General features: G+C 49.3%; 1 pseudogene; it reads right to left on the minus strand.

Moving 5' to 3' along the window:
- Positions 1-40,244: 40,244 nt before the first annotated feature.
- On the minus strand, positions 40,245-84,324 carry LOC144769357 (uncharacterized; annotated as a pseudogene).
- Positions 84,325-144,179: the final 59,855 nt, after the last annotated feature.

A 144,179-nucleotide genomic window follows, 5' to 3' on the forward strand; every position in this document is an offset into this window, starting at 1 on the left:
CCTTTTCTCTTTTCTTGGAATTTACTGGGATTTTCTCTACACTTTTCCGTTTCTGCTATTTTCTGCCACTGGGTGAAAGGCTTCCCTTGAACCGTTGTGGGATGATTATTGCCTTGACTCCAAGGGAGAATGTGTTTAATTATTTTATATATCTTCTTTTGTAGTTTGGATGGAACGTCCTGATTTGGAATTTACCATATTTGGGATCCGTGCCTGTTTCTGAAATATTGGCACATTCGAATTATTGCTGTTTTTGTTGTGCTGTTTGTTTCATTTTTTGTTCTCCCCACTTGTGGTCCTGAACTACAGAGAACTGTATCTTTAGTGCCCTGAGGAAGGTGTTGGCTACGAGGTGGCCTTGGCACCGAAACGCGCGTCAGCACCATGCAGGGCAGAGACCTTTGGACAAGGACTTCCAGTAAATGTTCAGACTTTATTGCCCACTCGTATAATTTGGTTGTGGTCTCTGCCCTTGTTTTGTTGTATATATATTTATTGTGTAAATGCTGGATGTGAGTTGGTTTGACTGAGTGAGTAGCTAGATGAATGGGAGTTTCTTCATGTATGTGTCTGAGATTTGCTTTTTACTATCTGATATCTCTGTTTGTGGGGACGAAATATTTTGATTTGTGTACTGATTTGACAACAGTGTAAAATATTATCAGAAAATTGTGGTTATTTTAGGATTCCTTTTGTTCAGCACATCATATGATTTTGATATGCATTCTTATTTGATTTGTTGATACATTTTGTTATCTATTACTCTCAGTACATTTATTGTATCTCTAAAAATGTTGCTTTATTTGTATTATTGTTCTTTTTGTTAATTTTTTATCACATTCTCCCTTTGGTCATTTGTAGTCTTGTTGTGTTTTATAATTCCTGAGAAGTTAACACGCTCTATTATCATCATTTGGCAGGTGACACCTCTTCCTCGCTCTTGTGAGATAGATCTTTCCTTACTCTCAGACACTCTCTCACAGACTCTCATAGTCTCTCACAGACACTCTCTCAAAGACACTCTCTCACACACTCTCTCACACTTTCTCACAGACACTGTCTCACACTCTCTCACAGACAGACTCTCACAGACACTCTCTCACAGATACTCTCTCACAGATACTCTCTCACAGACACTCTCTCACAAGCACACTCTCAAAGACACACTCTCTCACAAGCACACTCTCACAGACACTTTCAGAGACCCTCAGACACTCTCTCACAGACTCTCACAGACACTCTCTTACAAACTCTCGCAGACACTCAGACTCACAGACATTCTCTCACATATACTCTCACAGACACTCTCACATACTCTCACAGACACTCAGACTCAAAGACACTCTCTCACAGACACTCTCACAGATACTCTCTCAGACACACTCTCTCACACTCACACTCTCTCATAGACACTATCACAGATGTTCTCTCACAGACTCACAGACTCTCACAGACTCTCTCACAGACACTCTCTCACAGACTTTCAGAGACCCTCTCTCACAGACACTCTCTCATGCTCTCACAGACATTCTCTCTGATTGTCACAGACACTCTCTCACACTCTCTGACAGACACTGTCTCACAGACACTCACAGACTCACACTCTCTCAAAGACTCTCAAACTCTCTCACACTCTTAGACACTCTCTCACACTCTCACAGAAACTCTCTCACAGACACTCACACTCTCTGTCTCTCACATACACTCTCTCACAGACACTCTCTCACACCCACTCTCACAGACTCCAGACTGTCACAGACACACACTCTCTCACAGACACACTCTCACAGACACTCTCACAGACACTCTCTCACAGACACTCTCTCACAGACTCTCACAGACACTCTCACATACTCTCAGATACTCTCACAGACACTCTAACTCACAGACACTCTCTCAGACAGTCTCTTGACACTCTCACAGACTCACAGATACTCTCTAACAGACTCTCTCTCACAGACACACTCACAGACTCACACTCTCACAGACTCTCACAGATACTCTCTCACAGACACTCTCTCACACTCTCACAGACACTCTCACAGACACTCTCACAGACTCTCACAGACGTTCTCTCACAGACACTCTCTCACAGATACTCTCTCACAGATACTCTCTCTCATAAGCACACTCTCACAGACACACTCTCTCACAGACTCACTCTGACTCCCAGACATTTTCTTGACACTCTCAGAGACTCTCACAGACACTCTCTCACAGACACTTTCACAAACTCACAGACACTCTCACAGACACTCACACACTCACAGACACTCACTCATACTCTCACAGACACGCGAACAGACTCTCACAGTCACTCAAACAGACTCTCACACTCTCTCACAGACACTCTCACAGACACTCTGTCACAGACACTGTCTCACAGACACTCTCTCACAGACACTGTCTCACAGACACTCTCTCACAGACTCTCACAGAAAGACTCACAGAAAGACTCTCACAGACACTCTCTCAGACACTCTCTCACAGACACTCTCACATACTCTCACAGACACTCTCTCAGACTCTCACAGACTCTCACAGACTCTCATAGACTCTCTCAGACACACTTTCACAGACACTCTCTCGCAAACTCTCAGAAACTCTCTCACAGACACTCAGACTCTCACAGACACTCTCTCACAGACACTCACAGACTCTCACAGACTCTCACAGACTCTCACTGACACTGTCACAGACTCTCACTCTCTCACAGACACTCTCACAGACACTTTCTCACGGACACTCTCACAGACACTGTCTCACAGACACTGTCTCACAGGAAATCTTTCACAGACACACTCTCACAGAAAGACTCTGACAGACACTCTCACTCTCTCACAGATACTCTCTCACAGATTCTCTCACATTCTCACAGGCACTCTCTCAGACACTCTCTCACACACACTCTCACAGACTCTCACAGACACTGTCTCACAGACACTCTCTCACAGACACTGATTCACAGACACTCTCTCACACTCACAGATTCTCACAGACACTCTCACAGACTCTCTCACAAACTCTCACGGACACTCTCACAGACACTCTCTCTCAGACACTCCCTCACACTCTCACAGACAGTTGAACAGACTCTCTCACAGACACTCTCCCAACTCTCACAGACACTCTCTCACAGACACTCTCTCACAGACACTCTCACAGATTCTCTCACACTCACAGGCAGTCTCTCACAGACACTCTCACAGACTCTCACAGACACACTCTCACAGACTCTCTCACAAACACTCTCTCACAAACACTCTCACAGACTCTCAGAGACCCTCTCTCACAGACACTCTCTCATACTCACACTCTCACACTCTCACACTCTCTCACAGACTCTCTCTCAGACAGTCTCTCACTGACACTCCCTCACATTCTCTCACAGACACTGTCTCACAGACACTCACAGCCTCACACTCTCTCAAAGACTCTCACAGACACTCTCAGACACTCACTCACAGACACTCTCTCACACTCTCACAGAGACTCTCTCACAGACTCTCACACTATCTCAAAGACACTCTCAGACACTCTCACAGATTCTCTCATAGTCTCTCACAGACACTCTCTCACAGGCTCTCACAAACACTCTCTCACAGACACTGTCTCACACTCTCTCACAGACAGACTCTCACAGACACTCTCTCACAGACACTCTCTCACAAGCACACTCTCACAGACACACTCTCTCACAAGCACACTCTCACAGACACACTCTCTCACAGACACTCTCTCAGACACTCTCTCACAGTCTCTCACAGACACTCTCTCACAGATTCTCACAGATACTCTCAGACTCACAGACACTCTCACAGACACTCTCACAGACTCTCACAGACTCTCAAAGACACTCTCTCACAGACACTCTCTAACAGAATCTCAGAGACCTTCTCTCACAGACTCACAGACACTCTCTCATGCGCTCACAGACATTCTCTCAGACTCTCACAGACACTATCTCACATACACTCTCTCACACTCTCTTACTGACACTGTCTCACATACACTCACAGACTCACACTCTCTCAAAGACTCTCACAGACATTCTCACACTCTCAGACACTCTCACACAGACACTCTCTCACACTGTCACAGAGACTCTCTCACAGACTCTCACACTCTCTCATAGTCTCTCACAGACACTCTCACACACACTCTCGCAGACTCCAGACTCTCACAGACACTCACACTCTCTCAGACACTCTCTCACAGACACTCTCTGACAGACACTCTCACATACTCTCACAGACACTCTCAGACTCACAGACACTCTCTCACAGACACTCTCTCAGACACTCGTACAGACACACTCTCACAAGCTCACAGACACTCAGACACTCTCTCACAGACTCTAACAGATTCTAAGAGACTCTGTCGACACTCTCACACTCACAGACTCTCACAGACCCTCTCTTACAGACTTGCTCACAAACTTTCACAGACACTCTCTCACAAACTCTCACAGACACTCTCTCACAGACACTCACAGACTCTCACAGACTCACTCACATACACTTGGACAGACTCACACAGACTCTCACAGACACTCACACTCTCACAGACACTAACTCACAGACACTCTCTCACAGACACTGTCTCACAGACACTCTCACACAGACAGACTCTCACAGACACTCTCACAGACACTCTCACAGATACTCTCTCACAGACACTCTCAGACACTCACACAGACACTCTCTCACAAGCACACTCTCACAGACTCTCAGAGACTATCTTGACACTCTCACAGACATTCTCTAACAAACTTTCATAGACACTATCACAGACACTCACGGACACTCCCTCACACTCTCTATCACAGACACTGACATGACAGAAACTCCTAGGATAGATTTGGTGATCCCTACAGTGGTGGGGAGCAACCCGTGTTGTTTAAATACCCCTCACACACCAAAAGGCCCCTTGGTGTCATGCTTCATCATCGGGGTCTTCGCAAACCTCTACGGAATGCGGCGTGCTACGACTCGCGACTACGCAGGAGCACTGAGGGTGAACTATGTGATGGTGTGTGTAGGGTAATAGTGTGTGAGTGGTGAGGTGAAAGTGTTGGTTAAAAAATACCTGGCTCGTAGGAGGTAAACAAAATTTTTTATTAAGTCCTCGGCTGGTATTATTAAAAAAGTGCAGGGGAGGTTGTTATTTACTGATTATGGTAAGACAACCAAAAAAGTGCGTCGACATGTTTCGGAGTAGAAGACTCCTTCTTCAGGACGAGGATGTGCACTAGTTACCCTCACCTTACTCACATGTATTATGCAGATGTCAAAGTGTGCTCTACAAAAATAAAATATAGTGAAATGTACCTATCTGGTTATTAGAGAGGACGTTCGTTGCGCCCAATTGGCGATATGTCAAACCTGTGAATGAACAAAGGTAATATAAACAAAGGGTCTTGATAAAGAACACATGTTCAAGAAAAACTGTGTAAGTACACAGAGGGGTAACGGCGAACCAAAAATAAGGTCCAGGAACCCTGAAAAAGAAAAAAGAAAAACACGAACAAACATATAGACTAGGACACACATTAATTCTCTCTGAAGGTCTCCATTGGATTCCGCAAGGTAAAGGAAGCGGATTTTAACAATACACAATTATCAACAAAAGTACATTGCTTACTTATAGTAATGGGTTAAGTAGCCTCATGAGCCCAAAAGCGTGGTATTGGGGGTTCACTGTTCTGCTCAATGTAGCAACCTGTGAGGTATTAAAGGAACTGAGTTTTAAGATCTAGAAAAAGTCGTTCCCGGTACAAATATGAGTAATCACACATTACACCATCACACTCACGGTTACAGCATGGCCAGGTAGGCTCTCATCCCCTCAACGCGGCTCCGACGAAGTGTCGGTTCACTGACAAACCCACTCCTTTTGTAGTGCCCCAGGAGGTTTTAATTGACACTTAATTGAAAGAGGAAAAGGCCCAAATAAGGACTTAGCCCTTAAGTTCTGATCCGGTTCTGCGTGAGTATGGTAGGCGTGTCTGATGTTCAAGACAAACGTGCAAAGGAAAGACATTACCCGCGAGCGCATGCGCGATGCGGTAGTGTCTTCAGACACGCCTGGGCGTTTCTTGTGCAGCTGGCAGGAGGACTTTGCCGGCGTTCGCGCATGCGCGTGTGAAGTACCTCGATTTTCTCCGTGTTACTGGATCTTATCCTGTAGCAAAGGGGTTGTATAAGGTCTGCGTATTACTGTGCAGCATGTAAGTGCACTTTGCAGATATTATTATCAGTGTTGCTGGGACATTTTCTTTAAAACCAGGGTTATATACAGAGACCTCTACAATGCATGGGTATATTTGTCAAATCAAAACAGTGAGAAACACATTTACTACCGATTGGTAATATTCAAGAATAGTGTGACAGTGACTTGTGGGCTGTCATCGCAATTGGCTCCATGGAATGGAGTCATTTAATCCAGTGGTGTCCGTGCCCAAACGAAACACCCACCTTTGTTCTTTTTCAAAAAGGCCCCTTTCTGATGGTAGTTGCTCAATCACAGTCCAGTGTATTTCATTCACACAGTGTTGTGCCTCCAAAAAGTGTGTTGTCATTTTTGTGTTTTTTTTTTACACCTAACATTGCTTTTGTCTTCGTTTATTCTTGTTTTTACAGCACGTGTTGTCATACCCACATATTCTTTTCCACATGGGCATGTGATCAGGTATACCACATTTCTGCTGTTGCAGTTTGTGAATGCACGTTGTTCCCATTTTATGCCGTTTTTGAAGGTGAGAGTAAGACTCTTCTCAGTCAGGTGGCAGCTATTACAATTGCCACATGGATGGTGTCCATGGAGACCTTGTAGTCTGGTTTGTTGGATCACCTTGGTACAAGGTCTAGTATGCACCAGGATGTCTTTCAAGTTCCTTCCTCTCCTGTGTGCGAATAAGGGTTTTTCTAGATCCAGACTACCACTTGTCAAAATCCGCCAATGTTTATTTACCAGCTTAGAGACCTGGTTGGAAATAGAACTGTATGTTGTCACACAGACTGTTCTGTTTTCTGCTTTTTCTTTTTGAGTGTTATCTTCTAGGAGGGCTTCCCGATTGTTATTGCGGGCCCTTTTCATTGCTTGCTTTATGATTCTGTCGGGATACCTTCTTTGTTGCAGTTTTTTACTCAGATCATGTGCTTGGGATTTGTATTTACCCACATCGCTACAATTGCGGCGTAGGCGTAGGAACTGACCGTATGGTAAGTTCTCTCTTAGGTGACGTGGGTGGAAACTGTCGTACCTAAGGAGGCAATTCCTAGCAGTGGGTTTAAAATGTGTTTCGGTTTTTAGGTATCCTGCCTCATGGTAGATGTTCAAGTCCAGGAACACCATTGATTCACTGGACATCTGGTGGGTAAACTTCAGAAAGGCATTCTGATTATTGATCCACTGCATGAAATCCATGACTGATTGATCATTCCCTTCCCAGATGACCAGGACGTCATCGATATAACGCCTCCAGGTGAGAATTTTAGTCCTGAATGGATTACTGGGATGCAGGATTTTGGTAGTTTCCAAGTGGTGTACGTACAGACCTGCTAGGCTCGGCGCGAATGTGCTTCCCATACTCGTTCCGTGACGTTGTAGGTATAGAGTGCCTTCATACTCAAAAAAGTTTCTGGTAAGGGCCATAGAGATACATTCCATCACTACTCCTCGTGGGGTATGATAGTTCCATTGTTTGGTATGTAGTACCTCCTCAATGATTAGGAGGGTTTCATCGTGTGGGAGACTGGTGTAAAGGCTCTCCACATCGAGGCTCAGTAGCATTTGGGAGTCTGGGTTGAATGGTTGGTTTTGTAACATCTGGAGCACAGCCTTTGTGTCCCTAAGGTAAGTGTCCGTAGCTTGAACCTGAGGTCTTAAGAAGGCATCGGCAAATTTGGACAGAGGTTCAAGTATGGATGACATGCCGGACACAATGGGGCGACCCGGTGGATTCAGTAGGTTTTGTTAACCTTAGGTATTGTGTAGAAGTAAGGTATTCAAGGGTTTTTTTGTATTAGAAATTCAGCCTCCTTTCTCGAGAGCCAGTCATGGGCAAGGGCTTCCCCAGTCATTATACCTATTCTGATGCGTATGGACTCTGTGGGGTCCTCTTCAAGAATCTGGTAGTTTCTCCTATCCGAAAGGAGTCTTCTACATTCTAGGTTGTATGCAGTGGTTGTCTGAATAACCACTGCACCACCCTTATCCGCAGGTTTTATAATAATCAGTTTGTTTTGTGAAAGTTCCCTTGTTGCTTCGTTTTCCAGTCTACTCATGTTCTGGAATACTCTCTGGTTGGTGTTCATTTTCCCTAGTTCGAGCATAACGGCTTTTTCAAAAGCCAGTACTTCAACAGGGAGTTGATTGTCCAGTGGTGTGAACGACGACTTTGGTTTTAAGCCAGTATCAGAGGGTTCAACCGTAGATACCTGTTTGTAAAAGAACGCTCTCAACTCAATAGTCCTAACAAAGTCCTGTACCTCTTTGTATAGGCGGAACGTGTCCGGTTTATTCGTAGGGACATATCCTAAGCCTTTGTTGAGTACTTGTTTCTGTATATCAGATAAAGGCCAAGGAGATGACTAGGTCCCTCTCTTGCTGGGCCTTTTTGAAAAAGAACAAAGGTGGGTGTTTCGTTTGGGCACGGACACCACTGGATTAAATGACTCCATTCCATGGAGCCAATTGCGATGACAGCCCACAAGTGACTGTCACACTATTCTTGAATATTACCAATCGGTAGTAAATGTGTTTCTCACTGATCTGATTTGACAAATATACCCATGCATTGTAGAGGGCTCTGTATATAACCCTGGTTTTAAAGAAAAAGTCCCAGCAACACTGATAATAATATCTGTAAAATGCACTTACATGCTGCACAGTAATACGCAGACCTTATACAACCCCTTTGCTACAGGATAAGCTCCAGTAACACGGAGAAAATCGAGGTACTTCACACGCGCATGCGCGAACGCCGGCGAAGTCCTCCTGCCAGCTGCACAAGAAACGCCCAGGCGTGTCTGAAGACACTACCGCATTGCGCATGCGCTCGCGGGTAATGTCTTTCCTTTGCACGTGTGTCTTGAACATCAGACACGCCTACCATACGCGCGCAGAACCGGATCAGAACTTAAGGGCTAAGTCCTTGTTTGGGCCTTTTCCTCTTTCAATTAAGTGTGTCAGTTAAAACCTCCTGGGGCACTACAAAAGGAGTGGGTTTGTCAGTGAACTGACACTTCGTCGGAGCCGCGTTGTGGGGATGAGAGCCTACCTGGCCATGCTGTAACCGTGAGTGTGATGGTGTAATGTGTGATTACTCATATTTGTACCGGGAACGACTTTTTCTAGATCTTAAAACTCAGTTCCTTTAATACCTCACAGGTTGCTACATTGAGCAGAACAGTGAACCCCCAATACCACGCTTTTGGGCTCATGAGGCTACTTAACCCATTACTATAAGTAAGCAATGTACTTTTGTTGATAATTGTGTATTGTTAAAATCCGCTTCCTTTACCTTGCGGAATCCAATGGAGACCTTCAGAGAGAATTAATGTGTGTCCTAGTCTATATGTTTGTTCGTGTTTTTCTTTTTTCTTTTTCAGGGTTCCTGGACCTTATTTTTGGTTCGCCGTTACCCCTCTGTGTACTTACACAGTTTTTCTTGAACATGTGTTCTATATCAAGACCCTTTGTTTATATTACCTTTGTTCATTCACAGGTTCGACATATCGCCAATTGGGCGCAACAAACGTCCTCTCTAATAACCAGATAGGTACATTTCACTATATTTTATTTTTGTAGAGCACACTTTGACATCTACATAATACATGTGAGTAAGGTGAGGGTAACTAGTGCACATCCTCGTCCTGAAGAAGAGTCTTCTACTCCGAAACATGTCGATGCACTTTTTTGGTTGTCTTACCATAATCAGTAAATAACAACCTCCCCTGCACTTTTTTAATAATACCAGCCGAGGACTTAATAAAAAATGTTGTTTACCTCCTACGAGCCAGGTATTTTTTAACCAACACTTTCACCTCACCACTCACACACTATTACCCTACACACACCATCACATAGTTCACCCTCAGTGCTCCTGCGTAGTCGCGAGTCGTAGCACGCCGCATTCCGTAGAGGTTTGCGAAGACCCCGATGATGAAGCATGACACCAAGGGGCCTTTTGGTGTGTGAGGGGTATTTAAACAACACGGGTTGCTCCCCACCACTGTAGGGATCACCAAATCTATCCTAGTGGATTCCTTTTGTTTATTCATATTACCAGGGGAGACAGAATCCACTTCTTCCTCTCCCTCCCCCCTTTGTTAATTATTTTTATGACAGAAACTCCCTCACAGCCTCTCACAGTCACTCTCACAGACTCTCACAGACACTCTCTCACACACTCTCTCAAAGACTCTCACAGACACTGACAGACTCTCACAGACACTCTCTCACCGATACTCTCTCACAGATTCTCTCACACTCACAGGCACTCTCTCAGACACTCGCTCACAGACACTCTCACAGACTCTCTCACAGAAACTCTTTCACAGACTCTCTCACAGACACTCTCTCACAGACTCTCAGAGACCCTCTCTCATAGACTCTCACAGACACTCTCATACTCTCACACTCTCTCACAGACACACTGTTGAAAATAGCAATGTGTATGTACATAAGCGGCGTTCATTTGTGTTCACTGTACCTCTTGTCATAAGCAGAATGGACATTGCAGAACACAGACTGTGTTATCCCGCCAGCATAGACCCATACACACATATATACAACAGCCATTTTAGGTACCGTGGTCACTCTGTTTGCGATCGATCACCAGCGCCCTTCCCTGACCCTGCAAGCTTCCCCCATGCACCCTGATCGCCCCCGCTCTCACATGCACAAGTCATGAGCCCTCCCCTCCCGCATGACTCTGTCTCTGAGAATCGCACCCCGCGCCTGACCAACACCTCCTTTCCCTCCATGAATACCCCTCCTTTGATGACCTCTTCCTCTGAACCTAATTGTCTACATGGACCGCTGGTCATCCCTTAGCCTGAGGATACAGTTTATTGCCCACTACTGTACGCACTTGCCTCTCTTGAAAGGAGCCACTAGTGATCATGACCTCCCCACCCCCTGAGATTCGATCAGGAGCACACATTCCAAAAGAATCAGCAGAACACTCAGCTGCGTGACAGCCCCCTCCTATTGTATGGAGGATAAGGGCCCCTACTGTAGCCACGTGTTGGAATATCTTCATACTTCACAATGTCTTGATTGTAATAAAGGATGCCTGTGTGCCACAAACCTGTGTATAAAAGGCGAAGCCTCAGAGAAACTTGTTAGAGCACCTCCTGAAGACACTATGAGAGTGTCCGAAATGACATGCTCTCCTCATGAGAAATAAACTCTGTTCTTGTTTTCCTGCCTTCAGCGCCCGTCTCTTCATTTGGTAATTATTCAAGATGGGAACTAAGAGTCGCCCTGCACCAGCAGCCTGGGCATCAGGTGCGATATGGGCTGACTTCTCCACAATTGGCGTCCCAACGCGGGGTCCATCAGCGACATAAGGTCCGGTAAGAGAGGTCCAGACGATGGGGTGAACATCTAAATGATTGGAGTATACCTGCCTTGAGAGGGCCCTCGTCCGGCTGCCGATTGAATGAACTTCACCGATTCCGAACGGACCTCTCTCAAGTGACCTATTGTCCTGACTGGAATCCCACAGGACTGCTGCGGTAAAAACATGGAGAAAAGAGAACGATCGGGCGCTGGAAAAAGGAAGGCGAAGAACTGTCCACACGGTCCGGTCCGGGTAAGGTTAAGTAGGACGTCTTTACGTCTGATTGGTAGGATGGCTTTATCCATCTGATTGATTGATTGATTGTTGATATTGGAAACGGTATTTAGATACTGGTATTGTTCATTGATTGGTTCATTTAGCCTTGGGTGCTACTTGAAGTATTGGTTCTCTTGGAGACATTCTCTGTCTGCAAACAGCGACAGATAGGAATGTCTGTCTCCCTTTGCAGATACTGAAGGATAGGTAATGCAGACTTTTGTCCCCATTGTAATCCGTCATGCCTATCTTTTCTCCCCATTGATTGTTTGTTAATCGGTTTTTATCGATTATTGCTTTTTGAGATATTCCCTGTCTACAAACGGGGACGAATAGGAATATTCTGTCTCCCTTTGCAGATAGTGAAAGATAGGTAATGCAGACTTTTGTCCCCATTGTAATCCGTCATACCTATTTTTTCTCCCCATTGATTGATTGTTTGATCGAGCATTGAATTGCTCGAAGTTGGTTCTCTTAAGGATCTTCTCTGCCTACAAACAGGGAAGAATAGGAATATTCTCTCTCCCTTTGCAGATAGTGAAGGGTAGGTAACGCAGGCTTTTGCCCCCATTGTAACCCGTCGTGCCTATTTCGTTCCTCATTGATTGATTGGTTGTCCGAACATTGACTGTTTGGAATTGTTCTTTTTGGAGGTATTCTCTGTTTGCAAATAACATAGAAAAGAAATACTCTGTCTAGTCTTTGCAAGTAGTGAAGGGTAGGTAATGCGGACCTTTGTCCCCCGTTGTAATCTGTCATGCCTATCTACTCCCCATTGATTGATAAACCAGTTCCACCCGGACCATTTACTAGAGGTAGGTCATCTGGCCCGACCAGAGAGCACCCCTAGTGAAAAAGGACATATGCAATAATAACGAAGTGATCACTATATCCTGTTAACAGAAACTTTAGCGTGAAACAAACTAGAAAAGAAAGGAATAGGAAAATGAAATCAGTAGGCCACTGATGAAATTTTTATTAAATAACGAATAAGGAAACGATAACAATACTTAACGATGAAACATATGATTGTCCTAGAAACAAGAAACGTTAGAAATAAGCCCGTAATAAGAAACCTGAAAATGATAAGAGAAGCCAAGCTTGACATTGCGACGGCCACGAGGCAACGAAGCTTCATCGCCCCTCACTGCTCCAAACATGTCTGTCCCACCGCCTGCCACGCCCCAAATAACGGCAACCTGGGAAAGACACAAGTCAGCAGACATCCGCCCCCATTCTGGAAACTCCCAAAGTGCACCAGGTTTGCGGCTCCGCCCAGGCGGAAGCAACACATGTAGGGCGGGTCCTGCTGCCAGCCGTCGGCCGGAGATCATCACATGAGGTGGGCCTGAGGAGAGGCCGAGGCCGATGGGATCCGGCCGCGGTGGCGGCTACGACAACCCTGGAGAGTTGTAGGGGGGGAAATGTCCATGCCCCCGACCCCCCCTCTCTCAGACAGTCTGGACCAGCTTCCCTAAGAGGCTTGGGGGTGGAGAGGCCACTGCGCAAATAGCCCGAAGGCGGCACCACGCGCCAAGGTCTGCCCCACCGGATGAACCAAGGGACCCGTTCCTGGGGCCAGAGCGAAGAGCGTCCGGCCGCCATCAACCGGATGGCCCGGCCCGAAACGTGCTTGGCGCCACTTCTTCTATAATGGCTGCGACAACACTGGGGGGGATGTCTTGCACATGCCTCCGACCCCCCCCTCGCCCTCATCGCCTGGTCCGGCCATAACAAATGTCAAGCGAGACGCCGTGGGGTGCACCGGGAGGGAGAGGCGGCGCGAACGAGCCTCTCCCACCTCCCCAGGTGGAGGCTCCCCAGCTGCACCCCCAACGCTCCTCGCACCCAGCAAAAGGGTTCGTCCACTGTGGCAATGCTGCAACGCCTCGCCCGGCAGGTTGGAGCCCGTCCGCTCATTTGACCCCGCGATTGCCGGTAGCTGCCAAACTCTCAAAATGGCGGTCAAACTTGCAAGAGCGGGCCCAGCATGAAGGAATGGCCCGGTTGCTTGCTGATTCCACCATCATAAAAGTTCTCCTCGACCTTGAAGATTCTAGAAGAACCGCGGGAGTCCCCGACTCCCGCAGATACCCCCGATGGGGAATGACTGCCATGATTGCCCACGGAACGATGGAAATATAGCCGCAGGACGTCGGCGCTCCCATGCTGTCGCCAGCCTCGGTTTGAATGACTAGAATCCTGCAGACTGCAGTTTGGAACAGTTCCGGTGAAAACCCCAGTATGACCCGGTAGGAAAATTGTTGCCTCCCTCCCCCTTTGACTGATGGTTCAGACCACCGATCCTTTCTTTTGCCCTTCAACGGAACTTTTTGACTGCCAAAAGGAAGCTCTGGGCCAACCACGAGTTAGTGGAGATTTAGACTATGCCTGGATCTGCCTGACTGCACCCAAAATGGCGCAGATGCAAATGAAACTCTCAACTCCTTATTATACCCCGATTGCTCAGCCTTGGTGTCATGGGATATGTATGAAGTTTTTAAAACATATAGATTGATATAGGATGTGTACTGATTATATGTTCGGACAATGATTGATATAGGATGTATACTGTCAGCTCGGACAATGAATTGATATGAGATGGGTACTGATTATGTGTTCGGACAATGAAGGACAATGAATTGACATGAGATGGGTACCGATTGAACATTCGGACAATGAATTGTTGTTAAGTTTTGGCGCATCATGATTATTGAAAGTTCGAATTTCAATGCTTATGATACTCGCTCACACTAAAAGATTCGATATGATTTTTTATTGCACTTGGCGCACTTTTTATGAAATTAACGACCACCGACTCCATTAAGTTTTCCGCTAATAAAGTATCCCCACATCTACAGTTCCAGCCTGCTCCGTGGCCGGCCCACGGGGTTGTAGGCCCGTATTTGTGCACCAACATTCTTATTAAAGATTTTTGGAAAAAGCTAACGTAGTTGTCACGCGTACATTAATAAGTTTCAAATAAAAGATCACTATTTCCGATATAACTAAAATGCAGATGAAATGACTCAGCTCGATTAGATAAGGGTTAAAAGGTATAATATATAGAGATATTGCAGATATGGAGGGTCCAAGTTTTAGTTGTGTATTTTTCCCTTTTGTACAGCCAAAGCAACCGCTAAAGATCCTGGTATTTAGCCTATACTTTATATGCTACCTGTATAAGAAGGGTCACACTAACGGTCCACCTGGGCTTGAACGCCCAATTGGCAGGGACTGCATCCCGTGGAGATAGGCCGAGTATGCAGTAAGTAAAAGCCTTTCTGGGTTTATGCACGCTAATGTGTCTATCAATGTAGCCCTTGTCCCCCCACCCTTCTTTTTCCCTCTCTCTGCAGGTCACATCGAAATATCGATTAATGTATGAAAACAGTGATCTAGCGGACGAAGAGACGGGAAAAAGGGTTTGATTATGGTACCTAACCGCAACAAGCAAACCATGACTATTTTTCTCCCTGAACTTAGCGCCTGGGAGGATAGCCTGAAGCGGGAACTACGAAATATGACGTCGCTTGGTACCCCAAATAATGCAACCAAAAATGACGTACAATAATGAATATATTCCTACGTTTAACTAAATAAGGAAAGTTTAAGGAATATTCCGAGGTAAGGTTTACACAAGTATCCTCCGCCGGGAGGACTAGGAATATTGCCAATATTTAAAAACCTACTACCTCCTTTTTCGCATCTTCATAGACATGTAACTCAAAGCTGCCCCATTATTCTCCAATCGACACCAACTGTTGTCTCAGCCTAGAAACACATTTACTAAAATGACTCGAAAGTACCACCGTGAGCATTAGCCCGACTAGGTTAGTTCATGACCAATTGCCAAAGACGTAAGTGTGTACAATCAAAGCCACCAGTAAAGGCAGCCGACGAATAAAGGAGAAAAAAAAAAGGATAAAAAGAGCTTAGGATGCTAAGGATGCGCAGCATACAGGAAAAGATAATTTTGGCCAATAACTGTTCTATGTTTTGTCTTGGATTTTTGTACATAATACATGTACTGTCTTCCCCGTCTAAGTTTGTGTATACGTGATGCATGGATCTACGTCATCCCTCTGCCTGTGTTTCCGTAGTACTTAATCCCTGTTGTTCTGTGTTGTGTGTGTGCACTGAATGGCCCATTATTGTACACGTCTCTCTCTCTCTCTCTCTCTCTCTCTCACTCTCTCTCTCTCTCTCTCTCTCTCTCTCTCTCGCTCCATGTCATGCGTGTACAGAATGGACCATTTAGAGTGCAATCTTTCTCTCTCTCTCCCTCTCTCTCTCTCTCTCTCTCTCTCTCTCTCTCTCTCTCACTCTCTAAAGCCCCCCCTGTTCCCTCTTTCCTTGTATGGTAACGTTGTGCCCCCCGGCACAACACCTAATTGGGTCTCCTCGAACACAAAGGTGTTTGGAAAAATTGACAGGAACTAAAACGACTGTGACTTGCCATATTACTACCTCTCCTTTCTGCAAAACAATAGGACCCGAGTTGGTCATGAAAGAAAGGACGGGTCAGACGACTAACGTCCCCTAATCTGGCCTTTTACGGGGGGACTATAACGTCAATGGCCTTCTGTTTCTCGGTTCGCTAAAAATGCAATTCCCAATTCACAGATTACTTCGCTCCTCTACACTTATGTGCGGATGTCCAGAATACCCCACTTCTCCCGATCGACCCCAGCTCCCTGTCCAAAGCGCCCACGCTTCCCCCGACTAACCCCAGCCTCATGTCAGCCGCCCTCGAAAGCGAAATTGATGACCTTGATTAACGGCCACTCCCCAAGAAAAGCATGTTTTACATCTGCCCCCTCCCCCTTCTTCATGACGATAACGCCCCTGCTTACAAGAGTTAGCCGACCCCGAAGGGAAATGTAAGATTGTCGATACTTGGGTTAAAGGGAAAGGCGAGTCTCTACATAAGGACTCGATTTTGAGTTTTTTTTTTATAATACTCTGTGTATAAAGGTCCAAATTTCTCTCCACGTACGTCACGAATGAGCACCAAACAGGGTTATGAATTCCATGGCAATGCACTCCTACAGACTCCATACGTGACAACTTCTGACTATGACCGATGAACTTTTTCCCACCTACATAGGATTGGGGACGGAATTGAAATGTATAAATGTCTTCTCCTACCAGTTTTTCTAAAACTTGTTTTTCTGTACTCATTCAAAGATACAATCACCGGAGGAGAGGAGCTGGACGTGACGCACAGCCTGGCCACAGATCATGAAGCACGTGTGACCTCGACCAAAGATGGAGCCGCAGAGCAACGAGACGCGGGACGAGGCACAACTCTCAAACTCGGCAGATGAATGAATGAAGGGCTGCCTTGAAGCCCTCGACTTGCCGACCCGCTCGTGCCTGAAGTCCCCGTCCCCTTTTGAGTCCGACTGATGGGCCTGCCTGCTCGCTGTCCTTTGATCCCTTGGTCCCTTGGTGTGTTCAAAGATCTGGCCCCACTCCGCCCTCTCTTCCCTTGATTATTCAACAAACTCACCCTTTTCGCACAAACTTTGACTATAAAATTAGGTTTTGCCACGGAAGAAAAAAGACACGCAGGTGCCCAGCATAAGGCACCTCTAAGAAGATCAGTTAGGAAACAGGACTGTGATCTAACAGCAGAGGACTGATCGCACCCTGCAACGCGTAAGGATAATTCCGAGCTGGACCTATAGCTCCACCGCCGGTGCTCAAAAGCGCCAACGAAAAGAAAACGGACTACCAGAGTCTACCAGTGGTGGCTCGTCGTTGAAAAGACATTTTCACTAAAACCCCCCTTCCTGAACTTTCTACCCACCCCTTGACTAGTTGCTTCGAACTGAATTCCTCCCTCAACTATTTATTATTGCTTTCAAAAATGTCTCATCGGTCACTTAAGTCCAAAAGTCTCATATAGCACTTTTTACTGTATGTTGATGTCATCGGAGAAAAAGTCAGAACCTGATTCCTTGGTTGACCCCGACTAAGTGTTATGCCGGTCTCTAGATTTGTATGAATAACGCAACGAATGTAAATTCATATGTACCGCATTCCGCCAATTGTATCGACTGCATATGGTTACATGCAATTTACTAGCATTTGACAAACGTTATTTCATTGGCCACGCATGACTATACGTACACCCCGTCAGTTAGGGTAAACACAAAAGAACTAGCTGACGTTAAAAAGCGGCGACTGTTGAAAATAGCAATGTGTATGTACATAAGCGGCGTTCATTTGTGTTCACTGTACCTCTTGTCATAAGCAGAATGGACATTGCAGAACACAGACTGTGTTATCCCGCCAGCATAGACCCATACACACATATATACAACAGCCATTTTAGGTACCGTGGTCACTCTGTTTGCGATCGATCACCAGCGCCCTTCCCTGACCCTGCAAGCTTCCCCCATGCACCCTGATCGCCCCCGCTCTCACATGCACAAGTCATGAGCCCTCCCCTCCCGCATGACTCTGTCTCTGAGAATCGCACCCCGCGCCTGACCAACACCTCCTTTCCCTCCATGAATACCCCTCCTTTGATGACCTCTTCCTCTGAACCTAATTGTCTACATGGACCGCTGGTCATCCCTTAGCCTGAGGATACAGTTTATTGCCCACTACTGTACGCACTCGCCTCTCTTGAAAGGAGCCACTAGTGATCATGACCTCCCCACCCCCTGAGATTCGATCAGGAGCACACATTCCAAAAGAATCAGCAGAACACTCAGCTGCGTGACAGCCCCCTCCTATTGTATGGAGGATAAGGGCCCCTACTGTAGCCACGTGTTGGAATATCTTCATACTTCACAATATCTTGATTGTAATAAAGGATGCCTGTGTGCCACAAACCTGTGTATAAAAGGCGAAGCCTCAGAGAAACTTGTTAGAGCACCTCCTGAAGACACTATGAGAGTGTCCGAAATGACATGCTCTCCTCATGAGAAATAAACTCTGTTCTTGTTTTCCTGCCTTCAGCGCCCGTCTCTTCATTTGGTAATTATTCAAGATGGGAACTAAGAGTTGCCCTGCACCAGCAGCCAGGGCATCAGGTGCGATATGGGCTGACTTCTCCACAACTCTCACACTCTCACAGACACTGTCTCACAGACACTTTCTCACAGACACTCTCTCACAGATTCTCTCACACTCACAGGCACTCTCTCAGACACTCTCTCACAGACACTCTCACAGACACTCTCACAGACACTCTCTCACAGACACTCCCTCACACTATCACAGACATTCAAACAGACTCTCACAGCCACTCTCACAGACTCTCACACTCTCACAGACACTCTCACAGACTCTCACAGACACTCTCACAGACACTGTCTCACAGACACTTTCTCACAGAAACTGTTTCACAGATACTCTTTCACAGGCAGACTCTCACAGAAAGACTCTCACAGACACTCTCAACCACTCTCTCAGACACTCTCTCACAGACTCTCTCACAGATACTCGGACAGACTCTCCCAGACACTCACAGACACTGTCTCACAGATACTGTCTAACAGACACTCTCTCACAGACACTCTCACAGATACTCGGACAGACTCTCCCAGACACTCACAGACACTGTCTCACAGATACTGTCTCACAGACACTCTCTCACAGACCCTCTCTCACAGACACTCTCACAAACTCTCACAGACACCCTCTCACAGACACTCACAGACACTCCCTCACACTCTCACAGACATTCGAACAGACTCTCACAGACACTCTCACAAACTCTCACACTCTCTCACAGACACTCTCACAGACTCTCACAGACACTCTCACAGACACTCTCATAGACACTCTCTCACAGACACTTTCACAGACAGACTCTCACAGAAAGACTCTCACAGACACTCTCAAACACTCTCAGACACTCTCTCACAGACTCTCAAAGACATTCGGACAGACTCGCACAGACTCTCACAGACACTCACAGACACTCAGACACTCTCACAGACACTGTCTCACAGACACTCTCTCACAGACACTGTCTCACAGATACTCTCCCACAGACACTCTCTCACAGACACTCTCACAGACACTCTCACAGACAGACTCTCACAGACACTCTCTCACAGACACTCTCACAGATACTCTCTCACAGACACTCACAGACACTTGTACAGACACACTCTCACAAGCACACTCTCACAGACACTGAGATACTCTCTCAGACTCTAACAGATTCTAAGAGATTCTGTCAACACTCTCACACTCACAGACTCACACTCTCTCACAAATGTTCATAGACTCTATCACAGACACTCACAGACACTCCCTCAGACACTATCAAAGACACTCACAGACTCTCACAGACACTATCACACACTCTCACAGACTCTCACAGACACTCTGGGCTTGGAAAAAGCTTAGGTTAGAAGACTTCCATCGTCTTCTATTAGAGGAGCCGCTGGACCTTTTGACGGATGTGGAAAAGGGGTATGACCTCTTCTGTTCTTGGATCACCAGGGCCTTGGACTCTCTGATACCTATTGTATCAACTAAAATCAACTCTAGAGAGTCCAGTCCCTGGTACGATGGCGCACTTCGGGCCCTAAAGGGCGCCTGTAGACGAGCAGAGAGGGCCTGGAGGAAAACCTATGCGGCTGATTTAAAAGCCGCATATACCAGGTCCGTTAAGCTCTACCATCGAGCTATCTGCAGGGCTCGTGCGGCCTTCTATGCTACCGAATTCCGGAACAGCCCAAATCCGTCAAAGGCTATTTTTAAGGCCGTAAAACAACTTATGGCGAAGCGGACTACCACTACAACCGTAAGCTCCCTTTCCCAATGTGAATCCCTTGCCTCTTATTTTTTGGGGAAGGTCCTAGCCATCTACAGGACATTCCCTAGCATAGGGTCCACTGTGGAAAGTATTAATCGGGTTCACCATCAGACCACACTGCTTGTTTTCCCCCCCCTTGCCTTGGACGGTTTTGACAAACTTGCGTTGCAAGTTAAATCTGGGTCTCCATCTGACCCAGTAAGGCCTGCTCTCTTTCGAGACCAGGCTTTTATGGGGCGTACAGTTGTATGCTCCCTTGTCAATCTCTCCTTGGAATCGGGAATTGTACCATCTAAGTGGAAACAAGCCGTGGTATCCCCGATTATTAAAAAGCCTACCCTGGACCCCTCTAAGCCTGAAAGCTATCGCCCCATCTCGCTGCTACCCTGGCCAGCCAAGATCACTGAAGCCCACGTCAATTTGGCCCTGTCTGAACATCTGACTCGGACCAATGCCCTCGACCCCACACAAAACGGATTCCGTGCTGGGCACAGTACGGAAACTGCGTTACTTGTGATGGTGGAACATCTCCGGGCAAGGTTGGATGCTGGTCAAACGGCGGCGCTTATTCTGTTAGATCTCAGCGCCGCCTTTGATACGGTAGACCACAGCATCCTCCTGCGTCGGCTCGAGGAGACCGGCATTGGCGGTGTGGTATTGCAATGGTTCCGCTCCTTCTTAGACGACCGCTCCTTCTGTGTTGCCATCCCTCCCTTCAAGTCCAGTTACCATCCACTGGCCATGGGGGTTCCGCAAGGGTCCTCGCTGAGTCCCACGTTGTTCAATCTTTACGTGAGGCCGCTGGCTGATGTCGCCAGGCAGTGGGGCCTTACCCTGGTCTCGTATGCCGACGACACTCAGCTGGCGGTTACGCTCAGCGGGGATGCGGAAATTGAGGCCCCCAGGTTTCAGTCCGGACTGAAGGCGGTGGCTAGTTGGCTGACAGGCAACTGCCTTCAGCTAAACGCCACTAAAACAGAGGTGTTGGTCGTCGGGAAGGGAGTGGAGCTGTGGGGTGACCACTGGTGGCCTCCAGAGTTGGGTCCCACTCCGATCCCGGTATCGGAAGTGAAAAATCTGGGGATATGGCTGGATGCGGGCCTCTCTTTTATAGGCCATACGAAAAGAACTGCGGCCTGCTGTTTCGGTCTTCTGAGGGGCTTGAGACCTGTTCTCAAGTTCTTTGACGCCCCGACCAGGCAGCTGGTGATCCAGGCCACTATCATCTCTCGCCTGGATTATGCCAGCTCTCTCCTGGCTGGGGCCAATCAGGCTGAACTAACCCGATTACAACGGGTTCAGAATGCTGCGGCGAGGGCGATCGTCGGCTTACCAAGATTTTGCTCAGTGACAGGTGTCCTTCGCTCCCTACACTGGCTTCCGGTTAGGAAGCGTATTCTTTTTAAAGTCCTGTGCCTCGCTTTTAAAATCTTGAGAGGTACAGGCCCGGAAATCCTGTCGAATTGTTTGTCTTTCTATGTTCCTGCCCGTTGCCTCCGCTCCCAAGGTCTGGCCCTTGCGGTGGTTCCCAGATTCAGGCTTAGCCGCATGGGAGGCCGCTCGTTTCGGGTACTGGCTGCGTCAGCATGGAACTCCTTGCCTGTTGAAATCCGCTTGCTTGAGGACCTTCTGACTTTCCGGAAGGCGATAAAAACCTTCCTGTTTTAGTTGTCTTTGTCCCTGCTCCTGTTTTAGCTGTTTATTTGCCTCTTTTTACATCCCGTTGTGTTACGAGCTACCTTGTCTTTGCGCCGGGACGCTCCTTGGCTGGAGTCGCTGCGCGCACAATAAATAGACGTAACATAACATAACAACTCTCAGACTCTCACAGACACTCTCAGACTCTCACAGACGCTCTCTCACAGATACTCTCTCACAGATTCTCTCAGTCTCACAGGCACTCTCTCAGACACTCTCTCACAGACACTCTCAGAGACTCTCACATACACTGTCTCACAGACACTCTCACAGACACTGATTCACAGACACTCTCTCACAGAGATACTCTCACAGACACTCTCTCAGACACTCTCACACTCTCACAGATTCTCACAGACACTCTCACAGACTCTCTCACAAACTCTCACAGACACTCACATACACTCTCTCACAGACACTCCCTCACACTCTCACAGACACTTGAACAGACTCTCACAGACTCTCTCACAGACACTCTCTCACAGACACTCTCACAGACTCTCACAGACACTATCACACACTCTCTCACAGACTCTCACAGACACTCACAGACTCTCACAGACACTCTCACAGATTCTCTCACACTCACAGGCAGTCTCTCAGACACTCTATCACAGACACTCTCACAGACACTCTCACAGATGCACTCTCACATACTCTCTCACAGACACTCTCTCACAAACACTCTCACACAGACTCTCAGAGACCCTCTCTCACAGACTCTCACAGACACTCTCATACTATCACACTCTCACAGTCTCTCACAGACTCTCACAGACTCTCTCAGACTCTCTCTCAGACTCTCACAGACACTCACACTCTCTCAGACACTCTCTCACAGACACTCTCTCACAGACACTCACATACTCTCACAGACACTCTCAGACTCACAGACACTCTCTCAGACTCTGACAGACTCTCACACTCCCACGTACACTCTCACACTCTCAGACTCTCACAGACCCTCTCTTACAGACTTGCTTACAAATTTTCACAGACACTCTCTCTCATAAACTCTCACAGACACTCACAGACTCTCACAGACTCTCTGACAGACACTCGGACAGACTCGCACAGACTCTCAGACACTCGCATTCTCTCACAGACACTGTCTCACAGACACTCTCTCACAGACACTCTCTCACAGACAGACTCTCACAGACACTCTCTCACAGACACTCTCACAGATACTCTCTCACAGACACTCTGACACTCACACAGACACTCTCTCACAAGCACACTCTCACAGAGACTCTCACAGACTCTCAAAGACTCTCTCGACACTCTCACAGACATTCTCTCACAAACTTTCATAGACACTATCACAGACGCTCACAGACACTCCCTCACACTCTCTATCACAGACACTCACAGAAACTCCCTCACAGCCTCTCACAGTCATTCTCACAGACTCTCACAGACACTCTCTCACACACTCTCTCACAGACTCTCACAGACACTCACAGACTCTCACAGACTCTCTCACAGACTCTCACAGACACTCTCATACTCTCACACTCTCTCACACTCTTTCACAGACTCTTTCAGACTCTCAGACACTCTCTCACACAGATACTGTCTCCCAGACACTCACAGACTCACACTCTCTAACAGACTCTCTCAGACAATTTCTCACAGACACTCTGACACTCTCACAGGCACTCTCTCACACTCTCACAGGCACTCTCTCACAGACTCACTCTCTCATAGTCTCTCACAGACAATCGCTCACACTCCCTCACAGACACTCTCACAGACACACTCTCACGGACACACTCTCACAGACACTCTCTCTCACAAGCAAACTCTCAAAGGCACTCTCTCTCACAGACACTCTCTCACAGACACTCTCACAGACACTCTCTCTGACACACTCTCTCAAAGACACTCACAGGCACACTCTCACAGACACTCTCACAGACACTCTCACAAGCACACTCTCAAAGGCACTCTCTCTCACAGACACTCTCTCACCGACACTCTCACCGACACTCTCACTGACACTCTCTCACAGACACTCACTCACAGACTCACTCACACTCTCACAGACTCTCAGACACTCTCTCACAGACACTCTCACATACACTCTCACAGACTCTTACAGACATTCTCTTTACACTTACAGAATCTCACAGACCCTCACAGACACTCACAAACTTTCACAAACTCTCCCAGACACTCACAGGCACTCTCACAGACATTCTCTCACACTCTCACAGACTCTTACAGACTCTCTCACAGACCCTCTCTCATACTCTTACACTCTCTCACAGACACTCTCTCACAGACACTCTGTCACAGATACTCTCTCACTCTCGCAGACACTCTCACAGACACTCTCACAGACACTCTCACTCACACTCCCTCATAGACACTCTCTCAGACTCTCTCACACTCTCTCACAGACATTCTCTCACAGACTCTCAGAGACCCTCTCTCACAGACTCACACTCTCTCATGCTCTCACGGACAGTCTCTCAGACTCTCACTCTCTCTCACACTCCCTCACAGACACTCTCTCACAGACTCTCCCTCACAGACTCTTACACTCTCACAGACTTGGGTGGGGTTGGGTAGGGAAAGGAGAATGAAGGGTAGAGAGAGGAATGGAAGGGAAGAGTAGAGAGGGGAAGGGAAGTGAAGAGTAGAGAAGAAAGGTAGGTATAGGAGAGGAGAGGAAGGGGTAAGGGAAGGGGTTGGGTGAGCGATGAGATGGGAGGAGATGGGGAAAGGGAAAGGAAAGGCGGAAGAGAAGGGGTTGGGGAGGGTGAGAAAGTTAGTGGTATGGAGGTGATGGGAAGGAAGTATCGGAAAGAAAGGAAGGTCAGAGAAGGAAAGAAAAGAGGAGTGTGGTGTGGAGGCCAGGGGAAGGTGAAGAATGGGAATGATGAAGGGAAGGGGGAAGGGAAGGTCAGGGAGGGGAAGGTGAGAGGAGGGGAACGGAAGGGAAGAGTGTGGCGTCAAGGGGTAGGGAGGTGAAGGGAAGGGAAGAAGGGAAGGGAGGGAGGTGATGGGAGAAAGAATAAGGAGGAAGGGAAGGATGAGTGGAAGGGGGAGGGGAATGAGAGCTGAGTGGGGTGGGGTTGGACAGGGAAAGGAGAAGGGAAGGCTAGAGAGAAAGTCTGAGGCGAAGGGGAGGTAGGGGAAGGGAAAGAAAGGAAGGGGAGAGTGAGGGGAGAGGAAATGGAGGGAGGGTGAGGAGGTAAGGGTTAGGAAGGGGGAGAGGAGAGAAGGGAAAGGAAAGAGGAGAGGTGTGGTGTGAAGTAAAGGGGAGGGTGAGGGATGGAAAGGGATGGTGGAAGGTGAGGGAGAGGAAAAGACAAGGGCGAGGGAAGAGAAGGGGAGGATTGGTAGAATGGAAGGGGAGGGAGTGGATGAGGAAGGGAAGTGAACGGAGGGGTGAGGGGAAGGAGAGGGATAGGGGAAGAGATCGGAAAGGAAGGGAAGAGTTGCAAAGTGGGAGGGGAGAGAGGGAGATGTGAAGGGAAAGGGTGGGAAGGGAAGGAAAGGGAGGGTGGGGTGGGATGGGATAAGGAGGTCGAGGATAGGGTAAGGAGGTTGAGGGGAAGGAAGTATAGACGTTCAAAGGGAAGGGGGAAAAGTAGGGAAGGGATGGGAATGGGAGGAGAGGGGAAGAGAAGGGGTGTGGTGGGGAGGGGAGGGGAGAGGAGATGGAAAGGGAAGGGGTTGGGTGAGCATTGAGATGGGAGGATATGGGGAAATGAAAGGGGAGAGGAAAGAAAAGAAAAGGGGAAGAGAAGGGGTTGGGCGAGCGATGAGGAAGGAAGAGATGGGGGATGGGAAAAGGGTGGGGTGAGGTGGGGAGGGTGGGAAGGGAAGGGGTAGGGAGGTGAGGGGAAGGAAGTATAGGGAAGAAGGGAAGAAAGGAGGAGTGCGGTAGGGAGGCAAGGGGGAGGTGAAGAATGGGATTGGTGAAGGGAAGGGAAAGTCAGGAAAGGGTAGGCAAGCGGAGGGGAAAAGAGGAGTGGGGAGAGTGGGGAGTCAAGGGGTAGGGAGGTGAGGAGAAGGGTAGGATAGGGAAGTCTGGGTAGGGAAGAAGGGAAGGATGAGAAGGTGATGGGAAGGTAGGTGAAAGGAGAAAGAAAGGGAATGGTAGAGGGGAAGGGTGAGGAGGAAGGGAATTTAGGGGAAGGGAAAGAAAGGAAAAGGAGAGGGAGGGAAAGGAGGAGATGGAAAAAGGATGAGGAGATAAGAGGTAGGGAGGGGAGGGGCGGGGAAAGGAAGATTACAAAAGGGGAGGGATGTGACAGGAAGGAAAGAGAAGGTTGAGGGGCAAGAAGGGATGTTGGAAGGTGAGGTTTAGGGAAAGGGAAGAGTGAGGGAAGGAAGGAAAGGGAAGGAATGGTGAAAGGGAAGGGGAGGATGAGGGAACGAGAAAGGAAGGGAGGGAAGAGGTGCAAAGTGGGAGGGTAGAGAGGGAGATGTGAAGAGAAAGGATGGGACAGGATAAGAAGGGAAGGAAAGGGAGGTTGGGGTGGGAAGGGAAGGGAAGGGAAGGGAAGGGAAGGGTTAAGGAGGTTGAGGGGAAGGAAGCATAGAGGCGTTCAAAGGAAAGGGGGGAGGAAAGGTAGGGAAGGGATGGGAATGGGAGGAGAGGGAAAAAGGAAGATGAGGGGTGTGGTGGGGAGGCAAGAGGAGGGGAGAGGAAGGGAAGGGTTGAGTAGCGAGGAAGGAAGGGTGAGGGGAAGGTGACAGGAAGGGAGGTGAAGTGAGGAAGAATGAGGAATGGAAGGGTGAGGGGAGGGGAAGAGAGCAGAGGGGATGGGAACAGAGTGGGGTGGGGTTGGGCAGGGAAAGGAGAAGGAAGGGAAGGGTAGAAAGGGGAACGGTGAGGAGGATTGGAAGGTAGGGGAAGGAAAAGAAAGGGAGAGTGTGAGGGGAAGGAGAAGATGGAGGGAGGGTGAGGAGGTAATGGTTAGGAAGGGGAAGTGAACAGTAGAGTAGAGAAGGGAAGGAAAGGGAAGAGGAGGGGTGGGGATGGAAGAGGTAAGGAGGTTGAGGGGAAGGAAGGATAAGGGGAAGGGTTAGAGAAGGGAAGAACAGAGGGTATGGTGTGGAGGCAAGTTGAGGGTGAAGAATGGGATTGGAGAAGGGAAGGTCAGGGAAGGGAAGTCCAGAGGAGGGGAAAGGAAGGGAGGAGTGTGGAGTCAAGGGGTAGGAAGAGGGGGGAAGGGATGAAGGGGGGTGAGGGGAAGGTAACAGGAAGGGAGGTGAAAGGAATCAGTGGGAGGGGAGAGGTAAGAGAGCAGAGGGATGGAAACATAGTGGGGGTGGGGTGGGCAGGGAAAGGAGAGGAAAGGAGAAGGAAGGGAAGGGTAAAAAAGGGAAGGGTGAGGTGGTGGAAGGGAAGGGTAAGGGAAAGAAAGGAGGGGAGTGTGAGGGGAAGGAGGAGATTGAGCAGATTGAAGAGATAAGGGGTAGGAAGGGGAGGGGAAGTGCAGTGAAGAGTAGAGAATGGAAAGGGAAAGAAAGGAGGGGAGTGTGAGGGGAAGGAGGAGATGGAGGGAGGGTGAAGAGAAGGGAAAGAAAGGGAAGAGGAGGGGTGTGGCAGGAAGGATGAGGGACAGGAAGAGAGGATGGACAGCAAGGGAGAGAGAAAGGGAAGGATAAGGGAAAGGGAAGGAATGGTGGAAGGGAAGGGAAAGGATGGGAAGGTAAGAGATGGGTCGGAAAGATACAGTGGGGTGAGGAGGGAAGGGCTAAGGAAGGTGAGGGGAAAGAAGTATAGAGACATTCAAAGGGAAGGGGGAGGGGAGAAAAAGGGGTGGGAGGGGAATGGGAGAGAAGGGGTTGGATGAGCAATGAGATGGAAGGAGATGGGGAAAGGAAAGGGAAGAGGAAAAGGGGAAGAGAAGGGGTTGGGTGAACAATGAGATGAGAAGAGATAGCGAAGGGAAGGATGGGGTGGGGAGGGTAGGAGGCTAAGGGGTAGGTAGGTGGGGTACGGGACTATTGGGAAGATGAGAAGAGTGAGGGAAGGGAAGAGGAGGGTGTGGTGTGGAGGGAAGGAGAGGATGAAGAATGGGATTGGTGAAGGGAAGGGTTAGGGAAGGGAAGGGAAAGTGATCGGAGGGGAAAGGAAGGGATGAGTGGGGAGGATGAGGAGTCAAGGGGTAGGGAGGTGAGAGGAAGAGAAGGGTGAGGGGAAGGTGAAGGTGAAGGCAAGGGAGGTGAAGGGAGGAAGAATAAGGAGGAAGGGAAGGATGAGTGGAAGGGTGTGGGGCGAGGAAGAGCCAAGCGTATGGGAACAGATTGGAAGGGAACGGAACGGGTGGAAAAAAAGAATTGGGTGATGGGCAGGAGGCGGTGAATGGGACCGGAATAGAGAGGGAGAGAAGGGAAGGGGTGGAGATGGAAAAGGAGCGATAGGAGAGTGCGCGATGGGACCGGAATGGATGGAAAGGGAAGGCAAATGAAGAGAATGGAAGGGGGATTGACAGAATGGGGGGGATTGACAGAATGGGGAAGGATTTAAGAGGTAAGGAAGAAAGTAATGGAGGGAAAGGGAAATTGAAAGAAAGGGCGAGGAGGGGAGAGGAGAGATAGGAAGGGAAAAGGAATAGAAGGGAACAGAAAGAAAGAGGGAAGGGAATTTTATCAGAAGGGAAAGGAGGTTTCAAGTCAGTATCAAGTCAGTTTCAAGCCAGTATCAAGTCAGTTTCAAGCCAGTATCAAGTCAGTTTAAAGTTTGGTTTCAGTTCAGTTTCAAGTTCGGTTTTCATTTGGTTTATAATATACTCACCTTGTCCCTTGTGACCCATCCCCACCCACTTCTTTTTGGAGCCTGTGAGGCCCCGGCCCCCTCGGCCTCTCGGGGGCCTTGCCTCCGGCCGCCAGCAGTGGTCCTCTCCGTCCGGTGCTCATGATTGCAATGCTGCGGCTGCCTGGTTACCAGCCTTGTATACCACGGACACGTCACAATAGAGACCTTCAACCTGTCATCATGCATCACCGGTTTATGGGCGATGACAGGTGTGGCAGTGTAAGGGGGGAGGGGGAGCAGGCGAGGCACGGTTTTAATTCAATTACCTAAAAAAAAAAGCTAAAATCTATTTAGTCACAAAAGGATCCTGCGATGAGCCTCAAACACGATGTAATCCTGCCGGACATTCTCCCTCCTCTCAGTGGCCTCTCCTTGTCTCTGCTGCGGCGGAGGCCTCCCCTCTGCACTTAGCCTGGACCTCCTGACATCACAGTGGAGGGCCTGGCACGTGACAGGTGTTTCATCCACAGGATTCCCATTCTGGTGCTAGCCTGGACCTCGTGACATCACAGAGGAGGACCTGGCACGTCACAGGTGTTCCATCCACAGGATTCCCCTGCTGGTGCTGGCCTCGACCTCGTGACGTCACAGTGCAGGGCCTGGCAAGTCACAGGTGTTCCATCCACATGATTCCCCTGCTGGTGCTAGGCTGGGCCTTGTGACGTCACACAGTGGAGGGCCTGGCACGTCACAGGTGTTCATTCCACAGGCTTCTGCTGCTGGGAAGGCGCGGCCCTATGGCTGTCACAAATGCAAAATTTCCTAGCTAACGTAACGGAAAGTTTCAATTCTATTAAGGACAAGGAGGCGAGGATTATGCAGTCCTTTCTTCTCTTTATTATAATCAGCACTTCAAAGAAAACCAATCAAAACGTTTTTCTTGAACCACAACTCCCATGAGCACATGGGAAAACAGTGTCCATAGCAACCAACAGCCAATGATGGAGCCGTCCACCGTATAACTAGCCATGACGTCCTCTTCTATTCCTCGTCTTCTCTGTGAGGCAGAAATTCTCGTAAGACACATCATTCTTTCTGGTCGTGTCCTAAAGTAAATAAGGAGAACGTTATCCAGTTCTTCTGACCAGAAGCGAGGCACGTCAATACATAGCATGTAGAGAGACTACGAAGCATAATGATTTGTGCCTAAACATTACAGATTGCAACCAGTGAACTGACAAGTTAAAAAACAGCGATTCTCACAATGCATTGCATAAATACCGTTGAAAAATACTTCAAAAAGTAGTACTTACTGAAATACGAAGGTACACGGGGGGGGAGGCCGCCCCGGCCCGGGTGGGATAATCCTCGCCTCCTTGTCCTTAATAGAATTGAAACTTTCCGTTACGTTAGCTAGGAAATTTTGCATTCTATGTCAGGACGGAGGCGAGGATTATGCAGTTTCAAAGCTTATCCACAACAAGCTCTGCTGCGCCATAGAGAGGCTTGAAGTAAAACTTTTTGAAGGTAGACTCCGAGGACCAGTCTGCTGCTGCAATGATGTCCTCTAACCTACCACCTACCTGAATGGCCTTAGAAGCCATGGCACCTCTAACAGAGTGAGCTCCGAAATTTGTCACATCTATGCCCGCCTCGGCCATAAACCAACGGACCCACCGGGCAATAGACGGAGTCGAAACCGCTGTAAAGGTTTCCTCAGAGCAATGAGGAGTTGACGCTCCCCCGGCGGGCGACAATCCTCGGTCATATCTTCGTACGCCTTAAGGCAACGCACCACGCACAATTTTGGGTGGTCCGAGAAGGACGGGTAGTATACTGACCTGATGCTAGTCTTTGTGCGACTAGCCACCGTGAACGTTACCCCTTCCGGAGTAAAAACGCGTGCCGAGACGTCAAGCGCCCGCACGTCAGAGACTCGTTTACACGAAATCAGACACAGCAACATAGCCAGCTTAGCTGACAGGTCTTTCCTAGACAAATAGCTGTTATCACGCCGAGAGGTAAAGAACCTGAGAATGATATTGACATCCCAGAGGTTGGAGTACCTGGGCTCGGGAGGAGTAGAAAGCCTGGCGCCCTTCATGAGTGTGCAAACCCAAGGGTGTTCTCCCGCCGGACGTCCATCGACGTGGACATGCCCCGCCGAAATGGCGGACCTGAAAGAGTTAATGGACCGATACGCCAACCCCGAGTCGGACAGTTCGGCCAGGAAATTCAGAACGAGGGTAATGTCGGCCCCCACCGGATCGGCGTGTCTTCCCAGACACCAACGACGCCACCGTTGCCAAGCCGATCGGTACCTCTTGATCGTACCAGGGGCCCAGGCCCTGCTGATGAGTTCTGTTGCTCCCGCCGAAAGGCGGTCGTCCTGCCACCGTCCCCGGAAATCCTCCATGCCATGAGGACAGGGTCCCTTGAAGTACCAGCGGGTGCCCCTCTCCCAGAGGCCCCGAAAGCAGTGACGGAACGAGGGCAGTTGAATTAGACAGTCCCAAGACGGTTCCAGCAGTGAAGGAAACCAGGCTTGAGCCCGCCAAAAAGGGGGGTCACTAGGACCAGAGAGGCCTGTTGGCGGCGTACTTGAACCGCTACTCAAGGAATCATGAGAAAAGGAGGAAAGGCGTACGCCTGTTCCGTCGACCAGGCCTGTAAGAAGGCATCGACCGCGACCGCCTCCGGGTCCGGTCTCCAGCTCACGAACCTCTGAAGTTGACGGTTGAGCCGGGAGGCAAACAGGTCCAGCGTGAACGGACCCCACGCTCCCTGCAGGGCCTGAAAGACCGCTGTGTGCAGCCTCCAATCGCTGAAGTCCAGGAAGTTTCCGGAGTGCCAGTCCGCTATCGAGTTCTGCGTGCCCGGGAGATATTCCGTCGAGACCGAAATCTGATTCTCCAGGCAATAGTGCCAGAAATCCTACGTCAGGTTCGCTAAGGCCTTGGACCGAGGTCCACCCAGGCGATTGATATACTGAACCGCTGACATGATGTCCATGCGCAGCAGAATACAGCACGACACTCTGTTCTGCGTCAGAGACTTGATCGCGAAGGAGCCCGCCAAAAACTCCAGGCAGTTGATGTGGAGACGAAGTTCGTCCTCCGACCAACGGCCCCCCATCGTGATCTCGCCGCAACGGGCTCCCCAGCCCGCTCTGCTGGCGTCCGATTCTATGATCAGATCCGGGCTGGATCCGAAGATCGCTCTCCCGAGCCATGCACTCATGTGTTCTATCCATCAACACAACTCCGTTCTCGTTTCCTCTGTAAGGGAGATGAGCTCGGAATAAATGAGGCCTTTCCGGAGATGTTGTGCCTTCAGGCGTTGAAGAGCCCTGTAGTGTAGTGGGCCCGGAAAGATCGCTTGGATCGAGGAGGAGAGGAGGCCCACAATACGAGCCAGATGTCGAAGGGAGATCCTGTCTCTCCTCAGGGTCTGAGAAAGTTCCTTGCGGATCTTGTTCACCTTCTGTTGCAGGAGACAGAGGCTCGCCGTGTCGGAATCTATGAGGAAGCCCAGGAAAGAGATTTGTTTCTTCGGGAGGCGATCCGATTTCGGGGCATTCACTACAAAGCCCAGGTCCTGGAGCAGGCAATAGACATGGTCAAGTGTGACCGCAGACGATCCGACGATTGATCCATGATCAGGATGTCGTCGAGGTAGATGATCATCCGAACCCCTCTCTCGCGTAGTGTTTCCACCACTGGCCGCAGGAGCTTCGTAAAGCACCATGGTGCCGACTAGAGGCCGAACGGAAGGGCTTGGAATTCGTAAACCTCCTCGTTTCACAGGAGCTGAAGGAAGCGCCTGTGAGGGGGAAAGATCGGTACCGTGAGATACGCGTCCTTCAGGTCCGGACGGACCATCCAATCCCCTTGAAGGAGAATGTCCCGGAGAAGATGGATGTCCTCCATCTTGAAGTGGCGGAAGACCAGCCACTCGTTGAATTCTCGTAAATTGATAACCGGGCGGAACCCTTTGTCCTTTTTCCGGACCAGGAAAACATTGCTGAGGAAGCCCGAAGGGTGCAGGCGCGTTCTGCGAATCGCGCCTTTTCTGAGGAGATCTGCGAGTTCTGTGTCGACAAGATGCTTGTCCTCTGAGGAGAAAACCAAGGGACGAGGGCGAACCCTCTGGAGGGGAGTGCCATAGAACTCCATCCTGAACCCCCTGACCATCTGGAGTACCCACGGGTCTGAGGAGATCCTGCTCCAGTTGTGGAGGTGATCCCAAAGCCTCCCTCCCAGAACGACTGGGGAAAAAAGGGGGTAACACTCACCGGAGGGGCCTCCTGGTGCGTTTGCACCGCCGTGGAAACCTCTGCCGCGCCCTCGGCCGGCGCCTCTGCTAGGGTAGAAGTTCCCCTGGCGTCCATCGTTCCAGCCATTATTTCGGCGCCGCTGGGCCTTGTTGTTAGGGCCATGCTGGGGCTGGCGGCCGGAGGAGCGGCCCCGTCCTCGTCCGGCCCCTGCAAAAACCCGTCCAGGAAAAATTTTCTTTATGGACGTTTGTGCTCTGTCGAGTGCAGAGAAAGTTGTCACAAACTTGTTTAGTTGCCTAATAAAAGGCTCCCCAAAAAGCCTGCCTTGTGCAACAGGGCCCGCCTCCGACGTGGCCAGATCTCCTAGTTTCTGATCTATCTTAATGAGGAGGGATCTCCTCCGCCCTGCCGCCAACGCACAATTTGCGTTCCCCAGGAAGCATAGGGCCCGCTGAGCCCAACCTGCCACGACCACCGTGGACATCGGAGACCCCGACTCCTTGGCCCTCTCGGCCAACTGGATGATCTGGGTGATGGGGCCTACGGCGTCCAGGAGCTTATCCTGGCAGCTGCGCCAGGAGCGATCAATACCCTTCCTGGGGTCTTTCATAAATTTGGCGAAGAACGCATACAATTTCCTCGGTTACACCCTCTCCCTCCAAGGGGAAACCATCATCAAGGTCTGAATTCGGGGCGACCTCGTCGCCATCCTCTCCGGGGTAGAAGCCCTCCCGGCAGGGTACATTTTTAAGCGTTCGCGCACTTTTATGGAAGGATTCCCTCAGGCGGTCGAACTCTCCCAAGTGCCCCGCGTGACGCTTCGCCGACTTTCCCCCCCCCCCCCTGCGCGTCTTTGGCTCCGCGGTTCGCAGGAACTGCGCCACTGAACACCCCGGGGATACTTTGAGTGAGGGCCTCCACACTCTCCCGCAAAGGAGCCAGCACCGAAACCAGCGCCTGTGACAACGCGCGGCCAACCGCCGGCGGCAGTGGATGGGGGCAGCCAGGTTCTTCCGTCCCCTGGGTGAGGGGAGCCGACTGATCAGCAGTCTGCATTGTGTGAGGGTGAGAGCACTAAACACCTTTGACTAATTACAGAAGGTAGCCCCCTCGCCGGTGCTCAGACAGTACCGCTGTCAAATAAGGGTGCGGTGACTGACAACCGCCACTAGAGGGCGTCGCGCACGAGGGCGCGTAACTACACCGGCCCGGTGTCGGGCGAGGGTTGGTGAGTCAGGTGATAACCTGCCTCAGCGCACCGATCCGAGGGGCAAGCGCCGCAGTCGCAGCCTTAACCCGAACAGCGGCGCCCTACGGAGCTAAGGGGAAGCGAAGGCGCTCTCCACAGAGCCCGCGATGAGGGGAACGGCAGAGACGGCGCAAGCAGCGCCTGACGCACGTCGACTGCCGAGGATCTGAAAGCAAATCACCACAAAGCAAGCGCTATTGCACAAGCAAAACAATTTATCTACACAAGACAACCAAACGTCAGGAAGATAAAAGGTGTGACTTATCTGACGAGCAGAGAAGAAAGAGGAATAGAAGAGGACGTCATGGCTAGTTATACGGTGGACGGCTCCATCATTGGCTGTTGGTTGCTATGGACACTGTTTTCCCATGTGCTCATGGGAGTTGTGGTTCAAGAAAAACGTTTTGATTGGTTTTCTTTGAAGTGCTGATTATAATAAAGAGAAGAAAGGACTGCATAATCCTCGCCTCCGTCCTGACATAGAATTGCTTGCACACACACACCCATACAAGCACGTGCGAAGACACTCACACAGGGGGGGTCATACGCTACAATTTATTATGAAGTGTTGCATGCGGTTTAAGAGGTGGAGCAGCCGAGACACGGCTTTAATTCAATTACCTTAAAAAAAAACTATTTAATCACGAAATTATCCTGCGATGAGCCTCAAAGACGATCTAATCCTGCCCGACATTTTCCCCCCCTCTCAGTGGCCTCTCCTTGTCTGCTGCGGCGGAGGCCTCCTCTCTGCACTTAGCCTCGACCTTGTGACATCACAGTGGAGGGCCTGGCATGTCACAGGTGATCCATCCACAGGATTCCCCTGCTGGTGCTGGCCTGGACCTCGTGACATCACAGAGGAGGGCCTGACACGTCACAGGTGTTCCATTCACAGGATTCCCCTGCTGGTGCTAGGTTGGACCATGTGACATCACAGAGGAGGACCTGACACGTCTCAGGTGTTGTTGTATAATTACAATAGTGTTTTTTACTATGTTTGGGCAGGAGTCGCGTGACTCCTCGTTCTATGTTCTATGTTCTATCTCGCGGCTCTTCAGTCGTGAACATTCCTAGGAACCTCATTCTGGACGTTGGATCTACAATCAGTTAAGAAACCCATCATTTGCTATAGGTGTGGCTCGAGGAGTCATCTTGGGAATTTTCCTAGTTGCCCCGCATCTGGGAAAAAGTGTTTTTCGTGCAAGAAAATTGGACACTTTCCATCTGTTTGTAGGGGTCGCAAAAAATGTACTAGAGTTAACAACATTGAGTTTAATGAGAATTTAGAATCCTGCTCAACCAGAATTAACGATGTAATGTTGTCAATTGAATGTGATTCTGATGAGTTGTCCAAGATTAAGGGTCCTTTGTGTGAGTTAGTGGTTGGTACGATTCCACTTCAGGTCAAAGCTGACTCTGGCTCACCTATCACCATTTTATCAGATCTCACATTTTATTCAAATTGGGGAAAAAGGGTTGTTCTTTGCAAATCTGACGACAACCCCAAAGCCTTTGGCGAGAAGGATATAGACATGTTAGGTTTCTTTTATTCCAATATTGCATGTCTTGGTAGATACACGAAAGTCCATGTTGCTCTTAAGGGCAGAGATATTTTGGGTTGGTTGGATCAAGCCAGGATGGGTTTAATTCTTAAACCTGGTTCTGATCAACCCATTGCTTTAGGTGACATTCCATATGAGTACTACACTAGTCATGAAACTGGAAACTTCAATGTTGCGAATTTGTCTTTTCCAAATCATAAAATGGATAACCTACTGTTGTAATCTGACTTGGTTCCTTCCGTTCCCCCCCTTCCCCAGCCCCCTATTGGTATTGCCCACTCAAGAATGCATGAACATTCCACAGCTGACTTCAGCTGACTGGAACCCGTAATGGTGATATGATGCAATAAAGAAGACTCTTCTCCAACTACAGTGTACCTCGTTATTTTATTATTAGACTGCGCTGGGACAGTTCACCATCACCCCCAAGTGATACTCCAGCACAGCAAGTAATTAAATGATGAATTAAACGATACCTGTGTAAAGAAGCGACGTTTCCCTCGTGAACCTACTTCGCCTTTGAAGGAGAGAGCAGAGTATTGAGGCGTCTGCTTCGAGGTTTTCACTACGTTGCTGTTGATCTTCGTGCTGAGGTGAGGTGTGGGGAACTTTCCGGTGCGATCATCAGCTGTGTCATCCAGCAAGTATTCCGTGGCTTGACGCTTAAGTGGTTGTCAGGTGTGGTTACTTTGAGCAAAAGTTGTTTGCAGCCTGCGAGTGTCGCCTGGAAGGGTTAATCGCCTCATCTCCGTAGTGTGTAGCTTGCGCTACTTATATTTTTGGTGACAGTTGCTGAGAAGACTTGTTGTCCGGCTGGAGCTGTGGGCGGTGTACTGCCTGGTCAGTTTTCGGAGTTGCGCCGCAGAAGCTCCTCCTTTGGGCGTTTGCTGTGTGGTCTCCTCAAGGAACGCGGCTCCTTTCACGAAGTTTCGCCTGAGCCGGGGAGCTGTGGAGAGAGCATCGCATCTGCGCAGTTTGTTTTCCTCAATTTGCCAGAGTCGGGGAGTTGTGGAAACGGCACCGCACCTGCGCAGTTACTTTTTTCCTCACAGCGCAAGAGCTGGGGAGCTGTGAAAAGTACACCGCATCTGCGCAGTTAATTTTCCTCACAGTGCCAGGGCCGGGGAGCTGTGGAAAGAGCCTGCACGTGTGTAGTTGATTTTCCCTCACAGAGGTGTCCGCCAGTGACGTTAAGCCTTAGCAGTGCCTCCTCCTTAGCATTGATGGAAGCTTTGAGGGTGTGTTAACCCCTTTGATGCCGCTCTGTCGTTGCCTGCTTTCTTCGCTGACAGGCACAACTGTTTCTAATTACACGATTTCCCTCAAGCTAATTTTTGTACGTAAGCGCCGGAGTTGGTGAGAAAGTACAACACCCGCGTTACCTGTTCCTTCAAGTAGGTGTGTCAGACGACAGTGGTAGCAGTGTTTCAACAGGTACTTTCTATTCTCTCCTTGCATCTTCGCTGACAGGCACAGCTGGACAGTTCTCACTTCTCCGCAACTTAAAGGGAAGACGAAGCCGGTGGCTGATAGGGTAAGACCTATTCCCCATTTGATGCAGGCTCCGCTACAAGCAGAGATAGACAGACTATTAGCTCAAGGAGTTATTGAGCCCATAGAGAGCTCACAGTGGTTGGCCCCTATTGTCCTCACAACGAAGTCAACTGGAAAGGACATTAGGCTATGTGTGGACCTTAGGGACCTCAACAACAGCATATGGGTTGACAGGCATCCCTTGCCACGCATACACGAGGTCCTCACCTTGATCAAAGGGGCTAGTTGTTTCAGTGTCCTTGATCTTTCATCTGCCTACCACCAGGTAGAGTTACACCCCAATTCACGGCACTTAACCTCTTTCAGCACCCCATTGGGAGCCTTCCAGTACATCCGCATGCCTTTTGGTTTAGCCTCGGCTGCTGCTGCATTCCAGAGGATCATGCAACATGTGCTGGGGGGCCTTCCTAAAACGTTGTGCTTCCAGGATGACATCCTCATCTATGGCAAGGACGTTGAGGAGCATGATTCCATTTTGAGGGGGGCATTGACTAAACTAGAGGCTGCGGGGTTAACCCTAAAAAGGGAGAAGTGTCGCATTGGGGTGGGGTCAGTGGAATACCTGGGCCACACAATTTCAGAAGATGGTATTAAGCCCAAGTTAAACTTGGTTGAAGCTATTCAAGGCACTAAACCACCTACAAATGTTGATGAATTAAAGTCATTTCTTGGGCTTTCAGAGTATTATGCCAAATTCGTGAGAAATTATGCCAGTATCGTTGAATCACTAAGAATGTTGGTGAAAGCAAGAACTCCGTTTATTTGGAATGAAAATTGTCAAGTGGCGTTCACCACAGTGAAAGACAGCATTGCCTCAGCCCCATCTTTGGGGAGATTTGACCCGACCAAACCCACCATTCTATTTACCGATGCAAGTAACAAGGGAGTGGGGGCTAGCCTCGTACAGATGGATAAGAACAAAGAACAGGTAGTGGCTTTTGCGTCACGCGCTCTTAAAGGAGCGGAGGTCAACTACTCTGTAGTAGAAAAAGAGGCGCTTGCATGTACGTGGGCTATAAAGCATTTTCGTTTCTTCCTATGGGGCATTCCTTTCACTGTGCGGACCGACCACAAACCCCTCATGTATGCCTTCACTACGAAAGGATCGGAGAAAACCACGCCACGTATTTCAAGGTGGATTTTAGGTTTGGAGGGGTACAATTTCAGTGTAAAGTACATGCCAGGCTCACAAAATGTAGTTGCAGATTTCCTGTCTGGCTCACCAAACAGCGTTGATGAGAACGAAGAGGTAACTGAGGATGAGGAACGGGTGTTGAAACTCACTTGTTTGGGCAAAGAGGAGTGGGAACAAGGTTTGAACCAAGACAGATACTTGCAAGCACTCAAAGGGTATATAGTAAATGGATGGCCGGGTGTAAAGAACAAGGTGGTACCTGAATTGAGTGGATTCTGGGAGGTGAGGCTGGAACTTAACATTCATGATGGGGTGGTTTTCAGAGGTGAAAAAGGTGGTCCCACCTGATTCCTTAAGACAGAAAATTGTTGACTTGGCACATGTGGGTCACTTGGGCCGTAGCTTAACTAAAAGTAAGATCAGGATGGACTACTGGTGGCCGGGGATGGATGCCATGGCAGAACTCACTGTGAGAGACTGCATGGAATGCTGCAAAGCTGATAAAACCCATCAAACCAGGAAACCGCCCCTGTCCCCGGTGTCTACACCAGAAAGGCCTTGGTCCTAACTAGCCCTGGACATAATTGGCCCGCTAAATTTGAAAACCTTGAGGGAAAGATTTATGTTTGTTTTGGTGGACTACCACTCGAAGTGGGTGATTTACAAATGTGTCCACCAAATTGACACCAAAGCACTCGTAAGCTTCCTCAATGAAACCTTCTTCGATTAAGGCATCCCGGATATTTTAATTACTGATAACGGGGTGCAATTTACATCAGAAGAAATGAAAGAGTTTCTTTCGGACATGGGTATCATTCACCAAAAAAAAGCATTGTATTGTCTCCGTGCCAACGGGTTGGTGGAGCGCATGAACCGATTGGTAAAAGAGTGCATACAGCGTGCAGAAGTTTTAAACACACCTGCTGCACAGGCCCTTCAAGAAACTATCTGGGCTCACCGCACTACCCCTAACTAAGTCACAGGGGTGTCTCCTTTCACTTCATTGAAGGGGAGAGTTCCTAAAACCAGACTTTCTCCCCCAATCAAAAGACAGGCCAATTGTATGGTTAACAGAGATGTGGTTGGAGAACGCTTTAAAAGCCACCAAGAAAAGTATGAAGCAAGGCACAATGCGGACAAACATGTAAAAACTAGCCAGGTGAGAGAAGGGGATTTGGTTCGCATTGACCTTCCCAAGTCTAGACGAAGAGGTGCCACCAGATTCTCGGATCACCTGCGGGTGACTAAAGTGGGTAAGAATGTGGTACAGTTAGCCAATGGTCAAACCTGGAGCATGGGTAGAATTGTTCTACACAAAGAATTCAATGTTCCCCAGTTGCAGTCTTTGCCTCACAGTATGAGTCAAGTGACCCTCAGAAGGTCGTCTAGACCCACGAGGATCTCTCCAAGTTGTATACGCTCGTCCACGTTGCGGAGCATCACACACCAACCACTCTTTTGAAGGAAACAGCAACAGCGCACAGTTCAGAAGGCACTTCTTGTTAACAGTCCAGGGAATGATTTCCCACTGCTTCTTCTGGTGCAGTCTCAAAATTCTGAGGTTGGAGTGATTTTGAACTGGGATTTTACTGCCTTGTAAAGCCTTGAGAGAAACAAGAACTTGAATGGGACGCTATCACATGCTGGCTTCGGCCACTTCCTACGCAGCAACTCTGACATTGAGCCCATTCTTCTAGTGTCACAGCTTGAACACAAACTTTCTTCAGCTATGGGTACTTCACCAGCACCTACGATTCTGCTTTAAGAAGAAAGGCTTAGCCAATCGAAAAAGGGAAGGGGTGCTTTCATAACCTGGTCTCCATTGTAACAACGGATTTTACCCTTTGGTTGCTGGCACCTTCACAAAACTTTGGGCACTGCAAAGAGAACGCTTAGACTGTGCATGTCAAGATCCATTGCATCTGTTCATGCTGGTGACCCATAGAACAAAGTCTTCAGATTCACCTCCGGTTCACTACTGGACGCTGCAGGAGTCGTTTTCCCCATAGCAGCAGGAGCAAGAAAGAGCTGCCGCTGGCTTCGGAGGGATGAGGTCTAGGTCCTCATCATCTGGAATTTCATCGAGGTGGTACCCGTCCTGAAGCAGCTGCCGGTTCAGATCCTGGCTCACCTGTTCTGCGGAGGAGTAACCAGAGGAACACCTGGATTCCAGCTCTGCATCACTGTCTGAATCAAGCGAGACCAAGGTTTCATCCAGTGATTGGCTGAGGGCTGCGTACTCCTTATTGAACTTCACTGACCTTTTTGACGGCTGTTGTGGTTGATGGAGAACAGCTCCTCCCATCATGCCTTTTTTCTTTAGTGCAGCTCATGCCAACTCCCGGTGCCGTTGCAGCTTGACATGAATGGAAGGCGCTTTGGTCATGAGGTAGGGTCCCCTCTTCTCTACAGGGTCAAATACGCGTCCCACCTTCTTATCACCGGCAACCTCAGCTCTCGGGGTCTTGTGGTCTCTTCCTCTAGGTTCCCTGAGGTTCTGCCCCGACTCCATACTTCTTGCTGCTTTCCCAATCGGACCACAGTCTTTGCCTCACAGTATGAATCAAGTGACCCTCAGAAGGTCGTCTAGACCCACAGTTGCACCCCGGTGGAGCAAAGATTACTATACCACATGATTATTTCTTTCTGCACTGGTTACTGCGTTGTGGTGTTTTTGCCTCACTTCTGCCTACCTTATTAATTGAAATTTGTTATCTATGCAATGTACTTTTTATCCTTTTCTTCCTTTCTCCCATAAGGAGAGGTGTTGTAATCTCACTTGGTTCCTTCCGTTCCCCTCCTTCCCCAGCCCCCTATTGGTAATGCCCACTCAAGAATGCATGAAAATTCCACAGTTGCCTTCAGCTGACTGGAACCCGTGATGGTGATATGATGCAATAAAGAAGACTCTTCTCCAACTACAGTGTACCTCGTTATTTTATTACACCTACTCAATTCTATTCCAAATGTCTTCAAGGATAAGGTGGGCACGGTATTGGGTTTCAAGCATGAAATTCGTCTTAAACTCAATGCTCAACCTGTTATTCACAAAGTTCGCTCTCTTCCATTGAGTGCAAGAGATGAATTGAAGAAGGTTTTGAAAAACGTATGTGATGAGGGAATCATTGCACCCTGTGATTCGTCTGAATGGGTTTCCCCCATAGTTTTAGTGCGTAAAAAATCAGGCGAGGTGAGATTATGTGCTGATTTACGCTCCTTAAATAACAATATCATCGTGGACTGCCATCCGTTACCCAAAATTCATGATTTGCTGGCTAATTTGGGTGGGGCCAAATACTTCTCCCTCTTGGACCTGAGGTACGCTTATCACTAGGCATGGGCGGATTTTGCGGATCCACGATCCGCGGATTTGCGGATCGTGGATCCGCAAAATCGGCGGATTTTGCGGATTTGCGGATCCGCGGATTTGGGGTGGGGCTTCCATGCGAGTGCACATGCCTCTTGTGTGTTTAAAAGGTACACATGATGAAGAGACAGACCCTCCTGGTCACAGGAACAGCAAAGGGATTGCGCTCCTGAAAGTCAAGGATGCAAAGGCCTCTGTCCAGCATCACAGCTGATTTTCGACGGTAGATTTGGGAAGAAGGCACACCTGCCCAGCCTCGATGACGAGCACGATTGTTTTTTGGGCTGATGAATGAGTCACTGCATTTGAGCTTCAACTAGTTCCAGCGACCATGTGTGTGTTACTATGCAATCGCCCCAAAGGGCGCAGGGGTCCCTTAGGTGAGCTGTCCATCATAGTGAGTCAATGGCGGGAAGACGGTGCACACCGCGAGTGTGTGGGCGGGGCTTCCATGCGAGTGCACATGCCTCTTGTGTGGGTAAAAGGTCTGAGACTGATCAAAGCAGTAGATGAAGAGACAGACCCTCCTGGTCACAGGAACAGCAAAGGGATTGCGCTCCTGAAAGTCAAGGATGCAAAGGCCTCTGTCCAGCATCACAGCTGATATTCGACGGTAGATTTGGGAAGAAGGCACACCTGCCTGGCCTGTTGTAACTATTTTACGATGGCGCCGGCAAGCTGCCAGCGCCATCCTAAAATAGTTACTAAATTAGCTTCAACAGGAAGCTCTAATAGATAAAATCGAGCACCTGCTTTATTTTATCTATTAGAGCTTCCTGTTGAAGCTAACTTAGTAACTATTTTAGGATGGCGCCGGCAGCTTGCCGGCGCCATCGTAAAATAGTTACAACAGGCCAGGCTTCAACTTTTGCCCCGGGCCCGGATCCGCCGCTCGCGGATTTGCGAATTCTCGGTAAATTCGCGGGAGTTCGCGGATCGCAAATTTACCGAAAATTCGCAAAATCCGCGGGCGGAACGGATTTTGCGCCCATCCTTACTTATCACCAAATTTCTTTGTCTTTTAAGTCTCAAGAATTAACAACTTTCATTACGCTGTTTGGCGCTTTCAAGTACCTAAGACTCCCATTTGGTCTAGCTTCGGCAGCTAGCATTTTTCAAAAACTAATGGATACCTTATTGCAGAATATTCCTGGGGTGCAAGCCTACCAGGATGATATATTGATTTTTGCCAACGATATTTTTCAACATGATCAGACTCTTGATAAGGTTTTGGGAGTGTTAGAGAAAGCTGGTATGACTGTCAGGCATGACAAATGCAAATTTGGGGTTCAAGAATTGGATTATTTGGGCCATTCACTTTCACCCAATGGCATCAAACCTAAATTTTCTTTAATAAAAGCCATTAGAGATGCCATACCTTCCAAACATAGAGATGCCCTTCGCTCATTCCTTGGCTTGGCAGAATATTACACCAGATTTGTTCATGGCTATGCCCAAATTGTTGAGCCGTTGTGAGCGCTCTTGAGGAAAGGGGTGAAGTTCTCCTGGTCGGATGACTTACAAAAAGTTTTTGAGCACGTTAAAAAGCTTATTGAGGATTCACCAGCCTTGCATCCTTTTTCGGATGGTTCGAAGTGTTTTAATACTGTTGACGCCAGTCTCACTGGTTTGGGGGCCGTTTTGGGATAATGGGTGGAAGGCAAAGAACAAACGGTTGCCTTTGCATCCAGAACACTTCTTCCAGTTGAAACTAGGTACAGCACAATAGAAAGAGAAGCCTTGGCTTGCGTTTGGGCTATACAGAAATTTAAATCCTATATTTGGGGTCGTGAGTTTGAGATTTACACCGATCACAAACCGCTTATGCACATGCTTTCTGATATAGCTTCTAACAGGGCTTCGTCTTTTATCAAAGCTTCATGAATTTCACTTAATTATCAAACATATTTCAGGGGGCAAACATTTCAGAGCTGACTGTCTTTCTAAAATGTCTTTGAATGATAATTCAGTGGTTGATGATGATTTTGAGTGTGTTGTTGCTAAAGTTGATGCTATTGCAGAATGTCAGCCCATTTCTGAGGCTCAATGGAATTCGGCCTACAGTTACGATGTCACACTTTCAAAGATCAAGGATTTTATTGTTAACAAATGACCTGAGCGTAGAACTCTGTCTTCTGATTTAAAGGCTTTTTCAAAATGTTTCAGAAGAACTTTCTTTAGTTAACAATATGGTTATGCGCAATGATGTATTTGTTCCACCTGAATCTTTACGTAATTTAATTATTCGCTCAGCTCATCAAGGTCATCTTGGTGTTGTCAAAACTTGTCAACGTGTTAAGCAATTTTATTGGTGGCCTTCAATGGATGCACATATCAGGAGAATGATTGATAGTTGTACACAATGTCTTCTTTCTGACAAACATTGGAAGACTCTGTCCACTCCTTTATGTCCTGTACCTCTTCCTGTGGGTCCATGGGACAAAGTAGGTTTGGACTTTTCTGGTCCTAATGACGTGTTACCAATTGAGAACAAATATCTGATTGTTTTGGTTGATTACCATACTAAATGGTTGTACTATTCCTTTTGTAATTCTGCATCAACTGACAATGCTGTTAAAGGTTTTCCCAAAACTATAGTTACTGACAATGGGACACATTTTGTGTCTCAAAATATGTACTCTTTTCTTAAAACACATGATATTTCACATTACAAGGTTGCATTGTATTTTCCCTCTTCGAATGGATTGGTGGAAAGGAGTAATCGAATAATCAAGGAAGGTATACAAACTGCAATCTCTGCTAGGTTGGATCCTTTATCTTTTGTACATGACAAGGTTAGGGCATATAATACCACACCACACTCCACCACCGGTGTCGCACCATTTACTTTACTTAGGAAAAGGAGTGTGCATTCACTGCTCAATCCTAGCTGGTTGCATGGTGATAGTAATTTGTCTGCTAAGTTAAATTCTTTTCAAGAACGTGTTAATGCTAAGCAATTTTCTATGAAATCACGTTTTCACGCAGGTAAACATTCCTTTGATCAGCCTTTACAAAAAGGGGATTGGGTACTCATTAAAAATCCAAAAAGGGTTCCGAAGGGGCAATCGCATTTCTCTTCTCCAACTTTAGTCACACATGTTAGTAGAGGTTCTGCTCTTCTTGACAATAAGGGGTGGTGGAACAAAAGGGTTCTTGTCAAGATTTCTCCACTTCAAGCCAATGTTATCCGAGAGCATGCCACTTCAGATTCAGAGCATTGCGACTGGTTTGATTTGGTTCCTTCCATCCAACCTTCTAGTCGAGCTCTGGGGACATCTGAAGGCCAACTCACACACTGTCTTGCTTCAGGTCAAACTTCTTCTAGTTGTGTTCTACAAACACCTGCTTCAGGTCAATCTTCCTCAAGTTGTCTTTCACAGACACCAGAAGAAGTTCAATCTACACAGTCTTTTGTCTCAGACCAATTATCTGTACCTTTGGATGTAGTTGCGGGAGAATCTTCTGAAGTAACAACTAGAGAGCAGCATGTTTAAAACAAATTTCATGCAGATTGAGAGATTTTGTTTTGGAATAGCAACGCACTTTTTATTCTCTTTTGCATGGTAATGTTTTAATCCTTGTTTTTGTTTCATTTTATTTGTTGCCCTTCAAAGAGGGGAAGATGTATAATTACAATAGTGTTTTTTACTATGTTTGGGCAGGAGTCGCGTGCTACCGCGTGACTCCTCGTTCTATGTTCTATGTTCTCTCTCGCTGCTCTTCAGTGGTGAAGATTCCTAAGAACGTCATTTTGGACGTTGGATCTTCACGACTGAACGGCTCTGGTTGTGGGTGTATTGCTTCACAGAAATAAACCTACGCTTCAACCCAATTCAAGTTTCCGAAGGTTTTTACTCAACAGGTGTTCCATCCACAGGATTCTGCTTCTGGTGCTAGGCTGGACCTCGTGACATCACAGTGGAGGGCCTGGCACGTCACAGGTGTTCCATCCACAGGATCACATGATTCGGCTGCTGGTGCTGGACTGGACCTCATGACGTCACAGTGGAGGGCCTGGCACGTCACAGGTGTTCAATCCAGAGGATTCCCCTGCTGGTGCTAGGCTGGGCCTTGTGACATCACAGTGGAGGGCCTGGCACGTCACAGGTGTTCCATTCACAGTATTCCCCTGCTGGTGCTAGGCTGGGCCTCGTGACATCACAGGGAAGGGCCTGGCACGTCACAGGTGTTCCATTCACAGGATTCCCCTGCTGGTGCTAGACTGGGCCTCGTGACTTCACAGTGGAGGGCCTGGCACGTCACAGGTGTTCCATCCACAGGACTCTGCTACTGGGAAGGCGCAGACCTTTTCTATAAAAGTATAATGTGGACTTTTCGTATTCTTCGTTTAAAATAACTATTTTCGACATTAGGCGCATTGTCCTGCACCAGGTGTGCAATGAAGGTTGGGCTGATAGCACCACCCCCCCTCCCACCCCTCCCTCAGCTGGCGTGGGCTGGACTCTGCATGCGGAGGCTGCAGGCCTGACGGCCTCTCTCACCGGAAGTGTCCGCTTTCTCCTCCAGACAGTAGTGCAGTCTTCCACAGCTATCAGACGAGGTCTAAGTGACGGTCGCAAGACGTGAACTGTAATGGAGGGGCCTAGTAAGGAGCTGAGCCACTCTGGGGAGATCAGAAGGGAAAGACTGAAACCAGGAGATCACAGAGAAAAGGGGAGTCTGATGAAGGAACACTTCAATGGAGAGGCTGGGGAGCGAGAGGAAGGGAGACCTCGGGGAGACTCATGGGATGGGAAGAGGCTGGGGAGTGAGATGAAGGGAGACCTCGGGGAGAGTCAAGAGATGAGTGGAGGCTGGGGAGCGATAGGAAGGGAGACCTCGGGGAGAGTCAAGAGATGAGTAGAGGCAGCGAGTGAGATGAAGGGTGACCTCGGGGAGAGTCAAGGGGTGGGTAGAGGCTGGGGAGTGAAAGGAAGGGAGACCTCGGGGAGAGTCAAGGGATGGGTAGAGGCTGGGGAGTCCGATGGAAGGAGACCTCGGGGAGACTCATGGGATGGGTAGAGGCTGGGGAGTGAGATGAAGGGAGACCTCGGGGAGACTCTGGATGGGAAGAGGCTGGGGAGTGAGATGAAGGGAGACCTCGGGGAGAGTAAAGGGGTGGGTAGAGGCTGGAGAGTGAAAGGAAGGGAGACCTTGGGGAGACTCATGGGATGGGTAGAGGCTGGGGAGTGAGATGAAGGGAGACCTCTGGCAGAGTTAAGGGATGGGTAGAGGCTAGGGAGTGAGATGAAGGGAGACCTCAGAGGAGAGTTAAGGGATGGGTAGAGGCTGGAGAGTGAGATGAAGGGAGACGTCGGGGAGAGTCAGGGGATGGGAAGAGGCTGGGTAGTGAGATGAAGGGATACGTCGGGGAGAGTCAAGGGATGGGTAGAGGCTGGAGAGTGAGATTAAGGGAGACGTCGGGGAGTGTCATGGGATGGGTAGAGGCTGGGAAGTGAGATGAAGCAAGACCTCGGGGAGACTCATGGGATGGGTAGAGGCTGGGGAGTGAGATGAAGGGAGACGTCGGGGAGAGTCAAGGGTAAGGGTGGGCGCAAAATCCGTTCCACTCGTGGATTTTGTGGATTTTCGGCAATTTCGCGATCCGCGGATCTTGGGAAATTGCCAAAAAATTCTCAAGTCCGCTCGCGGGCGGATTTTGGGCAGTTGAGTAGAGGTATCGCACAAACCGGTGGTGTCTTCTTGGATAAATATGAAGGGCAGGGTTCATTCTGGCACGATGCTCCTGTCACAAAAATTAAACCTCAACAGGAAGCACTTACAGATATAAATAATGCAGGTGCCCGAGTTGAAGTTCAAGTTCAGTAACGCATTCATCGGCCCAAAAACAATCGTGAGCTTTGTCGAGGCAGGGCAGGTGTGCTTTCTCCCCATATCTACTGTCGAAAATTAGCTGTGATGCTGGATGGAGGCCTTTGCATCCTTGACTTTCACCAGCGCAATCCCCGTGCAGTTCCTGTGACCAGGAGCTTCTTTCGCCTCATCTGCAGCTCTGATCGGTCTCTGACCTTTTATACACACAAGAAGCATGTGAACTTGCATAGAAGTCCGCCCGTTTGGCCCCGCCCACACACTAGCTGTGTGCACCGTCTTCCCACCATTTACCCACTATGATGGACAGCTCACTCCAGGGACCCCTGCGCTCTTCGGCGCGATGGCATAGTAACACACACATGGTCACTGGAGACAACTTTTCTGGCACTTTACGCTGCTGTAGTGTAGGAAAAGTACTATACATTTACCCAACGAGGTAGCACTTACTGATTAGCCAGTAGAAGTACAGAAAGTACAGTCTATTTGTGCAAAACTGCAAATCCACAAGTTTGCAAATTTTTTTGCGAACTCGCAGATTTTTTTTGCAATTTCGCACAAATTTACGGACCGCAAATCCACAAAATTCACCCATACATAGTCAAGGGAGGCTGGGGAGTGAGATGAAGGGAGACCTCGGAGGAGAGTCAAGGGATGGGTAGAGGCTGGGGAGTGAGATGAAGGGAGACCTTAATGGAGAGGTTGGGGAGCGAGATGAAGGGAGACCTCGGGGAGAGTCAAGGGATGGGTAGAGGCTGGGGAGTGAAAGGAAGGGAGACCTCGGGGAGAGTCAAGGGATGGGTAGAGGCTGGGGAGTGAGATGAAGGGAGACCTTAATGGAGAGGTTGGGGAGCGAGATGAAGGGAGACCTCGGGGAGAGTCAAGGGATGGGTAGAGGCTGGGGAGTGAGAGGAAAGGAGACCTCAGAGGAGAGTCAAGGGATGGGTAGAGGCTGGGGAGTGAGATGAAGGGAGACCTCAGAGGAGAGTCAATGGATGGGTAGAGGCTGAGGAGTGAGATGAAGGGAGACCTCTGGGAAAGTCAAGGGATGTAAAGCGGCCAGCTCTGGTCGCGGAGGAGCCCCGCTGCGAGTACAGCGTTCCCATGGTGGAGTATTCCGACTTCACCGGCAAGGGAGGTAGTGTTCTTGCACAATGGAATGAAATTGCAGCATGAATAATGCAAGATGGACATTATCCCACAGGGGTTGACTGTAATTTGAAAATGTATCCCAACACGGACTCACTGGAGAAAACAAAGTGCAACTACGTAGACCAGAAGGCCAGAGAAGAGGCCACGCCCACAGAATTTAATGCAGCTGGACTGGACCAGTGTTGTGATACTTTTGCGGTAGCCATTGAAGAAGAATCTTATGGATTTGAAACGCATCTGGCCTTGGGCGTTTGAACTGGATGACATCTTTCATTCCTGTGTTTGCAGCCTTCGTGCACAATAAAGATTTGAATCCACCTACCTGTTGTGGCTCTTCCTAATGGGGTATATATATATATATATATATATATATATATATATATATATATATATATATATATATATATATATGCACCAGCAATTCCAACCACTTCCGTCAGGCGGGGAAGCAGGAACTCAGACCGACCACAGCAGTTCAGGCAAGGTATGTTTTTATTTTTGTTCTTATACCGCAGCCAGCAACTACGCGTTTCGGGCTTCTAGAGCCCTTGATCACATTCAGCTTCGTGTGTACTTTTTTCACTTTTTATATTGTGCTATACACCGTGCACGCCCCCTCACATGTGATTTTTTTTGGGTCATGTGATCATAAATATAAACAACAGACTTTACATAAATGCTGCTGTAGAAGTCGTTATGTCTGCCTAAATGCAGTGATATATATAATCAACATCAGCCTAAATGCAGTCGTGCATAAAGCTAAGACAATAACATTGTTAAAATGTATCACAGTATAAATACCATTGCGAAAATATTATTATTAGTTTTCCGCTGGAGTTAACTGGATAAATCCCAAATGTTATGAAAAAAACATATAGATATTTTATCCACTGTAAAGTCGATGTATTCTTTACATCATTTTGTTTTTAACGTATGATATCGATCAGCTTACTGTTCCCAAATGTATCTTACTTGTTCTATTATGAAAAAAAAGTGCTATAGTGCATATTCAGTGTACCTAGTGCAAATACTACAATTAAAGTGCCATAAACTATGTGCAACAATCAGCAACCAATAAATATAAAGTGCATTATACATATATACAATAACAAACAAGATTAATAAAATTATATTTTCAGTAGCAAATTCATTCCATACAATCTTTACAGTGTAAAGTTTTCTCCAGCCGGATAAAAACCACTATTAAAAATATATATAAAAGATTCATAAAATGCCATAAAAATATAATACTATCATTGTTTGTTAAAAATAATTTGTTCGAGTGAAAGAGTTATCAGATTTAATTCATTCTTGATCTTATTCTTGTGGACGGGCAATGGGTGCTAGCAACATATTTGACCCTTGCATCTCCCTGCTAACTCTGAATGTATTGCTCATTGTCTTATATGTTTTCAGGACTGCTGTCTCTATAAATAAGTATGCATATCCTCTGCATTATTCAATCCCCGTGGCCATTTGCTGTCTAGTTCAAGGATAAACTTGGTCTCCAATTGCCTTAGTTGCCTGTCTCTATTCCACCCTCTTTTATTAGCTGGTTCTGCGCCAATAACGAAGTAAGAAAGGCAATTTATATCCTTGTTATGACATTTGTGGAAATGTCGCGCCACGGGGTAAGCTGTGTCATGATGGAGGATTGCTCTCAAATGTTGTAATATCCTGACGTGCACCTGTAGCTTTGTGCTTCCCACATAATTCAAGCCACAGGTGCACGTCAGGACATAAACAGCAAATTCTGTCTTGCAGTTATAACTGCCCTTGATGGGGACTGGAGATGCGTCAAATGGTGTCGTGTATGTTGTCTTATTGCAACCAAATTTACAGGCATGACACACCGTGCATCTTTTAAATCCCCTGGACGGCTGTAGCCATAATGTAGCTTTCTAGTTTCAGTAGATCATTGCCCATCGATCTACATTTTCTGAACGTTACAACAGGGGAATGGGATAGACGTTCCTGTACAACATTGTCCGTTAGGACAATAGGCCAATGTTTCTGTACAATAGTTCTTATTTTTCTTTCCTGTCTTGAATATGTAGTAATTAGTCTGGGATTATCAGTACTAGCATTATCATCACGTGTTTTGGTTGCTTCTTTCTTAAACAGACTCGATCTTGGGCGCGCCTGTGCTTTCTTAATAGCATCATTAATGAGGTGATCACTGTAACCCCTCATGCTGAATCTTGTTCGCATTTCTTCTTGACAGCTCTTAAAATTCTCTTCATTACTGCAGATTCGCTTTAATCTAAGGACTTCTCCATAGGGTATGTTAGCTAACAAATGCCTCGGATGTGAACTATGGCATGAAGCGTTATATTACCTGCCGATGGTTTTCTATACATAGTGCTTACAAGTCTGGAATTCTCAACGCGGAGTCTGACATCTAAAAAGTCAATTTGTGTTTTGTGAATGTATGATGTAAACGTAAAGTTCATAGCATTACTGTTGATGTCCTCAATAAATTTCTTTGCAGTTTCTAAGTCCCCATGCCATATCACAAACACGTCATCTATGTATCTGTAGTATGTGGACACATTATCCTCAAATTGTGCCTTATGCTTGCGCCTGAGGACCTGTTCCTCCCACCAGCCTACGTGTAAACACGCATAGCTGGGGGAAAAACAGGCCCCCATGGCAACTCCTCTTAGCTGTTTAAATAAGACGTTGTTGAAGAGGAAAAAGTTGTTGTTGAGGCACCAACTAATAAGTTCAATAATGACTTTGTTATGGCTATAGAACTCTATAGGTCGAGTTTCTAGAAAATGTTTGACCGCTTCCAGGCCCTGTGTGTGGTTTATACTAGTGTATAAGGATTCAATATCCAATGTTATTATATAAGAATCCTCTGACCATTCCACATTCTCCATTTTTATCAGGAAATCGCCTGTATCTTTGATGTAGCTGGGGAGTGATTTAACTAGATCTCGTAAAAAGTGGTCTATATACTGACCTATGTTTTCACCGACACTATTTATGGCGGAAATAATTGGTCTTCCCGGCACTGGTGTTACCCCCTTATGTATCTTAGGGATAAGATACAAAATGGGCAACATCCGGTATTCTTTAAATAGGAACTTACAATCTTCATTTGATAGGAGGCCCTCCCTTCTCCACTGTGAAAGCAGTTTCTGTAAGGTTTCCCTTGCCTTCTCGTATTCTTTAATGGAGGTTTGCTTATAGCAAGTTTCATTGCTTAACTGTTTTTCTGCCTCAGCTATGTAATCTTTTTTAAGCCATAACACCAAGTTTCCGCCTTTGTCGGATTTTTTGATAATAACATTACAGTTATCCCCTAGCTTTTTGATTAGTTTATCATATGCTACTTTCCTGAATATATATATATTCACTGAAAAAACCATAGGCTATAGACCATATATAGTTAGGAATTAGCATTTACAAAACCTTGAAAATTCACTGAAAAAACCATAGGTTATAGACCATATATCATTAGGAATTAGCATTTAAAAAACCTTATTTTACCCACACAAAACCATTGAAATTCCATATATAGTTAGTTGCACTAACTATATATCGCGCACCCGCAATCCACTGCTGATGATGTCACATATTACATCATTCATGACATGGTCAGTGACATCACTGATGACATCACTGATGACATCTCAAATGACATCACTGATGACATGACTGATAACAACATGCAGTGATTTTTTGTTTCTGTAAAGTTTAAATATGTCTTACATATTGAAGAATGAGTGGATGTGTAAGTGTCTGGACGAAGGATTTAGTAGGTGCATGACTGACTGTATGACTGAGTGATTAAATGTGTCTCACTGAGTGCATGGGTTAGTGACTAAACTGTCTTAATTTGTGCATCATTATGTCTGTTGTTCTATAAACTGCTGCATGTGTTGATCAGTAGCTATATGAGTAACTATATGGGTTATTGATTGATTGCCCAAGTATTTGTATGGGAGACTGAGTGTGTGTGTGGCTGGCTGGGAGGTGTATGACTCTGTGCAGATCAATGTGTACTTGTATCAATGATTGTATAAGAAGGTAAGTATGTGTTAGTATATGTTTGAAAATGTAAGGTGCTCTATGTTTAACTGTATAGACAAGAAAATGGAAGTGTCATTGATTCTTTACAGGACTGACTAGGTGTGTGAGTAACTCCATGGATGAGTGGCAGACTGTGAGTGTCTGTATAGGTGTATGAGTGCATATGATAGTGTTGTAAAGATGAGTGATTGTATGTATGAATGATTGTATGGGTGAATGAGTGAAGGTGTGTGTAGACGTAGGAATCAGTGAGTGCGTATGTAGTAACTAGTATTGGTGTGTCAATGGTTTCAAAAATTATACTCTGTATTTAACACTGGGTGAAACAGAGGTTATATTAAAATGTGAGGAGATGCATTGTATTGTCACATGAATGATATCATCAGTGATGTGGTCATTGATGTCAAATGAGATGTCATCAGTGATGTCATCAGTGATGTCATTTGAGATGTCATCAGTGATGTCACTGACCATGTCATGAATGATGTAATATGTGACATCATCAGCAGTGGATTGCGGGTGCACGATATATAGTTAGTGCAACTAACTATATATGGAATTTCAATGGTTTTGTGTGGGTAAAATAAGGTTTTTTAAATGCTAATTCCTAACGATATATGGTCTATAACCTATGGTTTTTTCAGTGAATTTTCAAGGTTTTGTAAATGCTAATTCCTAACTATATATGGTATATAACCTATGGTTTTTTCAGTGAATTTTCAAGGTTTTGTAAATGCTAATTCCTAACTATATATGGTCTATAACCTATGGTTTTTTCAGTGAATTTCAATGGTTTTTTAATAGCAAATATCATAAGCTGTCGAATGTCAAGTACGTGGTAAATAAAAACATTTTCGTGTTTATGCACACTGATCTGCTTTGAATGCTGCCCCCCCCCCTCATTTCTATTAGGAGTACTCTCTCTTTGCAGATAGTGAAAGGTAGTTAACGCAGGCCTTTGCCCCCGTTGTAATACGTCGTGCCTGCTTCTCTCTCCATTTGATTGATTGTTATCCAAGCATTTACTGTTTTAGAATTGGTTCTCTTTGGTTCATTCTCTATTTACAAACAAACACAGAGTCGCAATACTCTGTTTAGTCTTTGCAGATAACGAAAAATCGTGTAAAAAAACAAAAGGAATCGAGCAAAATCAGTAGGCCACTAATGGGATCTCTTTTTGACCTCGCTAAAATAGAAACATTAAGAACAACCCCTCATGACAAATACGAAACTAGTGAGATGAACTGAACTCCACACCATGATGGCTGCAATACAGCTCGGCTCCGCCACCCACCCCGCCCAAAATAACGATAAAGAGCGGCTGCCATGATTGCTCGCGGAATGGCCACGACGGAGCTACGAAATGGTGGTGCTCTCATGCTAACCCCAGCTTCAGTCTGAAACATCCAGAAACACTGTAGACTACCAATTCGATCAGTTCCGGTAGCGCCCCAATGTAACCCGGTAGAGAAGAACTAGCCCTCCCCTCTTTGACTGATGGTTCTTGTTGCCTGTCCCTTCTGTTGTCATTTAACAGAACTATTTAGCCTGCTGAAAGGGGTTGTGTTCCGACCGCTGGTTGGTGGAGACATTTTGACTATATTCTGGACCTGCGTTGTCGCGTAATGCGTCATATGACGCGCCGCATTAGCGCATCCGGAAAACATCCGGGGCGCGACGCGCAGCGCGTAACGTAAGCATAACAGGTCATGTGACTTGTTAATAAAACTTTTCATTGGTTCATTTTACTTTTCTTATTCTAATGATGAAAGGCTTGGTCATATGACCAAAAATTACGCTTTTTATTACTTCCGAACATTATTTTTTCTTAAATATATGTTATAATGTTCCAGGCTAATGTACTTTCCCGGAAAATTTACAACTGTCCTGCAAGTAAAATATATTCTTTTTTCGAGAAAAAGGGCGTTTCTTCGTCCCATGACGGAGCCGTTGAGCAAAAGAGGGTCGACCTGCTGTCTTAGTCGCCGATACGCCTGAATATGAGATTCTTATCGATCACTTTATGTTGCAGGAGTAGAAAACACAACAGCCCTTGACCATTTATCTTTACTGCGTTCCTGCGTATTATACCTTTTACCCTTCATGTAATTGGTCTGCTTTATTTCACTTGCCTTTTAATGATTCTAAAACAGTGACTATTATTAAAAACTTTACCAATGTATATACTACTACCATGTTTTCTTTTAAAAACCTTTATTGTGAAAATTTCATTATACAAATACGAGCCTATAACCACGTGGGCCGGCCACGGAGCAAACTGTAATCGTATATGATGAGTAGACATTTACACTGTAGAGGAACGTAACGGGCGGGCCATTAGGTTGCAAGAACTAAGGTGTCTAACAGTTGCGGAATCGGTGGACGTACATTTTATAATTAAAATACGACAGGGCCAGTTACAATAAAATTATCTAGATATACATTTGCGGGCAAGTACCATGCGTGACGTTAATTCGAACTTTCAATAGTACAGTAATCGATAACACATCAGAACTTAATATCAATAGGGATGTCGAAATACTCAATCAATTCTCGTCCCCGCCCGCCATGTGCTTCAAAACTGCATACGTATCTCGTGATTTCAAGGTTCTGCAACCAGTACACAACAAGGAGTTACGAGTCCCATTTATTCCGGCGCCATTTTGGGCGAGGACGGGCAGGTCCAGGATATAGTCAAAATGTCTCTACCAACCATCGACTATGATGATGTTCATATGCTGTATTTATAGAGTAACACTCATCTGTCCACATGAAATTAATTTGCCACAATCTAAACATGTCATTTTAATCTTTCCAAAGTTCTTCTAAATATTTGGGACCGTTTCCCTTGCCTCTGATGCTGTCAGTGCCACTTCTTTGATGAATGTACTGGCAGGTCGGGGGTTCTCCTCCAAATCTCTCTTTTATGCAGCACTATAATTAATTGGTGCCACCTCTCCATATGACGATGCATGGTATAGTTACCATAACTATATTTTTTTTCGGTTCCTCTGGAGAGTACATCGTGGCAGATGAAGCGTATAACGTACCGGGCATTTACCTTTTTTTGCATGTAGAGGAAAGGAAAAAAAAATCGAGCGTCCGAGTTCTAAGGTGTCCCAGGGCCATTTTAGTGGACCAGGCCCAAATCCAAAGAACAGGCCGCCATTTTGAGAGTCCTGTTGCAGCCGCCTGTCGCTGTAGCATCAAGAGCGGCCGAAACTCAGCTGAATGGCAACTGAAACGGTAAAGGGGCGCCCCACTACAGCAGACGAGCCTCCACCTAGGAAGGCCCGTTCACGCCGCCTCCCCCCCCCTTCGGGCACCCCATGCCGTTATTCGGAGCAGTATTGTAGGATGGCCACACCAGTGCAGCAACTTGCTAGACACCACCTCGGTGGTAACCGAATCTCAGCGCCTTGTGGTGTCTTCTATTCAGAAAACATTGTTGTGCTGCCTTCGACCTATTCGCCGCAAGTGCGCACGCAACTCAGCTGCATAGCTTGCTAGACACCACCTCGGTGCTAACCGAATCTCAGCGCCTTGTGGTGTCTTCTATTCCAAAAATATTGTTGCGCTGCCTTTGGCCCCATTCGCACATCGGTCCGCTACTGCCGCCATCTCACAGGCCAACGGGGCGCCCCACGCCGACTTTCAGCATTGTAGGATGGCCACACCAGTGCACCTTACTAGACACCACCTCGGTGCCATCCGGATCTTGGCATCTCAGCGCCTTGTGGTGTCTTCTATTCAGAAAATATTGTTGCGCTGCCTTTGGCCCCATTCGCACATCGGTCCGCTACTGACGCCATCTCACAGGCTAATGGGGCGCCCCACGCCGAGTTTCAGCATTGTAGGATGGCCACACCAGTACAGCAACTTGCTAGACATCACCTCGGTGCCATCCGGATCTTGGCATCTCAGCGCCTTGTGGTGTCTTCTAGTCAGAAAATATTGTTGCGCTGCCTTTGGCCCCATTCGCACATCGGTCCGCTACTGACACCATCTCACAGGCCAACAGGGCGCCCCACGCCGACTTTAACCATTGTAGGATGGCCACACCAGTGCCACAACTTGCTAGACACCACCTCGGTGCCATCCGGATCTTGGCATCTCAGCGCCTTGTGGTGTCTTCTATTCCGAAAATATTGTTGCGCTGCCTTTGGCCCCATTCGCACATCGGTCCGCTACTGACGCCATCTCACAGGCCAACGGGGCGCCCCACGCCGACTTTCAACATTGTAGGATGGTCACACCAGTGCGGCAACTTACTAGACACCACCTCGGTGCCATCCGGATCTTGGCGCGTTGTGCTGCCTTCGGCCTATTCGCACATCGGTCCGCTACTGACGCGAACTCACAGGCCAACGGGGCGCCCCACGCCGACTTTCAGCATTGTAGGATGGCCACACCAGTGCTGCAACTTGCTGGACACCACCTCGGTGCCATCCGGATCTTGGCGCGTTGTGTTGCCTTCGGCCTATTCGCACATCGGTCCGCTACTGACGCCGCCTCACGTGCCAACGTATTTTCTCCGCATTTTATACCCTATGCCGCATAACAGGTCATGTGACTTGTTTATAAAACTTTTCATTGGTTCATTTTACTTTTGGTTTCCTAATGATGGAAGGCTTGATCATATTACCTAAAAATAACACTTTTCATTGGATGAAAACTTTTTTTTTTCCCAAACGATGAAAGCCCCACCTTGTTTCTGGATGTTTCACACTGAAGCTGGCGTCACCATGAAAGCACCACCATCTCGTGGCTCCGTCGTGGTCATTCCGCGAGCAATCATGTCAGCCGCTCCCCACCAGAAGCCTGCAGGAGTCGGGGGCCCCCAAAACTTTTGTTGAATCCTCAAGGCGGAGGGGACGCTTTCGAGAATGGGGTCCAAGACCTAGCAGACAAGCGTCCGATTTCCAAGGTGTCCCAGGGCCATTTCAGTGGACCAGGCCCAAAAAGGAAAGAGCCTGCCGCCATTTTGAGAGTCCTGTGGCAGCCGCCTATCGCTGCACCGCAAGAGTGGGCGCAACTCAGCTGAATTGCGGCTTTTGACACAGTGGACCAAAAGCGGACGGAATGGCAACTGAAACGGTAAAGGGGCGCCCCACTACAACAGACGAGACTCCACCTGGAGAGGCCCGTTCACGCCGCCTCCCCCCCCCCCCCCGGGGCGCCCCACGCCGTTATTCGGAGCAGCATTGTAGGATACCAAAACCAGTGCGGCAACTTACTGGACATCACCTTGGTGCCATCGTTCTGCTGCCTTGGAACTATTCGCACAACAGTTTGCTACTGATGACCCACCCCCCGCGACGCCCCACGCCGGATGCCGAAATCAGTGCGGCACCCAGGCAACATCACCTGGGTGCCGTCCAGAAATCTGGACGTTGTGCTGCGTTGGGACTATTCGCACAGCCGACCGCTACTTCGTTGTTTTTCCCTAAAAATGTTTAAATGTTTTTACTGTTTTTGTTTTGTTGTATATATTTATAAGTTATTAAAGTTTTATAATCTTACTACTTTGTTGGAGTGCTATATATTTTTAATGTATTTAACACACAAACATGCCACCCCACCTTACTTGTTAGCTCTTACTAGTGGACAACACATCAATCCTAATTCGATATGTTCGGTATAATTATTTACCTTTTATTTCTAGTATTTTTTTGAAAACAATCTTTGATTTGATGTCAGAGTAAAAACACAACACATATACTATACAAACTTAGACTGTGTACAAACTTTAAATTTGACCATAACATTTACAAAAAAAAAAAAAAAAAAACAACGAACTTTACTACATGGAAAATGCAATCACTATACACAACAAAAAAACATATATATCATTTTCAAATTGTTCCAGAAAAGGGCAAGTATCAGCTCCTCGCCTAAATGATCATAACGATTTCAATTTTTAGGGAACAATGATTGACAAAATCACAGTTGAAAGGAGATAACCAGATAAATCAGTAATAATAAATTAATAATTATCAATATTTATTGTCTCCTTTTTTGCCGACGCGTTTCGAACTCCATACAGCTGTTATGGGTTCTCCTCAGGGCCTTGTCACTTCTGTCTGCATGTGTGTAAGGAAAAAACAACACTGTTTCAGTGTCTATTCCTATAGCCTCATATTACAAATCCGCTTATGCCATCCTTAAAAACCATGTTTACCTTAACTGTTGCCAGCCGTGATTATCCTATTATCTGGGTTCTGGGTCTTTGAAGCTGCAATCTGGGGGACATTTCAGAGAACCCATTTAGTGCCAATCTCATTCTTAGCCCTAAGATTACTTTATGCAAAAACACTGCAGGACATACCTTTAGTATTGCTCAAGGGTCCGTGTACGGGCGTCCCTCTACGTGACGGTGATGGTTTTGGTGTTTAAGCCTAGGAGAAAGGCAATATCAATTTCATGCTACAGGGCTTGAAGGGGAGACTAGCTAGTTCTCAGTATTTTTATAAAGCCTTCATACCTTGTGATGTACACCGTAGGCTTCGGGGGACGGCTTTATTCCGTCTCAAATTCTAAAACGGGGGCGGTTTCCCACTGTGCGCACCGCGCACTTGTTCGCCTCTGTTTACTAACACCGGGTCCTTGTGTGCCCCGCACACCGGTGTTCGTATTTCTGTTCTCCCAATCGCGCACTGTCAAAAAAATAAACCAAGGGACAAATTTAAATGCCCCGGTTTGCGTGTAAAGCGCTACAAGCGTCCATGCGCCCCTCACCCGGCTCACCTTCTTTCAGAAGCCTTTGCTCAAAAATCCTTCGATCACTGTGATGGGCGGCGGCCCGAGTATCTCGTTACTTGAAGCGGTCACATGACCAATGGAATTCTGGGATCTGTAGTTTTAGTATTGAAACGCTGTACTCTCTAGTTCCAGCGCCACTTTGGGGATAACGCTGTGACCTGTATTCACAGCGGACTAAGTCATAAGTCAGTGGAGCCCCACACAATTACCCCGTTACAGTCTCGACACCTCAGAGAGGGCATTCAGCCCATTTTGTGTACTATTAAATTTCAAGATGAGGTACGCCTCTTTTTTCAATAGTGTGTCCTCAATGTCAATCGGGCCTTTACTTCCAGATTGCACTATGGTGCACAGGACGGTCCATTTGAAATCCATTTCGCTATGGTTCATGTCCAATACAGGTCACAGCGTTATCCCGGGTGAGGGGCGCATGGACGCTTGTAGCGCTTTACACGCAAACCGGGGCATTTAAACACCAAAACCATCACCGTCACGTAGAGGGACGCCCGTACACGGACCCTTGAGCAATACTAAAGGTATGTCCTGCAGTGTTTTTGCATAAAGTAATCTTAGGGCTAAGAATGAGATTGGCACTAAATGGGTTCTCTGAAATGTCCCCCAGATTGCAGCTTCAAAGACCCAGAACCCAGATAATAGGATAATCACGGCTGGCAACAGTTAAGGTAAACATGGTTTTTAAGGATGGCATAAGCGGATTTGTAATATGAGGCTACAGGAATAGACACTGAAACAGTGTTGTTTTTTCCTTACACACATGCAGACAGAAGTGACAAGGCCCTGAGGAGAACCCATAACAGCTGTATGGAGTTCGAAACGCGTCGGCAAAAAAGGAGACAATAAATATTGATAATTATTAATTTATTATTACTGATTTATCTGGTTATCTCCTTTCAACTGTGATTTTGTCAATCATTGTTCCCTAAAAATTGAAATCGTTATGATCATTTAGGCGAGGAGCTGATACTTGCCCTTTTCTGTAACAATTTGAAAATGATATATATGTTTTTTTGTTGTGTATAGTGATTGCATTTTCCATGTAGTAAAGTTCGTTGTTTTTTTTTTGGTTTTTTTTTTGTAAATGTTATGGTCAAATTTAAAGTTTGTACACAGTCTAAGTTTGTATAGTATATGTGTTGTGTTTTTACTCTGACATCAAATCAAAGATTGTTTTCAAAAAAATACTAGAAATAAAAGGTAAATAATTATACCGAACATATCGAATTAGGATTGATGTGTTGTCCACTAGTAAGAGCTAACAAGTAAGGTGGGGTGGCATGTTTGTGTGTTAAATACGTATTTACAAGGTCCAGCCTTCCCCACAGTTTTATGGGCCTAACTCCTTCACATTAAAAAATATATTTTTAATGTGACACATAATTGTAAAAACTTTGATGTACAAAGAGTCATCCCTGGAATCTTCCGCTTCAGGCTCGGTCCCCTCCCCAATCACAATACAGGATGGTTTTCAGATAGTAGGAACGCGTGTGCTGTGACGGATCTCATCGAGTGTGGGCCTTGATCTACTATAACTCCTTTGAAGAGGGGTGATTCTTTACAGCTGGGGCCATAAACTACATCTGCAGGGCTAGCTGATAGCCTAGGACCGGCCTGGACAATCGGACACAGAGGAAAAGGAGTGTCAGAGGGTGCGGTAGTGAATAGGGCGAAAGGGAGGTGTCGGGCGGGCACAGGGTGTGATTCTCAGGGAAGAGCAGCGCAGATGGGGGGAGGTTTATTACCCATGCATAAGACAGAGAACGGGGGTGACCAGTGCCTGGGGGAGATGCTTGCGAGGGTGGGGAGCCATGCTAAGGATCGACAGCGTGCAGAGAGTGGGTCTGGTCAAGGCATCTAAAATGACTGCCGTGCACGACAAAAGTGTGGCATTTGAAAAAAGGCAAGATGGCGCAGACAATGTTTTTCAACACTTCCTGATTTCCTTCGAATCGAACGTTAACAGACGTTGGGGCATATTACCAAAGTTAAGCGATATTTAACCCTAACGATGCTTAGCAACAAATTTTTTACCGCTAAGCATCGTCAGAAATTATCGCAGATAAACCTTGCTATTATCAAGGTTTATCGCAAATGCCATAAAAAACGACCGCAATGCATTAATATCGCTGAAAACTCAGCGATATTCATGCATTACCGAGCTAATGCTCTTAGCCATGTTATCCACCTCCCATTGGATAACATGGCTAAGAACTGCTCAGGGCAGGTGGTAGCTTTTGGAGATATTCGCGCTTAGCGCGAATATCTCCGAAAGTTGGTAATAGGAGATAGCGATGTTAGCGACTGTTTCCAGTCGCTAACATCTTGGCATGCCCACTTTGCATGTCATTAGTGATAAATATCACTGACATGCAAAGTGGGGCCCAAGATGGTCGCTATCTCCTACTAGCGGTCGCTAACTGGTGTTAGCAACAGCTAGGTAATACAGAGATAATTTTATCTCCGCGAAGCGGAGCGCTGTTACAGATATATATCTTTTTTTGAACGTTAATTTCGCAAAATCCACTGAAGCACATATATTGAGACCTAGCAAAGGCACATCGAGCTACCAGTCCCTACAATTTTGCCAAGTTTCGTGCAAATCCATTCAGCCGTTCGATTATTATTATTATTTTTTTTTTTGCCCCGCGGGGCCCTTTTAAAACCTTCACATCAAACCTAGGGGGTCAGGGAGGATCTACTATGCCCCCTTATGGTCATTTGCCCCTTCGCTTTGGCCTCCTCTTGTCTCTCGATCCTACCGAGAGACAAGATGGCGGCCGCCACGGACTGTTTGGAATGTTTACAGACGCCGGAGAACCAATCAGCTTCGCAAAGCTCCGTTACGCGAAAAGTACGCGAAGCGGAGCGCTGTTACAGATATATATCTTTTTTTGAACGTTAATTTCTCAAAATCCACTGGAGCACATATATTGAGACCTAGCAAAGGCACATCGGGCTACCAGTCCCTACAATTTTGCCAAGTTTCGTGCAAATCCATTCAGCCGTTCGATTATTATTATTTTATTTTTTTTTGCCCCGCGGGGCCCTTTTAAAACCTCCACATCAAACCTAGAGGGTCAGGGAGGATCTACTATGCCCCCTTATGGTCATTTGCCCCTTCGCTTTGGCCTCCTCTTGTCTCTCGATCCTACCGAGAGACAAGATGGCGGCCGCTACGGACTGTTTGGAATGTTTACAGACGCCGGAGAACCAATCAGCTTCGCTTCACAAAGCTCCGTAACGCGTAAAGTCCGCGAACCGGAGCGCTGCCTGGTCCGCTGTTACAGATATATATCTTTTTTTGAACGTTAATTTCTCAAAATCCACTGGAGCACATATATTGAGACCTAGCAAAGGCACATCGGGCTACCAGTCCCTACAATTTTGCCAAGTTTCGTGCAAATCCATTCAGCCGTTCGGGCTAAAAGTGAGGCCAACCGCCCTATGGAAAATTCAATGTTAAAAACACGTTTTGGGACCCCCCTTTTTTCTCGGCCCCCCCTTGACGAACCCCCCCCAAATTTTCAGGGGCTGCTCAGAAACAAAATGTTCCATTTTCCTGAAAATTTCAGCCAATTCCGTCCACAAACGCCAAAGTTATTAGACATAGAATTTTCAAAAATCCCATAGAGAAAAAATCCTAACTATATATACCTACTGGCGACCGCCAGTAGGTAATATATATATATATTCAATATAGGATTACCCCATACACTTCAGGTAATCATCCAGCACTCTCCGGTAGGGGTAAAAAGTCCTTTTATTTTATTTCATAGAGAGTGACATAATACATCGACGCATTTCGGGAGTCGAACTCCCTTGTTCACGATGTTTTTCCACCATTACTTTTCTGTTTAAAAAACACTTACAATGGTAATGGAAACAAACAATGGACACAGGGTTACAACAGATCACAATTGTTGGAGAGGTGTCGGACATATTTTAACGTGCAACTTTTCAGTATTCACAGAGCTTTCCTTTTAATTGTATAGGTGCTAGCTTATGTATATTGCAGAAACAACACATTTATAATTTTATATGATTTCCAATATACATTATTACTTTTTAATTAAAGTGCTAGTGCTTTTTTTTCCAAATAAACAATCTTTTCATTGTCTACAGGCAAGTGCCCCCATCAATGTTCATTGTTCTCCACACACATGTGAGACACCGATGCACCGTTATAATTTTCTATATATAAAATCCATGCCTTATAAGAATTTTTACAAATGCAACAAGATGATGAACAGAATGCTGAAACTTTTCAACCACTCACCCTCAGTCAAGAGATCTGGGTTTAATCCATTTTTCTTTTGCTCACTATGCCACCCCACTTTAGACCCAGCCATATGCAAATCAGCCTTGATCCTGCTCCTCATGGTAACTGTACAGCCTGAACTGCCAGGCCAGGTCTTCCCAGGACCGGGAACAAGCATCCAGGAGGGTTTCGGGGTAATATCCCACATCAGCCAGGCTAGCTTGAATCAAGGGGTGCAGCGAGCAAGGAACCCATGTCTGGTCAAACCCTTTGCCACTGTCCGTGCAAGTCTTATAATGATTCTGCCTCTCATTGCCTGTCCTTTACTTGGCATAATCTAGCACAATCTAATGAAATAATCTGAGTTTTCTTCTGCTCTGGTGTCTTGACTTCAACCTATTTACTTGGTTAGGTTACATCATTACTCGGAATATATCCCAGAAACATAAAAAGCTTTCCATAACAAAGGATGCTTTCAGAGCATGCTCTGAAAAATATTCTGAGGGCATGCTCTGCTCCAAAAACATCAGAATTCCCAGGGCTCCAAGGCTCAAATGACCTTGGATGGCAGACAAAACATCAAGCAAGCACAAAAAGCAGGAGAATGCTGTTGTGAGAATGTTCTCTGAATGGTTTCTAAATCGCCTTTTATTCCAATACGGTATATATTTTAATCACAGAACTTAGTGGGTTACTAAAAATACACATTACACACCTTACTTGGATAATACACAAAGCACAAGGTGTTAAATGTTAATAATGCATGAAAGTTCTGCCTTGTCAACAATAGCATCCGCATGCTATTACAGTGATAAATTCATTGCACCGCCAGCCAACCGACATGCATCCCTCCTTCTCTGCTGCTCCTTTGTGGCTCTGATTTTTAGGTACTGTGAATCTAAGATTTTATGATCTTCTCCGCTCCTGTCTGATCCTATGGTGCCAAGAGCTCTAAAGCTTGGGTCCTCTAATATTTTAATTCTCAAGCATGAAGTGCTGAGACTAAAATCTTCAATCCTTGAGTGCTTTCTTTCTTTATTTATTTAATGAGTTTTATATAGCGAGAACCAGACCCGAAGGTATCAAAGCACATCACATGAGCACCAGTTGTGTTACAGACTGATTAATTCATTTTTGATAGGCACGGGGAGATTAAGTGATTTGCACAGAATCACAGGATGCTGAAGGTCCCTGCTGAGACTCGAACCCGGTTCCCCAGCTCTGAGGTTGTCCGCTCTAGCCATTAGGCCACTTCTTTGCTTCTGAAACGCTTTATTTATGGTATGCCCCAGAGCAAGAGCCTCCCTTCTACTACAGTGGTCATATATTCGCTCTTAAGATTATTCCTACTCAGGTGCTCTGATATTTAGTGCCTATGGTGATGTGAGCCCAAGTTGCTCTGATGTTGCAGTGCTCTTATGCTTAGGAGCTCTGAACTTTGGCTTTTCTGATCTTATCTTCAGGCTGTTCTGGTTGCCAATCCTTTCACACTTTGATCATGGCTTGTTCTGATTCTAGTGCGCTCGCATCACATGATTCACTGATGAAGAGATGCTCTTTGTCTGGTTGCTCTGATTGTAGCTGTAATAAATTGTATTATTATTTGTGGTGGGTGGCTTCCCACCTAAAGGTGCAATCGGAGCCCTTGTCAGTGTGAAGGCTCAAAGTCACAAAATAAACCTGAGCTCAACCCTCAGTAGCTATGGCACAGAGCAGACAAGCTTAATTTAGAGGTAAACAATAAAAATCCCAAAACAAATGAGAAAAATAAGGCCAAATGTAATCAACAAAATGACCAAATGCAATAAGGGGAACCAGAGATATGAATTTTTAAATATTTTAGGAAAAATAGCGACAATATGCACAAAGTGCCAATGATCGTAGTAGACTAGGACCTAGGGGCAAATTGATGCTGACCGCGATAGTGTGCAGACCGGATACATCAAGCAGATACATCTTTGTCAAGGATTTGACATTCTGACTTTACTCCTTTAAGTCCCAATGCACCTCAGGAGTACTCTTCTAAAACCCCAAAGAACCCTTGTAGAGGTATTTGGAAACTCACAGGGTGTCAGGCAGAGATCAGACAGCAGGAACCAGTCCGGGTCCAGTTGCCACACGTCAGCTGGGTAGTTGCAGGCAAAGGCCTCTTGTAGCTTGTTGTGCCCCTATAGCTTTAACAAGAGGTCAGCGTTATGATCCTTAGAGTCCCCGTCTTTGCCCTGGGTACAAGTGAATCCTTTCAAGGACCTTCTCAGGTCACAGGCAGCAAGTTCTGTCCTCTTCTGAACTTCCTCAGGTCTAAGAGTGTTCCACAGTGGGTGCCTGGAGATGACACATATAGGCCTGGCATGGGAAAGTGGGTGGGAATGATTCATGGGCCACTCTAAACAATGGGGTAAACTTTCCCAGGCCCAACCCTACCCACCTTGGGTGTTTAAGAAGGTGAAAGTATTGTGTCATACTATACTTAGACAATGAGGTCTGGGTGTGGGTGTGAGTGTGTGTGTATGTGTGTGGAGAATGTACTATGGTATTCATAGTGTCCTAGAGAGGGGAAACGGAAACCTCTGTTCCTGACTCACAGCGCATTGCGATAGTCCCTAAGGTTTCTATTAAAGATTGGAACACTTGTGATAAGTATACAAGAACATTTCAAAAAGTTTAAGAATGAAAGAAATTTCTGAACAAATTAGGTCACTAACCAATATTTTATGGTCACATTGATGAAAACCATAATCATCACTATTGTAATTTACAAAATCCAAAATATAAGTATTCAATACAATCCAAGAACAAAACAGCTTGTTTAACAATTCTTGAAATCAGACCCAATGCATTTCGGGTTTCGAAGAACCCTTCTTCAGGGGCAAAAGTTCCATAATGACACAATTTGAAGGAGAACCTCCTGCCGGAACAGTCAAATGAAAAGAAAAACGACAAGTCAACAATGTATTTCTTACTCGCTCTGAGAAACAAGGATTTAAAAAGTCTGTGCTTGTGCCAACTGTGCACCGAAATCAACATGCAAAAAGTGTCTGTGTTGTGCACTAAAGAATATAAAGCGTATATAGGTGCTATCGTAATGACCAGTAACCCCTGATGTATTCTGACCAGTGATTGAAAGTGCCGGCATGCCAACTGTCCTCAACGCGCTGTGTAACTACATATATCCATGCAGTGTGTTTAAAAATTCAACGGACATCAGTACGCATGCATGGTTTAGGACTAAGCGATTACTTCCAAACAAGGGAAGTTCACGAGTGAACCCCCTGTAAATAGTTGCGGTCTATATCTATGAATGAAAGTTAAAGGATATGAGTTAGCTCAGTGCTGTATACAGTGCCAGCGTGTGTAAACAAACAAGCGACCATCATCGCTTACCGTCATCCAATGCTTACCGCGTCAAAAATTACCATGCTTAAACTTTCTTACGTTATCCCATGACATTGGGACAGACAATGAGACACTTATTCCTATTTTTTTTGGACATCGTTACATTTTTGTAATGAGCACTAGTCAGTATCACTTTTCATGTTTTAACGAACTGGCTTTTTAGTTTTCACCTATTCGAAGTTTTTTTAACATTACCGTCGGGAACGGTTAGACTGTGGCTGTATAATTGCACTCCCTCGGTTTCTCAATAAAGCTTGAATACTCTTGTATTCGAGTCAGGATCCTTTCACACTGTTTAACGGGCCAATGCAGAGCTCGCTAACACAAGCCCCTTTGAAGTCAGGTGACCAGGAAATCCTGCACACGTCAGACGCTGGTGAGTCTACCGTAGTTTGGAATGTTCGTACTATTGTTATACTGGCATAACTTGTGGACAAGTTTAACTCGAGGCTCTTGTTATTCACAGAACGTTTGACCAGAACGGTGATTCGGCTACATCACGAAGGTAAGGCTCATTAGTTAGTGAAATGAGAGATCTTTAACCCCTCCCCTGCTGATGACGGAACCGCTCCGTCATCAGCTGCGGTGGCGCTGTGCTGATGACGGAGCGGTTGGTTGATTGGTTGAAAGCAATCTTAAAGTCTGTCCTACTAAAACTGTCTGGACCACAGTTAGCAACTGTAACCCCTTCTGATTTCTCAGTTCAATTGACTGATATATTTGATGATCAGTCGGGCATTGTAAAATGCTGCTGAAAGTGCTGCTGTTGTTCACAGGTTATTACCAAAGGCATAAGCCGTTGAGAACCATATGTGTGGGATGGCAAAACAAAAACGTGTCTGAAATGGATTCTGTGGGAAATCACTGTGCACTTGTTCAAGAATAGATGCAATTGTTTCAGCAGACAGTACAAGGAGGAGGCGGAGCGGGCAGGGTGACTGAACAACAGACAAGGAGAGAGACTGGTCTTCACAGTAACTCCTCCTCTTTTAAATGTGGTCAGCTAGGACATTGAAAATGAGAATGCCCAAATCTAACCCAGGGTTGTATACATCAGTCCGAAGCCTGCTTTATCTCTTCTTCATTCAAATAGATACATACATTTTAGGACAGTCTGAGGGGAGCTGACTGACACTTTCATCCTAGTACAGGGTTCTCCAAAGTAGGCCCTAAGGGCCAGATCCATGCGAGATATTTTGTATATCCCCATTTAGTGGTTATCTTAAAACTCTGGTATGGATCCGGCCCTCCAGGAATGACTTTGCAGAACCCTGTCCAAGTAGACCAGTGAGGGTTTTATGAGCAACACAGAAAGCTTACTGCATGCCTTCTTGATGCCAGTGGCTCTGCTCTAGAAACTCCTGAGTCTTTCTCTCTTCCACTCTCAAGCAAAGTTAGTGATAGAGTAGGCATTTCAAATGCACTTGTTCCTCACCCTCTAACTAATCCTATGTATCTTTCCCTGGTTTCAATTACACACCTGCGGCTTTTCTTTTGAATCCCACTTCCTCCACAAATCTTCTGGGGAGAAACCTTTGGCGTAAACTGAACTATCATGTATAATATAGTAGTAACAGTGTCTGTCTGGATGTGCCAATTGAAAATTAAAGTGATGTTTTAACTACCCTGGGCGAAAACGAATAGTCTTCAAATTTATCAATAATGATGTACTAATATCACTACTAAATACTCCTGGTGCATTAGTACAAGTCCCTTACTCTTTGTTTTCTCAACATGCTAGTGATTTACCGTGCATTTTAACTACAGAGCATGTCAGTATCAGATTCAACCCAATGAAGAAGCGTCCCCTTATAACCAGGACCACTGGAATTATGAGGCAGGGGAGGGCCAAATTATGCAGCAGGGATGAGTAAATTGGGCAAGAAAAGACAAATTATGAGGCATTATGCAGCACTTTTTGGGATAGTAATACTTCATTATTTTGTCATTTTTAAACTTATTATCACTCTCTGTGCATTAGTTGCAAGTCAATCGTACCAGTTTAACACCCCAAAAAATAAATAAATAAGCTACAGAAACGTGACGAGTCAACATTTCAAATGAGCCTTCGACTGCACTGCAACACATGTTGCTGCGTTTTTATTAACTTTTAAACCATTTGAGCCAGTTGCGGCCCATGCACCCTATTCCATCGTTTGTCACTTCCAAAGTCCCCCCCCCCCCACCGCTCGCACCACCGCACCGCGCTTATCTGCAAGGGCCGCAAATCGTTTGAGCTACAAACATATTTTGTTGTTGTTGTTAAAATCTGCAAATTATGAAGTGAATTGTGTGGAAAATGTGGTAAATCTATAATCATGCGAAATTCACTGCACAATCGCATAATTCCAGTGACCCTGTTTATAGCACAATGTACCCTTTGTTCTGACACGGAAACATGAACTTGTTGAAACAAAAGGTTTTGGTCCACACTGTTAGCATCTGTAATTCCTTATTCAATCCATCAAGAAGCCAGGTAAAGAAACATATATTGTTTTATTTTGTCTGTGTGCTAGTAATGCTATGGCATAAACTAGTTTCCCTGTTGTGCTGAAGCCAGTTACTCTCAGTTCTATCAGGGGAACCATCTACAGTCAAATGCTTCACTGTTGTCAATTTATGTACGCTTTCTTTTCTGTCCTTATAAAGTATGGTGCCAGGATAATGTGGCCTAAATATCGACTGATAAAAATATTATGCTCTAAATATCGTTTACAAAACTATTGCCCCTTTAGAGTTCATAATAAAAAATCACCACCCAGTGCAGCAATATTTTTTTGTTAAAGATGTTTAAGCAACAATATGGCGAACAATATTTTTGATATTCTGACATACAACCACTTTTCCAATCTGAAACTCGATTGATTTTGTTCCCTTTTGGTGGCTCCCAAGTGATCTGAGCTGAATTTTGGGAGTAGAGGGGCACACAGCCACCATCTATCTTTCCACAGCCACTTCAAGATGTGGTGGGATGATGCCCCATGTTTAGTGGGATGATGTCCCTTCTTTGGTGGTATGATGCCCCAAGTTTGGTGGGAAAAGGTCTCTTCTTTGGTGGGAGGATGCCTCATGTTTAGTGGGATGAAGTCCCTTCTTTGGTGGTATGATGCCCCAAGTTTGGTGGGAAAAGGTCTCTTCTTTGGTGGGATGATGCCTCATGTTTGGTGGAATGACGTCTCTTCTTTGGTGGGATGATGCTTCATGTTTGGTGGGATGAAGTCTCTTCTTTGGTGGGATGATGCCCCATGTTTGGTGGAATGATGCCCCATGTCCAGTGGGATGATACCCTATGTTTGTTGGGGTGGTGTCTCATGTTTGGTGGCATTTTGTTGCATTATCAACTGATGATTTATTTTCTCCACTCAAGTTACTTATTGATGTCACAATAATCCTAGTTTAAATTACACATGAAACTTCACTTGCCAATCGTCAATGACATGGTGAGTTATTTAGAGCGTCCAGGGATACACTGTCCTGAATTCACACAAATCCCACTTCTCCCCTTACACTGACACAGGTTCACCACCCATCGAACTCACAGGGCACTCCGCTCACCTATCACTCACACAGCTCACCCTCACTTTCCATGAACATATTGGACACCCTGCTGCCACATGGACCACTTACCTTGCACTCATTTAGGCACACCTTCCACCCAGCACTCACAACGCTAACCATGCATTCACACCACTCACTGTCACCCCATGGGCACACCTTTCACACAGCACAAATTAAATTACTAAACACTTGCAAACATGCACATATATCTACAAATGCACCCACAGAGTATCTGCTCTTCCCATAGTACTCGTTGCCTTTCAGTTCCATCTATAACCACAGGGTGGTGCCAGAGAGAAGAGGGTACAGAGACTGTAGGGTGGAATGGGAAGAGAGATTGGGCTGAGGCTGTGGGGGCTGGTGTGAGGCGAGATCAGTCTTAGTCTGAGGGGGTGAGCCAGCAGGGAGTGGTCCTGTACTCTGGCAGGGGAAAACAGGCGAAAGTTGCTGGATGGGGAGCAAGCAGCACAGGCTAAGGGTGAAGCACTGCATCTGAGGCTGTGGGCTGGTGTGAGAGCTGAGTGGAGGCAGCAGGCTAAGATATGATGAGGGTGGGCACAGGCTGTAGATGTACTAGTTGGTAGTGAACTTGAGCCTTGTTGGCCTTCATATATATATATATTTTTGGGGAGTTTTATATAGCGCAAACTAGACCCGAAGGTATCAGAGCGCTTTACATGAGCACTAGTTACGTTACAGAAGAACACATACATTTTTGTTAGGCACGGGGAGATTAAGCGATTTGCCCACAGAATGTTGAGCGTCTCTGCTGAGACTCAAACCCAGTTCCCCAGCTCCGAGGTCGACCACCCTAGCCGTTAGGCCACATTCTCTCCCCCTTCATGCTTTCTGCTGTGAAGGAAAGAGGTGGGGGTACCAGTGTTCACTGCTTCTGAAGCCACAAGGTAGACCAGCATCTGTACCAATTGCCCTGCATAGGGGTAGTGCACTGCAAGGGCTGCTACTGGAGGGAAGATTGAGCTGAGGCAGTATGGATTAGAGTGAGACAGGGGAGATGGTTATGGAGGAGGCGCAGTGGTTAATGTGTAAAACAAAAATAAGTGCCGGGGCTCTCGTCAGGTGGCAGCCTGGACCAGCCCATTTCTTCTGTAACACTGCCTGAAACAGAGCCAACTACTAACTAGGCAGTGGGAAAAGGGTGTGGCATAATGACCAGAGCTGTAGACCTCGGAGCTGGGGAACCAGGTTCGGGTTTCAACATCAGCTCAACATCCTGTGATTCAGGGCAAATCACTTATTCTTCCTGTGCCTACCAAAAATGAGTGTGTCCTTTACTGGCGCTCATGAAAATACTGTGCATGTGTTGATGATTAAATGTCAGTGCTGAGGACCAGAAACCACTGGCTCAAATTAAGCACTGAGGAGCTGGTGTATTTGGGGAGAGTGAACTGAGGCTGTGAGTTGGTGTGGGAGGAGTGAGTGTTGGTAGGAGGCTTTTTGGGATGTCCACCCATAGGATATGGCTGCAGCAAACAGCACATTAACTGGATTGCCGGAAAGGGTGGGTAGGTGTGTTTTCTGGACTTCATAAATGCAGATGGGGAAGAAAAAACATAAAGAAGCTCAGACTTCATCACAATTTGTGCAGCAACCATTTTAATGTGGGACAAAACCTTATCGGAAAGCTCTATTCACCAATACGTCTACCAGTCATACTGCTAACGGCTCACAGAGCAATACTGTTAGCCAGTACTATCACACCATGATTTTGGAGTATTCTTCTTGCACACTGCCATGTCATTAAATTTTTATGGGGAAGTCATGTTAGGTAAGGTAATAACCCTAAGGAGCAATAGGAGTGCAGAAAACACTCTGCAGCTAATTCACAAAGGTAAACGTAGACCTGGAGTCTAAGTTTAGACTTGAGGTCTAAGGGCCCAATTCTCAAAGGTAAATTCAAACCTGAAGTGTAAGGGCCCAATTCACAAAGGTAGACTTAGACTTGAGGTCTAACTTTACCTTTGTGAACTTGGCCCTTAAACTTCAGGTCTACAGTTGGACTTCAGGTCTAACTTTACCTTTGTGAACTTGGCCCTTAGACTTCAGGTCTAAACTTAGACTTCAGGTCTAACTTTACCTTTGTGATCTCGGCCCTTAGACTTCAGGTCTAAACTTAAACCTCAGGTCTAACTTTACCTTTGTGAAATCAGTCTTAGATTTCAGGTATAAACTTAGACTTCAGGTCTAACTTTACCTTTGTGAACTCAGCCCTTAGACTTCAGGTCTAACTTTACCTTTGTGAACTGGGCCCTTAGACTTCAGGTCTAAACTTAGACTTCAGGTCTAACTTTACCTTTGTGAAATCGGTCTTAGACTTCAGTTCTAAACTTAGACTTCAGATCTAACTTTACCTTTGTGAACTCGGCCCTTAGACTTGAGGTCTAAACTTAGACTTCAGGTCCAACTTTACCTTTGTGATCTCGGCCCTTAGACTTCAGGTCTAAACTTAAACCTCAGGTCTAACTTTACCTTTGTGAAATCAGTCTTAGATTTCAGGTATAAACTTAGACTTCAGGTCTAACTTTACCTTTGTGAACTCAGCCCTTAGACTTCAGGTCTAACTTTACCTTTGTGAACTCAGCCCTTAGACTTCAGGTCTAAACTTAGACTTCAGATCTAACTTTACCTTTGTGAACTCAGCCCTTAGACTTTAGGTCTAAACTTAGACTTCAGGTCTAACTTTACCTTTGTGAACTCAGCCCTTAGACTTCAGGTCTAACGTTCCCTTTGTGAACTGGGCCCTTAGACTTCAGGTCTAACTTTACCTTTGTAAATTGGGCTCTTAGACTTCAGGTTTAAACTTAGAGTTCTTTACCATTGTGAATAGGGCCCTCTTTCGCTGCAGCAGAATATAATCACTTCCCAATCACATGCTTTACTCAAGGTAACCAACATAGGTGGAGCCAACACCTTCTCTTAGTTGTGTCCGTCATAGGTCCTTTTCTGTTTATCACACAAGTTCTGTTGGCAGCTGCACTTTCAAGCCAAATCTAAAAACGTAAGTCTCTGAAGTACTGAAATACATCCATGAAGGTGCTGAAAAGCAATCTAAAGCACTATTCAAGTGCATTAACTCTTCGACAATTAAGCATGGAGTTATATTATGTGGCGGGGAGTATTGGTGAACATCAGTAAAGTATTTCAAATAACAGTATTAGTTTAATTTAAAATCCCCCTTTTCTCACTCCCTAGATTTAAGTCGTTAGTGCCAAGAATTTTGCACCATTTCTTTCTGCATCCATTGTGCCCTTGACTACTATTGGAAATGTAGTATTGAGTGAATCGTAGTGACTATATAGAGTTAGGAGTCACACAGCGCATAGTTGGTCAGTTTGAGTACATACATACTCTTTCTATTAGATGACATGTGTCAGACCCTTTCAGGGGGAGTGGTGTAAGCATGGGTGTTGGACAGGCCGCATGGTCGGGCTGCCCCCCCTCCCCGCAATGGGACCGGGACCCTGGCTCCCCCTGCATCCCCAGCCAGAGTCCCCGACGACCACCCGAAGTACACTGCAAATTCCTCCACCACAAGACACCAGCTCCGGACCCAGCTGGCCCGGGTCACCATCCACACCACGGCCTCGGCCCAGCCGCCATCTTGGGGCACTGCAGCACGAGGCCGCGTGGCCTCAACTCGACCCTCACCCTGGGCCCGACCGGCCCCGACATCGAGGCACCAACCTCCCCCCAGGAGGCAGAGTGACCACTTGGCGAGTCAATGGGAGAAGGAATCGTCAACGGCTCTCCTCCGCCAGGTGTCGATCACCCCCGGCCGCCTGGGCGCTGGCTCCACCCCCCTGCTGGGTGTCTGGACTCCCTCATCCCGGACCTCCCGGCCCCCAGGCGCGAGGGTCCGGACATCAAAGGGGACCAGACCTATAACTGGGGCAGGGCCAGACCAGGAAGCCAGTTGTATCCTGGAGTCGAGAGACCCGAGAAGAACTCATCCGTGACTTGGCCTGCTGGCGCTGCCGCGGCCCTCTGCCTCGTGAAACCATCGTCTTGGCCTGCTGGCGCTGCCGCGGCCCTCTGCCTCGTGAAACCATCGTCTTGGCCTGCTGGCGCTGCCGCGGCCCTCTGCCTCGTGAAACCATCGTCTTGGCCTGCTGGCGCTGCCGCGGCCCTCTGCCTCGTGAAACCATCGTCTTGGCCTGCTGGCGCTGCCGCGGCCCTCTGCCTCGTGAAACCATCGTCTTGGCCTGCTGGCGCTGCCGCGGCCCTCTGCCTCGTGAAACCATCGACTTGGCCTGCTGGCGCTGCCGCGGCCCTCTGCTTTATGAGACTATCACCTTGGCCTGCTGGCGCTGCCGCGGCCCGATCCCCAGACCCTCCAGCTCGAGGATTGTGAGCTCGCCTTTTACCACTACCTGTACCGATCCGGTACCAAGACTGTCCCGCTACCCCCTTTCCCTACAGAGACTAGAAGTGAGAGGACCCCCGGGTCCAAGTTATCCTGTATCGCTGATATCCTTGCCTTAAGAACCTTATATAAAGCCTTGAACTCGACTTGGTGTGGTGCCTGTTTGTGGGGAGGGAGGGTACTTGTCTGTACGATCGCCGGAGACGGTCCCCCTCGGGGATCTCTCCCTCGGTATCCGGCCGACCCTCAGGGTCCCCGTCTAACATTGGTGGCCAGCGACGGGATCCGAACCTACGCATAATCGTACAGAAAGTCACTCGCCCCACCACACACAACAACCATGTCAATAGAGAGCGGAACAACGGAAAAATTTCAGATGGAAAAATTGGAAGACTACAACCACCGGGAACTGAAGCAATATTGCATAGAACTTGGACTTCCAACCACAGGTCTTAGCACAAAGGAAGACTTCAAACGAGCCCTAGAAGCTTGGGCAGAAACGGGTACGGCCGTACCCCGAACACAAACAACCGAAACGAGCCCCGCACCAACTAAAGAAAGAGCGGATCTCTCCCTGGAAGAGATCCGAGAAAGAGAAAAAACCAGACTCCACGAACTAGAACTTGCCCGACTTCGCTTGGATGGGGAACTCAAGCTGGCAGAACAAAAAATAACCCTGGAACACTTACGGCTCAGGGAAGAGCGGGAAGACAAGCAAAGACAGAGGGAGCTAGAGGAAAAGAGACTAGAGTACGAACATGAGCGCAATCTCAAAGCACTGGAGATTCAGAAACAGAATAAAGACCTCGGGCTCCCCGAACGACCGACCCCGTCTGCCTCGACCGAGCCCAAGGTTCACATCCCCAAAGATGTCATCCGGGAATACCACAAGAACGATGATATCCAGCAGTGGTTTAAAGCCTATGAGGTGGCAATGACCTCCCACCGGATTCCCCGAAGCGATTGGGGAGCCGGATTATGGGGGAGGTTTGTCAACGAAGGGCGGGACGCCCTGCTGCAACTCCCGGACCAGCTAATGACCTCCTACGACCACATGAAGGCCGCCCTCCTCACTCGATACGGGCTCACACCTGAGATGTACCGCCAACGGTTCCGCGACTGCAAACGGATTCCGGGTACAACTTGGGTGGAGTACGTGAACTTTTTTAGCCGAGCCTTCGAGGGGTGGATCAAGGGCAACAAAGTAACCACCTACGAACAACTCTTTGACCTTATCGTATGGGAACACCTGTCGAACAACTGCTTCGTGGAGCTCCGGCAACACCTCCTGGACAGCAAGCTAACCGACCCTCGACAACTCGCCGCCGAAGCCGACCGGTGGGAAAGCACCCGAGTTGGCCGGAGCGCACCCAGCGAAGTATCCAGATCGTATCGCCCCCGAGGGGGAGGAGGAAGTCAGGGTCGGGGGAGAGACCCCGGCCCCTCGTCACCCCCCAGAAACCCCTCGACCCCGGTTGGCCGGGGAAGCCCTGCCGTCCGGGCCGGTTTCCGGGCCAACATTACGTGCCACAGGTGCCAGCGACCCGGCCACTACGCCAGTGATCCCAACTGCCCGAAGAATCCGAACACGACTCCCCGCCAAGTTGCAGCGGCGGCCCTAGGGGAAGAAATAATCCCGGAAGACCAAGAGGAGTACGAGACCGATCCCTCGGAATGGGCACCCGCCGCCATGGCACTGGTCTGCTTAGGGGAGAGAGACATGATTCCGCGGGCCCCCCTTCCCGCCAACACACAGAAGTACGGTCAATGGGTTAACATCAATGGTCGCCGGGCGGAAGCCCTCCGCGACACCGGGGCCAGTGTAACGGCGGTCCGACGCCACCTCGTCACTCCAGACCAAATCTTGCCGAACATTCTTTGCCCTGTTCGATCAGCCGACAACTCCGAAAGCCTATGCCACATGGCCTGCGTCCCCTTCGAGTGGGGAGGAGTAACAGGGATGTTAAAAGTAACTGTCCGCGATGATGCCCCCGTGGACTGCCTCCTAGGAAACGACCTTGAAAGCTCTCCCTGGGCAGCTGTCGAACGGAGGGAGCACCTGGGGATGCTTGGCCTCCCCGAATGGGTCTGCGTCACGACCCGGTCCATGACCGCCCGCGCGGTCCCCAGCCCAGAAGAGCCCGAGTGGCCAGAACCTCCTCCCGCGCTCATCCCAGAGGAGGCCGCCCCAGAAGCCATCCCCTTGACCCAAACCGAAGAAGGACCCGACCAGCTTCGGGACGTCCCTGACCTGGCACAATGGCGGCAGGAGGGAGGCCCCACGCAGGAACAATTCCGGGCCGAACAGAAAACATGTCCCTCTCTCGAAGGACTCCGGCAGCAAGCCCTGGCCCAGAGCACCGGGGATACCTCGGGGGCCCACTGGATCTACTGGGACCAAGACCTGCTCTACAGCGAGCAGAAAATTGCAGAACTAGGGGCCAGTCGGGTGCTGGTGGTGCCCCTTCGCTTCCGAGACTTCCTCCTGAACTTAGCCCACGATGTCCCCCTTGCCGGACACCTGGGGCAGGATAAAACCTACGACCGCCTGGTGACCCATTTTTTCTGGCCCCACATGCGGAAGGATGTCACCAACCACTGCAAGGCCTGCCCCACCTGCCAGGCCAGCGGAAAAAGTGGCCGAAAAATGAAAGCACCATTACAACCCTTTCCTGTCGTCACCACCCCGTTTGAACGAGTGGGAATAGACATTGTGGGGCCCCTCGACCCTCGAACAGCCCAAGGACACCGGTTCATCCTGGTCCTTGTGGACCACGCCACCCGCTATCCCGAGGCCATCCCTCTTCGGACTGTGACGGCCCCCGTGGTGGGCCGGGCCCTGATGGGGATCTTCTCCCGGGTGGGGTTCCCCCGGGAGGTCGTCAGTGACAGGGGCACGAACTTTATCTCCAGATATATGAAGTCCCTCTGGCAGCAATGCGGGGTCACCTACAAATTCACGACCCCCTATCACCCGCAAGGAAACGGACTGGTCGAGAGATTCAACCGCACCCTCAAGGGGATGATTATGGGTCTAGAAGAACCCCTTCGACGCCAGTGGGACGTACTGCTTCCATGCCTCCTGTTTACCTATCGGGAGGTCCCGCAGAAGTCCCTCGGCTTCAGCCCCTTTGAACTACTGTACGGGCACCCCGTCCGGGGCCCCCTCAGCCTAGTCAAGGAAGGTTGGGAGCAGCCTCCCCAGAAAACTCCCCCGGACATCTACCGGTATCTCCTGGCTCTCCGCAACCAGACCCGGCGGTTCCGAGACACCGCCAAAGCCAACCTCGAGGCCAGTCAGGAGGACATGAAGAGGTGGTACGATCAGCACACGTCCTCCATTGAGTTCGAACCTGGACAACAGGTCTGGGTGATGTCCCCGGTTGAGCCCTGTGCCCTCCAAGACAGATGGTCCGGGCCCTTCAAGGTCATCGAACGCAAGGGGCCCGTCACCTATTTAATCGACATGGAGACTGCCCGGAACCCCCTACGGGTCCTCCATGCCAACAGGCTCAAACCCCATTTTGTGCGATCCGAACTCAGCCTCCTGATGGCTACCGATACTGGGACAGAAGAAGACTCCGAACCCCTTCCGGACTTACTGAGGGCCCTCGAGCAGGATGGCTCAGTGGAAGGGGTCCAGCTCTCCGAGGCCCTGTCCCCGGAGCAACGCCAAGACTGCCAAACGCTCCTGAGGCAGTTCGCCTCCCTGTTCTCCCTCACCCCCAGAGTCACCCCCTGGTGCCTCCACGATGTGGACACCGGGGACAGCCCTCCTATTCGACACCGAGCATACCGCGTACCAGACCGGGTACGAGCCTGCATCCAGACCGAGGTGTCCAAGATGCTGACCCTAGGAGTGATCGAACCCTCAGACAGTCCCTGGGCGAGCCCGGTCGTCCTGGTTCCCAAGGCAGCTGCCCCGGGCGTTGCCCCTGAGCTCCGGTTCTGCGTGGACTATCGAGGGCTGAATGCAGTTACCCGGACCGACGCTCATCCCATCCCCCGGGCAGACGAGCTAATTGACCGGATGGGGGCCGCCCGCTACCTGAGCATCTTCGACCTAACAGCGGGTTACTGGCAGATCGGCCTCACCCCTAGGGCCCAAGAACGATCCGCCTTCTCTACCCCAGACGGGCACTACCACTTTAAAGTCATGCCCTTCGGCATGAAAAACGCCCCGGCAACGTTCCAACGGCTGGTAAACCAGGTACTGGCGGGCCTGGAAGACTTCAGCGCCGCCTACCTGGACGACATTGCTGTGTACAGCCACCAGTGGACCGACCACCTCCGCCACCTGCGGGAGGTTCTACACGCCCTCCAGCAAGCCGGGCTCACCATCAAGGCCAGCAAGTGCCAAGTTGGCCAAGGGTCCGTGACCTACCTGGGACACCAAGTGGGAAGCGGGCTGGTGGCCCCTCTCCAACTCAAGATCGCTGCCATCCAGGCCTGGCAACCCCCTACGATCCAAACGGAGGTCCGAGCCTTCCTGGGGCTCACCGGATACTACCGGCGGTTCGTGAAGGACTATGGCAGCATCGTGGGGCCCCTCACGGAGCTCACCTCCAAAAAGAGCCCCAAAACCGTCAACTGGACCCCGGCCTGCCAATCGGCCTTCGAAAAGCTAAAGACCGCCATGTGCACGGCCCCCGTGCTCCAGGCTCCCGACTACAGCCGGGAATTCATTGTGCAGACGGACGCCTCCGATCATGGTGTGGGGGCCGTCCTCTCCCAACTCAACGCCGAAGGGGTCGACCATCCGGTGGTCTTCATCAGCAGACGCCTCTTGCCCCGAGAACAGCGCTGGAGCACCATTGAGAGAGAGGCCTTCGCCGTAGTCTGGGCACTCAAGAAGCTCCGGCCATACCTCTTCGGCACCCACTTCCGGGTGCAAACAGACCACCGACCCCTGCAATGGCTGATGCAAATGCGGGGGGAAAACCCGAAGCTGTTGCGCTGGTCCATCTCCCTGCAGGGGATGGACTTCACGGTGGAACATCGTCCAGGCCAGGACCACGCCAACGCCGACGGCCTGTCACGCTTTTTCCGCCTCAGCGAGGAGAGTCCCCAGGAAGATGGCTGACTCTCCCCGCCTTCAGCTGGGGGGGACGCATGTTGGACAGGCCGCATGGTCGGGCTGCCCCCCCTCCCCGCAATGGGACCGGGACCCTGGCTCCCCCTGCATCCCCAGCCAGAGTCCCCGACGACCACCCGAAGTACACTGCAAATTCCTCCACCACAAGACACCAGCTCCGGACCCAGCTGGCCCGGGTCACCATCCACACCACGGCCTCGGCCCAGCCGCCATCTTGGGGCACTGCAGCACGAGGCCGCGTGGCCTCAACTCGACCCTCACCCTGGGCCCGACCGGCCCCGACATCGAGGCACCAACCTCCCCCCAGGAGGCAGAGTGACCACTTGGCGAGTCAATGGGAGAAGGAATCGTCAACGGCTCTCCTCCGCCAGGTGTCGATCACCCCCGGCCGCCTGGGCGCTGGCTCCACCCCCCTGCTGGGTGTCTGGACTCCCTCATCCCGGACCTCCCGGCCCCCAGGCGCGAGGGTCCGGACATCAAAGGGGACCAGACCTATAACTGGGGCAGGGCCAGACCAGGAAGCCAGTTGTATCCTGGAGTCGAGAGACCCGAGAAGAACTCATCCGTGACTTGGCCTGCTGGCGCTGCCGCGGCCCTCTGCCTCGTGAAACCATCGTCTTGGCCTGCTGGCGCTGCCGCGGCCCTCTGCCTCGTGAAACCATCGTCTTGGCCTGCTGGCGCTGCCGCGGCCCTCTGCCTCGTGAAACCATCGTCTTGGCCTGCTGGCGCTGCCGCGGCCCTCTGCCTCGTGAAACCATCGTCTTGGCCTGCTGGCGCTGCCGCGGCCCTCTGCCTCGTGAAACCATCGTCTTGGCCTGCTGGCGCTGCCGCGGCCCTCTGCCTCGTGAAACCATCGACTTGGCCTGCTGGCGCTGCCGCGGCCCTCTGCTTTATGAGACTATCACCTTGGCCTGCTGGCGCTGCCGCGGCCCGATCCCCAGACCCTCCAGCTCGAGGATTGTGAGCTCGCCTTTTACCACTACCTGTACCAATCCGGTACCAAGACTGTCCCGCTACCCCCTTTCCCTACAGAGACTAGAAGTGAGAGGACCCCCGGGTCCAAGTTATCCTGTATCGCTGATATCCTTGCCTTAAGAACCTTATATAAAGCCTTGAACTCGACTTGGTGTGGTGCCTGTTTGTGGGGAGGGAGGGTACTTGTCTGTACGATCGCCGGAGACGGTCCCCCTCGGGGATCTCTCCCTCGGTATCCGGCCGACCCTCAGGGTCCCCGTCTAACAATGGGCTACTTAGACCTCACTTTTAGGGCTGGAGTTGTTTGCCTCTGATGTCCAGAAAGCCATCCTATTAAATCTGTAAAAACTGGGTCAAGTACATCCTCTGCTGCACTTCAGTGGTATACATGGGAAACAGTCACAGGCTTTTTAGGGAGGTAGTGTGGGGTGTACAAACTCAGAACTCAACCACCCAGCAGAACAATTGCGATTCTCCTATTAACATGACCAGAGAATCTGGATTTCATTAAAGACACGGAGGCTAACATTATGCTTATAACTTTTAATGCAGACCAATGCAGACCAAGCAGCCGCATATGTCATAAAGTAAAAGTTCTATACTAGAACATAACAGACCAAACAATAGCAGTAATCACTAGGCAATCAGCCTCTTTTAAATGTGGAGCAAAGGAAGAAAGAAATGTCCAAGGAGCATCCACGAAGTACAACTTGAATGAAGATAGAGAAACCAAAGAACTTCAAAATTGGAACAACAGGAAGCAAATCCAAAGGATGTAGAACAGGAGCCATAAGATAAATTCATGAGAGGTTATCTGAAAAGAAAAAGGTATAAATGAATTCAGAAATATGAACAATAAGACAAAAAATGTTTGCAGTAAATCATAGAGCAATCAAGGATAAATCCTGTAATAAAGGATAGAGCAAACATGTGAGTATAACATGAGAATAAAATACAAGTGCAACAGATATGAAATTAAACACAACCACCCAAGGGATGGGTGGGAGGGATAATGTTAGCCTCCATGTCTTTAATGAAATCCAGATTCTCTGGTCATGTTAATAGGAGAATCGCAATTTCATTACAAGACCGGAGGCTACCATTATGCTTGTTGGTAGTCATGTAAAACAGCATCAGACATATGAGTAATACGTTTGCAATAATGATGAGCAAAGGTACTAGAATTTGACCAATCAGCAGATTTAAGAATGTCTTCTAACTTACCACCACACCAGAAAGACTTATTTGCCATAGCACCTCTAATGGAATGTGGTTTAAAAAGATCCAGATTGACGCCAGCAAGGCCCATAACAATTTTAACCCATCCTGCTATAGAACTGGAAGAAATACCTTTATGAGGTTTAACAAAGGAGATAAGTAATTGATCAACACCCTGAGGACGAAGAGAATTCATTCTTAAATCATATTCTTTCATGCAGTGAACAACACAAAGTTTATTACACATGTCAAAACGTGGCTAAAAAATACTATCAGACATAGTTTTGGTTCTCCTATGTAAATCAAATTTGACCCCAAACATATCATAGCACCTATATGAAATTTCATGAGAATACATCAGAAACTCTTCGACATGAGATTAAGCAAAGAAGAGTAGCCAATTTTAAAGAGAGATTCTTTCTACTCAAAAGAGAGTTCTCAGGCCAGGAACAGAAAAGGTCAAGAACTAATTTAACATCCCAAAGAGATTGATATCTTGATTTGGGAGGTCTCCTGATCTTTACACTTTTAAGAATTCTACAAATAATAGGATTCTTACCTACCGTCTTATTGTTGACAAGGGAATGACCAGCAGAAATGGCAGACCTATAACAGTTGATAGATCTGTAACTCAGACCTCTATCAAATTGTTCTCCCAGAAAATTAACTATATCAACGATAGGTGCCTCCACGGGATCCAGGTGCCTCTCCAAGCACCAACGTAACCATATCTTCCAGATGTTGTTGTACCGGTAATGTTTACCGGGGGCCCAAGATTCTCCGAGGAGATCAGAAGCTGTTGACGAAAGTCTTGCGAGATGGTTAGATCTCCTGACACCTTCCAGGCAAGAAGGTTCAAACTCCCTGTCTGAACGAGAGGGTGAATTCGACCGTCTACGTCTGTAAGGAGGTTTAAGAGTGAAGGAATCAGGAACGGGAGATCATAAGTTAGGTCCAAAGTAGTGGAAACCATACCTGGGATGGCCAAAATGGAGTTATCAAAACTATTGAAGAGCGCTGTTGTCTCACCTTTTGAAGTACTCTCTGGATCATTGCAAACGGAGAGAAGGCATAATGGACGATCCCTTCCCAAGATTGGAGAAAGGCGTTCACCACTAGAGCACCTGGATCGGGCATCCAGCTGTAATAATTTTTCAGTTGGAAAGTCAGACTGCTGGCAAAAAGGTCTATTTGGAAAGGACCCCAGAAGTGATTGAGGGAATTGAAGACAGAAGTGTTGAGTTTCCAATCGCTGTAATCTATGAGGAACCTCGAATTCCAATCTGCCCAGAGGTTGGATTTTCCCGGAAGATATTCTGCTCCGAGAGAGATCTTGTATTCCAGGCAGAATATCCAAAGTTTCTTGGCCAGGTTTGACAGGTCCTCCGATTTGGTGCCACCCAAGCAGTTTATGTAGGCAACAGCGGACATGTTGTCCATTTTCAGAATGACTGATCTGCCTTGAAGAGAGTGCTTGAAACTCATTAGAGCATAGAGCCCTGTGGTCAATTCCAGATAATTGATGTGTTGAAAGGATTCTTCTTGAGACCAGATCCCACCAGTGTTTTGATCTTGGAGACAAGCACCCCAGCCATGAAGGCTTGCGTCTGATTCCAAAATAAAATCTGGAGCTGAGCCAAAGATCGCCCTGCCATTCCATGTGTCCAAATTGTCTAACCACCAATTCAGTTCTGAGACAGCTTCCTGGTTTAGAGAAACGCGTTCTCCGTACCAGAGACCTGATCTGAGAGCCTTTGCCTTTATTCTTTGAAGGGCTCGATAATTCAAGGGGCCCGGAAAGATAGCCTGAATGGAAGAAGAGAGAAGGCCCAAGAGTCTGGCTAGTTCTCTCAAAGAGAGATTTTGTTGTTTCAGGACGTGTTTTATCTCTTTCCTTATTTTTGAAATTTTCTTTGGAGGAAGAAGAAGAAGACAATTCTTTGTGTCTACCGTGAAACCGAGGAATTCCATCGTTTTGGAGGGGGAAAGAATGGATTTTTCCTTGTTTATGATAAAACCCAAACTTTCTAGAAGGTCTACAACAGTTTTGAGATCTTGAAAGATCTGATCGTAATCTTGAGACAGTATAAGGATGTCGTCTAGATAAATGATGAGACGAATACCTTTTTCTCTTAGAGATGAGGTGACTGTCCTCATCACCTTGGTGAAACACCAAGGGGCTGAGGAGAGGCCGAAAGGAAGGGCCTGGAATTGGTAAAGACGGTTCTTCCAAATGAATTGAAGAAAAGGTTGATGAACCTTGGCAATGGGGATGGTAAAGTAGGCATCTTTCAGATCCAATTTGACTAACCAGTCCCCTTCTAATAAGAGGTCCCTGAGAAGATGGATTCCCTCCATCTTGAAATGTCTGTAAACAAGGTATTTGTTTAGTTCTCTGAGATTTATAACAAGTCTCCAACCTTTGTCCTTCTTTTCTACGAGAAAAAGAGTGCTTACAAACCTCAGAAATTCCATAGGGAATTCTATAATGGCACCTTTTTGGAGCATTGAGGAAATTTCTTCCTCTATTATTTTTTCTTGATCCAAGGTAAGTGGAATTGCCTTCGGAATTGAGTTCTGAACTGGGGTTTGAAAGAAATTCACATAGAAACCAACTACGGTATTTAGAACCCAAGGATCTTGTGTGATAAGACTGCAAATGTCGCCTGAGGCTTGAGCCGGGCGGTTCACTATTTTCTCTTGCTGCTATTTTTAAAAAAACTATTTGAGAGCACTTACCCTTTGTGTCCTTTCCCCCCTGCACGAGCGCGCGGAATTAGCGCGACGCTTGGTGTCAACATCGACTTTGGGTGAAGACACTATTTTAATTTTTATTTTAACTGGATTGCACTCACCCCACTTAGCGCTGCCTTCTCCTGAGGTTCCGGCCGATTTTAGGGCTGTTTCGACCTGGGACACGGGCAGAGCTATTGCGGCGGCCATCTTAGGTTGGCTATCCTCCCTTGGGGGTGAGAGGCGCCGGTATAAAAACAGTGAAGGGACTAATTTGCGAAGACTACTGCAAATGTCGCCTGAGGCTTGAGCCGGGCGGTTCACTATTTTCTCTTGCTGCTATTTTTAAAAAAAATATTTGAGAGCACTTACCCTTTGTGTCCTTTCCCCCCTGCACGAGCGTGCGGAATTAGCGCGACGCTTGGTGTCAACATCGACTTTGGGTGAAGACACTATTTTAATTTTTATTTTACCTGGATTGCACTCACCCCACTTAGCGCTGCCTTCTCCTGAGGTTCCGGCCGATTTTAGGGCTGTTTCGACCTGGGACACGGGCAGAGCTATTGCGGCGGCCATCTTAGGTTGGACTATCCTCCCTTGGGGGTGAGAGGCGCCGATATAAAAACAGTGAAGGGACTAATTTGCGAAGACTACTGCAAACGTCGCCTGAGGCTTGAGCCGGGCGGTTCACTATTTTCTCTTGCTGCTATTTTTAAAAAAACTATTTGAGAGCACTTACCCTTTGTGTCCTTTCCCCCCTGCACGAACGCGCGGAATTAGCGCGGCGCTTGGTGTCAACATCGACTTTGGGTGAAGACACTATTTTAATTTTTATTTTAACTGGATTGCACTCACCCCACTTAGCGCTGCCTTCTCCTGAGGTTCCGGCCGATTTTAGGGCTGTTTAGACCTGGGACACGGGCAGAGCTATTGCGGCGGCCATCTTAGGTTGGACTATCCTCCCTTGGGGGTGAGAGGCGCCGGTATAAAAACAGTGAAGGGACTAATTTGCGAAGACTACTGCAAATGTCGCCTGAGGCTTGAGCCGGGCGGTTCACTATTTTCTCTTGCTGCTATTTTTAAAAAAACTATTTGAGAGCACTTACCCTTTGTGTCCTTTCCCCCCTGCACGAGCGCGCGGAATTAGCGCGACGCTTGGTGTCAACATCGACTTTGGGTGAAGACACTATTTTAATTTTTATTTTAACTGGATTACACTCACCCCACTTAGCGCTGCCTTCTCCTGAGGTTCCGGCCGATTTTAGGGCTGTTTCGACCTGGGACACGGGCAGAGCTATTGCGGCGGCCATCTTAGGTTGGACTATCCTCCCTTGGGGGTGAGAGGCGCCGGTATAAAAACAAACGGCCATGACTCCGCGCAGCGGACGCGTTCAGCGGGAGCGCGTACTCGCGCGGGAGTCAAGCCAGAGTCCAGCCCGTCTGCGCCCGTCCGCGGCAGACCGGGGCACGGGGCCAGGAACTCTGCTAGGACCAACACCAAAGGGAGTTACAATACGCAAGAATTACTGGCCCTTAAACTAGATTCCAGATGTGACCCTCATAAATTAGATCCCTCAGGCTGGACAGGCCCGGTGAGTTGTCAGGATTGCCACTGTACCTTCTCGTGGTCTCCGGTGTCCGTCCAGCCTACACCCCATTATACTTTGAAGGCAGGCTTAATCAATGCCAGATCCGTGCCGAAGCATGCCCAGCATATTCAGGACCTTTTGATTGATGACAACTTAGATTGTCTTTTTATCACAGAGACTTGGCTCAAACCGTGGTGTACCCCCGACCTAGTTCATGCCCTACCTTTGGGGTATGGTGTTCAAAGGGCTGACAGAGGAGACGAAAAACGGAGGGGAGGAGTGGTTATTATACACAGAGATACCTTTGGCTGCTCTGTGACAGAACTCCATGAGCTAGAGGATGCGGAAGGGATGGGCTTCTGTCTTAAAATTCATGATAACTTCTCCTTTGCCGGGGCACTTATCTATCGCCCACCGGGACCATGTACAGGTTTTCTGGGGAGTATTGGAGATGTACTAAGCCCATTGATACTCAGATATTCTAATTTCACTCTGTTGGGAGATATAAATATCCATCTAGAGTCTACAACGGAAGCATCTACTGCCTCCTATAGGGAAACCATGGGCGTACTGGGTCTCACTATTTGTGATACTGAAGCTACCCATGAGGCCGGACACACAATAGACTGCATTGCCACTAACTTAGCTACGCTAACTACAGACCGCCCTAAACCACAAATGTGGACGGACCATGCACTAATCCCTTTTACGTTCCCTTCGGAGATTAACAGAAAGAATAACTATGCAGAAGATTGTAAGCAGACCAGGCGAAATGAGTGGAAAGCTATAATGACCCACCCAGAACTAACTACAATGGCTAGAGAATGCCGACCTAAGCTACTAGGACCACCTAACGTAAACACTTTCAGGGCTTGGATGAATGAACTAAAAAGTATGACAGGTCAGGGAAGTAGTAAAGGTAGACCTGGGAAAAAGAAGACGTCCGCCCCCTGGTTCGACCGAGAACTTAAAAATAAACAGGGGGAGCTACGAAGAGCTGAACGTAGCTGGCGGAAAAACTATCGCAGCACAGAACGTAGCACATATAAAAAAGTTAAGAGTGCCTATCACGCCCTAATTAAACAAGCAAACATGAAGCATTTTACGTCAGCAATAGATACAGCCAAGAACAAACATAAAGAGATTTTTAAAATCGTGAATGATTTTACTAAACCTAAATGTCTAATGCAGGATATTCCGCCCTCACAAATGCTCTGTGACTCTATCGCAGACTTTTTTGAAGAAAAGGTTCAGGGGCTGACGAAGGACTTTGAGATCCCCTTACCAGGTTCACAGAAAGAGGCTGACAACATTAAGCAGAATGTAACCCAGCTTACAGCCTTTTCTACTATTAGTCTGGAGGAGACTGAACGAGCAATCTTGGCAACAAAATCAGGTTCACCATTGGACCCATGCCCGGTTGGACTCCTGCACCTCATTGCAGAAACTGTCAATCCAGTCATAAATGACATTGTTAATAACTCACTGTCCACAGCCAATGTCCCCCCAGAGTGGAAACTGGCAGCAGTGAAACCACTGCAAAAAAAACAACTTCCCGACCCAACCACACTTTCAAATCTACGCCCCATTTCTCTACTTCCGGCACTGTGTAAAATCGCAGAATCAATAGTAAATAAACAACTTACACGCTTTTTGGAAGACACCGAAGTATGGCATCCTAACCAAGCAGGTTTCAGGGCCCAACATTCCACGGAATCAGCTCTCCTGTTCACTACTGAAACTATCCGCTCAGCCTTAGATCAGGGTAAGAAGGCCGTCTTGATATAATTAGATCTGTCGGCGGCCTTCGACACGGTCTCTCATACAATCTTAATAGACCGACTAATAACATCTGGCGTTACAGGCATAGCCCTGGAGTGGATAAAGAATTTCCTTAGTGACAGGAGACAAGTGGTGACCTTGGGGGAATTCCGTTCCAGTGAGAAACCACTGACAATGGGAGTTCCTCAGGGTTCCAGTTTGAGTCCGACATTATTCAATGTCTATACCGCACCTCTGATAAAGTTAATATCGTCATTTGGCATGGATGTAATAGCATATGCCGACGATACACAACTCATCCTGGTAATGGATAAAGACAACCAGGTATGGGAGGAAAAACTCAAATGTTGCTCAACGGCCACATTTGACTGGATGCGGAGAAATCACCTAAAATGTAACACAGGCAAAACTGAGATCATGCCAATAGGTCAAAAAAATGAATTCATTCCCAGATTATGGTGGCCGGAGAAGGCAGAAATACCACCGCATACCACCGTCTTGGCTCGTAACCTTGGGGTACACTTTGATGCCGACCTGTCTTTTAAACATCAGGCTGCAAAAGTAGCAGGCACCTGTTTTGGGGTGATAAAGGGGCTCAGGAAGTTCTTTGACCTGCTGCCCTTTGAGGCAAGGAAAACAGTTACGGTGGCACTGGTGACATCACACATTGATTATTGCAACAGCCTGTATGCTGGCACCAACAAAGTGGTCACCCATAAACTCCAGATGGTACAGCATGCGGCAGCAAGGCTGCTTTTAAAATGGCCGAGAAAATCCTCCGCAACCAAAGCCCTCAACGCATTACATTGGTTGCCTATAACTAAAAGGATCCTGTACAAAGTGCTTGTAATCACCTTTCGAGCTGTCCACGATCTAGGCCCTCTATATCTGAGGAAGAAATTCACAAGATACTGCCCAACCCGAGCATTAAGATCCCTTAATGCTAATCTACTGACCGTCCCAGGGTTTAGACTTAAAACTCGAGGGGGCAAATCCCTGACGGTACTAGGTGCAAAAGCGTGGAATGTCCTCCCCCCACACCTAAGAGCGCTAGACAAAGAACAAGATTTCCGTAAACAACTAAAAACCTGGATCTACAAGCTCCCAGACATAACGGCCAGAGCTCTAGTGTGATCCCGGCCCTGGTCAAATCAAGCATTAAGGTAACATCTTCTACTAGGGTGACTATGCAGGGGCGCCGAGATGCTCCTTGGAGCGATTGTTGCGCGGTATAAATGGGCAATTACATTACATTACATAAGTTTCCAGTTGTGGTAAAAGAACTTCAGTCTGCCTCCCACTCTTGGATTCGAAGAAAGGGGAGGGGAAGGAGTACTCACTTTGAGGGTTGGCGTCAGCAGGAGCTCCTCTCGCTCTGAAACCTCTGGAACGAAAGCCTCTTCCTCTCGGGGGTTAGAATGGAGGTTGGCTGGGGGGTTGGTATCCTCTTCCGCCATAACCCCTGGATCTAAAAAAGGGCCGTCGGTTGAAGCGGCCGAAAGATTGGCCCCTTCTTCCGGCCATTCCAAAAAGGTTATTAGAATTTAATACCTTCTTCATGTTTTGATGGGCCTAATCCAAGGCGGTAAAGGTATTGACATATTTACCAAGCCTTTTAATCAAGTCCTCACCAAAGAGAAGACCTTTGGGATTAAGAGAAGGTTCCTTGTCAGCCAAATCGTTTAGTTTAGGGCTAATTCTGGTTAAAACCACTCTTCTCCACTCAGAGTTGAGCCCTGCATTAGCATTGCCCAACAAGACTAGAGCTCTCTGACTCCAACCACGAATTGAAAGGGTATCAAGAGGGAAGTCGTTGAGGTAGCTTTCCTCTGCTGCGTCAATTATTTTAGTCAAGGGACCCAGGATATCTAAAACCTTATCTTGGCATATTTTTCTTTACGAGGGTCCCTGCCGAGCTTAAATAGATAAGTAATTAGCTCAGGGTCGAGATTTGGGGTTTGGCAAACTTTACCCTCTATAGAGGGTCTGGAGCATTCGGCTCTCAAAAGGTTTCGAGTCTTCCTCTCCAAAGGACTTCTGATCCACTTAGTGATGAACTTACAAATGTGGTCATGGGGGGTCCATTCAGAACTTCTAGGATGTTTAATATTAAGAGGGGAAAACATTTCTTCACCCAAGGGGTCCAGAATACTATCCTTTGAAGATGACGGAACGTCACCATCAAAGAGAAGTGAGTCAAAATCTTGGTCATTTTCATCTAGATCAAGGATATATTAATCTTGAATTTCTGAGGCATCATCATTGAGATCATCATTGGTATCATTCTGAGCACTTTGGTAATATGTGTCGCCGGGGACACCCAAAACTTTTGTGCCGCTAAGGACACCTTTCGACTTTGTGCCGCTAGGGACTCCTGAGGCAAGTGAGGTGAAATTACCTCCCGTGAAATTTGAGGTGCTAGGACCTCCCGTGCTCTCTGGGGTGAAATCAATATTATTAGTTTTTTTTTATGCCTCTTACACCTTATTTCTGCGTTCTCATTCTCAAGGTCGTCGTTATTAAAGTCATCCCTTCCGGGAGGGAATGATCTCTTGGAGGACATGACCTGGGAAAGAGTAGAGAACATGCAAGATCTCATTTCTTTATGTATAAGATTCCTGATAGACTTATCATTAAAATCAGATTCAGCTGTGTTAGCTTGATCTGAGTCGGAATCAGACATGAGTAAAATGATAATAAAAATATATGATGCCTTGATACCTTAAAGGATAATAATTATAATAATTAAATTGTATTTATTTAAAAAAAAAAAAAATTTTTAAATATAGTACTTAAATAATGTATAATTCACTACTCCTTTTTTTTTTTTCAAATATAATAATATAGCAGGTTTGGGTGGGGAGGGTCCAGTAGGACGAAGAGACTCTTAATTAATAATCAGTATGTAATAAAGGGAAACAAAACAGTGTTAAAACTGTTAAGATGTGAGGATAGGGTTGGATTAATCAATCGTTTTAAAAGAAATATAGGTAGAATGGTAAATTTGGTAAGAGCGCTAAGAAAAAACGGAAGTTATGGTCAAAAACAGCTGATCGCGTCGGGAAACTGTCTGTCTCCTCGAGCGCGATCAGTCTGTTGCCTAGAAACACCCATCGAGAGCAAGGGGACCGAGGAAGGTACCTAAGCAAGCATAACACGCAGCGCGTGTGTTGCCAATGGTCCTTCCTCGGGTCCCGATGGACTCGGAGTCATGGGCGGCGGTGAGGGGAGAAGTCTCGAAATACGTTAAGGGCAGGACGAAGCAAGAAACGCTTCACGGGGAGGTGCATAAGAGCACCTTAAGAGCCGAAATCGGCAAATATAAAACATATAGGCATGCGCAAATAGTAGTGAAAAACGGCGAAAAGGGGAGTACGAAATGAGGGGAAGCCGATCTCCGTAAATTGGAGAACGGGTGCCCGAATCAGGGATAGGGTAAGGAACCATTTATACAAGTAAACTAAAACTCATTTGAAAAAGTAAAACGCTTGTTAGATAAAGAGAAGGCAAGTATAAACAATTACATATAGGTTGATAATATATAGGTCACAATAAGTAGATAATCAGATAACAATCAATAAAACTAGTAATGATAAGGAGGATAAGAAAAACATGACTTATCTGCTTGGAGCCGCATTTAAAAGAGGCTGATTGCCTAGTGATTACTGCTATTGTTTGGTCTGTTATGTTCTAGTATAGAACTTTTACTTTATGACATATGCGGCTGCTTGGTCTGCATTGGTCTGCATTAAAAGTTATAAGCATAATGTTAGCCTCCGGTCTTGTAATGAAATTTGTTTGCCCAGTACAGGGCTTAAATTAGATACATTGAGAACTCACTAGAAATGGGATGTCACATTGGTATTTGTAGCAGGTGCAATAATATACATTGGTGCATGAACTACTGTACCTTGGGTTAATACCCTTTTTAAGTCTCGCCTGAGCCAGCGCATGCGCTGATCCGGCAATACATTTACTAGCTGGCTTTTTAAAGTGCTACTTTTGCTGGCCACCAGCTTGCTGTCACGCGCACAAGCGCGCGCGACATGCACAGCTGCCATCTGACTTTCGCGCCGCCCGGCCGTGTCACTTTCGCGGCCGCGCGGCCATTGCTTGTTATCAGTGTGAACCATAGCAGATGACGCAACTAACTCGAAGGTACAGCCCCACTGTTTTCGGGTTGAAGTTATAAATAAACGACTTACCATAAGGCTCGTGATGTACAGCAAACACATTCTTCATTGTAATGATGCAGAGGGCCAAGAAAGCAGATCGTTGGTAAACTGTTTGCTGTACGGGGTTAGCGGGAACCAGTCTCAGACGGATTACTTGCTAACAGTCTTCAAGGCCCAGCGGATTAGTTATTTCTTCACAATGGAAAACGTGTTTGCTCTGTCTCTCCATTTTGACTCATGTTGCCGGAGAGGCACCCTAAAATCCACAAAGAAAAAAATCTTCTGGCTGAGTATTTTACTTACACGTTGAATATGAAGGAACTAGTCCTCTCCCACGAAACGGAGGGCGTGTTTTTAGGTCTCGCCTAACGAAGTAGCACATGCGTTGCCCGCCTTGGCGAGACTTATTGTTGTTGATTTGGTGGGCGAAGGGAGAAAGGATATGTGCACTCCGTATGCCTGTACATCTCTTGTCCCCGCTTAGGGCTGGCGCGCTTTCACTTTTGCACAGGACACTTCCCCGTCGGCTCCAGATCATCTCTGAAGCTCCCGGGGACCCTGCACGGCGTCAGCAGTCTCAGGGTCGGCTTGTTTTTAATGTCAGACCTAGCACACTTTGAGGCTGCGTGTTTCCATGAAACTCACAGCCATATTGCCGCCTGTGGTTGTCCGCCCCTTCTCGCACCTCTAAATCCCCTACTCCTCAGTTTCGTCCATGTTTCTCTTCTTGCAATCACGTCTCTTCTACTCTTTCTGGCCCAGCACTCCCTGTGCACACATACTGCATCATCTTACTCCCGTCGCTGCTGGGGAGGCCATACATTTCAAGATAACCCCTGGGGAGCCCTTGATTCTGTTCTGCAGATTTGAGAAGGGCAAAGGGAATTTGCTTCTGAGATAATACGTTATTAAGGAGAGTGCTGTGGTCTTGTGCACTGCCTGCACCCCTTCCCCCTCTGTTAGTCACTTCAGCTGCTCCCTCGTCTGTGTTCAAAAGAGAAGCAACAGGCAGTAGGGCTGCATCGTATTATAAATGACCGCGCAGCTTAGCGGGTTCAAGCCCCTTCTGCAGAGTTCTATGTACAGCGTGATAGCTTCATCGTTATGCTTGACTCAAGCCTGTTATCCTTCCAAAATAAAAAACAAGCATTTGCAATGCAATAGGTCTTGCATTTGTGAAACTTTCAGCTACTGGCATTGTAAATGACAAAGCTTTTATCTATGTGTTGATTTTAAAAACAGATAAATAAAAGGCATTGTCATTTACAATGCCAATAGCTTAAAATTTCGCAAATGCCAGACCTATTGCATTGCAAATGCTTGTTTTCCTTGGAGTCACCCCTCTTGTGTCAGTCAGTCACTCAGATCACTTTATTTCGGCCACCATGGCCATAAAAGTACAAACAAGTTAAAGCAACATTAAGTAGATAAAAACATTCATAAAAACATAGTTACAGACCAGAGCTACATTAAAAAAAATCTAAGTGCAATCTTAATCACAGATTTGAAAAAAGGAGTGCACATAGATACGACAACAGGATTTCCCCAGGATAAATAGTCCAAGTGATATCAGGCAAATACAGGGGTACCTTCCTGCTAAGGCCCCACATAGCAGCCAAGGATTTGGCAACAGATATGCCAACAACCGGGTGGCTATCCACCCTGAAAATGTCAAAGGCGGCAGAATAATTTCGTACGTCTAGCAGCCTACATATAGTAGCTAGCCAGGAGCGGCGGCGGAAGCATATGCTGGACACTAGGTGCCAGTGGAGAGCTCCGCCCGTGGAGTGTGCGGAGATTTGCCTACTCCGCGGAGAACGCGGAGAAGGCAAATCTTCGCACACTCCGCAGCGGAGCAGAGTTGACCAGCCCCCACCTCCACCCACCTATTAAGATTTAATTTAAAATACATTAAAGGTGAAAGAAAAAACGTACCTTGACTGCGGCATCCCCGGGCGTCCTTGCGAAAAATGCGCATGCGGGTGTACGCATGCATGTGCAGATCACCCTGAGACGGCGAGGAAAAGGACGGCAGCCCGGGGACGCCGTAGTCAAGGTAAGTCTTTTTTTCTTTTACCTTTAATGTGTTTTTAATTATGTCTTATTAGAGGAGTGGAGGTGGGTGGCGAAGCGGAGCGGAGTTCCACAGAGTTTGTTCCCAACTCCGTGGACCTTCGCGTAGTCCCGCTCCGCCAGCTCCGCCCAGGGTTACTGGACACACAAAGAAAACATGTGGAATGCTCTTTACTGGAGAGATACAGGCGGGGCACACAGAAGCTCCCCCACCCGCCCAATTGGAAGTGAACACTCTCAGTGGGAGGGTACCCACTCGGAACTGGAAGTAAAGCTTCCTGTCAAGAACAACAGACACCTGATCCCAGAAGAGCTCAAACCCACAAGTGGGCTTGACATCGATATAATCATTAGTAAGCTTAGAGCAGGCAGCTTTTCTGGATTCATTGGCCATTAGTGTTGCCCAGTAATGCTTTTTCAGAAAATCTTTGGATGGGAAATTAGTGCAATCTGGCTGATTCCACAACTAAGGCATACCAAGTCAGTGTAATGCCTCCTTGATTCTCGTGAGCCAGGGGATCTTGCTGAAGTGGTCAGCCTTCATGACATTCTTAAGACAAATCACATAGTGGACAGTTTAGGGGTGGTCCATAGGCATCTCCAATAAAATAGGGGGCACATAGACGGAGTTTACCCACAACCCTATTTACTCCCAGTTCCATAAAAAGTGAACAGAGTGGAGTGCTAGGAGGAAGATAGTCAAGATAATATATTTCCAGTTATGGCTAATTCTTCATGGTTGGAAATGCTCCACAGTTCCACCCTGTATAGGGTGGAACCCAGTGCTTTGGCCTTGTAAAGCCAGAGTGATGGGTTTGGTGTATGAAGCTGAATACTCTTTAAGTAACACATCAGTGGCCTGCTTAAGTTTCAAGGCTGCCTTATTGATGTGGGGGTGCCAGGTCATACCCCAGAAAATGTTACCCAAGATAGGTAAAAGAATCAACCCTCTCCAGGGGGACTCTCCCCCCACCCAGGTCTATACTCCCCTTGTACGATGTATGTGGATTAAACAACATCACATTTGGCTTTCGAGGTGCTGATCTCCAAGGCAAGCTAGGTGAAGCAAGTAAAAAGTGTCTGAAGCCCAATAAAGTGTTGTCTGCAAAGAGGAGAATCAGAGATTTGATTTGTGCCAAGGAGAGAGCATCTGTATCAAAGTGGGACAGGAAGTGAACAATATCAATTATAAATAACAAGAATCATGTGGGGTCCAGAACACAACTCTGGCAAACACCTTTGCGAACTGCTAACCTATCAGTCAATTGACTTTGCGCCCCCCCCCCCACCTAATAATCACGTAATGGTCCTCAGGTAAACGGATTAGTAATGATAAAATATGAGGAGGCATAGCCAGATCAGAGAGTGATTTCCAAAGGCCAGCCGGGGGTTCAAGTCAAAAGCCATTTTTAGATCGACAAAGGCTGCACTGGCCAATCACAATGGTTCTCCCAATAGATTAACATAAAACAGAAGGCCTGGTCGATGGCTGAGACCTTCCTGCGTACTGAGACTGAGGACATCTTGTTCCATAATCCAATCCTAGATTTTTGGCAGCAGAAAGAGGCAAAACAGATTTAGGTCTACCATTAAGGGCCCTGAGCCTGTGCTCCACTGTAAGTGCCTTTAATTGGAGAGCGGCTTTTGTCCATCTGTTTATTGGTGGAATATCTAAGAAAAGAATAGACCAAGCATAATCTTCATCCCTGGTTTAATAAACGTCGCATTGTCGAGTGGCTCGAATTCTATATTAAAGTCACTCACTACAATAAGAAAGTGTTGGTAAGAGCGCTGTTCAAGAAAGTTTTTAAGCACATGTAGAGTTTGCAAAACCATACTGTCCCTGACCCCTCCTACATAGACATTAAAGATGGTTATTCCGTGGTTACTTCTAGTGTTCAACTGGATACCCAAGATGTCAGAATATTTAATGTTAAGTTGACGTATTCAACAGTTTAGTCAGGTTCTAACCCATATGACAAGACCCCCAGAGGCTCTACACCTCTGTCTAGGAATTGCAAGAATGAAAAAACTAAGAAAATCTGGCCTGTGGATTGAATCCAGGGGCCAGGCTTCTTGTACTAGGCATTTATCATAATTGTCCATGAATTAGTTCCAGTCTAGAAGGGTTACTTTGGATCTAGGTCCGGTCACATTCCAGGAGACAAAGAGCAGCTCGCTGGACTTAGAAGATGTAGGTCCCTTGTGTATAGCACCATCACGGCTGGACTGGGAACCGAAACCACCCCTGACAAACACCTCGGCCGGCCCCTGGGTATGCTAGTTTGGAAGCACCACTCCCATCTCACAGCTGCAGCTTTTCTTACACTGGGCCGATATTGCAGCTATGTTGCAAAACCACCCCCGGTAACGAAAACGGCCTCCGAGGGTCCAAAACTGGTCCCCACCCCAGCATCCCACTGGGTAAACGCCTAGTGCCTGATACAGCCAGTCTGGCCCTGAGCTCCATTCCCAGACATTTCAGCTGCGATGACACTATTGGGCACAGAAGGGACGTAATTGTTAGGACCACTAGAGGAATATTCACAAGCAAGAAATGGATTAAAGTTAGTGTTAGACATGATCAACGCCTCGGAGGAACAGGAATGAATTGGATTGTCAGACCCCGTAGCATCCATTGGACTGCCAGGCAGAGCAGCATTGAATGTAAGCAATATTGATGGGTCAGAAGGTGGAACAGCCGCCCCCTGAGTCAGTCATTATCACTAAGATGTGAGATGGAATTGACAGACACCATACGGAATCTCTCGACAGGGAACTGTACTGTTCTGGGATACTTAAATTGAATACTGGAATGACTAGGGGGCTTGTCCTAACATCAAGGGCCACCAAATTGTCAACCATAGCTTTGTAAATGAGAATTAGTTTTATCAAGTCAAAGTTGGAATCTGGGGTGACTATCCTTTTGGCACTGATAATGCCATCTCGGATAAGTGAATGACAAACCCTTATGTAACGTATACAGTGTGTCACTGTTCTTTATATATTTTTCCTCTTCATGACTAATTTAATGGGTCAGCTTAGTACAGGGGCCTCCAAACTTTTCAGTAATATTAGCTACTTATGTTCAATGAAGGTCATCCTGAGCTAAATAATAGTATGAGTGTTATAATAGGGACCATATCAGACAAGATTACATTAGTGGTCGCCATATGGAAGATGACTAACAGTGATCTCATCAGTGCATCAGTCAGGGTTGCCGGCAATATTGTTAATAAGCCTTTATCAATTTGGAATGTCACTACATCAGAGGTCTTCAAACTGTGGGGCGTGCCCCCCTGGAGGGGCGTGGATGGGTACCCTGAGAGGGCACAAATGCCTCTGCAAGTACATGTAAATGAAGATGGCCTGGAAGTACAGCGATGTTTATTTGCTGCATTTCCAGGCTGTCTTCATTTACTCGGAAACCCTTGAAGTAAGATCAGAGTGCCGTGGGGCCGGATGTCAGTGAGTGTGCTGCCGGGGGCTTGGCTGGTCAGTGTCTGGAGTATTATCTCTGGCACACCCGAGTTTTTCACAGGTCTTTTAAGCCCATTTGTATATTTACATACCGTTGTATGTCTCTGTTATTTTTCTGGTTCCAGTACCCCCTATTCCTTTCATTTGTATTTTACATTTACTAGTGTGAGAATGCATTTCATGAAAAGGAATATAAAGTAGGGTTGCCAAAAGAAAAATGCCAGCCATATGTTGTTTAAAGAACCTGCAAAGACCTCGTCTTGACACTAAATAGGGTTATAGATAAAAAGTATCTATTCATGTTTTTAAAAAAAAATCTTTTTATTAGCATTTTTGCAAAACAATTACATTACATCTTATTATATTCATTTGATCGACAGTGGTATCACTCATTCAGTGATAGGGCATACAGTCTGTACCTAAAGGAGGTGCCTGTCGTTATATTCTGCATATCTTCCCTGTAAGGTGATATGCAGGAGAACTGGGGAGAATAAACTGGGGATGCATTGGGGGTGGGGAGCAGGAGTGTGAGCGTCGTGTAGGGTGTCCGTGTCGGTTCAGCTATAGTGTGTAGACATTAGAGCATTAGGTGTGGGCAATCCTTCAAGCGATGGTGCCAGTCACAGTGTGCCGTACAGTGCCCCATGGAAAATAGTGTGCCTCGCGCCCTGGTCTAGGAGGTGAGGGTGGTGCCACGCGTACTCTCGTCTGGGGTGCGTTCGTCCAGGTCTGGTACGGTGTGTTGAGATGTGTTGGAGTCAGTGGGCTTTCGTAGGTGATGGAACTGGTGTAATAATTGGGCCCATTCCAGGGATATGGGGCGTTTCTGCAGTCCTTTAACTTCCTCCTCCCTGAGCGTCCCCTCCTCTGCAGCTGCCCACTTTTTAACCGCTCCCACCCACGCCTCTATCGGGGGACCCAGTAGGGCTCGCCAGTTCATGGCGATGCTTCTTTTAGCTAGTAGTGTTGCTAGTGATACGAATCGGACAGGCACTTTTTGGGTTTTTGGTCTTCGGAATATTCCGAGGGCGACTGCCTCCCAGGAGTGTATGTCTGTAAGACCTGTGAGTTCTTGAAGTGTCTCAAGGACTACGGACTAGAATGGTCATAGGGTGGGGCAGCTCCAGAACACATGGGAAAGTGGGCATCTGGTGAGGGGCATCTAGGGCAGAGAAATCGGGTGTCCGGGTAGAATCGCTGTAGGCGTGCTGGTGTTTGATACGCTTTATGCAGGACATAAAACTGTATGTTTTTAAAACGTGCGTTACTTGACACTTTTTTGGGAAACTCTAGGGCCCTCTCCCACTCCCGGTCATGTAGTTGACGTTCAAACTCGTCCTCCCATTGGGCTCGGAGAGCAAGCAATGGTTTATGTGTAAGTTCTCGTATGGATTTATATAGCCATGTCACTAGATGTCGGCCTGTGCCCATATAGAGAATGGTGTGAATGACTGGGTGTGTTGCCGGCTCGCCTATGGAAAGGTCAGAGTGTGGCCAAAAATGTTTGATGAGTTGTCGGTGGGTTAGGAATTGTCCCGGGGGTAGGTCATAGTCCTCTGTGAGCTAGTCGCATGATCTGAGCTGCTCTTCTGCGAACAGCGCTTCCGCCTCTGTTATATCGCGGTCCGTCCACATACGGAGCATGGTTGCCGCAAAGTATTTATCCCACATAGGCCAACCTACCAGCGGTAGCCGAGGAGAATAATGTGTCGTCTCCGCCGACATGCGGTGGATTCGTAGCATACATCGACGGGCCACCGACACTTGCAACGGGTATGTCCGTCGAGGTTTGGTTCCTGGAAGCAGTAGACGACGGAGTTCCGGGATAGGGATTGGGCCCTGGGCCGTGCACGTTTCTCTTGTGTGCCTACCTGCTGTCCAATACGAGAGCCATTGTAACTGCGCTGCCAGGAAGTATGATTCAAAGGAGGAGGCACCTAGGCCTCCTTGTGTGGTGGGCAATTGCAATTTAGCAAGGGCTATCCGGTGTCTATTTGTCCCCCAAATGAGCGAACGGAGAGCGAGTCTAGGTCTAGAAAAAAGGCTTTCGGCTGGATTACCGGTAAGTTCGTGAAATGGTAAAGTAGGCGGGGGACGATGATCATCTTAGCTAAGGCTACACGACCTATCGGGGCCAGCGGAGAGTTCTTCCAGAATCCCACCGCTGACCTCATACCGGCCAACACATTGCGGTGGTTGCCCTCATATATGTCAGTAGGGGAGTGGTACAGGCGGACGCCGAGATAACGGGGGACGTGTGTGCTCCAAGGTAGGTCCTGTATGCCGATTCGAACCTCCAGCGGCACTAGGTCTGGGTGTAACAGGTAGAGCGCAGATTTGTCCCAGTTTACTTTAAGACCGGACGCCTCCGCAAACTCCGTGAGGGTCGTCCAGATAGGTGTGAGGTCCATGGAGATATCCCTGATGTACAGTAGGAGGTCGTCCGCGTACATGGAGACGCTATGGACGGTGTCCGCTATGGGGATACCCTATCCAATTCCCACCTGCTGTAGTCGGATCGCCAGCGGTTCTACCGCCAGGGCAAAGATCAAGGGCGACAATGGGCACCCCTGTCTTGTCCCCCTCTCCACCGCGAATGGTGAAGATATGTATCGGCCCAGTCGAGTACGAGATGTGAGCTTGGTGTAAAGCAGTCGTGTATATGCGAGGAGGGTCGGGCCTATCCCTGCTCGTTGCAGCACAGTGAAGAGGTATGGCCAAGTGAGAGTATCAAAGGCCTTTTCGAGGTCCAAGATTAAGCATGCCTCATTAGGATGTGTCTTTTCCGCTTGGTCCTGAATGTGAAACAAGCGACGTATGTTTTGGGACGTATTCCTGCCTAGTACAAACCCGCACTGATCCGGATGGACTAGGGGCCGCAGAATTTGTTCATATCTATCCGCTAGGATTTTCCCCAGTATTTTGCAGTCGGCCGAGAGAAGCGTAATAGGGCGGTAAGAAGACAGTTGCAGTGGATCTCGGTGTGGTTTAAGGAACGTGACTATTACCGACTCCCGGAGGGAGCTGGGCAGTTCCCCCCTCTCGAGTACGACCGCGAACATCTGAAAAAGGCGAGGGACTAACAGGGAGAAGAAGGTGCTGTAGTATTCGAGAGGCAGACCGTCTAGGCCCGTGCCTTGTTTCACGCTAGCACACAGATCGCATGGGTGATGTCCGTCGGTGTGATATTGGCGTCAAGTGTGGCCTTCTCTGATGCTGTGATGTGTGGGATAGGTAAAGGGTCTAGGAAGTAGACGCCACGTGGGCACCAGAGACTGAGGGGGTCTCCAATGAATGCGTAAAATGTGTGCATCATGATCCGAAATCACGCGGCCTAGGTAATCTGTGTGTTGTATTTTGGGAATCAGTGATGGGGAACACAAGAATCTGTGTAATAGGACCCGCAGGTCATGTGGAATGGAATGGAACGAGTATAGACGAGACTGAGGGTGGTGTGGTCTCCAAGCGTCTATTAGCGCCCAGTGTGTAACCCAACTGTGAAAGCCCTCAGTCTGCTTCGGTGCAGGGGAATGAGGTGGCGGTGGGTGGGATCTGTCTAGTGTGATGTTGAGCGCGCAGTTGTAGTCGCCTCCTAGGAGCCATGGGATAGATGCAAATTGAGCTAAAACCCCAGTAAGGGAGTCCCAGAACCTGTCTTGGTCGATGTTCGGGGCATATATGCTCCCCAATAGAATGGATTGTCCATCTAAGAGCCCTTCCAGCAGTGCAAATCTACCCTCCTTGTCCACCACTCTCCGGAGCTCCTGACAGGGGGTGCCCGGGCGGACCCAGACTAGCGCACCATGTGCGTATGCAGAATAGGACATGGCACATATGGTGCCACGCCATCTGGCCCGTAGTGTGCTCATTTCTGGTGCCGTGAGGTGAGTCTCCTGGAGAAACACTATTTGTGAGCGTTGGCGCTTAATGTAAGAGTAAGTTGCGTACCGTTTGCGGGGCGTGTTAAGACCTCGTGTATTTAAGGTGATGATACTAATGTCTGCGCTCTGCATTTGGGTGAATGGTGATCTATGTAGGAAGGTAGATCCCTGACTATGGTTGCCCCCAACTTTTTGCCTGGTGTTTTGCTGGTTTTCTGACTTAGTTGACCTGGGGGCCCTGCTATTCAGGACCCCAGGCCTACTGCTCTCTCTGTAAAATGGATTCCATGTACCCTAGGTACATATCTAATTGGATACTGAGTCACCTTATCAGTCCCTGTACAGTGTACCTTAGGTACCCAGGGCATAGGTGTAACCAGGGCCTACCAGGGGCTGCAGCATGTATTATGCCACCCCTGGCTGGCCATCCAGATCTGACACAACTGGCTGCACGACAGCTGGGGCAAGGTGGTGTAATAACCCTTTGCTTTAGATGTAGTATACCTATATCTAACCCTAAAATGGACACACAGATCTCCTATCAGTCACTCCTATGGCAGGCCTTAACAATCCTGAAGGCAGAGTGCTTGGAATCGTGTGAGATAGTGCTCTGGCATGAGCTGAGCCTGTCTGCGGCTTAGCCCTTAGCCGTTTCCATGATATCGCATACCATATACTCTTAAGTGCATTATAATCCTCGCGGTTATGTGCCAACTCTGGTATCGCTTTATCAAAACATGTCGAGTAAGGTGTCATACGAATTGGAATACTAACCCCTCGCCAATTCTGGCGACGGGGTTAGCATTCCACCCTTCTAGAGGGACACGACATGTGTGTAACCTGTAACCCCGGTTAAAGTCAGACAGAGCCTTAGCTCCACAAAATGGATGCTGCCACCGAGACACAAGTCTGCCCTCCTGCTGCTGGGAGTCCTCCCAGCCCAGGAGGCAAGGACAAAGGGTTTCCTGCCAGGGGCGGTGCCAGCACCGTCCCAGACAGGATTTTGTGTATTCTAGATAGGCAGGGCTTTAGAGGAAGGTGACTGCAAGTGGCACCCCGGTGCTCACTGTGCATAGGCCGGCTGGAACCAGTTCCAGGGGCACTCCAGCCCCTGGCCTGGGGAAAGCCCGCCAAAGGAGAGGGGTGTAACCACCCCCCTCCTAGTCCCACCCATAGGGCAGGACTTAGTCGCGTGCCAGCCCCTTTTTGCAGGATAAAGGTAGGAACTGGCCCCCTTCCAAATCAGATCATCTTTGAATCCTGAAACTACTTTCCACGAAAGGAACTCAAGACTCTTCCCAAGATTCTCCCTTGTGACTAAGGAGTAGTCACCCTGCAGCAGCAGGCACCACCCAAGCATCGCGGTTTGTTGCCAGTCTCTCCTTCGAATCAAGACTGCTCCAGCACGACGAGAACCGGCTTCCCTGGCACCTCTGACCTCAACCTACATCATCAGCCCAGCTGTGATCCGTGGGTGTGACGAGACCTCGAGGGACCGGCCATCTTCAGAACTGCACGACGCTTGTCCAGCATGACTCCCGAGTGACCCTCGACTGAGTGCTTTGGGGTAAGAGAAGTCCCGACACTGAGCAGCTCCAGCACCGAAGTTCAGCCCCCCTGCATCCACGAGATCTGCGTGGGGCCCTTCTGCTTTTTGCTGCTCACCGCGTTGTCCAAGTCGCTTGCCCGTTGGCTAGTGGCCCTCTCACGACGCTCCACGACGACAACTACTGCTGGTCTGGTTGCTCCAGACTAGCCCTTGCTCCCCTCCAAAAGAGGAGCACCCTGGACCCTCCTGGTCCACTCAAGACGCCATTTTAGGTCCACCGCGTGGGCCTTGCATTTGCCAAGACTTGTTGCCCAATCCTGGGTCCAGCGAGGTCGACAGCAAGAACCTTCGTGGGACAGCTCGCACCTCCATCCTGGTCGCCGACAACGCCTCCTGGTCCGAGAGACTGCAGAGCCCAGCAGCGCCCACTCACCTGGCTGAGGTGACTTCGTCCGGTGCCATCCTGGAGCCCACCTAAATCACTGGCTAGTGATTCAGAACTTGGTCCCCTCTGCTTACAGGTTTCTTCTTCCCTGATCCAGGCTTGGATCACTCCGAACTTTCTTCACTGGCCGCCTGCCAGCAACTCTTTCTTCAGGCTCCTGGATCTTCAACGAGGGTTTCCGACGCAACTTCAACCCTATGCAGCCGCAGCCCCTGGGCTAGGTAACCTGAGTACTCCGGTGCTCCAGCATAGTCCAACACCCTAAGTGTTCGGATCCACTCTTGTTTTCGACCCACCTAGTCGGGTTCGCCCGAGAACAGTAACTTTGTCTTTGCTAGCCCCCATAGACTTTTTCCCGCCTTACGCGTGAGAGTTCCCACTCTGCACACGACGTCCACAGGCCTCCTGCAACTAATCTAAGTGTTTAGCATTGTAGGACTAGCGTTTCTAAAGTCTATGAGAATAGTTACTTACCTGCTAGTAATTCGCATTCCACTTTTGTAATATATGGTTTTTCGTGCCCCTAGGGCATTTGTGTAAATTGTGCGACTTAAAGTATTTTCTTAAGAGTTTTGTTGTGTGCTTAGCTCCCTGACTCATAAAGAGTTCAGGGTAGACTTGTTATAAATAAATATACGTTTATTTTCATAACAACTTGTGTGGTGTCCTTTCACTTGGTGTTCAAGGGGTAATGTGATGGTAAAACAGCTGGCTTAACACGCCCTCTAGAGTCTTAGCCTTAGACTGCTCGTATCCATGCTACTAGGATAGCTGGTCTATAAGGTTGACTTACAACCAATCATCAATAAGGGTTGTTTGGACTGATACATAGTGATCACTAGAATAGTGAGCACTGCATATCAGGCCAACTTCTCACATTGGTGAGCAGCGGTGGGATTTGAGCTTGCTGTTGTTTTACCACACATATCCTAAGAATATTATTTGAAAGATCACATAAGTACTAAGGTACATATAACTTAGCTTAGAATACTCTGAGTTCTACTGAACCAGCTGTTGTAGCTACTAGGGCCTAGCACACCCTAAACTACAACTCTAGCAAGGGATCAGTAGGTAAACATATAGTGTAGGTAAGTACACCACTTACACCTCACTAGAAAAGCATGTCTACCCATGGAGAGTCTACTGAGACTCCCCTTGTGGATCTTGACCCTCCACAGGTCAAGTCAAGATATGCAGCTCTCAGTTTCCAAGAGATGAGACAAGTGTGTACCTCCAGGAAACTGAAACAGGGGTCTAACCCCACCATTCCCTTTCTAATAGGTCTCTTAGAGACATATGATGCTAGAAAGATTTCTCAGTTAGATGGGAATATGCCAGCCCTAGAGGGTACCATTGGAGATCCAGACCTCCTTAACACTGAAGACAGAGTTGAGGAGGGGGATCAAGATGACCTCTCTGGGGATGAGGCAGACAAGAGGTCTGAGTTAGTCAGCAGACTTACTAGGGCCAACTTAGACCTACTTGGGAAAGGATCTGGGGGACCCCCAGTACTGACCCTAATGAGGCCTAACCTTGGAGTTAGAAGAGGAAGATCTCCTTCTAGGGACTCCAGTGTATCCCTGCACTCTAATGCCTCTTCTCAGAGGAGAAGGATTTCTCCCCAGAGGAGATTGACTTCCCCTCAGAGAATAGAGCATGAAGCCAGAATGAGACAAGCTGCTCTGAGGATTGAAAGGGAAGAACTTGCCCTGGCCAAAGAAAAGCTTGCATTTGCTAGAGAGCAGCAGATGAGTGGGTTAGCTCCCACTGGTGGCAGCAATCTCCCAAGAGAAAAAGAGAAGGGTTTAGATACTAAACACCTGACAAAGATAGTGCCCCCCTTTAAACAAGGGGATGACATCCAGAAATGGATGGCTGCTTTGGAGAGGGCCTGCACTGTGCAGTGCATTCCCCAAAGTCAGTGGGCAGCTATACTGTGGCTCTCCTTTGATGGCAAAGGTAGAGATAAGCTCCTCACTACTAGAGTTGAGGATGCTAACAATTACCAAGTCCTGAAAAATGCACTGGTTGATGGGTTTGGCTTAACCACTGAGCAGTACAGGTTGCTGTTCAGGGATACCCAGAAAACTCAGTCTCAAGATTGGGCTGACTTTGTTGATTGTGCCACTAAGGCTTTGGAAGGCTGGCTACTGGGTAGCAAGGTTACTGACTTCACAGGATTGTATAATCTTATTATGAGAGAGCAAGTCTTAAATAATTGTCAGAACCAGTTATTACACCAGCACCTGGTAGACTCTGATCTGACCTCTCCACAAGAATTGGGTAAGAGGGCAGACAAATGGGTCAGAACCAGGATTAGGCCTAAGAACCAAGGTGGTGACCAGAAAAAGGAATCAACCAAGCCTCAAGAGAAGGGTGGGAATAAATCTTCAGATCAAACCACATCAGGGCCCCAAAAATCCTCTGAGGGGGGTGGGTCCCAGAATCCTTCTAATAACCAGAAGAAACCTTATTGTTATCCCTGTAAACAGGTGGGTCATTTGAAAACTGACAGCAGTTGCCCAAAGAACAACAATAAGGAGAACATACCCCCAAGTAACATTCCCAAGCCTCCTGTTACTACTAGTAGTAATCCCCCAGGTGGTGGGAGTGCCCCCAAGAATTTGGGTGCATTTACTTTGGGAGTTCCTGGGGACTCTGGCCTAACCAGGTCCCCAAACTTAGATACTCTTGTCTGTGAGACTGGCATGGGGTTTGCCAACTTCACAACTTGTCCCAACACTTTGGGCAAGTACAGACAGGAGCCCCTCATCAATGGTCTAAAAGTTGAGGCCTATAGAGATACAGGGGCTAGCATCACTATGGTGACTGAGAGTCTAGTCCCCTCAAGGTAACTTTTACCTGGTGCCACATACCAGGTGACCAATATTGATGGAGTACAGAGAGATCATCCCATGGCAGTGGTCAATCTCAGCTGGGGAGGTGTCACTGGCCACAAGAGAGTGGCAGTGTCACCAAACTTGCCTGTAGATTGCCTACTGGGGAATGATTTAGAGCTCTCAGCCTGGGCTGAAGTAGAGCAAGAAACCCATTCTAAAATGGTAAACTTCCATGGTAAGGTTAGTGGGGCAGTGATAGCCACAGCCCCAGTCCAAGATGTCCTCCCTGAACAGGTCAGGAGGGCTGTGCCAGTCACAGCCCAATCTCAGACAACTTCCTTCCCAGAACAGGTTGTAAAGGCTGTGATGGTCACAGCCCACACCCAAACTGAGCCCCCTCCTGAAAAGGTTGGGAGAGTTGTGATGGCCACAGCTCAAACTCAGACAGATGATAGTGTTGTGAAGCCTGAAACTATGGATCACTCCACTCAGACAGAGAGCATTGAGGAGGAAGAGAAATCTCCCCCCCACCAGACTTTAGGAAAGGATCAGCCTCCTCAGGGAACTGATCTGACCCCTTGTGAAGGAACTGCCCCAGAGGTAGTCAGGCCTAGCCTGGCAGAGCCCCTGATGTCAGTGGACCCTTCCAAGGTGGGACCCAGTCTGGAGCAGGTAACCTGCCCCTCTCTACCCTGCCTCAGTCAGCCCAGGGCTGTAGAGGTCAGGGAGGCCAGTGGTGGACCCCAAAGGGCCCCCTGTCCAAAAGAACTTCCCAATCAACAGATTAAGGGCACTGAAGCTAGTAATCCTAGCCAAGTGAAAATAAAACAGACTCCTGAGGGATCCCCCTTAAATTTAGTTAGGGACCTCCCACAGATGGACACTGTTGGGCACAGCCAAACCTGGGACCTGAGGGACCCAAACCTGACCTGTCCCTCCAGTAAGCCAAACAGAGGGACCCAACCTCCAGCTGTAGGTAGCCAGAGGTTGACCCTGAGAGCCCAAAACTACTCAGTCTTTGAAAGAAAGGCCTCTATGGTGGAAAATGATTGGAGGAAGCTGAGCCCAAAATTAGTGGAGCCTCACTTCAGTACTCCATTTCAGCACCAGCCTTTTACTTTGCCAAAGCACACCACAGGTAGGGATTCCCTATGGTGGAGACCCTCAGACACCCTTAGGGTGAGGGATTGCTTAGTGGACCATGCGATAGGGGGTAACCATGCCAGTGCTGGTACTTCCTTATATGGCCACTCAGGCAATATAGGCTTACCTGGCAAGGATAGCCTTATCTCCTTTCGTTTGGGGGGGGTTATGTAGGAAGGTAGATCCCTGACTATGGTTGCCCCCAACTTTTTGCCTGGTGTTTTGCTGGTTTTATGACTTAGTTGACCTGGGGCCCTGCTATTCAGGACCCCAGGCCTACTGCTCTCTCTGTAAAATGGATTCAATGTACCCTAGGTACATATCTAATTGGATACTGAGTCACCTTATCAGTCCCTGTACAGTGTACCTTAGGTACCCAGGGCATAGGTGTAACCAGGGCCTACCAGGGGCTGCAGCATGTATTATGCCACCCCTGGCTGGCCATCCAGATCTGACACAACTGGCTGCACGACAGCTAGGGCAAGGTGGTGTAATCACCCTTTGCTTTAGATGTAGTATACCTATATCTAACCCTAAAATGGACACACAGATCTCCTATCAGTCACTCCTATGGCAGGCCTTAACAATCCTGAAGGCAGAGTGCTTGGAATCGTGTGAGATAGTGCTCTGGCATGAGCTGAGCCTGTCTGCGGCTTTCGGGATCTATCCCTTAGCCGTTTCCATGATATCGCATACCATATACTCTTAAGTGCATTATAATCCTCGCGGTTATGTGCCAACTCTGGTATCGCTTTATCAAAACATGTCGAGTAAGGTGTCATACGAATTGGAATACTAACCCCTCGCCAATTCTGACCCTTCTAGAGGGACACGACATGTGTGTAACCTGTAACCCCGGTTAAAGTCAGACAGAGCCTTAGCTCCACAAAATGGATGCTGCCACCGAGACACAAGTCTGCCCTCCTGCTGCTGGGAGTCCTCCCAGCCCAGGAGGCAAGGACAAAGGGTTTCCTGCCAGGGGCGGTGCCAGCACCCTCCCAGACAGGATTTTGTGTATTCTAGGTAGGCAGGGCTTTAGAGGAAGGTGACTGCAAGTGGCACCCCGGTGCTCACTGTGCATAGGCCGGCTGGAACCAGTTCCAGGGGCACTCCAGCCCCTGGCCTGGGGAAAGCCCGCCAAAGGAGAGGGGTGTAACCACCCCCCTCCTAGTCCCACCCATAGGGCAGGACTTAGTCGCGTGCCAGCCCCTTTTTGCAGGATAAAGGTAGGAACTGGCCCCCTTCCAAATCAGATCATCTTTGAATCCTGAAACTACTTTCCACGAAAGGAACTCAAGACTCTTCCCAAGATTCTCCCTTGTGACTAAGGAGTAGTCACCCTGCAGCAGCAGGCACCACCCAAGCATCGCGGTTTGTTGCCAGTCTCTCCTTCGGATCAAGACTGCTCCAGCACGACGAGAACCGGCTTCCCTGGCACCTCTGACCTCAACCTACATCATCAGCCCAGCTGTGATCCGTGGGTGTGACGAGACCTCGAGGGACCGGCCATCTTCAGAACTGCACGACGCTTGTCCAGCACGACTCCCGAGTGACCCTCGACTGATTGCTTTGGGGTAAGAGAAGCCCCGACCCTGAGCAGCTCCAGCACCGAAGTTCAGCCCCCCTGCATCCACGAGATCTGCGTGGAGCCCTTCTGCTTTTTGCTGCTCACCACGTTGTCCAAGTCGCTTGCCCGTTGGCTAGTGGCCCTCTCACGACGCTCCACGACGACAACTACTGCTGGTCTGGTTGCTCCAGACTAGCCCTTGCTCCCCTCCAAAAGAGGAGCACCCTGGACCCTCCTGGTCCACTCAAGACGCCATTTTAGGTCCACCGCGTGGGCCTTGCATTTGCCAAGACTTGTTGCCCAATCCTGGGTCCAGCGACGTCGACAGCAAGAATCTTCGTGGGACAGCTCGCACCTCCATCCTGGTCGCCGACAACGCCTCCTGGTCCGAGAGACTGCAGAGCCCAGCAGCGCCCACTCACCTGGCTGAGGTGACTTCGTCCGGTGCCATCCTGGTGCCCACCTAAATCACTGGCTAGTGATTCAGAACTTGGTCCCCTCTGCTTACAGGTTTCTTCTTCCCTGATCCAGGCTTGGATCACTCCGAACTTTCTTCACTGGCCGCCTGCCAGCAACTCTTTCTTCAGGCTCCTGGATCTTCAACGAGGGTTTCCGACGCAACTTCAACCCTGTGCAGCCGCAGCCCCTGGGCTAGGTAACCTGAGTACTCCGGTGCTCCAGCATAGTCCAACACCCTAAGTGTTCGGATCCACTCTTGTTTTCGACCCACCTAGTCGGGTTCGCCCGAGAACAGTAACTTTGTCTTTGCTAGCCTCCATAGACTTTTTCCCGCCTTACGCGTGAGAGTTCCCACTCTGCACACGACGTCCACAGGCCTCCTGCAACTAATCTAAGTGTTTAGCATTGTAGGACTAGCGTTTCTAAAGTCTATGAGAATAGTTACTTACCTGCTAGTAATTTGCATTCCACTTTTGTAATATATGGTTTTTCGTGCCCCTAGGGCATTTGTGTAAATTGTGCGACTTGAAATATTAAGAGTTTTGTTGTGTGCTTAGCTCCCTGACTCATAAAGAGTTCAGGGTAGACTTGTTATAAATAAATATACGTTTATTTTCATAACAACTTGTGTGGTGTCCTTTCACTTGGTGTTCAAGGGGTAATGTGATGGTAAAACAGCTGGCTTAACACGCCCTCTAGAGTCTTAGCCTTAGACTGCTCGTATCCATGCTACTAGGATAGCTGGTCTATAAGGTTGACTTACAACCAATCATCAATAAGGGTTGTTTGGACTGATACATAGTGATCACTAGAATAGTGAGCACTGCATATCAGGCCAACTTCTCACAATCATGATCTGTGCCCTTAGGTACGACAGGAAGTGGTTGTGCTATGGACTCTGGCAATGCCCTGGCCCTGCGGTTGTCAGACATAGAAGTTGGTGACATCCGCCCTAGTGTGACGACTACCCTGCTGTTGGCGTGCTGGGGGGGTAAAGGGTTGGAGTGAAACGGGTCAGTAGAACCATAAACGGGGTGGGAAACTGTCCCTATACCTGGGACCCATTGGCGGGGCCGATGCGTCCAAACTGACTCTCATGAACTAGAGAGTAAACAAACAATACATGGGGGCGGCAGTGCGCATCTGTGAGTCCCGGTAGGGCATGTGTAGGATCAATGTTCGTCAACCGGGCAGTGAAACATCATACATGTTGTGGTGTGTGCTGCAGGTGTGCTCCACCGGAGCGTGGCGATCAGCGTCAGCCTACCTCACCGGATATCGCTGGTCGCTATCTCGTGGGATCATCAGCGTACAGTCTTGGCAGTTTGTAGTGTGATCCGGGGCATGGTGATGGAGTCGGTTTTGGATTGAGTCTCATCACTATCGTCTTCTCCTTCCGAAGAGAAAAGGTGGGGGGCACCGTCCGTGTCTTCCCCTGGTGGATTAGTCCCTAAGTCAGTTACCGCCTGTAAGGCTTTGCGTCACTCCTGTATGATTTGTTCCAGATCCAGGGATTCCAGGATGCGATGTTCTGTTAACTCATTCTTTCCCTGCCGTCTCTGCGTCCGTGATTGTGACTGTCGGCGGTTACGCCGTCTAGTGCGTGGTGCTTGTTGTGTCCACTCCCGCATGGCCTCTTCTGTGGAGCACCGCGTGCAGTCGTAATCTGCCCAGTCGCATGCTTCTTCAGCAGTAGAGAAGAGGTGGGTGGTCCCGGCATGGATGACTTTTAGGCGGGCTGGAAAGAGTAATGAGTATTGTATGTTGTTGGACCGCAGTCGGCGTTTCACGTCTAGGAACGATGACCTTTGTTTCTGAATCGCCCGTTCATAATCAGGAAACACCATGATGTGTTTGTTTTCAACCTGTAAAGGGCCTGCATTTCTGGCGGCCCTGAGCACCGCATCTCGGTCCTGAAAGTGTAGAAATTTAGCTAGCATCGGTCGGCGGGGGCCTCTGGGTGGAGGTCTACATGCCGGCACTCGGTGGGCTCGATCAATTGAGAAGAAAGCCGTGCGATCCGTGGTTGGGGTGAAAGATTTAACCCAGGCTTCCATGTATTCGAGTGGATGCGTCCCTTCCACTCCCTCCGGAAGGCCCAGAAAGCGAATGTTGCAGCGTCATGAGCGCCCCTCCAAATTGTCCATGCATTCTTCCACGGTGATTAGGCGGTCTAACACAGATCTGCGCGTTGTTTGTTGCGCATGAACGGTGGGTTGTAGTTCTGCTATTGACTTCTCGCCATCCTTTACTTTGTCGGCCAGCTTTCTATGATAATCTCTGATGAGACTGATGTCTGTGGTTAGGGTGCTGAGCCGTTCCTCCATGGAGACTCTGGAGAGTTCGATGGCCGCTAGCACTCGGTCCAACTTGTCCGAGATGGTTGGATCCGTTTGGGTTGTGGATAGCGTGGCCAGTGTATGAGTGTGCAGCTGTTTTTCCGGTGCAGTTTCTGGGACCATCGTCTGTTGTGAAGCTCTGGGTTTCCCCATGTTCAAAATTTGCTGTCGTCGGCTGGGGTGCAGTCGGCTTGGTGCCCCCGTGTGGTTCAGTTCCCTTCGTTGTCGACCGTTGATATAGGGGGTGTAGTGTCTCCGCAGGTCACCCCCCCCCAGCTGGGCCCCCCGCTGAGCCGCCAGCTACACTTGTAATGGGCGCCTTCGGTGACAATCACACTCCGTCTGGATATTTTCCGACCTCCTAGAACCTGTGGTGCGTGGTACCCGGGCTCACCGAGTATCTCCCCTGCAGTCTTTCGTGATGGACCTTGCCAGGCGTGGCATTTAGAGGGACCCCAGGCACCCGCGGCAGCACTGTCAAACTCTGGCGGTGCAGCTTTCAGGGGGTTGCCGATATCGTTGTAGGTCCCCGTCTACTGTTGCCGTGGGCAGTACTTCAGTATGTACACCGGGCCCAATGTTCCTCAGCGGCCGCCATGTTAAAGTCAGGCAGGTAAGGCCCTGGTAAAGGGCTGGGAGGGTTTGCACCTTGTCAGCAATGGCGCGGCCGGATCCAACCCCCGCCTCTCACGGCTTCGCCTGCGCACCTCCCGTGGAATCTTCCTGGTCTTCTGGCTCCGTCCGGAGCACCTGGTCACATCGGCGCCATGTTGGGGTCAGGCAGAATCAGCGCGAAGAATGAGGCCCAAGTGAAGTGAAGACCCAGGGGCGAGGGGCTCCCACGAGACATCCCCGGCGGGGACACTGCCCAGTACAGCAGCCACACTCGGTTTGCGCCCCCGGGCTGTCGGTGAGTGCGCGCTACTTCTGGCGCCGGGGCCTGCCCTCTGTAGTTCGCGGCAGGCGAGACAGCTGGCGTGGGGTGGCTGCAGGCGAGGGAGCGTCGACTCGTCCAGCCGGTCCCCGGGGTATTCGCTGGGCTGGGAGATATCCGTTTGCAGCTTGCGGAACCAAGTCCTAATAGCTGTTCCATGATAACGCTATACCATATACTCTTAAGTGCATTATGTACCTCGCGGTCATATGCTAACTTTGGTATAACATTATCAAAACATGTCGAATAAGGTGTCATACGAATTGGAATACTAACCCCTCGCCAATTCTGGCGACGGGGTTAGCATTCCACCCTTCTAGAGGGACACGACATGTTGGTAACCTGTAACCCCGGTTAAAGTCAGACATAGCCTCAGCTCCACAAGATGGATGCTGCCTCCGAGACACAAGTCTGCCCTCCTGCTGCTGGGAGTCCTCCCAGCGCGGGAGGCAAGGACAAAGGGTTTCCTGCCAGGGGCGGTGCCAGCACCGTCCCAGACAGGATTTTGTGTATCCTAGGTAGGCAGGGCTTTAGAGGAAGGTGACTGCAAGTGGCACCCCGGTGCTCACTGTGCATATGCCGGCTTGAACCAGTTCCAGGGGCACACCAGCCCCTGAGCTGGGGAAAGCCCGGCATGGGAGAGGGGTGTAACCACCCCCCTCCTAGTCCCACCCATAGGGCAGGACTTAGTCGCGTGCCAGCCCCTTTTTGCAGGATAAAGGTAGGAACTGGCCCCCTTCCAAATCAGATCATCTTTGGAATCAAGACACGACTTTCTACGAAAGGACATCAAGATTTCTTTTTCAAGATTCTCCCTTGTGACTAAGGAGTAGTCACCCTGCATCCGCAGGCACCATCTTAAGAACACTGCGGTCTGCTGCAAGTCCTTCCTCCGGAATATGACTGCCCAGCTCGACGAGAACCGGCTTCCCTGGCACCTCTGACCTCTACCCACCTCTACAGCCAAGCTGAGAACCGTGGGTGCGACGAGACCTCGAGGGACCGGCCATCTGCAAGACTGCACGACTTCTTTCCAGCACGACCGCCGAGGGATCCTCTGGTGAGTGCTTTGGGGTCCGAGAAGCCCCGACCCTGAGCAGCTCCAGCACCGAAGTTCAGCCTCCCAGCATCTCCACGATCTGCGTGGGGCCCTTCTGCTTTTTGCTGCTCACCGCGTTGTTTGGCTACTAGCCCGCTGGCTTGTGGCCTTCTTAACGATGCCCGACGACATCACTGCTGCTGGTCTGGTTGCTCCAGACTGGCCCTTGCTCCCTTCCAGAAGAGGAGCACCCCGGACCCTCCTGGTCCACTCCAGACGCCATTTTAGGTCCACCGCGTGGGCTTGAATTTGCCAAGACTTGTTGCCCCAATCCTGGGTCCAGCGACGTCGACAGCATCATCCATCGTGGGACAGCTCGTACCTCCATCCTGGTCGCCGACAACGCCTCCTGGTCCGTGAGACTGCAGAGCACAGCGTCGCCCACTCACCTAGTCGAGGTGACTACCATCCGGTGCCCTCCTGGTGCCACCTGACTACTGGCTAGTAGTCACGAACTTGGTCCCCTCTGCTTTCAGGTGTCATCCATCTTCGATCCAGGCTTGGATCACTCGAACAATCTTCACTGGTCGCCTGCCAGCAACTCCTTTCCTTCAGGCTCCTGGTTCGTCAACGAAGAATCCCGACGTCTTTTCAGACCTATGCAGCTGCAGCCCCTGGGCTAGGTAACTTCGGCATTTCGGTGCCCCAGCATAGCCTCACTATCCAAGGGTCCAGATCCACTTTCGTTTTTGACCTACCTAGTCGGGTTCGCCCGAGAACACTAACTTTGTGAACACTAGCTTCCATAGGCTTTTTCCCGCCTTACGCGTGAGAGTTCCCACTCTGCACGTGGTGTCCCTAGGCCTCCTGCTCCTAACCTGAGTGTTCAGTATTGTAGGCCTAGCGTTCCTAAAGCCTCTGAGAATCGTTACTTACCTGCTAGTAATTCGCATTCCACTTTTAGAGTATATGGTTTTTCGTGCCCCTCGGGCATTTGTGTAAATTGTGCGACTTGAAGTATTTTTATAAGAGTTTTGTTGTGTGCTTAGCTCCCTGTCTCATAAAGAGCCAGGGTAGTCTTGTTATAAATAAATACACTGTTTATTTTCATAACAACTTGTGTGGTGTCCTTTCACTGGGTGTTCAAGGGGTAATGTGATGGTAAAACAGCTGGCTTAACACGCCCTCTAGAGTCTTAGCCTTAGACTGCTCGTATCCATGCTACTAGGATAGCTGGTCTATAAGGTTGACTTACAACCAATCATCAATAAGGGTTGTTTGGACTGATATATAGTGATCACTAGAATAGTGAACACTGCACATCAGGCCAACTTCTCACATTGGTGAGCAGCGGTTGGGATTTGAGCTTGCTGTTTGTTTTACCACACATATCCTAAGAATATCTTGTGAAAGATCACATAAATAGCAATAGTTTAACTTATATCTGGAACCCTACGCCGCCATCAATAACATGCTGAGTTACTTCAAGTGTCTGGGAATGCACCCTGCATTCAGACAACTCACTCCTCATTCTCGCCCTTCACTTTCACGCTCACCCTGCACTCACAGTGATCACAATGCTCTCACACTGATCACATGGACTCACACCATTGACCCGCTCACCCTGCACTCACAGCGATCACTCTGCACTCACAATGCACTTGTGCTGTTCACTCTGTACCTCAGCCAACAGTCACACGAGTACACTACTCACCTTGCACTCATGTGACACTTCACTCACCTGTCCCCCTCACTGCTCAATCTGCAATCTCACTCAAACAAGTCCATCACTAACCATGCATTCATTCGTCCCACTCTGCACTTACATCCACACCCAAAATCATATGGTCACCTCACTCACCCTGCAGTCACTCCTTTTACCCTACTCTCACACTGTCGCATCACTCACGGTGCACTCACATGGGCACTCCTACCATCCACACAGCACAGAGGGTTAATGTGCCTGCTACAAAAGAACAGGTGCCATGTGGATCACAGAACTGAGTGTGAGTAAGCTATGAGTAGCGCTATAAAAAAAATGAAATGTTTGTCTGAAAGGGGCTATAAAGAGATGGGGTACATTGCTGGTGAGTAGTAGTGAGGGATTTCATGGAGGAGAAAATGGGGGAGGGGTGCCAAAAAAGACTGTTGCACCATGTGCAGCCAGTACTAGGGCCAGCCCTGGCTGGGAGTGTTAGCCCACCGGCGATTGGGTCTAGTTACGCCACTGGTGTGCTGGCAGGGTCAAAGAGGTTGCTAAAAATAAAACAAAAAGCCTATGTATTTTTTGTTTTCACAGTCTTGCAAGTGTGTATAAAATAATACAATAATACAATACCAACTTTATTGGATAATAAATACAAGTTAAACTAACTGCACTCTTTTAGGTTATGAAACCTCAGTTAGTGACTACCATCACTGCAGATGTCTGTGTGTGTTAAAGCTACGCAACACATAATTGAACCCTAGTTGGTGCAGAGGAATAGTGACCTTTGTATTTATAGTCAGGTCCACTGGAATTAGGCAATTAGGCAATTGTGCGGTTTGGACATTTTGCACATAGTTATGGATTTCCTGCATTTGCCACATAATCCATCATCTGCTACACAATTTGCAGATTTTTAAAAAAAAACTTGTTTCTAGCTCAAATGGTTCAAAAGTTAATAAAAATGCAGCAACACATTACCTCACAGTGGAAGGCCCTTTCTAAAGGTTGACTGGTCTCCTTTCTGTTGCTTATTGCTATATGTGGGTATTAATGTGGTACTTATGAGGGGCAATAAAACCCAGGGCAGTGTTAACAAGTGTACAAATTGCAAAATAATGCAGTAATGCTATGATGAAATACAGGGCCGGACTGGGAACCAAAACCGGCCCTGGCAAAGTGTTCGGCCGCCCCACCCCTCTCACTCCGGGGGGTTGTGGGTGCCGCCGAGCTCTTTGTCAGGGCCGGTTTTCGACCGATTTTGTTACAGGGCCGATTTTGCATCTATGCTGCAAAAATGGCCCTGTAACAAAAACGGCCCCCAAGGGCCCCAAACCGGCCCGCCACCCATGTGGCACCCGGGGGATTGCCCGGTGCCCGCTACGGCCAGTCCGGCCCTGACAAAATATGCAGCATTATGCAACATAATTCGCCTTTACTTGCTGCAGAATTTAGTCAAACCTCCTGCATAATTTGGCCTTCTCCTGCGGAATAATTCCAGTGGCCCTGTTTATAGTGCTATGAGGTCCCAGCCTGTGGCAGAAAGCACTGTCAATATGTAAGTCATTATTTTAAAACAATATTTACATACTCTAAACTAGGTTGCTGCATCTGTATCCAATACAGACATTTTTGTAAGTGTCTCCCCATTCCAGATTTCGGCTGATAACACCCTTACATTACATCTCAAAAAGAATACATATTTGCCACCATGAAGCCTAAAGCAGAGCCACTGGAATTATTCAACAGAAGAGGACCACATTACGTGGCAGGTTTGACTAAATTATGCAGCAAGAAAAGGTAAATTATGCGGCACAATGCGCCACATTTTGTGGTTAGCATTACTTCATTATTTTGTCATTTTAACTCAAAGCAACGCTGTCAGGGGAAATATTTCACCTCATTATTACCAGTTTAACACCCAAACACAGCAGTAAGGAACTACCAGATTACCAGTGAATCTGTGCAAAGGGCCTTCCAATGCTCGGGAACACTTTGTCACGCTTTAAGTAACTTTTGTTCCGTTTGAGATAGAATCATGTTTCTTTACTTCAAATCTGCAGATTGTGGAGCAAATGCAGTAAAACTATAATTATATGGAAAACACTGCTGATACAGAAACTCATAATTCCAGTGGCCCTGGCTTTAAGTGACTCAATCAATTAATAGCTGGTAAGAAGGCTGTTTTTTTTAACTATCTGCACTACCACCACACCCTTCGCTTTTAGGCAGAGGCACCTCAAAATCAGTATTAACCATTCAGGGGCAGTTTTATTGTGAAAGCGGAGTCAATGGGGTGGCACGTAGAAGGCAAGCAGGGTTGCATTCAAATGCAGAGCCCTAATCCTCTGGATCCCTGGGGCCTGACAGTAATGGTCTAGGAGACAGAGGAAAGGAGCGAGATTCATAGATTTTGTCAAAGAGAAGGCCCAGAATAGGGAGCACTGTATGGGGACTTATTTTTATGTTTAAAAATTGCCAGAGAACGCTTATTCAGAGATATACCCCAAAGAAGGGGAAAATATAAAAGTTTTTTTTAAGGGACATTCATTAGTGAAGGTGGTACTGCTGCCAAGTGTGTAAGTAGGCACTGCTGGTTATCATTAAGGAAGCAGATGCATCAGGACTGTGGCCCAGGAATTTGAGGGGGCCACTGCATCTCATTTATGACTGTCTACCTTTAAAAAAGGGGCATTGGAGCTTATTTTCCTTTCAATCATTAGGACCAAGGTGATGATCCATCATGGTGGGGAAGAGGTAAAAGATGCAGAGGCGACAGCCTGCTACTCAGGACTGTGGTTATCATTAGTGCAGAAGGAATAGTTGCATTGCGGTCAAAGAGTGTGAGGGGGCTCACAACACCCCAATTATGGGGAGCAGTTTATTTGGGGTAATGTCTGTTTTTGTTTGATGCATTTGCTGTTTTATAAGTCTCATATTTAGTGTGGTTCATAAGTTATAGAAATAGCCTTCTTAAAATCATCTCATAAGCTCATGTTCAGGGGGGGCCTGAACTCAAAACATTTTGCTTAGGGGGGCTCAGAGTAAAAATGTTTGAAGACCTCTGCTCTACATGGATAAGACATAACAACCGTAGATGTAATGCAGCTGGCACCAGGGTATTAATATTAGTACTACGTCTCCCCAATGCCACCTCATTTAGCTCTCAAATATCAGCTTTAAATATGTTTGCGAAATTATGAGGTTTCAAAATACACTTATTTTTGTGTTTAATAGACACTTTTAAATTTTGGTCAACACAACTAATTCAACCAACCAAAAGTGTCTACTTTAGTAGGTTGGGCTGCACACAGGAGAGCTACTTACAGGTGGGTGGAGAGCTACCAGTAGCTCGCGAGCTACTCATTGGAGAAGCCTGGCTTAGGAACACCAATCATCATGATGGAATCAGCACTGGCAGGTCTACTTTTAGTGGGGCACAGGGAGTTGTTAGGTTTCTGACCGAGATTGGCCCCAAAGGAAGAAGAAGAGGGAAAACTATCCAGAGTAAAGTGCCCAGTATGAGCGCCTCAGTTTTGAGTACTCGAGGTACTGGAAGTTACCCCGTTGTAGTTAAGCGGCCACAAAGGCACATGACTGGGAATTTGCTGATCGTGATTAGCAGTGGGAACATCATCGGATATGGGATCGGCACCCTTATTCACAGAGTCACCGTCTGGTTACAGCAGCAGATGGTCTGGAAATGGTTGCGGGTAGATCAATTTGCCCAATAACTGCATGCTTGTTGCTAAAAGCTAGAAGCTGTTTCAAAGAATTGGTTAGTGATGTAATCATGGATTTTAGACCCCCCACCTCAGTTTTCAAATCTAAGATGAAAGCAAGGAGGGGGGTGGTGAATAACCTTTAACAGTTTTTAACACGTTCATTGATAATAGATATATATAATGTCGTGACAAACGTAAACGTTAGCAAAATTATATAATTCACAGATATGGATGTAAATTGTTATCAGAAAAGTTAATAAAACATATCTATTTTTAAAACAAGCATTGGCCACCCCAAAAAAAAATCTAAGATAGAAGCTGTGTAAGAGGTCTGGTCAGGGGAGATGGGAGCAGAAACATGAGGTGCCGTGGAAGAACACACCAAATTATTAGCGACATCCTGGTCGTTTGTCATCTTGGCCAATGGGGCAAAGCGGTTACTGCAAGGTAAAACATCCTCAAGTGTTGACTGTAGTCGCTGACCAGAATCGGGGTGTACTAGTGCGGTTGTTAATAGTGAGTGAGCTTTACCCACAGTATGTTGCTCCAGTGCCTGGAGAGTATGTTCCGTAAACATCCCCATTTGCTTGTTTGTGCTGCATGAGTGTGGAAAACGAATGGGGTGAGGAAGCGTGGCAGCCGCGGCTGGAGAGAGTATCTCCTCACATTCAACCAACAGATTGTCATAGCGGTCAAGCAGACAATTGCCTCCAGCATGTTTTTGCTAATTTTTGTTTTTCTTTTTTTACCAACCCCCTCACCCATCCCCTTCAGTGGCATTCCTTTTCCCCATTTGTAAATGCCACGGGCATATACCAGAGCTGCAAACAGAGCTATGGAATGGTGGATTAGAAAAATTTCTGTGAGGTAGACTAGAACAATCAGGGCAACAAGCTTACTTATCAGATCAATGCAAACTAACCCAGTCATACCGCTTTAGATGCTTAGATGTAACAAGGGGTTGAAGATATACCGAACAACAGTACATTTTGGGGGGGAAATAGATGTTAGCTGGAGGTCCAGCCTCCTCTGCATATGGACGGGCCAGCCCTTGGCCCAGGCTTTGTGAAATAGCGCTGTTGATGAATCCCAGGTGAGGGTTCAGCATTGGGATGTGGGACTTTGAGTCCCTAGCGGTGGTGGCAATCAGCTGCAGCGCCTCCCCCGTTAGGCAGATGAGTCGACAGTGTGGGTTCAATTATAAATCCCCCACTTAGCAGGGCTTCAGGAAAGTCTTTGCACCATTCCCAACAAGAACAAATGGTCTCTAAGTGAACAGCAATGCTCCCTCCTCTTGCGAATCTGGACTAGGCCTGGGCGGTGTTCGCAGAGTTTGCGGGGTTTTCTGCACTCCGCGGAGCTCGCAGAGTGCAGAAAACTCCGCTTTCGATGTGCAGCGGAGTTTTTGCCCCCACTTGCGATTGCGAATGTAAGTTCGCGATTGCGAACAGTAGGTTTGCAAGCATGAGATGCCGCTCGGGTACAATTTTTACCCAAGCAGCAGAAATACCAGCATAAACTGAAGATCGCACTGCATTCCACCACTCGCGGAACTTCACTGAGTTTTTTTTGTAACTTCATGGAGGTCCACATAGCAAAACTGTGCGAACTACGCCCAACATGTCCCCCTTACGTTAGAGAGTTTTGTGTAACACGATTCAAGGCTAAGACGCAGACACCCTAGTTCAGTAATGTTTGAGCTCAGTTCAATCCAGTCTCCTTGGACACAGTCTTACCACAACACAGCCTCCATGTCCTTTCGACACAAGTGTCTCCAATCTCTCCCACTTCTGGGATGAGACGTGGAGGTTGCAGAAGAGGCAGCTGATCTTGGTAAGCTGTTAACATGATGGGTAGCTCAATTGGTAGCCCCTGAGTTCTTTGACAAATGCAGATACTGGTGGTGGGGGTCACAGGGCAGGCACTAGACCCACTTCTGGGACACTTGAGCACGAGATGTGTAGCCATTTAGACAGGGGCACAGTGGCATGCTAGCAGTCACAGTGAACACTTTGTAAATGCAGCAGTGGTGACAGTCACAGGCACAAGTCTTAGCTTTGATGGCAAAGATCTCCATGGTCACAGTTGTTTCACTTTACCAGCAAGGACACCCCCCAATTGTTCTTATTGCACTGCTGCGAGGTTAGCGGCCAATCCACAATTTACATTTGCCACCTCACTTCTGGAGAGACTGTGCCCATACTCACCAATCAGTCTTTGCCGTCCCCATTCTCCTGGCTGGACCCTCAGCATTCGGGTCTGGCTGTTACTCCAACACCTCCTGCAGGGTTGGCAGGAGATTTACCTCTCTCAGTAGGCCGGCTGGCTTCCAGGCACTTAAGGTCAGAGATACAGCTCTTCCAGCAAGTCAGGAGTCCAGGGAATAACTCCTGTCATCTGGGAAGTTGCCTGTAAGACAGATGCCAGCTCTGAGGTGAATATAAACAATTGCAAAGAAAGGAATGGTTTAATAAAAATTCCATTTGAACAGAAAAGATAGTGGTCTGTTCATTGCTCATAGAAAATAGGAGCATAACGTCAAACAGAGCCAGGTTCCTCTTTTTGTATTCAATTTAGTACACCCCTACCTGGTTCTGGCCCTTTGGGCCTATCCCCCCCCCAGTTTTTGTAGCTCTGGGAGCACAGCAGTCATCAGAGTATGCTGCAGAGCAGAGTGATGCTCCCTGTAGTACAGTAGTCTCCATCCAGGAGTAACCACAACAGAGGCACAAAGAGGCGTGAGCTTTCTATACCTGGAGTATCAACAACCACACCATGCAGTGATCAGGGGACATACAAAAGGCTGGCTCACCTAAAAGATCCTTTCCACACTGAAAAGGAGACTGCAGCCTCACCCTTCACCGCCACCACCTGCCAAGTGGCAGTGCAACAGGAAGACTAATCAGCAGCTTCTCTCAGCAAACGGGCTTCACTGAATTTCTGAAGGTGTCTTATCTCCTCTGTCCCCACTTTGTTGTCTTCGTCTCCTCCCTCAAGCTTTAGGAATGTCAACAAAACACCTCCACTGTCTGGGAAAACAATCTCACCTCCATCTTCTGCACAAGAGCAGATTTGGGGCATCCAAAATTGAATCCAGAGGCCTCTATTACACGGGCACATATGTGTACATATTGCATGTACCACCACACAAGACACAACATAAACACACACAGCATATATTTGGAATGTTAACTCAAGGGTTAGGAATAGCCTACTGAGGCAGAAATTTACATTGGCGGGCCTCCACTCCAGTGACACAGATAAAAAGGTCTGATCATGACTATGCATTCACAAAACACGGTATGCTGCGCCATCGGTTTACATGCTAAACCTGTGGCAGGCTGGTAGTCCACTATCAGGAACATGAGGGCATGCTTGACATGTCCCTCCAGGTCACAGGATAGGTCCATGACCTCCGTCACGTCAAGGGACAACATAGGCCTCTATGCACTAGATTAACAATAGGCTAGGGCCAAAATTAAATAATCTCTGGGATACCAGCTACTCACAGTCGAGTTTTCAGGATAGGGCAACATGACTTGTACCTCACAGGGCACATGCCTGTCCCAATAGCATGTTCAGGCAATATTATATTTTCCTAAATTAATATGGCTTCCCTTATGGTCTTTCCACTCTGTAGGTGTAAATCTGATGTTTTGTGGATACTAAACAAGTGCACATGTGTGGCTCAGTGTATAGTCACTGGTCTACGTATACATTATTTCCACCTCAATTGCATCCTCGGGCGGGGCCCTCCGGCCATTCTCTTGATCCCATCCCTAGTGCCATTGCAGCTTAGACCCTGATGTTTGAAGGTATGCCATTATGCCTGGCATTTTATAGAATAGTGAGTATCACTTCAATACCTTCATTGCTGTCCAGTGGAATTGATGTATGGTCCTTACCTCCTGCAGCAGTGTTTGTTGTGACTTTATGTTCCCCTCACTTACAGGAACGTGATGCATATGCGGCAGCTTTAGTTCGGTATTCAGGCTTGGAACAGGGTGGGAAGTTATTTAATTGCCTTAAATTGTAAAGCGCTCTGATATCCTTCAGGATCAAGTTCGCGCCATATAAAACTTTATAAATAAAAATAAAATAAATAAAATGCACACATGGTGTAATAGCCGCTCTGCAGCCTGTAAATGGTAAACAATGAGGATGTTTTATTTTAATTTCTTCTGAAGAAGGTAGTGAAGAAAGCTGGCTGAAGCGATACCTGATGTCTCCCTTGCTTCAGGGAGACCTGCCCTTTGACCTGGGGAGGTGAGCTGCAGCTTGGAGAGTGGACAGCAGCCGAGAGCCCAGACCACAAGAAAGGAGATCTGAATAGGGAGAGCTGCTGAGTGGCCTGTAAACCTGAGCAACAATAGATTGCACACAGTTCCCCTGAAGATGGGTGATGGCGTAGTGCGGTGTGCTGTCTTCCTCTCTCCCTCGTGTGCGAGGCGTTAACGTGCCTTAATACAGCAGGGAAGGGTATCCCTTGTCGGAACTAGGGATGCCTCACACAACAGACTGGTTTTACGGCTGTTGTCATGTCACCAGTTAGTCGTATCGTAACATCATCGGCTCCCTGCTCCAACGTCAAGCCGGCGCTGCAATGCCTGACGGGTAGCACTAGGTGCTACACTCTTGTGGAGATCTTTTGTTCCTATGCCGATAGGTGTAAGGGTGTGAGGGCCCTAGTGAGTGAAGTAGTGAGCGTGAGTGAGGTGGATTAAAACAGGTTGGTATGATCTACGGCTTTGGCTTTAATCATGTAGTACACCACCTGAAATAAAAACGTGTGAGGGGCAATGGGACTACAGTAGCTAAGAGGAGTCAGTCCCGTTCAACCCTCAGCTGTGAATAGGTCGACATGTTTCATGCCTGTATTGGCAATTCTTCAGGACCAAACAAAAACAGAAGGTGCTCATAAACTTAGTGATTTAGCAGGAGGCCCCGCATAAGGCTGAGGCATCAGCAGTATACAACCTGTTGGGTTGTCGAATCCAGCCGGAGAGGGGTTCCTGCGTCAACGGGATACCCCTCAGTGGCGGTCGTAAAGGCCCCAAGGCTGCTCCCGTGGGGTCTGCGCAGGTAGGGCAGTGATCTCTGCACAGCGGGCTGGTGAATTCTGTACCTAGTCCCACGTCCAGGCGCGCGGAGTCGCTTGAAACAGCCGCGATCGAATCAGCAGGGCTCGAGTAAAGATGTGATAGTTCTTACGGTCTGTAGGGAGCCGCAATTGAATCAGCGGGGCTCAGGAGGTCTCAAGGTTGCAGGGGAGCCGCGACAGCATCAGCAGGGCTCAGGTGGTCTCGGGCAGAAGTCCTTCTCTGCCAGGTAGGAGCCGCGACAGCGTCAGCAGGGCTCAGGTGGTCATCGAGTAGAAGTCCTTCTCTGCTCGGTAGGAGCCGCGACGAAGTCAGCAGGGCTCAGGTGGTCATCGAGTAGAAGTCCTTCTCTGCTCGGTAGGAGCCGCGACAAAGTCAGCAGGGCTCACGTAGTCCAGGATACAACTGCCTTGGTCATCCAGGGCAACACTTGATATAGGACTCCTCGCCTTTGATGTCCGGAGTCCTCGCAGGCAGAGGCCTTCGCACCTGGGGGTCGGTTGTTGTGGGTTCCACCTCGGCGGCTCCTTTCATCCTTTCAAGAGGGGGTCTGGAGGGATCCCAGAAACTCAGCAGGCCTGGAGCCAGCCCTCAGGGAGGCCGGATGGGTGATCGAAACTCATCTCTCAAGGGGAGGTGGGAGGTGTGATCGCGCTACCCCTCCCTCTCTCGCTCACAGGGAGCGCTCTACTTCCTGGCCGGGTATGGCGCCGAAGGCCGAGGTCGGGCTGGGGCCGGGGCGGCCATCTTAGGTGCAGGGACATGGGCATCGGCCTCGGGCACCAGGGAAAATGGAGGGAGAGGACGGGGAAGCCCAGTGTCGGGGACGTGGGTCATGGAGGGAATGGTCGGGTGAATCAGGGCCATGGGGGGGCTGCAGTGGTTAAGAGGGATTACTACGGGCCAATGAGGACCACGCCACGAGGCCGGGTCCAACACGCGTCCCCCCAGCTGAAAGTCAGGGAGAACTACCCATCCTCTTGGGGGTTCTCTTCGCTGAGGCGGAAGAACCTGGAGAGGCCGTCAGCGTTGGCGTGGTCGGTACCGGGGCGATGCTCTACTGTGAAATCCATCCCCTGGAGGGAGATTGACCATCGCAGCAGTTTGGGGTTCTCTCCTCTCATCTGCATGAGCCACCTCAAGGGTCGATGGTCTGTTTGGACTTGGAAGTGGGTTCCGAACAGGTAGGGTCGGAGTTTCTTGAGGGCCCAGACTACTGCGAACGCTTCTCGTTCGATGGTGCTCCATCTCTGTTCTCGGGGCAGTAACCTTCTGCTGATGAAGGCTATGGGCTGGTCTATGCCTTCCTCATTGAGCTGGGACAGTACGGCTCCGATGCCATGCTCGGAGGCGTCCGTCTGGACCACAAACTCCTTGGAGTTGTCCGGGGCTTGAAGCACGGGGGCAGTACACATGGCGGTCTTCAAGGCGTCGAACACCTTTTGACAGGAGGGGGTCCACTGCACGTGCTTGGGCTGCTTTTTGGACGTCAGCTCTGTGAGGGGACCTACTATGCTGCCGTAATTCTTTATAAACCTCCGGTAGTAGCCGGTGAGGCCCAGGAAGGCTCGGACCTCGGTTTGGGTGGTGGGCGGGTCCCAGGCCAGGATGGCATCGATCTTCGGCTGAAGAGGGGCGACCTGCCCGCTTCCAACCTGATGGCCCAGGTAGGTCACTGACCCCTGCCCAATCTGGCACTTGCTGGCTTTCACCGTCAAGCCTGCCTGGCGCAGGGCTAGCAACACCCTCCGGAGTTGCCGGAGGTGCCTGTCCCAGTGGGAACTGAACACCGCAATAATGTCCAGATATGCAGCGCTGAACTCTTCCAGCCCGGCCAGGACTCGGTTCACCAGTCTCTGAAAGGTGGCCGGGGCGTTTTTCATCCCGAACAGCATCACTCGAAAGCGATAGTGCCCGTCCGGGGTGGAGAAGGCGGACCGCTCCTTGGCTCCCTCTGTGAGTGCAATTTGCCAGTATCCGCAGGTCAGATCGAAGGTACTCAGGTAGCGAGCAGACCCAAGGCGGTCGATGAGCTCATCCGCACGGGGAATGGGGTGGGCGTCTGCTCGGGTGACTGCGTTGAGCCCCCGGTAGTCCACACAAAACCGAAGTTCGGGGACAGACCCAGGGGCCGCGGCTTTCGGGACCAGTACCACTCGGCTGGCCCAGGGACTGTCGGAGGGCTCAATCACTCCTAGGGTGAGCATTTTCGAGACTTCTGCCTGGATACAGGTCCGGACTCGGTCAGGCACTCGGTAGGCTCGGTGTCGCACCGGCGGGCTGTCTCCGGTGTCCACGTCGTGGACACACCAGTCGGTGATTTTGGGGACCAAGGAAAACAAATCAGGGAACTGCCCCAAGAGCTGGCGGCAGTCCTCATGCTGCTGAGGCGTGAGGGAGGGCGAGAGGCTCACTCCATCTATGGAGCCATCCTTTTCTTTGGCACACAGGAGGTCATGGAGGGGCTCCGTTTCCTCCTCCGCTCCGTCGTCGGTGGCCAAGAGCAAGCTCAACTCCGTCCGCACGAAGTGAGGCTTGAGGCGGTTCACGTGGAGGACCCGAAGGGGGTTCCGAGGGGACTGGACGTCTACCAAGTAGGTCACTTGGCTTTTCCTCTCCACGACCTTAAAGGGGCCTGTCCATTTGTCTTGGAGGGCGCAGGGTTTCACCGGGGACATCACCCAGACCTGCTGGCCCGGTTGAAACTCTACCAGAGTGGCATTCTGGTCATACCAGCGCTTCATCTCCTCCTGACTCGTTTCGAGGTTGGCTTCGGCCAGCGCTCGGAACTTCTGTGTCTGGTTTCTGAGGGTGAGAATGTAGCGGAACACATCTGGAGGTGGTTCTCGGGGGGCCGCTTCCCATCCTTCCTTGACCAAGCTGAGGGGCCCCCGGACGGGGTGCCCGTACAGCAGCTCAAACGGGCTGAACCCCAGGGACTTCTGGGGGACCTCCCGGAAGGCGAACAAGAGGCAGGGGAGGAGGATGTCCCACTTGCGCCGGAGGGGCTCTTCTAGGCCCATGATCATCCCCTTCAGTGTCCGGTTAAACCGCTCCACTAGGCCATTCCCTTGGGGATGATACGGGGTGGTGAATTTGTAGGACACTCCACATTGTTGCCACAGGGACATCATGTACTTGGAGATAAAGTTTGTGCCGCGGTCGCTCACGACCTCGCGGGGAAAACCCACTCGGGAGTAGATCCCCATTAATGCTCGACCCACCACGGGGGCCGTTATGGTGCGGAGGGGGATGGCCTCGGGGTATCTGGTGGCGTGATCCACCAGGACTAGGATCAATCGGTGACCTTGTGAGGTTCGAGGGTCCAGGGGCCCTACTATGTCGATCCCGACCCGCTCAAAGGGGGTACTGACGACGGGGAAGGGTTGGAGGGGAGCCTTGCGCGTTCCTCCACTTTTTCCACTAGCCTGGCACGTGAGACAGGATTTACAGTGGGCTTCTACGTTCGTTCGCATCTTGGGCCAATAAAAGTGCGTAACTAGGCGGTCATAGGTCTTGTCCTGGCCCAAGTGTCCCGCCAGGGGTACATCGTGGGCCAGGCCCAGGAGGAAGTCTCGGAAGCGTAGGGGTACCACCGCACTCGGGCTGACCCTAGCTCGGCAGACTTCTGCTCACTGTACAGGAGGTCATTCTCCCAATACACGGAATGGATTCCAGTTTGGTCGCCCGCAGCTTGGGCCGCGGCCTGTTGCCGGGGTCCGACCAGAGATGGGCAAGTGGCTTGCTCCCGGCAGAACTCCTCTCGGGAGGGGCCCCCCTCGTGACGCCACTGCGCCAACTCGGGCAGATCATCTAGCTCCGGGATCTGTGCGGGCTCGGGATGCAAGGGTTCGTTGTCGGTGGCGGGCTCTCCTGGGGAGAGGCCGGTGGGCTCAGTTCGGTCGTCCCTATTTTCGTCTACAGGGCGGTGGCTGGGAGGCTCGGCGTTGACTGCCCCGAGGGGGGGTAGTCGGGCGGACATGGATCGGGTGGTGGCACACACCCATTCGGGTAGGCCCATCATGCCCAGGTGGGTCTTGCGCTCCACTTGTCTCCACGGGGAACTTTCGAGGTCGTTGCCCAGGAGACAGTCTACAGGTTGGGAGGTTCGGACAGCGACTCTCAACTTTCCTATCACTCCCCCCCACTCAAACGGTACTAGGGCCATTCTACACACACTCTCGGTGTTGTCAGCGGACAGTACGGGCCACAGGACATTCGGAAGGATCTGATCCTCGCTGACTAGGTGGCTGAGGATACCGGTAATACTCGCCCCAGTGTCGCGAAGGGCCTCTACTCGGTGGCCGTTCACCGTCACCAGTTGCCGGTATTTCTTGGTATTATCCGGTAGGGGGGCTCCGGGGATCATCTCTTGGTCTCCTAGGGAGACTAGGGCCATGGCAGCGGGTTCCCACTCTTCGGTGTCCTCCATCTCTTCCCCTAGGGCTACGTTGGCTACCTGTCTGGCTGGGGGAGCTGTCATAGAGGGTCGCGGGGCCATGGGACACTGGGGGTCACTGGCGTAATGCCCTGGCTTTAGGCAACGGAAACAGGAAAAGGTGACCCGGTGCCCACGGTTACCCAGGGGAGCAGGGTTGGCTGGCGGGGGTGCGGGTAAGGTCTGGGGTTGGTTTCGGGGGGGGCTACTCTGGGGTCCTGACGGGGAATCCCTCTGTCTTCCTTGGTTCCCCTCTCCCCTCTGGCGGGGAGATACCTGACTGCTTTGGTGGTATGCTCCTACGGGGCCCCGGGGGACCTGGGTGTTCACCCAGCGATCGGCCTCCGCGGCCAGCTTCCTTGGGTCGGCAAGTTTGCTGTCCAGCAAATGTTGGCGTAGGTCCACAAAACAGTTCGCGGACTAGTGTTCCCATGCGATAAGGTCAATAAGCCCTTCGAAGGTGGTAACCTTGCTGCCCTTGATCCACCCTTCTAGTGCCCTACTATAGAAGTTCACGTACTCCACCCACGTGGTGCCAGGAATCTTCTTACACTCTCGGAACCGCTGGCGATACATCTCGGGGGTGAGTCCGTACCTCGTGAGGAGGGCTTCTTTCATGTGGCTGTAGGAGGTCTGTACTGAGGACAGCAGATCGAGCAGGGTGTCTCTCCCCTCGCTCAGGAATCGACCCCACAACCCAGCTCCCCAATCCTTCTGCGGAACTCGATGGGAGGTCATGGCGACTTCGTAGGCCTTGAACCATTGCTGGATATCGTCGTTCTTATAGTATTCTCTCACCACATCCTTGGGGATGTGGACTTTCGGTTTTACCGGGGAACTTGCTTCTCGGTTCCCCGGGGGTCGATTTTCTTCGCTCCGAGCCCTTAGCTCGATCTCCTTCAGGCCGCGCTCGTGCTCCAGCTGGAGTCTCTTGCCTTCATGTTCTCGTTGGAGTTTCTTTTCCTCCAACTCTCCTTGCACTCGTAGCTGCTCTACCGCTAGCGTCTTCTACGCTAGCTTCAACTCGCACTCAATTTTAAGTTTTGCCAGTTCCAGTTCGTGGTTTTGGTTTCTTTCTCTGTCCGCGAGCTCGTCCGGGGAAAGGCCTCCATCTGGGCCGCCACTCTTCTGCTGGGGTCAGGTTCGGTCGGCTGCTCCGCTCCTCCTCCTGACGGGGGAAGGTTCTCTTCGGACTCGACCCAAGCTTGTAGGGCGTTCTGCATATCTTCCTTCGTATTCAGGCCTGTGGTAGCGATGCCTCGTGCTTTGCAAAATTCCTTCAGTTCTTTATGCGTGTACTCTTCCAGCCGTTCCGCACGGAACGTGGTACTCGCGTCGGCTTCCGTGGAACTCTTGGTGTTCTTTTCCGTCATCTTTGCTTGGTAGTGCGCCAGCCGCTTACTGTACGATCTCTAGATTATGGGCTTGGATCCCGTCGCTTGCCACCAATGTTAGAGGGGCGATCCCAGGGGAGGGCAGACTCGCACCTGACCCCCCTGTGGCCCACCTCTCCTAGGAACAAAGCCGAGAAATGGTGGGAGATCCTCAGTGGGAGGACCTCGAATCTAGGATCGTACGCGCTGTGTTAGCACCACTCGACAAAGGGACACCACACCGTAGTATTAAGAGAACGTATTATTTATCTTTAGGTAAAAATGGATCTTTATGATCCGCAGGTTCTTATGTACAGGAAAGCAAGGGCTCAAGCGGTCTCGGTAGGGATAGGGTAGCGGGACAGTCTTGAGGTTCAAAGTCACGTACGGGTGCGTATCCGGCGCACAGCTCTCAATCCTCGAGCCGGGGGATACGGGGTGATCTTGGGCCCAGTCGGACCAGGGTAGCCTCTGAGCCCCGATCGAATCAGCAGGGCTCGAGTAAAGATGTGATAGTTCTTACGGTCTGCAGGGAGCCGCGATCGAATCAGCAGGGCTCAGGAGGTCTCAAGGTTGCAGGGGAGCCGTGACAGCATCAGCAGGGCTCAGGTGGTCTCGGGCAGAAGTCCTTCTCTGCCAGGTAGGAGCCGCGACAGCGTCAGCAGGGCTCAGGTGGTCATCGAGTAGAAGTCCTTCTCTGCTCGGTAGGAGCCGCGACGAAGTCAGCAGGGCTCAGGTGGTCATCGAGTAGAAGTCCTTCTCTGCTTGGTAGGAGCCGCGACAAAGTCAGCAGGGCTCACGTAGTCCAGGATACAACTGCCTTGGTCATCCAGGGCAACACTTGATATAGGACTCCTCGCCTTTGATGTCCGGAGTCCTCGCAGGCGGAGGCCTTCGCACCTGGGGGTCGGTTGTTGTGGGTTCCACCTCGGCGGCTCCTTTCATCCTTTCAAGAAGGAGTCTGGAGGGATCCCAGACACTCAGCAGGCCTGGAGCCAGCCCTCAGGGAGGCCGGATGGGTGATCGAAACTCATCTCTCAAGGGGAGGTGGGAGGTGTGATCGCGCTACCCCTCCCTCTCTCGCTCACAGGGAGCGCTCTACTCCCTGGCCGGGTATGGCGCCGAAGGCCGAGGTCGGGCTGGGGCCGGGGCAGCCATCTTAGGTGCAGGGACATGGGCATCGGCCTCGGGCACCAGGGAAAATGGAGGGAGAGGACGGGGAAGCCCAGTGTCGGGGACGTGGGTCATGAAGGGAATGGTCGGGTAAATCAGGGCCATGAGGGGGCTGCACTGGTTAAGAGGGATTACTACGGGCCAATGAGGACCACGCCACGAGGCCGGGTCCAACAGCAACGGTCCCAATTTGGACAAAGGTACCTACCTCTGCCAAGTAGAGGACCAATTTCTAACAATAAATTAACATGTCATAAATCGAAATATTCATGTGCGGCAAAAGGGTCAAACACGGCTATGAACAATTTGGCCTTTGTAGCTAGCCCCCCACATAACTCTAGTGAGGAATAAAAGGGTAACCAAGGAATCTTTCAATCATAATCAGAATGGGTTCGTCCAATGTGTCAAAACTACAAAATGTGTCACTTCTTTCCCTAATATTGGCTATAAAGATGGCTCTGTCTGCATTGCCTGAAATTATTGGCCCGCACCACTTGCTGGAAGTGTCAGCCCCCCCCCCCCAAAGGTTGGGTCTAGTTTCTCTCCTGACCTGAGCACAGGTTTTTCGCAGAGCTGCCAAGTTTTCCGAGTCCATCCGTGTTGTGCTTCTCCAGTCCCCGTTTTTTCCTGGAATTCTGGGACTTGTAGTCTTGTTCATTATAAACAGGACTACACGTCCCATAATTCAGAGGAACAAACACGGACTGGAGCGGCACATCACACAGTGACCGCAGAAACTTGGCAGCTATGATAAGACTCACAGGGAAAGTAGAAGCACCCCGGAGCATCACACAGTAAAGATTGTTCTAGAAATTCACACAAGTGAGACCTAGTTACGAGCCTGGTGAAGAATGAGAGCTCCTGTTGTGAATGGTATGCGGCTGCCGGAGGCCACCGCAGGAAGCCACTCAAGAGAGTGGCCCTCTAGTGGCATTGGGCACCCCACACCCCCATTCCTCTTGAGGGGGCAGGGACTCTGGGGGAGTCCCCTTCCTGGGCGAAGGGCAGGGCCGCGTCATGTCCGGTGCGCGAGGCGGGGTGAGGGGTATATAGGTCCCCCCTCACCACACTGACAACCTCTTTGTCGCACCGGACATGCAGCGCTCACTACCTCGTTGGACACACCGTCTTTGATCCTCTGTTCGGCTGTGATTGTATCGGTTGTGGCCTGCTGACCCCATGGAAGGTGGTGGTCTGCTGCCTCATGAGGACGGTGTGCCCCTGGGAGCTGCCAGCTTTGGAGCATTAGTGGCACGGTGATTGTATTTGTGCACTTGGCGCTTCCAAGGGATTGAGCATCGCTCTGACTCCAACACTGCGGGCACCATCCGGCTACTTCACGGTCTCACAGCCGGATTCAAGGACTCTAGCCCACCTTCCCAACCGGCCTGCTTTAGGGGGCCTACCATAGGTTAGCGCCTATCAGTGCAGGAGACATCTCCCCACACCACCCTAACACGGGTTTAGCTCCCGTGCCCCAATTGTCGTGCCATGTGTTGTCGGGTTGGGGCAGCGCCGGGGGGAAAGGGAGGAGCGCCCACTCTACCATAGGGTCCCTCACCTGAGTAGCACTGAGGGGAGCACCATCCGGCCAAATGTGCCCAGGCCCGGTCCGCGCCTTGGGTTAATTCGAGATCTTCTACCGGGCCAAAGTCCCTCCCGCTGTTTTACTGTTGGCGTCCCGTCTTAATTTTGTGGGCATGCCTCAGCGCACAGCAGCCCCAGCACCGTGACACCCTTGGGGGTGGTCGGTCGGTGCTTCACATATGGCGCGACATTCCTTCATGGCCGACGAGGACCGATTCATGTGGACAGTGCGGGTTTAGGCAGTTGCCAAGCCGGACTTTGAGGGCGCTGGTCGTTCATGCACTGGGGTTCTCTGGTCCGGAGGCTCTGCTGGCTTTGACCAGCGCAGTGGCACTCAAATCCAATGGGTATCCGAGTTTGTTTTGCCTGCGTCCCTACGTTCCTTTCTCTTTTGGCTGCCCCACATGTGGCGTCCCTTGGGCGCTGGGCATGGGCTGTGAGGGGGGCATCACCGGTGGCAGTGTTGCAGGTTGGGCCCGCACGAGGATGGGATCCACGCGCTTGGCACAACAGTCATATTAGACTATTGTGTCATCCTGGTTGCTGCAAGGCCGCCTGGGTTGTGGTCTGTGCGGCGTGCAAGATCATGCAGTGCAGCGGGGGTGTCTGCCATTTGAGGGAGGTTAGCGATTAGTGTCGGTGTGGCTGGCGTTGCCGCACGCCTTTATGACCTTCAGTTGTGTGGGTTGCAGGGCAGCGTGGCGATGTGCCAGCGACCTGTGCATCTTAATGGAAAAGTGCTGGAGGTCTTCAATTTGGGGGTAGGCTTCCACCCACCCCCCCAAGCGTTTTTTCGTGCATCGCCAGTTTTGAGGACATAGGCTCGGAGAGAATTGCAGCCTCTCCCAGTGTAAGCTTACCATTCAGGTACCCCCCCCTCCTTGCGACACACACTACCGGGGGGCATGAAGTTGGCTGCGGGTAGGTGTGAGAGAGCATGCCGTCCTCCAGGGCATCATTTATGCGGGAGACCAGGGTTCTGGCGTCGGAGGTGTCATCACTTCACAAGAGGAACAGTAATGATACATGAGGAGAAAATTACAAGGGAACAAATTACAAAAGCAAACGTTACATTACAGGAGGCAATAGTGACAACTCTGTGCACATAAAATATAAGAGGTAGCAAACGGTACATTACAGGCAAAAAACTAAGTGACATGTGTGCAAGTTACAAAAGCATACAAAGACAAGTAGAGGTATAATAATGCAATAGATGGCGCTTTGTGGCCTGTAAGGTAGCTGTTAGAAAGGCGGTCCCTGTGGAGGCAGAAGATGTCTGACTGACCACCCCGAGACCCACCTCTCTTTATGGAATTGGCCGAGCGCCGTCGAGAGGCCTCCTGGATGGGGGTCCTCTCCTAGAATCGTCACAGCAGAGCAATCACACCACTACAAAGGGACACCACACAAGAGGGTAACTTCTTAGAATCTTTATCAGCAATAACGATTGGTCCTTTCGGCAATATGTACAAACGGATCGAGGGATCCTTAGGGTCTCGGTAACTGGAGGAAAAGGGTAGCTGGACAGTCTTGGTACCAGTCTGGCACAGGGATACCCTACGCTCTACTCTCAATCCTCGAGCTGGGGGTTCCGCGAGGTCGGGCCGCGACAGCGCCAGCAGGCTCCGCAGATGGTTTCAGCGAGGTTGGGCCGCGGCAGCACCAGCAGGACCCGAAGATGGTTTCAGCGAGGTTGGGGCGCGGCAGCGCCAGCAGGCTCCTAAGGTGGTTTCAGCGAGGTGGGGCCGCGGCAGCGCCAGCAGGACTCCAAAGGTGGTTTCAGCAAGGTTGGGCCGCGGCAGCGCCAGCAGGACTTCAAAGGTGGTTTCAGCGAGGTTGGGCCGCGGCAGCGCCAGCAGGCTCCAGAGGTTCAGGGTTCAAAGTAGCGAGTTCTTCTCAGGGTCAGCCGCGACAGCGGCAGCAGGGCTCTCGACTCCAAGATACAACTCCCGACCCAGTCCAGAGCTGCCCCAGATATAGGTCTGGAGTCCTTTGATGTCCGGACCCTCGCGCCTGGGGGTCAGAGGGGCCGGGATGAGAGCGCCCAGACACCCAGCAGGGGGGTGGAGCCAGCGCCCAGGGAGGCCGGAGGGCGATCGAAACCAGGCGTCCGGGGACAGCTGGGGGCCCAGCGAAACCCCCCTCCTCCTTGATTCGTCAAGTGGCCGCTTTACTACCTGGTTGGATCTTGGTGCCTCGATGTCGGGGCTTCGCGGGGGCTGTGGCCGAGGTCGGGCCGCGGTCACGTGGTCCGGACAAGGATGGTCCAAGATGGAGTCGGGGCCTGAAATGGTGGGCCGGGATTGGGGTCGGATCCGCAGAGTGGGGCGAATAGGGGTCACCGGGCTCCTAAGGGGGAGAGCCGGGGGTCGCCAGGGGTGGCGGCTCTCATGAAGGTTGGAGGGGATAGTTTTAGGCCGGGGGACAGGGGTCGATGCTGTCCAGGGCCCGCCATGCGGGAGGAGTGGGACCACGCCACGAGGCCGGGTCCAACACACGTCCCCCCCAACTGAAGGCGGGGAGAGTCACCCATCTTCTTGGGGGTTCTCCTCGTCGAGGCGGAAGAAGCGGGACAGGCCGTCGGCGTTGGCGTGGTCGTTACCGGGGCGATGTTCCACAGTAAAGTCCATCCCTTGGAGGGAGATGGACCATCGCAGCAACTTTGGGTTCTCCCCTCGCATTTGCATCAGCCACCGCAAGGGCCGGTGGTCAGTTTGCACCCTGAAGTGGGTGCCGAAGAGATAGGGTCGGAGTTTCTTGAGGGCCCACACCACGGCGAAGGCCTCTCGTTCAATGGTGCTCCAGCGTTGCTCTCGGGCCAGCAGACGTCGGCTGATGAAGGCCACAGGTTGATCAACTCCTTCGGCGTTGAGTTGGGAAAGGACCGCACCGACACCGTGCTCCGAGGCATCTGTTTGGACCACGAATTCCCGGCTGTAGTCGGGGGCTTGGAGCACGGGGGCGGTACACATCGCTGTTTTCAGAGTCTCAAAGGCGGCCTGACACTCGGGGGTCCAGTGCACCTTCTGGGGCTGCCTCTTGGAAGTGAGTTCGGTGAGGGGGCCAACAATGCTCCCATAGTCCTTCACGAAGCGCCGGTAATACCCAGTGAGCCCCAGGAAGGCTCTGACTGCTGTCTGGGTGACCGGGGGGTCCTAGGCCATGATGTCGTCGATCTTGGGTTGAAGGGGAGCCACATGGCCGCTCCCCACTTGGTGTCCCAGATAGGTCATGGAACCTTGGTCTATCTGGCATTTGCTTGCTTTGATTGTCACTCCGGCCCGTCGGAGGGCCGTCAGGACCTCCCAGAGGTGCTTGAGGTGCTCGGCCCAGTGGAGGCTGTATACCGCAATATCGTCCAGGTATGCGGCGCTGAACCCTTCTAGCCCTGCCAATACCTTATTCACCAGCCTCTGGAAGGTTGCGGGGGCGTTCTTCATCCCGAAGGGCATCACCCTGAAGTGGTAGTGGCCATCTGGGGTCGAGAAAGCGGAGCGCTCTTGGGCGCCCGGAGAGAGTCCGATCTGCCAGTAGCCGAAGGTTAGGTCGAAGGTGCTCAGGTAGCGGGCCGCCCCCAGGCGGTCGATCAGTTCATCGGCCCGGGGAATGGGGTGTGCATCGGTCCGGGTGACGGCGTTCAATCCCCGGTAGTCGACACAAAATCGCAGTTCGGGAGTGGGGCCCGGGCGGCGGCTTTTGGGACCAGGACGATTGGACTGGCCCACGGACTGTCGGAGGGTTCGACTACCCCCAGGGCCAGCATCTTGGAGACCTCTGATTGGATGCAGGTCCGAACTCGGTCGGGAACTCTGTAGGCCCGGTGTCGCACAGGCGGGCTATCCCCGGTGTCGACATCGTGGACGCACCACTGGGTGACTCCGGGGGTGAGAGAAAACAAGTCTGCGAATTGACCCAACAATTTCCGGCAATCCTGGCGCTGTTCTGGGGTCAGGGCGGAGGAGAGGGTGACCCCCTCGACGGAGCCGTCTTTTTCAGAGGTGCTCAGGAGGTCCGGTAGGGGCTCGGAGTCGTCTTTGGCCCCCCCATCGGTAGCCATCAGCAGGCTAAGCTCAGTTCGGACAAAGTGCGGTTTGAGCCGGTTGGAGTGGAGGACCCGGAGGGGGTTCCTGGGGGACTCCATGTCCACCAGGTAAGTGATAGGGCTCTTGCGCTCCACCACCTTGAAGGGCCCCGTCCACTTGTCCTGGAGGGCACAGGGTTCGACCGGGGACATGACCCAGACCTGTTGGCCCGGCTCGAACTCAATGGAAGAGGTGTTTTGGTCATACCAGTGTTTCATCTCCTCTTGGCTGGCCTCGAGGTTGGCTTCTGCGAGTTCCCGGAACTTCCGAGTCTGATTTTGGAGGGTCAGGAGTTTCCGGTAGACGTCGGGGGGAGCATCTTGGACTGCGACCTCCCAGCCTTCTTTGACTAGGCTGAGGGGACCCCGGACAGGGTGTCCGTACAATAGTTCAAAGGGGCTGAATCCCAGGGACTTCTGAGGGACCTCCCGATAGGCGAAGAGGAGGCAGGGCAGCAGCACGTCCCATTGGTGACGCAAGGGCTCTTCCAGGCCCATGATCATCCCTTTGAGAGTTCTATTGAAACGTTCCACCAACCCATTCCCTTGGGGGTGGTAGGGGGTCGTAAACTTATACGTGACCCCGCACTGGTGCCACAGGGATTTCATGTATCAGGAGATGAAGTTCGTACCCCGGTCACTGACGACTTCTCGGGGGAAGCCCACTCGGGAGAAGATCCCCATCAGTGCCCGGCCCACCACGGGGGCCGTCACAGTTCGGAGAGGGATGGCTTCGGGATAGCGGGTGGCATGGTCCACCAGGACGAGAATAAACCGATGTCCTTGGGAGGTGCGGGCTCCAGAGGCCCCACAATGTCTAATACCACCCGCTCGAAGGGGGTGCTGACGACTGGAAAGGGTTTGAGGGGGGCCTTGTGCTTCCCTTCACTCTTCCCGCTGGCTTGGCAGGTGGGGCAAGTCCGGCAGTCATTGTTCACATAATTTTTCATTTTTGGCCAGTAGAAATGGGTCACCAGGCGGCTGTATGTTTTGTCCTGCCCCAGGTGCCCGGCGAGGGGCACGTCGTGTGCCAGGTTCAGGAGGAAGTCTCGGAATCGGAGGGGGACCACCAGCACCCGGCTGGCCCCTAGTTCGGCAATCTTTTGCTCACTGTAGAGGAGATCGTGGTCCCAATAGACCCAGTGGGACCCCGAGGGGTCTCCGGCGGCTTGAGTGGTGGCTTGCTGTCGGATTCTCTCGAGGGAGGGACAGGTTTTTTGCTCTTGCCGGAACTGTTCTCGTGTGGGGCCACCTTCTTGGCGCCATTGGGCTAGTTCTGGGAGGTTGCCAAGCTCAGCAATTTCTTCACTGTTGGGCCCCAGTGGGTCGGGCTCTGGGTCGTTGTCTTCGGATACAGCGGGCGGCGGAGGTGCGGGCCACTCTGGGTCTTCAGTCGGGGCGGCTTCCGTCGGGGTGGTGGTCCGGGCGGCCATGGATCAGGTGGTCGTGCAGGCCCACTCGGGAAGGCCTAGCATCCCCAGATGCTCTCTCCGTTCGACGCCGGCCCAGGGGGAACTTTCTAGGTCGTTCCCGAGGAGGCAGTCCACGGGGGCATCGTCCCGGACGGTCACTTTCAGCATGCCCGACACCCCTCCCCACTCGAAGGGGATACGGGCCATCTGGCACAGGCTCTCTGAATTGTCTGCCGACCGTACGGGGCACAGCACATTGGGCGGGATCTGGTCAGGGGTCACCAAGTGGCAACGGACGGCCGTCAAGCTGGCTCCGGTGTCGCGGAGGGCTTCGGCCCGGTGCCCATTAATGGTGACCCACTGGCGGTACTTCTGAGTGTTGCCCGGGATCGGGGCCTGGGGGATCATGTCTCTTTCGCCTAGACATACCAGGGACATAGCGGCGGGCTCCCACTCGGCCTGGTCGGGGTCATAGTCCTCTTCTTCGCCCCTTTCTTCTCCCAGGGTGGCGGCGGCGATGTGGCAGCTTGGAGGACCAGTGGTGCTGGGTCGTTGGTTCATCGGGCAGAGGGGGTCATTGGCATAATGACCGAGCCGCTGGCATCTGTGGCAGGTAATGTTCGGGCGGGTCCCCGGCCGTGCTGGGGGGGGCCGCTCTTCTGGCCAGAGATGGTGAAGTGGAGGTCGGGGGCGGCCCCGCGGGGGAGTCGCGGTTCCTGTTCTGGCCCCACTCGCCGCCTCGCGGGCGGTGGTTCCCCGGGGAACCTCGGCCGTAGTCTCCCATCGGGCTCCGGGGGACCCGGGTGCTCACCCATCGATCGGCCTCGACGGCGAGTTTACGTGGCTTGGTCAGTTTGCTGTCGAGGAGATGCTGCCGGAGTTCGATAAAACAGTTGTTGGAGAGGTGCTCCCATACAATGAGGTTGAACAGTTGCTCGTAGGTGGTGACCTGGCTGCCCTTGATCCACCCCTCTAGGGCTCTACTATAGAAGTTCACGTACTCCACCCATGTAGTACCGGGGAGTTTTTTACAGTCTCGGAATCGTTGCCGGTACATCTCGGGGGTGAGTCCATAGCGAGTAAGGAGGGCGGCTTTCATGTGTTCATAAGAGGTCATCTCTGCGTCGGGGAGCTCTAGCAGGGCGTCTCTCCCTTCGTTGACGAACTTCCCCCACAAGCCGGCACCCCAGTCTTTCTGGGGTACTCGATGAGAGGGCATGACTACCTCATAGGCCTTAAACCATTGTTGGATGTCGTCGTTTTTATAATATTCCTTGACGACATCTTTGGGGATGTGGACCTTCGTGTCCGTAGGAGGAGGTGGGCTCCGGTTCCCGGAGGCGCTGGCCTCCCCTGTTTTGGCCTTGATCTCAAGTTCTTTTAAGCCACGCTCGTGCTCGAACGTGAGCTTCTTCTCCTCAAAGTCTCTCTGCCTTCGTTTCTCCTCTAGGTCTCCTTGCAGCCGTAGTTGCTCAAGGGCTATCTTTTTCTCGGCCAGCTGTAGTTCTCCGTCCAGACGGAGTCGGGCGAGCTCTACTTCGTGGAGCCGGCTCCTTTCTCGCTCTCGGGCGTCTTCGTGGGGGAGGCCCGTGTCTATGTTTGTAGGTCTTTCCCCCGCTGGGGTTGCGTCGGTCTCCGGGTGCATGTTCGGAACTGTGTTGTCTTCGTTCTGGGGTGGCGTTGCTCCTGCCTCCACCCACGTTTGTAGGGCCTGCTTGAAATCCTCCTTGGTGCTTAGTCCAGTGGTAGCGATGCCCAGGTCCTTGCAGAATTGTTTCAATTCTTTGTGGTTATATTCTTCCAACCGTTCCTTCTGGAACTCTGCGGTCGGTCTGGTTTCTTTGGTTGTCATGCTGCGGTGTGTTTCTGTCGATAGTGGGTGAGTCACTCTCTGTACGATTTGCGTCGGCTCGGATCCCACCGCCTGCCACCAATGTTAGAAAGGCCGTCCCTGGGGAGGCAGAAGATGTCTGACTGACCACCCCGAGACCCACCTCTCCTTATGGAATTGGCCGAGCGCCGTCGAGAGGCCTCCTGGGTGGGGGTCCTCTCCTAGAATCGTCACAGCAAAGCAATCACACCACTACAAAGGGACACCACACAAGAGGGTAACTTCTTAGAATCTTTATCAGCAAAAACGATTGGTCCTTTCGGCAATATGTACAAACGGATCGAGGGATCCTTAGGGTCCTGGTAACTGGGGGAAAAGGATAGCGGGACAGTCTTGGTACCAGTCTGGCACAGGGATACACTACGCTCTACTCTCAATCCTCGAGCTGGGGGGCTCCGCGAGGTCAGGCCGCGGCAGCGCCAGCAGGCTCCGAAGATGGTTTCAGCGAGGTTGGGCCGCGGCAGCGCCAGCAGGACCCGAAGATGGTTTCAGCGAGGTTGGGGCGCGGCAGCGCCAGCAGGCTCCTAAGGTGGTTTCAGCAAGGTTGGGCCGCGGCAGCGCCAGCAGGACTCCAAAGGTGGTTTCAGCGAGGTTGGGCCGCGGCAGCGTCAGCAGGACTCCAAAGGTGGTTTCAGCGAGGTTGGGCCGCGACAGTGCCAGCAGGCTCCAGAGGTTCAGGGTTCAAAGTAGCGAGTTCTTCTCAGGGTCAGCCGCGACAGCGTCAGCAGGGCTCCCGACCCCAGGATACAACTCCCGACCCAGTCCAGAGCTGCCCCAGATATAGGTCTGGAGTCCTTTGATGTCCGGACCCTCGCGCCTGGGGGTCAGAGGGGCCGGGATGAGAGTGCCCAGACACCCATCAGGGGGGTGGAGCCAGCGCCCAGGGAGGCCGGAGGGCGATCGAAACCAGGCGTCCGGGGACGGCTGGGGGCCCAGCGAAACCCCCGTCCTCCTTGATCCGTCAAGTGGCCGCTTTACCACCTGGTTGGATCTTGGTGCCTCAATGTCGGAGCTTCGCGGGGGCTGTGGCCGAGGTCGGGCCGCGGTCACATGGTCCGGACGTGGAGGGACCAAGATGGAGTCGGGGCCTGAAATGTTGGCCCAGGATTGGGGTCGGATCCGCAGAGTGGGGCGAGTAGGGGTCGCCGGGCTCCTAAGGGGGAGAGCCGGGGGTCGCCAGGGGTGGCGGCTCTCGTGAAGGTTGGAGGGGATAGCTTTAGGCCGGGGGACAGGGGTCGATGCTGTCCAGGGCCCGCCATGCGGGAGGAGTGGGACCACGCCACGAGGCCGGGTCCAACAAGGACGTAGGTTAAACCAAGGGTATCAATACTGGGGGAAAAGGGCGAAGCCCCTTATTAGCAAGAGTAGCAGTACCAACGTCGAGTAAGGGGTACTGCAAGAAGGCATAAACATGGCTAGAGCTACTAGGGTGTCAAAGAAATTCTGGTACTTTGATAAAGTTACTAGGCTTTTGATGTGGGTATGGATGCTGGAGTATAGGGCAGAGTAGAGGTCCAAATGCATAGGTAGTGGTAGCTGCACTTACGTATAGTTAGGAGTACATGTACATAACTCAAATTTACCCAGACACCTAGAGGTGACACATTTCACAGTATGCACTGTACAAAAATCACATGTTGTATAAAAACAAATATAGAAATATGCCCTCTGGAAAATCCATCTAATCTTAGGAAATGTAAATGAAGTAAAAGATGAAATGTAAAAAGGGACTGTATCACTTACATGGATTACTTTGAGAGAAAAGATTATCCTTCTCCTGTGCACTGAGTAGAGAGGCCAATTATTAGATGAGTATTATGTGGGCTGAATACACTTATGAGGCACCAACAGGGACTATAAGAAGCTCTCACTGCCTTAACCCCAACTCTAGAGCTCTAAACCGTGCTGCATCATGCACACCCACTCATAACTTGAAGTTACCCATATATGAAGAAGAGACTCAGTTCACGGTTTATGTATTATAGAATCACAAGTTGCCTAGAAATAAACTAAAGACAATACTGTCTGCTCTGTAAGTGTAGTCTAAAGGATGTCTCTGTCCTTTGTGGCTACATCCTCCTTACATGACACCGCCTCCCATGTAAGTAGAATGTATTGGATCGTCTCCTTTCTGCGGATATGCTCCATGTGAACAATAGTTTATCATCTGATATTCAAATGAGATTCAGAATCCAGCTGCTGCTCTGGCAGTAAGACCCAAAAAGCATCTCTGACAAAGCATTAGTCTCTCTGTGGGAATGAGACTGGGTGCATGAATCTGTGAGTGAGTATCTGAGGGGGTGCATAAGTCTCTGTGTGGGTTTGCGGGTGGGTGCATTATCTCTAAGTGGATTTGTGAGTGGGTGCATGAGTCTGAGTGGGTCTGTGAGTGGGTTTGTCAGAGGGTGCGTGAGTCTCTGAGTAAATATCTGAGTGGGTGTGTGAGTGTTTGACTGGCTCTTTAACTGGGTGCATTAGTCTCTGAATTGGTCTGTCACTGGGTGTTTAAGTCCCTCAATGGGTCAGTTAGTGGGTGCTTGAGTGCCCGGGGGTATGTGAGTGGGTATAAGAGTCTCTAAGTGGGAATGTGAGTGGGTGCATGAGTCTATAAGTGGGTATTTAAGTGGGTGTGTGTTTCGAAGTGGGTCTGTATATGGGTACATGACTCTGAGTGAGTCTGTAAGTGGGTGCATGAGTATCTGAGGGGGCATAGGAGTGGGTGTATGAATATCTGTGTGGGTATGTGACTGGATGTATAAGTGTCTGAGTGAGTT

This window comes from Lissotriton helveticus, chromosome 7 (genome assembly GCF_964261635.1).
Source record: "Lissotriton helveticus chromosome 7, aLisHel1.1, whole genome shotgun sequence".
NCBI classification, from domain to species: domain Eukaryota; kingdom Metazoa; phylum Chordata; class Amphibia; order Caudata; family Salamandridae; genus Lissotriton; species Lissotriton helveticus.